The sequence below is a fragment of the Pelophylax lessonae genome, assembly GCF_965119305.1.
Source record: "Pelophylax lessonae genome assembly, chromosome: 12".
Lineage (NCBI taxonomy): Eukaryota > Metazoa > Chordata > Amphibia > Anura > Ranidae > Pelophylax > Pelophylax lessonae.
In genome coordinates, this window is record NC_138779.1 from 57,328,390 (window position 1) to 57,472,568 (window position 144,179).

The window sequence follows — 144,179 nt, forward strand, 5'->3', positions numbered from 1 at the left end:
GCATGGTCTGACCATATTATGTCACCTATTGACGATGCCTTAATCGCATGTAGCTGTCTGTGTGGAATTAAAAAATAGTCAATCCGTGAGTAACATTTATGGGAAGATGAATAAAATGTATAATCTCTCTCCGATGGATGCCACAGACGCCATACATCTACCCATTGAGCATTATAAAACGTTTGTGCGATACTTTTACAAGCCGACGGCAAAATAGCCGATCTGCCTGTAGACGCATCCAAACGGGCTATCAATGGGACATTGAAATCTCCGCCTAGAATAAGCTGTCCTTCCACGAACTCCAACAGCGATTTAGTCACTCTTTTGAGAAACCCTGCTTGGCGATCATTTGGAGCATATATTGTTGCAAAAGTAAACTGTATGTCTCCAATCTTCCCTCTCACAAACAAATATCGTCCCTCGGGATCAGACAATATCTCACTCAATTTCCATGGAAGTTTGGAGGATAACAAGATAGTCACTCCTCGGGACTTAGCCTCCGCATTGGTGGCGTGATAGGCTGTATTATAGCATCTATTCGTGAGTTTGGGCACTCTATCCCCCCTAAAGTGGGTCTCTTGGATGAAAGCTACATCCACTCTCGAACGCTTGAGGTCATTTAACAACATCTTCCTCTTTTCTGGTATATTAAGACCCCTAGCGTTCAAGGAGAAGATGACAAGGTCCTCCATCATCGGGGTAGGCTAAAAGAGGGGAAGGAGGAGAGGGAAGGGGATAAGAAGAGGGAAAAAAAAAAGAAGGAAAAAAAAAAAAAACCACAAACAAAAACACAATCTCACACAATTACCTCCCCACACCCGGGCAAAGCAGGGTAGTCTCTTAAGGCCCGTACACACGTACCGATCGTCGGCATACAAACGTCGGTGGACGAAGGATCTGCCGATTGTACGCGTGTTAGTATGGTGCCTCCGACAGATGTCTGCGCACAATCCGCGGACAAAAGTCTTTCGTGCAAACATGAAAATATTTGTATGCCGACACCAGAACGGACGATTGTTCGCCTGTCAGTACACAATTCGGCCGACAGACCGCAGATTTGCAAGACTGGGCATGCTCAGAAAATAGAAAACACAGGGAAAGTTAACCATTACATGACATCACTTCTGCAGTCGGCGGACAAAATTCTTGTGCTGTCCTTGTGCTGTCTTTGCACTTTTCAGCAGACACCGACATCCCGGGGAGAAAAGAGGAACATTTGTAAGCCGACCATCGGTACGTGTGTACGGGGCTTAAGTCTCTTACCACCTGTTCCCCGGTTCAATTCCCCCTATCACTAACAGGGACAAACTCCCATGTACACTATGTGACCGAAGTCACCCCTCAGTGTACTGGCCTAAATGGGGCAGTGATCCAAAGCATGTACGGGCAGAGCACCTAAAAAGAAATAAAAGGAATAAAAAATAAGAGCACCGCTCTCCCGGACCCTCTCCAACCCCCCCAACCAACAACAAGAAAAAACAAAAGACAGGGACCCCACTCTGAATCCTGACTGTTTTTAGAATTGAGAGTCAAAGGCCCTTAGCCGAACTCTTCTAGCTATTCTTCCTGATGAAAAAAAAAAAAAAAAAATTAAATAAATAAATAAATAAATCTCTCCCCCACCTCCCCCGATCCCAAGCCCTCATAGGTAAGGGAAAGCGAGAAGGGAGGGTGTCAATCATCTTGTCCCTAATACAGGGCACTATTTACCTCCCCCCAAAAAAAAAAAAAAAAAAAACCCTCACCCACTCAAAAGAAGTAGAGGTGATACACCTCTCTCCCCTTCTTCTTTTAAAGATATCTTCCCCCTTCTCTTTATCTGTAAGTACCCCCTAATTAAGGTCATCAAAAAGTTTCTCCGTATACAGTTATTAATACCACTTCTAAAATAAGTAGGGGAGAGTTCATACACAACTGGGTCCCTTACTACTAGGGGTGGTCGAGTACTGTTTCCCATATGTGGGCCCCTCCCACGCCCCGGGCCCGGGCACCTGGCAACACTCAGCATTCCAAGTGAATGTGTATTAGGAAATTTGTTGTGCTACTTATATAACCTGTGCCTCCCAAAAAAAAAAAAAAATTTCTTAACGTGACACAAAAAAAAAAAAAAAAAAAAAAAACGAGAGGCCTCTGACACTATGACCTCATATTTATTACCTGTGCTTAAGGAGAGTTCTTGTCTCTCAAAGAAAAAACATCACGCTCACATTAAAAAAAAAAAAAAAAAAGAAGAAAGAGGGGGGAAAACCCCCATAAGCTATTGAGTATTAGTGTTAGTTATTATGCTGAGCAATTCCCCTGGCCCCCGACCCCCCCTTGGACATGAGAGGAGACCTCCCCATCACAATCTGTCCCCTACAACCCCCTTTATCATACTAGAGTAGGCCAGGGGGAGAAAAAAAAAAAGGGGAAAAGAAAAAAAAAAGAAGAAAACCTCCTCCCTTTCCCTTTTTCCCCTCCCTTCTTTAAGGGGGATAAAAAAAAAAAAAGGGGAACCAAGCAAAGAAAAAAAAAAAAAGAGAATACAAAAAAAAAAAATTCCATAACTAATACATAAAGGCAGCTTGTAATATCTACATCAAGGCTTAATTCTCTGTTTCTCTTCATGTTAATCCAGCCTTTTGCACTTCCTTAGGGGAACCCTTTTTTTCCTGTTGTGCAAGGCGCCTCTTTCCAGGAAATCCTATACCTCCACTCCTCTGTCCCGGAAAGAAAGTTAACCAATTTGGAACCTGGAAGGGATCTATTCCCGAAAATGAGAAAAACGTTGGCAGATCGCTTGGCGATCGTAAAATAAAATAGCCTTGCTTATTACGAAAAGTAACTGAAAAAGGGAACCCCCAATGATAAGTCAGGCCTAACTGTCTGGCCTTCTCAAGAATGGGCCTTAAAATCGCCCTCCTCTGCAGTGTGGCTTTGGATAGGTCCGGGAGGATTTTAATGGGTACCCCCTCATAGTCTACAGTACCTTTGTCCCATGCGCCCCGTAGTATCAGTTCTTTGTCCGTAAAGTGATGGATCCGGCAGACCACGTCCCTTGATCCGTCAGAGTCGGTAGGTCGGGGACCTGGGGCTCGATGGACCCTGTCGAACTGGAGTCTAGTCGGATACCGATCGCCCAGAATTATCTTAAATATGTCTTTTGCGACTTCTGCTAGGTTTTCCGACACTATAGCCTCCGGTAGACCTCTCAAACGCACATTATTACGTCGGCTTCTGTCCTCTAGCTCCTCCATGCGGAGCTGCAAGGACATCTCTGCTTCCAAATGTGTCTTGGTATGGGTTTCCAGATCCCCCACTCGCCTTTCCAAAGAGGTAAGAGTCGACTCACCCGCCGTCACCCTCTGTGTTACTGCCTGCATCTCCTCTCTCACCTCTGCTATGGCGGCCTGTTGTTTTTCCTCCATCCGGATCACCAATGCCTCAATATCTGCCTTAGTAGGCAAAGCTTGCAAAAGGGCACGTAATTCAGCATCCGCCCTCAATGACAGGACCCCTTCCCCCATCCTGGGGTCGGCCGGGTGGTCCGGGTGTGTTTCAAGTATCTCCGACATGGCCAGGGATCCTGCATGAGAACTCGCAATACAAGCCGGGTCCGCCACTGTAGTCTGCCGACCACGCTGCGACGCCATCTTAGAGCCAGATGAACCAGGGACTGCCGCAGGGAAAAACTGTGAGATCTCCCCTTCTGTTCTGCTTGATCTCGTTCTCTGCACTGAGCCTTTAGTTTTACGCTTCTTAGTCAGAGTCATGTCCGCTGTAATGTTCCAAACATGCCGGTTAGGTTAGGGTCGGAGAGAGAGCCGGGAGCTCAGTAGATGCGTGTCTCTACTCCGCCATGGCTTAGCCACGCCCCCTTTTTCCCTGTTTTTATCTTGCTGCTGCACCCACTTGCAGTCAATTAGCAGCAATTATACTCTTAAATAGTTTTTCAATATATACAGCCATGTTTAGGGGGGCGAGAGGTAAGGATGAACACATAAGGCCGGCCCTGTATGTATGAACAGAAAAAAGAAAATAATTTAAAAAAACAAAGAAGCAAATAAGGGAAGAAAGAGGGAAGAAAGAGTTAATGAAAATGAATCAGGGTTACTGAGTGTTAGGTGTGTAGAAACACCATAAATAAAAGTTCTAGAATCAGAATATTTTTATTCTTTTATTAGCTAAAAAATCAATCAAAGACGCTAACATGCTTCTAAAGTCTTCTTCAGGGCTTCTGTATCTTTGGCAGCCTGCCTAGCTATCAATGGCCACAGCCTGTTTGTGTCAGTGTGAAAAGTTGGTGTTCAGGGTTTGGAAGCAGGTTTGTGTTTGGCGATGGCGATCTCAATGTTCAGAGAACTGCCTTAACATTTGAGGTGCTCTACCAATAAATAGATGATTTGCTGAAATACATTCTTGTTAGCTACCTAAGGCTGGGTTTTCATATCTGTGGTGTGATTTGCAGTTCGGTGTCCTGTGCGTTTCTGTTCATCAGTTCAGGTGCAACTCAGGTGCAAATTTTTTCCCTAAATTCACACCTGAATCAGACCCAAAAATGCACAGGACCCTTTTAAAAACCGCACCGCAGCTGCCCTGGACATGTGTGAACCAGCTCCATTGAAAGATGGTCACACTCACATGCTATGGGAATTGGATGCAGTTAAAAACGCATCCAATTCACATTTACACTACGTTACCAAAAGTATTGGGACGCCTGCCTTTACACACACATGGACTTTAAGGTCATCCCAGTCTTAATCCATATGGTTCAAAATTGAGTTGGCACACCCTTCAGCTTCAGCTATTCTGGGAAGGCTGTCCACAAGATTTAGGAGTGTATCTATGGGAATGTTTGACCTTTCTTGCAGAACTGCATTTGTGAGGTCAGGCACTGATGTGTATGAGAAGGCCTGTCATGCAGTCTCCGCTCTAATTCATTCAAATGGTGTTCTATCGGGTTGAGGTCAGGACTCTATGCAGGCCAGTTAAGTTCATCCACCCCAAACTCACTCACCCATGTCTTTATGGACTTTGCTTTGAGCACTGGTCCAAATCATTTGGTGGAGGTTGGATTATGGTGTGGGGTTGTTTTTCAGGGGTTGGGCTTGCCCCCTTAGTTCCAGTGAAGGTAACTCTAAAGGGCCATACACACTATAAGATTTTCTGAAGACTTTTTACTTCAAATTTACCTTTTCTATGTAGTGCAAGGGCCTGCTAGATTGCATACAAATTGAAAGTGTTTAGGTTTGACCTCATTATATGGTTTTGGTAAGTCCAGGGCCGGACTGGGAATAAAAACCAGCCCTGGAAATAATTTCATACCAGCCCCATAGCATTTTAATACCGGCCCAACAGCACAGCGTCATTTTTTTGATTATAAAAGGGAAAACCATGCATTTTAAAGCACATGTGAAGTGTGTATTATATGTAGATAAGACAGATATGAAATCACATAGGGTTTATATATATATATATATATATATATATATATATACACATATACATATATATACATACATACATACGAGCAAATTCCAGTTAAAAGTGGAGCAATTATCAAGAACAGTCCACTTATTGCGATGGTGATATATTACCAGAATAAAAAATAATCAAAGTTTGCCTTTACATGAGGGTCCGCAGAGTTCCCCCTTGCACTGTAATGAGGAATTCTGCAGACACTGATGTAAAGGGGAACCCCAGGAACTCTGGAAATGTGACCATAGACCACCTTCTGCAGATAGAAGGGGGGGTTACTGATAAAAGGTCGGGGCTTTATATCAATGCCCCCCCTTACATTACTGTATTAATTTCCCCCTTACATCACTGACCCCCACTCAGCCTGGTCTGGCGGAAGTGTCACTGACCTCCTCTCAGGGGGACCGTGCAGGGCTCAGTCAGTTGGCTCCAGCTTGTTGGCTCTGGGTTTATCCTATAGTCTTCTCTCCACAGTCCACAGACATTTGACTTCTCCCGTGACCCCCATCCCGGTGGCACTCCCACTCCCGACTCCTCTCCAGACCCCCCCTCAGAGACTGCAGACATGATAAAAGACAAGAGATGGTCATAGGCTGTGCGGACATGGTACAGTAGATGTCAGAGGTTGCAGACATGGTACAGGAGATGTCAGAGGTTGCAGATATGGTACAGGAGATGTCAGAGGCTGTGCAGACATGGTACAGGAGATGTCAGGGGCTGTGCGGACATGGTACAGGAGATGTCATAGGCTGTGCGGACATGGTACAGGAGATGTCAGAGGCTGTGCGGACATGGTACAGGAGATGTCAGAGGCTGTGCGGACATGGTACAGGAGATGTCAGAGGCTGTGTGGACATGGTACAGATGTCAGAGGCTGTGTGGACATGGTACAGGAGATGTCAGAGGTTGCAGACATGGTACAGGAGATGTCAGAGGCTGTGTGGACATGGTACAGGAGATGTCAGGGGCTGTGTGGACATGGTACAGGAGATGTCTTAGGCTGTGCGGACATGGTACAGGAGATGTCTTAGGCTGTGCGGACATGGTACAGGAGAGGTCAGAGGCTGTGCGGACATGGTACAGGAGATGTCAGAGGCTGTGCGGACATGGTACAGGAGATGTCAGGGGCTGTGCGGACATGGTACAGGAGATGTCAGAGGCTGTGCGGACATGGTACAGGAGATGTCAGAGGCTGTGTGGACATGGTACAGGAGATGTCAGAGGCTGTGTGGACATGGTACAGGAGATGTCAGAGGCTGTGTGGACATGGTACAGGAGATGTCAGAGGCTGGGCGGACATGGTACAGGAGATGTCAGAGGCTGGGCGGACATGGTACAGGAGATGTCAGAGGCTGCAGACATAGTACAGGAGATGTCAGAGGTTGCAGACATAGTACAGGAGATGTCAGAGGTTGCAGACATGATGAGGGGGGTGGGATGAGTGGCAGCAGGGGTGATGGTGAGGGTTGTGGAATCAGTGGAAGCAGTGGTGATAGTGAGGGGGGTGGGATCGTGGCAGTGGTGGTGGTGAGGGGGGTGGGATCAGTGGCAGCGGTGATGGTGAGGGGGCGGTCGGGATCGGTGGCAGCAGGGGTGGTGGTGATGAGGGGGGTGGGATCGGTGGCAGCGGTGGTGGTGATGAGGGGGATGGGATCGGTGGCAGCGGTGGTGGTGATGAGGGGGTGCGATCGATTGCATCGGTGGTGGTGATGAGGGGGTTGGGATCGGTGGCAGTGGTGGTGGTGATGAGGGGGGTGGGATCGATGGCAGTGATGAGGGGGTGGGGTCGGTGGCAGCGGCGGTGGTGATGAGGGGGGTGCGATTGGTGGCAGCGGTGGTGGTGATGAGGGGGTGCGATCGGTGGCAGCGGTGGTGGTGATGAGGGGGTGGGGTCGGTGGCGGTGATGAGGGAGGTGGGGTCGGTGGCAGCGGTGGTGGTGATGAGGGGGGTGGGGTTGGTGGCAGCGGTGGTGGTGATGAGGGGGGTGGGGTTGGTGGCAGCGGTGGTGTTGATAAGGGGGGTGGGATCGGTGGCAGCGGTGGTGGTGGTGAGGGGGGTGGGGTTGGTGGCAGCGGTGGTGGTGGTGAGGGGGGTGGGATCGGTGGCAGTGGTGGTGGTGAGGGGGATGGGATCAGTGGCAGGGGTGGTGGGATCAGTGGCAGGGGTGGTGGGGGGAATCAGTAGTGGTGGTGAGATCAGTGGAAGCTATAGTGGTGAGGGGAGATTAGTGGCAGTGGTGATGGGGGGGGTGCCATCCTCCCCACCGCCACTGCTCCCCCCCCCCATCCTATCAGGAATAAGATCTGTGGGGGTGGTGAGATCAGCAGGGGGCAGTGGTGGGTGGTTGTCTGGACTGGTGGAGGTTGGAGGATGGGATCACTAATTGCACTGCTGGTTTTTCTTACTAACTTGGTGGTCAGTCGGACTCGATTCCCCGGGTGAAATCATGCTGCTGGCTTCTGTGTAGTACACTGACTGTGTACTGTGTGTTGGGTACTCTCGGAGCAGTGACCGTCCATAATCCACCGCCAGCTCCGCGCAGCCGCTCCCGCCGGCGCCATGTGTGACATCATGCCGCTCATAGCGGCTGACGTAGGAAAGACAGGGCTGCAGCGGCTATCACAGCGCGGCCGCGGCGCGGCAACCAATAGCGGCCGCGGCGCGGCAACCTATAGCGGCCGCGGCGCGGCAACCAATAGCGGCCGCGGCGCGGCAACCTATAGCGGCCGCGGCGCGGCAACCAATAGCGGCCGCGGCGCGGTAACCAATAGCGGCCGCGTCTTAAAGCGGCCACGATCTTAAAGCGGCCCCAGGGCCGGCGGCCCACCGGGAAATTTCCCGGTATCCCGGTAGGCCAGTCCGGCCCTGGGTAAGTCTCAAGGAAAAAGTCTTCAGAAAATCTTATAGTGTGTATGGCCAATTAGGGTGCCAGCATACCAAGACATTTTGGACAATTTCATGCTCCCAACTTTGTGGGAAAAGTTTGGGGATGGTCCCTTCCTGTTCCAATCTGACTGCGCACCAGTACAGAAATAAGGTCCATCAAGACATTGCTGAGCGAGTTTGAGTGGAGAAACTTGGCTGGCCTGCACAGAGTCCTGACCTCAACCCAATAGAACACTTTTGGGATGAATTCGAGCGGAGACTGTGAGCCAGGCCTTCTTGTCCAACATCAGTACCTGACCTCACAAATGCACTTCTGCAAGAATCGTCAAACATTCCCATAGACACACTCCTAAACCTTGTGGACATCCTTCCCAGAAGAGTTGAAGCTGTTATAGCTGCAAAGGGTGGGCCAACTCTAGTCATGGGTTCAAGAGTGTTCAGGATCCTACCTGCCTGATCCTGCCAGGAAGCCGACACTGCAGACGGCTAATAGCTCCCGACAATCCTAGCAGGATCGGACAAGTGGGATCCCAAACACGCCCAAGCCCATTCCTAGCCAACTTAATATTGAACCCTATGGACTAAGACTGGGTTGCCAATAAAGTTCATGTACGTGTAAAGGCAGGCATCCCAATATTTTTGGTAACATAGTGTATGTGAACCCAGCCTCGGGGCCCATTAATACCATTATTTTTTATAAAGCCCTACAACCAAAGATCACAGCATTTTAAAAGCTCATAAAAACTGGTTGCTAATATATTCTATGAAGCTGTTCACATCAATGTGTTGTGTAAGAGGGCAGTGCATTTTGTTTTCCACAAATCCTACTTTCTGCGTCATTTGTGAGTTTTTGGTAAAAATGTGTATTGCCTTATAGTCAATAGCAATATATGGAAATGCACAAAAAATTCACTAAACGTTTTTAATGAATGCATTTTTTAAATCACACAGTACATTTCCCAGGAAGAAATGCATGGAAAACACACGCAAAGCTCACACTCACATTTTGCCTTGCATTACATTTTAACGTTACACATTAGAATTGCACTAAAAACACACTATATTCTTTCATTAAAATACATGTGCACTTTATAACACAATGGTGTGATTGAGGCCTAAATCTTCTGTTTTTTATAAGCTGTGCAGAACATAACTGAATCAAAATCTACCAGATCACTCTCCGCCTTTCTTTGGGAAACCTCCAAATGGGTGATAACATACCCCTCATCACTAAGCATACTTCTAAAGTCGCTTTCAGTATACTTTACAATATGGAACATCTCTTCCCCAACCTTATAGAATGTACAATTTAACGCTCCATAATACATCAAGCACCCGCCAGGTTTTAGAAGCTTTGAGAATTTCCTGAAGTTTCTCACAAAATCTTCAAGGTCTTTGCTGGTGGTTTCCAGAATACCCCAGAACAGCAGGCAGTCAGCTTGTGGCAGCCCCACTGGGCCTGTGAGATTTTCCTGGTTGAGATCAAATTTTACAACATGTGAAATTGCCGCCCTGAGTCCGATTTCCTTGTCCTCACATTGGTCACTGGAAGGAAGAAGAACATCCCATGTCACACAAAGCATTTAACTCATATTCTGAGAGGCATTGAGTATATTAGGTCTGAGCTGGTAAATACAGTTAACATTTCTGAGCTCTAGAAGAGACTTCCAGATATCAGTGGGAGAGGAGTGTCGACTCCATCCATTTACCATAGAGATGAAGCACTTATAGCTAGCCACTGACCACCAAGGCTGTGTGTAGGTGGGTTATTGTTCCCTCCTTTCTCCTCTCCCCAATTCCCTCCACCTCTCTTTCTGGGGATCACATGCTATATACCCAAAAAAGATTCTTCTAGCAGTATTACATTTGATGTTAGCATATTTGCATATCTCCCTTCGTGCTAGGAGCGCACCGCATGGTGTGCTCCCAGCACAGAGAACGGGGTCTCACTAAAGCCCGGGCCCCGTTCTAATGATCGGGACCTTGAACGGCGGATTCCAGGTCAACTGATCACTGTGATAGCCTCTAATTGGCTATCGCAGTGGTCAGTCACTTTGAAGCCTGCCCCGTGTTTTCTGTCTCTGTGAATGGACGAGAGAGATACATTGTATTATTCTTTGTTCTTGCAGAGATAGAAAAAAAAGTGTGTGAAAAAAAAATAATAATAATATTTTAAATGGAAAAAAAAAAAAATTAAATAAACACCTTTTTTTAAATCAGTGTCAGTGTGTTTTAGGTAGTACTAAAAAAAAGCAAAATGCACCCTATTGTTTCTGGGCTGTACTACGAGTACAAACAACATAACATACACATATGTGGTACGGCTGCATTCGTTAGGAGCAAGATAATTTATTTTGGATTGTTCTTTGGTGGTAGATTATGGTAGTAGCAATGAATATACAGTTAAATAAAAATAAATAAAAGAAAAACTGAAAATTTATATCAAATACTTACCGTAATTTTCCTTTCCTGATGGACTCCACGGCAGCATACGTATCGGGTTTGGCCCCGCCTCCAAACCTACCCATAGGACCTCACTCCCATAAATCTTTGCTCCTGTTCAGCACACGTGTTCTGTAACTATCCTCCACAGAAATCCGGGAGGGAACTCCTGCTGCCATGGAGTCCATCAGGAAAGGAAAATTACGGTAAGTATTTGATATAAATTTTCCGTTTTCCTGACAGACTCCATGGCAGCATACGTATCGGGAAATAACTCGCCGTACACACAGGGTGGGCAGGTGCTGAACAGAAAAGTTTAATGCATTTTGTCAAACAGACAGGACTTGCAAACCAAAATTCACAGAAGAAAGAGCCGCTGGCTCAACACAGTAATGGGATAAAAAAGTGTTAATAGAGGACCACGACGCTGCTCTGCAGATGACTTCAGGAGCCACATGTCTGGATACTGCCCAGGAGGTCGAATGAGCTGTAACTACTGCTGGAGGGGTCAAGCCCTTAGCCCTATAAGCCCACTGGATGGTCTGGATGATCCAAGAGGAAATGGATCTCGTCGAGGCTCTTGAACCTTTGTTTTTTCCATAGAAGGTAACAAAAAGATGTTCTGATTTTCTGAAAGAGGAAGTGGCATCTAAATATTTCTTAATACACTTTCCAACATCCAGCGGATGAACCGAAGATTCTTCCTCTTCCTGTCTAAAGGTTGGTAACACTGTTTCTATGTTTTCATGGAAGACAGAAGTCCTTTTTGGTCTCGCATCCAGCATGGGAATGAGCACCACTCTGTCAGGAAAAAATGTTAAGAAAGGCTCTTGTGTCCCAAAGGACCCAATTTCCGACACTCTTTTTGCTGAGGTTACAGCTACCAGAAACACTGCTATCAGTGTAAGCTCTCTTATGGTCAAAGAATCAGACATGTCTTGTATCTGACCCGCCAGGAAATCCAAAACTAGTGGCAGATCCCACTTGGGAAACCTGGGTTTTCTCTGAGGTCTGATTCTCACTGCTCCTTGGAAGAATTGACGAATTAGGGCATGAGTGGCCCAGGAGATCCCTGTAAAAGCGGAAATAGCCGAGACCTGGACTCTGAGCGAACTCACTGATAGAGGCAAGTCCAATCCTGATTGGAGAAAGCTCAATACATCCTGGATCTTAATTGAAGATTGAGGATCAGGCCTTGTAGTCAACTGTGCAGAAAATTTTTCCCAGATTCTCTGATAAACCCTGTTCGTTGAGCTTCTTCTAGCACTAAGCAATGTAGAAATCGCCGTTTCTGGACAGCCTAAAGCCTGTAACCTCCTCCTCTCAACATCCAGACCCTGAGATGTAGACGGTCTGGGCACGGATGGAGTACAGACCCCTGGGACAACAGATCCGGTCTGAAGGGTAGCGGGATTGGGTCTCGGACACTGAGTAGCGTCAGAAGGGGAAACCATGGCCTGTTCGGCCAGAAGGGAATCACCGCCACTACCTCCACTGGCTCCGACCTGAGTCTCCGAAGAAACTGTAACACAATCGGAATTGGTGGGAAGGCGTATGCCCTGTGGAATCTCCACTGATCCGAGAGTGCATCTATCCCTGATGCTTGTGGATCTCTGAATCTTGAATAGTACTTCGGCAGTTTGTGATTGCAGGGGGAGGCGAAGAGGTCTACCTCTGGAGAGAGCCCCAATGTTAGGATCCAGTCGAACGTTTCCTTGTGAAGGGACCACTCGTTGTTGTCCAGGTCCACTCTGGACAAGAAGTCTGCTTTGACATTCTGGACTCCTGGAACATAAACCGCTGAAAGATTCGAGAGATTTCTCTGTGCCCAGGACATAATCGGCTCCACTTCCCTCAATAGGGACCAGCTGCGTTTTCCCCCTTGCTTCCTGATGTATGCCACTGCTGAGGTGTTGTCCAGACGCAGCATGACAGGTTGGTCTTTTGTCAGGTGAGAAAATGCCACTACCCACGGAGCTGGCTTCAGAGAGTGGCAGTTCAGCAGGTGGTCTCTGCACAACCACCAGGGGAGACTCGCTCTCATTGAAGGGGTTAAGAAGATGCGTTGATCCAGATGCCACGTATCCCATTGCTGAAGGAATCCCTTTTGAAAGGGTCTCATCCTCCACAGGGCCCACTTCACCATGGGGACTACTGCGACCATAGTCCCGATCACCTTCAGGCATTGACGTGCCTGAAGATGAGAGGATGAGAGGGCAAAGCGAATCCTGTCTCGAAGTGTCCCTATTTTTTCCTCTGGAAGAGAGATAGTCGCCTTCTCTGTGTCGAACAGAGCGCCCAAGTAGATCAGGGACTGAGTTGGAATCAGGTGACTCTTCTCCTTGTTGAGTAACCAACCAAACTTCTGGAGAGTGGACACGACCTGCTCCAGATGAACTAATAGTTGGTCTCTGTCTTGGGACAACAGGAGGAGATCGTCCAAATAGTGGTGAAGACGGATACCTTTCAATCTCAGTAGGGCTACCACGGCCAATAAGATTTTTGAAAAGGTCCGTGGAGATGTTGAGAGCCCGAATGGGAGACAGATAAATTGAAGATGTAATCCTCCCACTTCGAACCGGAGAAACCTTTGAAAATCTTCGTCCACAGGGACATGAAAGTAGGCGTCTTTCAAGTCGATGGACACCATCCAATCTGCCGGCTGGACTGACTGCAGGGTCTCCATTTTGAACCTTTCTTTTTTTATGAATTTGTTCAAGAAGGTCAAATCTATTACTGGTCTCCATGATCCGTTCTTCTTTTGGACCAGAAAAAGCAGAGAATATATTCCTTGGCCAAGCTCGGACTCTGGAACGGAGATGACAGCCCCTTGAGCAATGAGAGCTTCGACGTAAGAAAACAAAATCTGACGCCTTTCTTCTAGGAATGGTATGGTGGTAGGTAGGAACCTTGAGCCTGGCCTCTCCTTGAAGACCCACTTGTGGCCTGAGGACACCGTCCTGACGGCCCAGGGGTCCTGAATCGAAGCCGCCCAGACATGCCGGAAGGAGCGTAGACGCGCACCCACCCGACATGTCTGAGCGGGCCCACCTTCAAAAGGACTTAGTGGGCTCACGGTCCCCCGAGGAGACATTCTTTGTCGTCTTCCTGGAAGACTGTCTGGATCTCCAGTTCCGGTTGAACTCCCGACCAGGTCTATAAGAACGAGCTTCCCTGGCCCGGTCAGGAACAAATTTTCTGGTAGGCTGTCCTTTCTTGACGTTGAACTGGCGCCGATCCTGGGGAAGAAACCCAGACTTACCGCCCGTAGCCCGGGTTATGGCCTCGTCAAGTTTATTCCCGAAAAGGGAGGACCCCTCAAAGGGAATACGGCACCAAACCTGCTTTGATGCCGGATCCGCAACCCAAGGGCGGAGCCAAAGAGCTCTCTTAGCTGTGACCGAGGACAGCATAACCCTTGCCAATAGACGGATCAGGTCTATGGAAGCCTCCCCAAGGAACGACGAGCCCAGTCTAAGCTCCTGGATTGGAGCGCTTCTGGCCACCTCCTCCGACACCGATCTGACCGATTCGTCTACCACATCAGCCCAAGACTCCATGGCCTTGGATAGAGCGGCTAAAGCCAGGACTGGCTTGCAGGCCATACCTGCTGTGAGATAGATTCTCTTCAAATCGGAGTCCCTCCTTCCGTCCAACGGGTCTTTAAATGAGACCGTATCTTCTAAAGGAAGGGTCACATGCTTGACCAGTCTCATGACTGCTGCGTCAACTAGCGGAGGAGACTCAAGATGTTTCACATCATCCTCTTTGAAGGGGTAAAGTTTCGCCATCTTAGATACTAAGGAATTCTTACGTTCCACCTTTCTCCACTCCTCCGAAATAATTTCTCCCAACTCTCCCAGAAAGGGAAAATTAACCCGCTCCTTGTTGAGCTGTTTAAAGTACTTCTTTTGCTTAGGAGGGGAAACAGCTGACTCTTCCCAGTTTAAAGTCTCCCTGACCGCTTTAACTAGGGAAGGCACCAAAGCATATTCGAAACCCAGGCAGGGATCCTCATCTTCAGAGTCGCCACCTGACAAAAGCACCGACTGATGGCTTGTCTGGGCCGACTCAAAATCTTCCTGTACTTGAAGTGCTATAGGGGAAGGGCTTGGGGAAGCCGTTGCAGTGTCTTGAGAACGAATGACACCCATTTCAGCCAAAGAGTCCTTTACTACTCTCTTAACCAAAGCCTCAATGCGTTGATCAGAGGTATCCCTCTCTCCCGCAGCCTGGGAGAAACATCTGTAACAGAAAAACTTCCTCTCTGGGACACTAGCGCCACAGCCTTTGCAACCTGCTTTGTCAGGTCTCCGTGCGTGGCTGGCTGAAGTGGATGCTTTACGATGATGGGAACCCGAACGGGATTTTCCTGTAGAGTGCCGGTGGCGAGAACTCGAACGTCTTTCACTTCTTTGAGAAGAGTGTCTAGTCTCTGAACGAGGAGGGCTATAAACAAAGGAAACAAGAAAAAACAAACAGGAAGCTAGGAACACTTGAGTTCCTACCCCCACCCCCTATAACCCGCACCCCCACCAAGAAGCCCCCAATACCTGTTAGGGGCGGGCTGACCACCGGAGGGCAAAGTAGCTTCCATTCTAATGCTGACCTACAAGAATGAGCCGGACAGCAATGTCAGAAAACCAGCAAAAGAGGGGGGGGAGAGGGGGGGGCGCTCCCAAACTGGGGCCAGTACTCACCAAGAACCAGAGGTTAGCAGGCAGAGCGGCAGCGAACAGCAGGCGTCCAAAAACTGATCGGATGCGGAGTATAGAACACCCAGTATCAGCAGTGTGTATAAACACAACACTGCTGACAGTTCTGGGGTTTAGATATGGCGCCTGGTGACGTCATCAGCGATCGCCACCGACGCCGACTCACTGCGCATGCGCCGAGCTCCTACTGCGCAGGCGCGAGAGCCAAGCCTCGTTCTCGAGGCGCCGCACATGCGCAGTAGCGTACCGCACCGGCGGCCGGTCAGGAAGTGAACCGCTGACCGGCCCCGGACCACTAGCCACCAGGGAAGGCAGGAAAGACCAGGTAAGAGACAAATACACAAAAACCAGGCAATACATAAGCATATAAAATAGCTGCCATGGAGTGTTACTCACGAACCGCAGACCACCAGGGATGGATGCACACCGGACTTATCTCTTCAAGGGTACCGGCCACCCGCAGCAGCTGGGCTTTTTGGCCAAGGCTGCTACATCTTCGCCCCTACTCCATACCCCGCAGCAGCTGGGGCTTATTGGAGAGCTCCATACCCGACTGGTAGAGCCATCCATCACCCGGAATCCATCTTCAGGTAGGATATCAGGTAATCCCTTTGGAGGACAAAAAAGAACACGTGTGCTGAACAGGAGCAAAGATTTATGGGAGTGAGGTCCTATGGGTAGGTTTGGAGGCGAGGCCAAACCCGATACGTATGCTGCCATGGAGTCTGTCAGGAATGATTCTTTTTTACTGTTTTGGACCAGTTTTTCTTTGATTAAAAAAAAAAAAAAAAAAAAAATCAGGAGATATTTATTACCACCAAATGAAAGCCCAATTTACCCTGGGAAAAAAAAACAGGTATAATCCACCTGGATGCCCAAAGTAGTGATGATATGTACATTTTTTTCTAACACGTGTCAAAATTCCAAATAGGGCTAAAGTGGGGTACACACTAGGAGAAAATCTGCCAAAAATTCCCATCCGAGGTAAAATCGTACAATTTTCGGCTAGTGTGTACACAACTTTCAGCAGCCGGTGCCAACATTTTCCACGAAAAAAACCGGGGACAAACACCAAAATTGTTATCGTCCGTCTCCAGCACGACCAATTTTCGTTTAATGTGCATGCAGTACGTCTGCGAAAAATCGGATACGAAAGACCGCGCATGATCTGAAGTTGCTGACAACCCGCAAGTCTAGGAACAAACGTCCCAAAAAAAAAAAAAAAAAAATCGTACGAGAAATTTTGTGAACATTATGCACTGTCAACTAAAAACGGTTGTGACCGCTGAGCAAGAGAGAGAAAGTCGGAGGATATTTCGTCCGATTTTCATCAAGTGTGTAAGAGCCTTTAGGAATTTATATTTGTTTTACCCTTAGGAACTAAGGGGTTACCATAATTTTTTCCCTCGTAATATTATCACCTGATTTACAAATCTTCTCACAAGCTGAAAAGACTAATTAAAAAATACAAATATTTAAAAAATTATGTCTGGTCCTCCTACCCACGCTAGTATTTCATCACACCAGGCAATCAGCCTGATTCGGACAAAAAAATGGCAGATACTTCACCTCTTTCCTGCCAAGTCTGTGACAAGTGTAGTGGCATGTGACCAATCAAATGCTCCGGTTCGGCTGTTTGTCCATTTTTTCACTTCTAGGATACAGTGCTCAGTAGGCTTGAGAAGGATGATATCTCTGAAATATTTCTGTGCTGAATAGAGATGGTGAATGACGGGACCCATGCTGATGTCAATCAATACATCTCCTCTAAAGTCACCTGCAGCAAAAGATTCAAAAAAATCTTCAAGGAGAGCTGTGGAAAAGTCTCTATGCAATGTAATTGAATTCAGGACAGTTCAAGCACAACTGTTACAACTGTGTTACATCTAAATATCAATATAGGCCATTCAAGGAATGGGCACATTTTTTAAAGGTCAGTTCCTTCAAAACTTATATTTCAGTTATTGGTAGGTGCTGGAGAGTTACGCCATTTTCTTCTGACTCTATGTTGAGGTCCTGCTGTGGCACCTGCTGTGCCAATTATGAGGTGCTTCCACCATCCCTTACAGTATGATTTGTTTTATATTATAGAGAATGTAAGGCCCCATGCACACAGAGCGTCATAAAAAACAAGCTGCAGAGCTACTTCTAACGCCAGGAAAAAGCAGCTGTAAAAACTTGCTTTTAGTAGCTTTTTCCATTGGCGTTATTGCACGTTTGGCCATGTTGGCTTTTAGCAGCATTTTTCTGCCTCCATTCAAAATCAATGGTTGCCTAGGAGCCATCTTTGATACGGCTTTCAGCCCATTGATTTGAATGGAAGTCGCATCACAAGTTGGATCAGGATGATTCGACTTGTGGTGCGACTTGCGCTCTGAGGATCTTGAGGGGAAACTCCATGCCAAAATGGGAAAAAAAGCAGCGTGGGCCCCCCCAGGTTCCAGACCAGGCCCTTATCCGAGCATGCAGCCCGGCAGGTCAGGTAAGGGGAGGAGCAAGATGATGACATAAGGGGGTGGGGGTCTATGGTGACGTCACCGGGAGGCCATGCCCCTAATGGCTATATAACAAGCTGCATAGACCGGAGCCGGCATAATCACCGAAGACATCGTCGGAGGATGAGCTGTGGAAGAAGAAGACCAGAGGGGAGAAGACCAGAGGAATAAGAATGGAGGAAGAAGAACAGAGGAAGAAGACCAGAGGGGAGAAGACCGGAGGAAGATTTTTAATAAAGGACTTCTCAAAACGTCTCCTGTCATTATTTACATTCACTGCCTTTTATGGGGTGAATGGGTAGGGGTACAATGTACCCCATACCCATTCACACAGGGAGGGGGTCCGGGATCTGGGGGGCCCCTTTGTTACAGGAGGCGTCCAGATTCCGATAAGCCCCCTGCCCGCAGACCCCCACAACCACCGCCCAGGTTTGTCGGGAAGAGGCCCTTGTCCTCATCAACATGGAGACAAGGTGCTTTGGGGTGGGGGGTCCCCAAATCACCCACCCCCCATGTTGAGGGCGTTAGGCCTGTTATGGTCCAGGGGGGGTGGGACTGCTCGCTCGTCCCCTCCCCTTTCCTGACCTGCCATTGCATTGACCAAGCTGTTTTTTCGGCGTGGGGCTCCCCTCAAAATCCATACCAGACCCGAAGGGCCTGGTTTGGAACCTGGGAGGGACCCCCACACTGTTTTTTTCCCATTATGGCATGGAGTTCCCCTTCAAGATCTTCAGAGTGCAAGTCGCACCACAAATCGGATCATCCTGATCCGACTTGTGATGCGACTTCCATTCAAACCAATAGGCTCCCATAGGGAAGCATTGATTTTCACAAAAAAAAAACAAAAAAAAACTTATAACGTGGCTTAACGCTGTATATGCAACGTTAAGCAACGTTAATCAGCCTTTAGCAGCGTCAGTGCTTATGCCACTTGGAGCTCCTGAAAGCCTGTGTGTGCATGAGGCCATAGAATAACATGAAGTGGCGTTTTTAAGCTGCAAAAAAAAAAAAAAAACGTCTGGCGCTCCTAAAAGCAGCTGCAAAAATGCCCTGTGTGTATGGGGCCTAAGAGTTGGAACACACAGAGATGGTTGGGGACAGCTAAAATGTCCAGAGTACATAACCACACTGAGAATTATGGCAGGGAGATCTTATTGTTGGAATATTCCACACATATAGCCTGGAACTCTGCCAGGGACAGAGTAACACAACCAGGGCTCCCTATAGCAGAGATGATTGGTCTTTTAACACATTTGGGTGTATGATGTTGTGCTAATGATCAGCCTCCTTATGTAATTTCTTATACTCCAACAGCAAGTTCAAGCGGTAATAAAGTCCACTTTTTGATTTATACCTACAGGTAAGCCTATAAGACTTACCTGCAGGCACAGTAAATATATAGAAGAAACTGAACTGGATGGCAGCACTCTGATGCAAACATCTTTATTCAAAGTGATAAAACAATAAATCATACAATGAACGGTGGTAAAACAACAGGGTGTATATATTAGGTAAAGTGTAGTAGGCCTTGTTTGCTTATCAGCAGGGCCATGATTTTCAGCTAGGCTGTCATGGTTCCCAGGTGTGGCTACTGAGACTGGGGAGTCTCCCCACTGTGCTTAATGAGGGCTCTCATTGGGCAGTGGAAGAAACCTGGCCAATGGCACACCCAGGCTTGTATCTACCCCAGAAAGGCAGATTCTGCCACCCAGCATTCTGGGAGTGGGTATAAGTTTGAGGGGGGCACATGATGCAGCGTCTTTGGCGGGAAGCAGAGTCCCAGGAGGGAGAGTACGGCTGTCTCTCCTCCTGTCAAGAGGAATTGGGTGTCCCAGGCGGCTGGCCTGAGGGGACAGAGGGCTGAGCTGAGCTGCAGAAAGGATCCGGTGTGCTGAGGACCAGCGGAGCTGAGAGGGGTCGAGTTTCAGGAAAGCATTCCCAGTTGTGAGTACTGCAAACTGCCCCTGGGGGTCTGCCTAGTGAGAGGGGACCACTCCAGGGAAGGTCAGAGGGATCCAGGAGCTAGCTAGCCGGTGCAGGAGCAAAAGGAAAGGGGGTGCCAGTGTTGACCCCGAAGAGTAAAAGGGGGGTGCCAGTGTGGACCCTGAAGAGTAAAGGGGGTGCCAGCTGTTGGGCCCTGAAGTGTTAAGTGTACAGCGTGCAGTGTACAGTAGAGTAAAGGGGGTGCCAGCGGTTGGGCCCTGAAGTGTTAAGTGTACAGCGTGCAGTGTACAGTAGAGTAAAGGGGGTGCCAGCGGTTGGGCCCTGAAGTGTTAAGTGTACAGCGTGCAGTGTACAGCGTTGAGAGTAGCAGCAGAAGCAGTTTACAAAGGCTACCTCAGTCAGGAAGGACTGGAGGAAGCAGTGTTTGACTTTTGAGATAACCAGAGTATCAGAAGTCAGTCTTCAGTACAGTGCTTGACTTTTGAGCTAGCCAGAAGTGTCAGAAGTCACGCTCAAGTTCACAGACAGCCAGTCAGATTTACAAGCGCCAATGGGCGTTGACCAGCGTTGACCGGCATTCAGCCAGCGTCAAGGCAGCGGCAATAGGCATTTTTCTTCAAGTGTCCCAATTTATACCTAGTTGAGCCAGAGGAGTATCCCACTCATTCCCTTCTCCCATCCCCAATATACAAACCAAAGATGCCAGACTGTTCATTGTTTCAGATTTCACACTTGGGCAATCAGCTTAAATGTGCTGTTGGTGTTTCCAGTAACCATGGCAGACCCACATCAGGCCCAATGTCCGGAAATATTGCTACATATATATATACATATATATATATGCAGACAAATGTAAAACACTTTAAATCATTAACTAATCTGACTAGATACACCTGCTCATGGCAGACCAAGGCATCATTAAATCAACAGGTGATCAACTTTAGAGGGCAGTTCCCTGTTAGCCAAAACAGCTAAATCATATGAACTGGAGGAACTAGAGTACACATGAAACAATTGTAAGAATATTGACATATTAAGATACCTTGAAAAAGTTCAACAAAAGCATTACGTTTCTTACCTACACGCATACTCAGAGGGATGTTAATATATGGGATGTTAATATATGGGGAAACAATTTATGCTAGCATAAACAAACATGGATAAAAAAATTGTTATATATGATACATCCACTTAAATAACAATGTAACTAATGGCTCCACATTTTTCACGACCAATATAACTGGTTGAGAGCATTCATCCTCAATTGCAACAAGCCTATCAGCATATTCTGCCAGAGCAGAAGACCCCTGATGTGGAAGTTGGGAAGTGTAATGTTCCGGTACCTTTGGTACCCTAAATTACACTTTCCACAAGTGTATGCGCCCCACCATTTACTTTTGGAAAGGTGCGCATACACCTTTAAGACTGGAGCTGTCATCACTCAGCGCCGGACTAGATGGCTATTTAAGGTGTCGGTTCTCACTCACATGTGTTCGTTCAAACACCCTTACTTGGATGCTAACCTTGCTTGAAGCTTCCATGCTTGCAAGCTTACTTCGCTGACGGAACCTCGCTGCGCTGATCCCTGTATCCCGCTACTGGATCATCCGCCTCTCCTGAACCACCCTTCGGCTGTATCGCTAATAGTGCTAAGTACCCCGCAGGGGAATTCTCTATAAACTTATACTAAGCTTACACTATCTAGCTCTGCATAGTAAAGACTGTTTATCACATCTGCATAACTAGATTGCTAGCTCTTGAGACTACTGCTACTTTTCTGCACTGGGTTGATCTCTTTTGTATGTCCACCTGCTATTCTATCATCTGCTATCATACAACATTGCTAAACCTTCCTGCATCCATCTGCTACTGTCTCACCTTCAAGTGTCTATCACCTACCACCTCCACTCAACCTATCCCTCAACCTTCATCATTGTGTTACCACATACATAAAGTCACTCTAGGAACCAGCTTGCTAATTGTGTGTATTTACTGGCTGAAATAAGACCTTCCACACATGATGAGTCATTGAGGTTGGGAATGGTATCTCAGCATATCTCTTACATGACTACTGACGTGGAACTATTTCTGCAGCTGAAAATCCACACCATATAAGAAACGCAGAAGCGTTACAGATTGAACGAACCCAAAAAATGGATTCAGCAGAAATAACCACTCAGGTGACACAAGTAAAACAGCAAGTATCTGCGTTAATACACGCACTTGCTGAATTAAAAGAAGACAATCAGGCTCTGTCGCAGCAGGTAATTAGACTGACACAACTTACCTCTGCTCAGTCCCCTGAACCCAAGATAAATCCCCCTTTGGTATTTACAGGCGATCGCAAAAAATTTCGCGAATTTAAAAACGCATGTGAGTTACTTTTTTTGCTAAAACCTCGTACCTACCTTACTGATCACATTAAGGTTTGTACTATTATTTCTTACCTATCAAGCGATCCTCGAGCCTGGGCAGATTCTCTTTTTGAGAAAAACGACCAGCTTCTCAACTCCTATGCCTTGTTCCTGGCAGAGCTCACTAGCCTATATGATGACCCCAATAGGCAGAGTACTGCTGATCTTCAGTTAAGATCCTTGAAACAAGGAAGGAGGCCTGTAGAAGACTTTGTCGCAGAGTTCAAGAGATGGACCCTTGATTCAGAATGGAATGATGCATCTCTGAAAACCCAATTTAGGCTTGGCCTATCAGAAGCCGTTAAGGACGAGCTCGCCCGAGCGGATCTGCCAAAAACCCTGGATGCATTAATACAACTCAGTATTACCATAGATAGAAGACTACGAGAAAGAAAGGCTGAAAAGATGGGAATGCCATTATCCGTTTCCTCTCGGAGTCTGGCCGTTCCTATGGAGGTAGGAACCATACGCCCACCGCTATCAACTATGGAAAAAGCCAAAAGACGAAATGAAAATCTCTGCTTGTACTGTGCATCCCCGGATCACAAGATAAACGTCTGTCCCCTAGTCAACAAAAAGAAGGGTGAGTGTTCACATGTCTCCCTAGGAGGATTGACAACTTCATTCACTAACCCCTACATTTCTGTTTTTTTGACATTACAGTGGGACCAGAACAGGATTACTACTAAGGCCATGATTGACACAGGATCTTGTGGAAATTATATGGATATATGTTTTGCTGCTTTAAATAAAATTCCTATTATTTCTAAACTCAAACCTGTCTCAGTAAGTCTTATTACCGGTGTTCCGTTATCCTCTGGTCCGATCACCGATCAGACACAAGCACTTCTAGTCACTATTAACGAGTCTCATAGGGAGACTTCTACCTTCGATTTAATACCATCACCCCACTTTCCCATTGTGTTGGGACTTCCCTGGTTGCACACACACCAACCAACCATAGATTGGAAGAAACGGTCCTTGACCTTCCCTTCTTGTTATTGCGAGGAAACGTGTAACCTCCCGTTTTCCGGTAAGATTCTGTCTGTGGTGACAGATGAGATTGCACCACTATGTTATCAGGATCTTTCTGAGGTTTTTCTTGAGAAAAATGCTCAAGCATTACCTCCTCATCGAGACTATGATTGTAGCATTGATCTACTCCCAAATAGCAAATTGCCGTTCGGTCATGTTTATCCTCTTTCACAGGATGAACTTGCCCATCTCAAAACCTATTTGGATGAGAACTTGGAAAAAGGTTTTATTAGACCTTCCACTTCTTCCACAGCAGCAGGACTCTTTTTTGTTCGCAATAAAGATTCAAGTCTCAGACCTATCATCGACTACAGGAAATTGAATGCTATCACAATAAAAGATCGCTATCCTCTACCGCTTATCCCTGAGCTCATTGAGCAGGTGCGTGGAGCTACCTATTTTTCAAAATTAGACCTGAAAGGAGCATACAATCTCATTCGAATCCATGATGGACACGAGTGGAAGACTGCATTCAGAACTAGATACGGATTGTTCGAATATCTTGTGATGCCATTCGGCCTATGCAATGCCTCTGCAGTTTTCCAACGATTTATAAACGATATTTTTAAAGACTTACTAGATGTCTGTGTTGTGGTATATCTGGACGATATACTTATATATTGACGGACCCTGTCTGAACACATAAGACATGTAAGACTTGTATTATCGAGATTGCTTGCACATAATCTTTATGTGAAGCTGAAGAAATGCTTGTTCCATAAAGATGAGGTACTCTTTCTAGGCTACATCATATCCAAAACAGGAATCGAGATGGACATGAGTAAAATATCCTGCATTCAGGATTGGCCTACACCAACTACACGCAAGGCGCTACAGCGATTCCTGGGATTTTCAAATTTCTACAGGAAGTTCATAAAAAACTTTTCTGCTATTGTGAGACCCCTCACACAGCTCACTAGCATAAAAATACCATTTAAATGGTCAGAAGAAGCAAATAAGGCTTTCCACTTGTTAAAGACAAGGTTTACTTCCGCTCCCATATTACGCCATCCAGACCCATCCCTCCAATACATTCTGGAGGTAGATGCGTCAAACCTGGCAGTAGGAGCAATACTCTCCCAACGACCTACCCCCACTTCACCACTTCATCCAGTCACCTTTTTTTCTAAATCCCTGAGCAGTCCCGAGATAATTTACCCCGTGGGTGAAAAGGAACTGCTTGCTATAAAATTGGCTCTGGAGAATTGGCGACATTTACTCGAAGGCACCCAATTACCAATAATTATATACACGGACCATAAAAACCTCCAATATCTTCAGACTAGCAAAACTCTCTCGCATCGACAGGTACGATGGTCACTATTCTTTCTAAGGTTTAACTTCCTAGTGACCTACACACCTGCAGATAAGAACAAAAAGGCGGATGCACTATCACGACTAACTGAAGAAAACTACTTTGAAATTCCTTCCGTTCCTATAATACCTCACAAACGCATTATTGGAGTTGTCCGTTCCTTGAAGGAAGAGGTTCTGCATGGTATAAGGTTGGATTCACTCCCACCACAACTAAATACCGATGCAGAAGGCTTCCTCTACTACAACGACAAACTTTACATACCACCTACCCTACGCACCAAGATCTTGGAATTATCGCATGATGTGCCTATGGCAGGACATATGGGTATGACAAAGACTTTCAATTTGATTTCTCGGCAATTCTGGTGGCCTGACATGAAAACATCTATACAAAAATTCGTCTCTTCATGCAATGTCTGTGCCAGGTCCAAAATTGACACTATGAGACCATCCGGTCTACTATGCAGTCTACCAATACCCCAAACTCCATGGGAGGTTTTGTCATTGGACTTCATCGTAGAATTGCCTCCTTCCAAAGGATTTAATACCATCTTGGTGTCAGTGGACCATCTGACAAAGATGGCACATTTCATTGCTATTCGCAGACTACCTTCGTCCAAACAAACGGCAGAACTCCTGATGAAACATGTCTTCAGATTACATGGTATCCCAAAAACTCTTCTGTCTGACCGTGGATCCCAATTTATTTCTAAATTCTGGCAAGAACTATGTCACATACTACGGATCGAGCAGAAGCTCACTTCTCCTTACCATCCGCAGACCAACGGACAGACTGAAAGAGTCAACCAATGCATCGAGCAGTATTTACGTTGTTACACTTCTTACCAACAGGATGATTGGTTGGATCTTCTCCCCCTGGCAGAATTTGCCTACAACAACGCAACTCACAGTACAACCAAGCAGAGTCCGTTCTACTTGAACTATGGGTTCCATCCCTCTATTCTCCCTCCACGCATCCTTCCTTCAAATAACCCAGTAGCCTCAGACTATCTTACCCAAATAAAGGATTCTCTGGGTTTACTAAATACTACCATTGCACACGCTCACAGTCAACAAAAGAAGTACTATGATCTTCGTAGAAGACCTTCTCCACAGTATACTATCGGGGACCTCGTTTGGCTCTCAACAAAAAACTTGAGACTGAAGATCCCTAGCAAAAAGCTTGGACCTCTGTTCTTGGGACCTTTCCCAATCAAGAAACTTATTGGAAAAGCTGCAGTGCAGCTTACATTGCCAATGGACCTAAAAATCCATCCCATTTTCCATGTGTCGCTACTAAAACCCCATGTTCCGGACCAAGGAATAAGGCCTAATATTCCACCTCCCCCTCCTGTACAAGTTGAAGGTGGAGAAGAATACGAGATAAAAGAGATTCTGGATTCTCGTATCTACAGAAGAAGACTTCAGTACTTGGTTAGATGGAAGAACTATGGGCCCCAAGACGACACCTGGCTAAACACCTCTGACATACATGCCCCTAGATTAATCCGCAATTTTCATGCGAGATACCCAGACAAACCAGCTCCAGAGGCCTTCAGGAGCAGGCCTTAAGGGGGGGGGGTATTGTAATGTTCCGGTACCTTTGGTACCCTAAATTACACTTTCCACAAGTGTATGCGCCCCACCATTTACTTTTGGAAAGGTGCGCATACACCTTTAAGACTGGAGCTGTCATCACTCAGCGCCGGACTAGATGGCTATTTAAGGCGTCGTTTCTCACTCACATGTGTTCGTTCAAACACCCTTACTTGGATGCTAACCTTGCTTGAAGCTTCCATGCTTGCAAGCTTACTTCGCTGACGGAACCTCGCTGCGCTGATCCCTGTATCCCGCTACTGGATCATCCGCCTCTCCTGAACCACCCTTCGGCTGTATCGCTAATAGTGCTAAGTACCCCGCAGGGGAATTCTCTATAAACTTATACTAAGCTTACACTATCTAGCTCTGCATAGTAAAGACTGTTTATCACATCTGCATAACTAGATTGCTAGCTCTTGAGACTACTGCTACTTTTCTGCACTGGGTTGATCTCTTTTGTATGTCCACCTGCTATTCTATCATCTGCTATCATACAACATTGCTAAACCTTCCTGCATCCATCTGCTACTGTCTCACCTTCAAGTGTCTATCACCTACCACCTCCACTCAACCTATCCCTCAACCTTCATCATTGTGTTACCACATACATAAAGTCACTCTAGGAACCAGCTTGCTAATTGTGTGTATTTACTGGCTGAAATAAGACCTTCCACACATGATGAGTCATTGAGGTTGGGAATGGTATCTCAGCATATCTCTTACATGACTACTGACGTGGAACTATTTCTGCAGCTGAAAATCCACACCATATAAGAAACGCAGAAGCGTTACAGGAAGGTGTGGAAGCTCGGCACTGAAGAGAGAGTATTGCAACCTGGTGAAATCACCTGCTTGAGAGCCACTGTCAAGCTGACCTGGGATCAGCCTGGGCCCTTTGTTGTCCTTGAAACCAATTCTCAGGAAGAAGACGCTGGGGTTGAGGTGATTTCCGAAATAATCTCGACCAAGGCACTGAATGGAAGTTGTGGGAGGATACCTATCAGCGTGAGGAATATCACTGAATCCCCAATCAGACTGAAACCCCGGATGCTACTTGGGCAGGTGAACGCAGCAACCCCAGTGGGAGCAGCTGGTATATTGGGGGGAGACTCAAGAGAAGTGAGTGAAGATGAATTTTTCCCTCATGACTCCCCACTGTCCACAGAATGGAAGGAGAGGGTTAAGGAGAGACTCTCGCAATGGAAAAAGCTGTTTTCAAAGAGTGACTATGATGTGAGCTGTGCTAAGAGCACTCAACATAGAATTTGACTCAGCAAAGATAAACCCTTCAGGGAGAGAGACCAAAGAATTCCTTTGAGCAACTTGGAGTATCTTCGGGAACAACTGGCCAAGTTGAAGTGGACAGGTGTTATTAGAAAGTCCCTATGCATCCCCAATAGTTGTAGTGAGAAAGAAAAATGAAACCCTCCACATGTGTATCAGCTATTGTACCCTCAATCAGAGGACGATCCCAGGTGAATACACCACTCCACGAATTGAAGATGCCTGTCTGTCAGGAGCTAAATGGTTCAGTGTGCTACACCTGAAGAGTGGGAATTACCAAATACCCAGCACCCGAATATCGGGAAAAGACCGCCTTCATTTGCCCTCCTGGGGTTTTTAGAATTTAATAGGATGCCACAGGGTCTGTCAGGAGCTCCAGCCACCTTCCAGGGTTTGATGGAGCGTATAGTGGGAGACAGTGGCGGCTGGTGCTCAAAATTTTGTGGGGGGGGGGCGCAAACAGAAAAATGTAATAGGCATTGCTTTGCGGCAAAAAACGCTGTAAAAATTGCTTGACTTTGAGGTCGCAAAAGTGTGAAAGGGGCCTTCTGTAATACAGGTATAGTGTGTCCCCTTTCAATGCAGAGTGACCAGCGTGCCCCCTTTCAATACAGAGAGACCAGCGTGCCCCCTTTCAATGCAGAGAAACCAGCATGCCCCCTTTCAATGCAGAGACCAGCGTGCCCCCTTTCAATGCAGAGAGACCAGCGTGCCCCCTTTCAATGCACAGTGACCAGCGTGCCCCCTTCAATGCAGTGACCAGCGTACATGCCCCCTTTCAATGCAGTGACCAGCATACATGCCCCTTTCAATGCAGTGACCAGCGTACATGCCCCCTTCAATGCAGTGACCAGCATACATGCCCTTTTTCAATGCAGTGACCAGCGTAAATGCCCCCTTTAATGCAGTGACCAGCGTACATGCCCCCTTTAATGCAGTGACCAGCATACATGCCCCCTTTCAATGCAGTGACCAGCGTACATGCCCCCTTCAATGCAGTGACCAGCATACATGCCCCCTTTCAATGCAGCGACCAGCGTACGTGCCCCCTTTCAATGCAGTGACCAGCATACATGCCCCCTTCAATGCAGTGACCAGCGTACATGCCCCCTTTCAATGCAGTGGCCAGCGTACATGCCTCCTTCAATGCAGAGACCAGTGTGCGTGCGTGCCCCCTTCAGTGCAGTGTGGGCCCCCCCCTGAGACCAGTGCACTTACCTGGAGCCCTGGAGCAGCCGTGGCGGCGGCTTCTCCTCACTGTGTCCCCCAGCAGCGCGTCTCCACTCTCCTCGAGTCCTCCCGCTCCCGCCTCCTCCTCGGACAATGGCATGGGGTTTGCCTTCCGGCCAATCAGGAAGCCAGTATTAAACCGGCTTCCTCATTGGCCAGGAGGAGGATCGGTGTGACAATAGCGAATTTTCATTCGCTATTGTCACACAATGGGTGGGCTCGGGACGCAGAGCAGTGCGCCCCGGGACCACCCTTTGCATCACCCTATTAAAGCCTCTGGCTCTAATCAGGTGATTAAAAAAAAAAATACCTATTAAGCTCCATGCGTCCGGCGCCCCTGCATGCAGATTAGGGGGACGGACGCATGGATGGGGGGCGGCGCCCCTGCGCCCTCAATACACCGGTCGCCACTGGTGGGAGACATGAACTTGTTTGAGGTTTTAGTGTACTTAGACAATATCATCGTATTTAGGAGAACTCTGGAAGAACATGAAGAGATACTCGAGAAGGTGTTGTAGAGGCTGCATGAGGGGGGTTTGAAATTGTCCCTTGAAAAACGCCAGTTTTACCAATCCTCTCTCATGTACTTGGGAGTTGGGACATGTCGTCTCCGCTGAAGGAGTCGAAACGGACCCCAAGAAGGGTCCCAGGAATATTATTGAACTGAGATCCTTTATGGGGTTTTGTTCCTACTATCGAAGATTCGTAGAGGGATTCACTAAAGTTGCTTCTCCTCTCACTGAATTACTGAAGATCAATGAGGGAGACACAGAGATGCCCAATTCAATGAAACCCAACAAGGGTCCTCGTAGGCCTTGGGAACCCATCTGTGACCAATGGACAGATCAGTGTGAGCATGCATTTAAACAGCTGAAAGAGTGTCTAACCAACACACCAGTGTTAGCATATGTCAACCCCTCAAAGCTACATGAACTACATGTAGACGCCAGCAAAGATGGGCGCCAGCAGAGATGGGCTAGGAGGAGTATTACCAAGAATACGGTGGGCACCTACGACCTATCGCTTTTATGAGTGGAAGTCTAACTCCAGATGAAAGGAACTATCCTACCCACAAATTGGAGTTTCTGGCTTTGAAGTGGGCCGTGGTAGATAAGCTGAAAGACTATCTATATGGAGCAGAATTCGTGGTGAAGACTGATAAAAAGCCACTGACCAATGTCCTCACCACTGCTAGGTTGGATGCTACCAGACATCGATGGCTGGTTGCCCTATCTGGATTTTGATTCAGCTTGAAGTACCGCCCAGGGGTCAGCAATAAAGATGCAGATGCTCTCTCCAGGGGACATTATCGTACTGAGGAAGCTGAGCAAGAGTGGACCCAGCTCTCCGCTGAAGAGGTGCAGGCTTTAGGTCAGGGCACTAAGCATCAAGCAAGGGGCGCAGTGGGCACTGAAGTAGTGGGAGTTGCAGTCACTGGGGTTCCCCAGTATTACTGTAACCTGTCAAGGACTGTCAGTGAAGGCCTGCCAAGACTATCAAAGAGGGATCTGCATGAGGAGCAAAGGAAAGACCCACTCTGGGGTTTAACGAAGAAGGCATTAGAAGCTGATAATGCAGACATCCTCTTGACAAATGGCACTAAGGTTGCACGGGTAGTCCGGAAAGAATTGGATCGGTTGCAGTTGAAGGATGGAGTGGTCTACCGAAGGGGCCCCTCAGACCACCTTGACGACCGGTGGCAACTGTTCCTATCAGAAAAGTATTGAGAGCTAGTACTAAGATCGCTGCTTGATGAGCATGGCCATTTAGGCCCGTAACATACTTTCAAATTGGTCAGAGACTGATTTTATTGGCCCTGTATGTGAGATGAAGTAGAGAGCTACTGCCGTTCTTGTCTACGGTGCATACAGTGGAAAACTTTGCCAAAGCAAGCTGCCCCCATGGGCCACCTTCAGAGTCAAGGACCAATGGAGTTGGGGTGCATTGACTTACTGTGTCTAGAGCCGGACTCTAGTGGGCAAGGGAATGTCCTAGTGATAATTGACCACTTCACCCGATATGCTCAGGCGTTCCCGCCTAAAAAACCAGCAAGCTGCTACCGTGGCGAAGGTCCTGGTCGAAAAATTTTTTTGCACTATTGCCTACCCCAGCGAATACACTCAGATCAGGGTAGAGACTTTGAGAGCAAGCTCATCAAAAGTTACTAAACCTGTTAGGGATACAAAAGTCAAGAACTATGCTTTATCACCCCCAAGGAGATCCCAAACTTGAACGATTTAATCGGACCCTTCTGAACATGCTTGGCACCCTCTCAAGTGAGAAGCAACAGTGGAGTTGACACATTGCCGCAATGGTGCATGCATACAACAGCACTGAGAATGACGCTACCGGTTATTCGCCATACCTACTAATGTTTGGCAGGGAAGCCCGACTACAGGTTGATTTAGCTTTTGGCACTTCGGTTGACCATACAACCACTGCCACTCACCAAGGATATCTAGAACGTTTAAAGAGTAACTGATGTAGCACCCTCCTAGGTAGGTGCTAGTTAGTGAGCATAGTTTGCTCAGCCTGCTTATCAGGGGAGCAGCAGGTAAACTATAGTTTGCTCCATCTGCTTATCAGGGGAGCCTGATCAGTAGTTAGGCCTCTTGCATGTGTCCATGTGTGATTCGCTTGGTCTGAGGGAGTATCCCCACTGTGTCCAATAGGGGAGCCTGTTGGACAGTGGAAGAAATCCAGCCAGTGACACACAGGCTTTGTAACTGTCCCAGAGGATTGGCACAGACAGTGGTGCATCCTAGGATACATTTTAAAAGCCAAGGGCAGATGTGACAGGGTGTCTTTGGGCGGGAAGCCAGGTCCCAGGAGGAGGGTGACGGCTGTCTCTCCTCCTGTCTGTATGGAAGGTTCTCACAGTCGGTCGGCCTAGTGAACCAGACGTGTGGTGCTGAGCCAGGAGGTCTAGTGGATGCTGACAAGCGGAGCTGAAGGCAGAGCAACCCAGGGAAAAACAGTGTCCGTGAGTAGTGGGAAGCTTGCTGGGGGTCTGCCCAGGATGGGGACCACTCCAGGGAGAGTCAGCGGACAGGATCGAGCACACACAGCAAGTGAGAAAGGGGGTGCCATGTTAGGACCCTGAAGAGAAATTATATCAGGATCATATTCTTTATTTTCACTTCAGTGGCAAGGTGAAGCAGCGGCCTTGCCGCACACACTGCAGCTAGTTGTCCTCAGAATTTGTGCATAGTTCATAGTTGGAGTATCCCACTCATCCCTTCTCCCATCCCAGTTCAAAATAAAACACAAAAACCAAATCCCCTGGACCGTTCATTGTCTGAGCTAAGCGTTAAAGTGATACGTTTTACAGACTGTTGCTATGGGTAACCCAGGGAATCCAATCTCAGCAGCTCCCTAGGGGGCATTGCTACACTTAGAAGCTGCTTATGGGAAAGCTTTGGAATCATCAGCTGTATTGCGAAAGAGAAACAAGAGAAAATTTTACCTCAAAGTAAGAGTGCAGACTTGCAGCCAGGGAACCGAGTGTTATTGAGAAATTTAGGAGTCCCAGGAAAACACAAGCTAGCTGATAGATGGAAATCCCAGCCCTTCATAGTTTGTAAACAACTGCTGGGATTGCCAGTCTATAAAACAGGCCAGAAGGAAAGGTAGGGCCTATAAAAGCGTGGCACCGAAACCATTTTCTATCCATCACAGATGCGGTTCGGGTCCCTTCTCCCAACCAATTCACTCCTACACGAGACACTAGTAGGTCTCAGCCTCAAAGCCCACCCCAGGGTTCCACTTTACAAACTGATGAAGAAGAGAGCGAGGATGAAGAGGAAATGGACTTTGAATGGCCACCGTTCTCTCTTCCCACCAGAGTGGATGCACCTGATTCAAATATTGACTTAACGACTGCTGATCCAGAACCAATGATGGATGTACCCGATTCAAATAGTAGCTGACCCGGCTTGTCTTTGGATTCTGATTGTTCCTGTTTACCTGACCCGGCTTGTCTTTGGATTCTGATTACCTGCTGCCCGCCCTGACCTTGGCTTGTCCTGACTATCCTCCTGTCTCGTCCTTATCTGTTTACCTGCTACCGGCTATTGGTCCTGGACCTGTTCCTGGCTCACCCAGGAAATCCGGGGGGTCGTGACCTGGTGTTAGCAAGCAGCCAAGTCCATCCCCACCTTCTGGGGCTCTGGTGAAAACCGTCTAACACTTAGACTCCGCGCCTCTGGTGAACCTGTGCCACGCCAGTTACCCGTTAAGCCACTCCTCTTACGTCAGGCTCTGCCACGTTACCCCGTGACAGTATTACACAGCCATGACTGAGCCTGCTAGAGGAGCCTCTCCTATGGACGACATCTGCCAGCACCTTGCGGCCCTTACCCAAGCCGTTAAGTCTCTCCAAGAGGGCTATACCCAGCTGGAGGGGCGTGTTCAGTCCCTAACCTCCTCCACGAACCCTACAGTTTCTGCTGCTTCCATGGCTCCCTCCGGGAATCCCTCCGGTCCGACGGTGGTGATGCTGCCTCCTGAGCCAAGGGTCCCTATGCCGGAAAGGTTTTCTGGGGATCGGAGCAAGTTTAGAGCCTTCCGCAATGCCTGCGAGCTGTACTTCTCCCTGCAACCCCGAACCTTCTCCTTGGAAGCAGCCAAAGCGGGGTTCATCATATCCCTGCTTCAAGGTGAACCTCAGTCCTGGGCTCACCGACTGCTTGAAGAGCGCAGAAACCAGCTGGACTCCATGTCGGCTTTCTTTACTGCAGTGGCGCAGTTATACGAAGATCTGCAGTGCACTGCTACCGCAGAAACCGCGCTCACTGCACTTCAACAGGGCCGTAGAGCCGTGGAGGATTACGTCACTGACTTCAGGCGTTGGAGTACGGACACTTACTGGAACGACGCAGCCTTGCGACATCAGTTCCGCCTGGGTCTTTCAGAAAACTTGAAGGATGAACTGGCCCGAGTAGGCATACCCAAGACCTTGGAGACATTAATCACCCTGGCCATACAGATAGACCGCCGACACCATAAGCATAAAGCAGAGAGGTCCAAGCAGCAGACCCGCCCAGTCTGGATGTTGCCACGGGTTCCTAATCCCGTCCACACCTTCTCCTCCGGTGCCCATTCCACCAACATTGCTCCTGTTACTCCTGAATCGGATACGTCAGAGCCGATGCAACTCGGGCTTATGCGTCCTTCCTTATCAACAGAAGAACGCTCCCGGCGACATCCGAACAACCTGTGTCTGTACTGCGGAGAAGCCGGACACTTTGTACGCTCATGCCCAGCAAAGATGCGTAAGTGTCTTTCTCAGTGGCGGCTGGTGAAGTTTTAAGATGGTGGGGCGCCAGACCCCCCCTTCCATTTCAACCCCTCCCCCTTCTCAGAAGCCCAATCATTTATAGACTCCACCCCTTTTGTCCCCTGTATTGAGCTTGCGTGAACAAATTCTCCCAATATATCACATATTAAGGGGTCTCTCAGTTCTAGTATATCCCATAATAGGGAGCAGGGGCCCTATTATGGAATATACTGTGAGAGACACCCTATTATGGGATACACTGACTGAGAGTGACCCCCCACATATGGGATATATACTGAGAGTGTGAATGGATGTGATGCAGAGACACACTTGCACACTGTTGCTCACACTCTACTACTAGGCTCACCTATGATTCCTGGCATCTGTCATCATTCATCTCTAGTATCATGCTGCACAGCATACCAGACCCATCATCAGCAGAAGGACATCACATTACACAGTCAGGGACCAGGACTACAACATCACAATGTAAACTGTGGCATTGCATGCTTTGCTTTACACACACACACGCTGCGAACCATCCCGCTCTGACAATGCTCCCTGCGACACTGTTGCACATCTCCACCCCCCATCAGCTTCCAGCTGTCACCCCCCATCTGTCCCCCATCAACAGTGCCAGCTTGCCCACCTCCAGTATGCCCCTGATAGCCCTGTACTGGCAGCAGCCCTTGCTAACTTCTAACATTCTACTAGCCCTGGAAACTCTCAGCAATCCATCCTTATGGGGCCAGGGGGGGGGGGGGGTTGTGATTTTGGGGGGATATGTGCCCTTTCACAGACACTTGCCCTACAGTAAGTAGTCAAGGTGGCGTTGTCTATTTGAAGCACAACTCAGCTGCTTTTAAAACAGATCTAAAATTGGAGGGCTACCTGCCATTTTAAACAAGCTGTTAGCAGGCTTTTTGTGAGCTTTACCACTACTTGAAACTTGTTGAACACCTTCTAAAAAAATTGTTTAGTGTGACAGCACTTCCATTAAGATCCATGTTTTACCATCCCCAGATTGCAGTTGAATGACATTTTAAATCTTCAATAAAACTGATCTAAGTTTGCTAAAAGCTTTCTATATGCTTTGTGAAAGCTTGCTGTGTAATATACACAGATATTATACAAACTGCAGTCCAGGGGCGGACTGAAAACACTCAGGGCCCCTGGACCAAATAAAGCATGGGCCCCTGTCAGGCCCTGCCCATGACCCATCCTGGCCCCGCCCCTACATTTTACACAAAGTACAACTTCTGCCTTTTTTAAAAAAAAACAAAAAACTGTTTAATAAAAGAATCTTTCAACACAAGGAACAAAAGTGCAATAAGTTTATACACTGCTGAAAAAAATGTAACACTTTGAAAGCACATCAGATCTCAATGGGGAAAAATATCATGCTGGAAATCTATACTGGTATGGACTGGGCAGTGTGTTAGGATCTATACTGGTATGGACTGGGTAATGTGTTAGGATCTATACTGGTATGGACTGGGTAATGTGTTAGGATCTATACTGGTATGGACTGGGTAATGTGTTAGGAATGAAAGGATGCCACATCGTGCTTGTATGCATGCCTGACAACGTCGGGGCATGTTCCTAATGGGAGGAGGGATGGTTTCCTTGGGTATTTCCTCCCAGATCTGGACCAGGGCATCACTGAGCTCCTGAACAGACTAAGGTGCAACCTGGCAGCAATGGATGGAACGAAACATAATGTCCCAGAGGTGTCCTATTGGATTTAGGTCAGGCAAACATGGGGTCCATTCAATGGTATCAATTCCTTCATCCTCCAGAAACTGGCCGCATACTCTTGCCACATGAGGCCGGGCATTGTCGTGCACCAGGAGGAACCCAGGACCCACTGCACCAGCGTAGGGTCTGACAATGGGTCCAAGGATTTCATCCCAATGCCTAATGGCATATGTAGGACAGACAATCAGAGCATTTAACGTGAGTTAATGAGCATATCACCAATATTATGCAGGGCAAGGACAATCATAATGTTTTCAAACATTATTTAGCCACTTGCCGGCCGCTCACTGAGCTGGTACTGCGGCAAAGTGTCTTGTTATCGTCCAGCAACGTAGACCGCCGGAGGCTCGCTCCCGCTGTATTCAGACACAGCGGGAGTCGGCCCAGGGGAGGAGAGGAGGTGATCACTGCCGCTCTTCCCCGATTGTCTGTGTGGAAATCCGCCCACTTGTGTAAACAAAGCATGCACACCTCCTCTGTGACAGACAGTCACAGATTACAGGATTCAGCATAGCTGAACCTGCGATCTGTGTCTGTGTCACACAATCCCCTCCCCCCACACACGTCAGTAAGCATGAGGCATACATTTAACCCCTTGATCACCAATAAAGTTAACCCCTTCCTTGCCAGTGTCATTATTACAGTAACAGTGCATATTTTTAGCACTGATTACTGTAGTAATGTCACTGGTACCCCCAAAAGTGTCAAAAATGTCAGTTAGGGGTGCGATCTGTCCGCCGCAATGTCGCAGTCCCGCAAAAAAAATCGCAGATCGCCGCCATTACTATTAACAGAAAAAAAATGACAAATCTTTCCCGTAGTCAGTGAACGCGATAACTTTTGCACAAACAAATCAAAATACGCTTATTATGATTTTTTTTTACCAAAAATATGTAGCAGAAAACAAATTGGCCTAAAATGTTAAAAAAATTTGTTTTTAAATTTTTTTTGGGAATGTTATATATCAGAATGTAAAAAATATTGTTTTTTTTTTCAAAATTGTCGCTCTTTTTTAAAAAAATTTAAAATCGCACAGGTGATCAAATACCACCAAAAGAAAGCTCTATTTGTGGGGGAAAAAAGGATATAAATTTGGGTACAGCGTCACATGTCTTAAAGTGGTTGAAAATACGCTCATTGAGGATTTTTTTTGTCAAAGACATGTAGCTAAATCCATTTTGGCCTAAATATATGACAAAAATTGAATATATTGGATATTTTTTAACTGTCAAAGTAGAAAATGTCAATTTTTTTTGCAAAATGTTCGCTTATTTTTTTATTAATATCGCAAAAAATGAAAAGTGCAGTGGTGATCAAATACCACCAAAATAAAGCTCTGTTTGTGGGAAAAAAAGGACGCAAATTTCGTCTGGGTACGGCATTGCATGACCGCGCAATTGTCAGTTGCGCAGTGCCAAGTTGCAAAAAGTGGCCTGGACATAAAGCAGGAAAATCCTCCGGTGGTAAAGTGGTTAGTTCATCATAATAAAAATCCCAGGGGTACATTATTTCAAACTATAGACCATTTTGTCCCTCCGTGGAGAGGTGGGTCTAAGTTAAGGGGCGTTTCACGTCGTGAAACTTATTGGATTTATACTTTGAAATCTTATTTCCCCTATGGCCTTAATATTGAATGGGATATAAATGCTTTCATCAATACAGCTTAACTTTTTAACTTTTTTGATGTCGGCCTTTGATTCCCTTGTTTGGATGATCATGGTTTTTTCTGCTATTTCTTCCACGGTTATTTGGATCGTTTCTGCGTTCTTTTATTTTTATATATATTTTTAACATTTTATTACATTTTCTTACTGTGGTAAATAATTTATTTTATTTTTTTAGTACAATTGTAAGTCTATGCTAGAATGTATTTTAGTTCTGTTTTTTACCTTTATGTGATGGACATTTAAAATGTTTATGAGGCTGCTTTGTGGCAGTTCCTTTCAATGTCCACTAGATGTCAGTATGAGTTATGTGTAGTTTCCAATTCTATTTCTACACTATTTCCTATTCAATTTTTATAGTTAATTATTTGCGGGTTAATCTATGTTATTTTGCGGTATTTATGGCTCGTTTCATCAACAGTGATGTTGGTTTTATTAGCCTTATCCAAAGCATACATTGTTATCCCATCCATTCTTCCGGTGTTCCGTGAAAAAACCCTACCTGTTAAAATCCCCTACCCTCGTCACTTCTGGTGCACCTACGTCGCACCTACGTCATGGAACAGCTGAGCAGGTTACCATTGCGCATGCTCAGAGGTCCGGAGGGTAGGGAATTTTCACGGCAGTGTGTTGAAGCATCAGCTGTTGCCGCGGTAACATTAAAACATCTCGGCTGCAACATGAAATCATCTCCGCTCCTACCCCTGTCACTTCCCTGATCTTGGCTACTAAATTTTAAAGCGGCGGCGAGTTTATGAAAATATAAATCACGGAGCCGAGTTCTCTGTGATTTATATTTTCATACACCTGCCGCTTTTACATTAAGTAGCCGAGATCAGCGAAGTGACAGGGGTAGGAGCGGAGATGATTTCATGTTGCAGCCAAGGTGTTTTAATGTTACCGCGGCAACAGCTGATGCGGTGTAACGTTACAACACACTACCCCGTGAAAATTCCCTACCCTCCGGAGCTCTGAGCATGCGCAATGGTAACCTGCTCAGCTGTTCCATGACATATGTGCACCGGAAGTGACGAGGTATGGAATTTTCATGAGGTATTGTTTACTAATGTTACACCGGCCCCGCTCTGCTTGTTTACATAGCGGCCAGCCTCCCAGAAATGACACGATCGCTACCTAACTTCCTGTTAGTCCCGGAAATGACGTTGCGACGCTGTCTCCAGACGAGAGAAAGGCTTGGACCGCATGCCTGCGCCATCTTGGCCAGTGCAGAGGTGCCTGGCAGTCTAATTCAGGTGGGAAACAAATTAACTACATGAATTACCCTATAAATATCAATTTGGCTCTTCATTCCAGTTGGCATTTACCTTTGAGGAAATCATTTTGATGAAAAGCGTCAGTACTTTGCCTATACAGCCAGGAACATGCCAAGGACTGCCTGATCTATGCATCTGCTATTTACTGTCTCATGCTTCTGGATGTTTGTAAGTGTACCCTTTACTTTTAATAAATAATTTTAAAGTGCAATCACACTATGTTTGCTATGTTTGGGATTATAATTTCCATGTAATCTTGAGAGAGAGGAGATTTTTTCCTTCTGACCCGCTGACCGCAAACTTGAACATCCAATACTGCAGTTTGAAGATCCGCAGGATACCGTATGAGCCTTTTTTGACCCCCTTTGTCATATGGCAAGTTGGGTCCATTTTTTTCCGGTGAGGGTGATTATTTGGTGTTGGGATCTGATGCCTTCTGTGGATCACGTACATCACCCTGAAATTTCACTAATACGTTTGGCACTTGGGACTTTTTGTTATTACAGTCACATTGTTCACGATTTTATCATACATCTTTATTGAGTATAATTTTTTTAGCGCTGCACGTTATTTGCAATTTTTTCGATTATCAACACATGTCAGTTGAGTGTGCTAGCTGCACAAATCCCTCAGTACAGACCCCCTCAGTACAAACCCCCTAGCACAAATCCCTCAGTACAGACCCCCTCAGTACAAACCCCCTAGCACTAACCCCTCAGTACAGACCCCCTCAGTATAGACCCCCTCAGTACAAACCCCCTAGCACAATCCCTCAGTACAGACCCCCTCAGTACAAACCCCCTAGCACTAACCCCTCAGTACAGACCCCCTCAGTATAGACCCCCTAGCACTAACCCCTCAGTACAGACCCCCTCAGTACAGACCCCCTAGCACTAACCCCTCAGTACCTCAGTACAGACCCCCTCGCACAAATCCCTCAGTACAGACCCCCTCAGTACAAACCCCCTAGCACCAACCCCTCAGTACAGACCCCCTTAGTACAAAACCCCTAGCACTAATCCCTCAGTACAGACCCCCTCAGTACAAACCCCCTAGAACTAACCCCTCAGTACAGACCCCCTCAGTACAAACCCCCTAGAACTAACCCCTCAGTACAGACCCCCTCAGTACAGACCCCTTAGCACAAATCCCTCAGTACAGACCCCCCCAGAATAAATCCCTCTGTACAGACCCCCTCAGTACAGACCCCCTAGCACAAATCCCTCAGTACAGACCCCCTAGCACAAATCCCTCAGTAAAGACCCCCTAGCACAAACCCCTCAGTACAGGCCCCCCCAGCACAAATTCCTCAGTACAGACCCCCCCCAGCACAAATCCCTCAGTGCAGACCCCCCCAGCACAAATCCCTCAGTACAGACCCCCCTCAGTAAAGACCCCCCTAGCACAAATCCCTCAGTACAGGCCCCCCAGCACAAATTCCTCAGTACAGACCCCCCCCCCCAGCAGAAATCCCTCAGTACAGGCCCCCCCAGCAGAAATCCCTCAGTACAGGCCCCTTCAGTACAGACCCCCCACCACCTTCCAGTACAGAGCTTTCTTCTGTAGAGGAGTACTTACTGTGTCTGTGCAGGCTGCTGATGAGGAGGGGCTTCTGCCTGTGTAGATGATTACCTAGTGAATTTGCTAGTTGTCTGCCTGTCAGTGGTGGCTAGTGGATCGGGCTGTGCTTCTACTGCTTCTCCTCTCTCTGGCTGTGCATCTCATCCCTCCTTCTCCTCGGCCAATAAGATAGATTCTCCTTTCAGCCAATCGGGAAAGGGGTCTCATGACTCGCTTCCTGATTGGCTGGGAGGAGAGTCAGTGTGATAATAGGCAATATTCATTCGCTATTGTCACACAACTGGATGGGCTCAGGGTTCAGTGCTCTGCGCCCCGGGTCCACCCTTTGTTGAAGCCTATTAGAGCCTCTGGCTCTAATCACATGCTTCATAAAAAAAAAAAAAAACCCATTGAGCTCCATGCGTCTGGCGCCCTGCATGTAGATTATGGATACATGGATAGGGGGGGGGGCGGCGCCCCTGCGCCCCTAATGGACGGGTCGCCCCTGCCCTTTAGTGTTCAAAAGAGAGCTGTTCACTGAAGGTGACATAACATGGTCATGGTTCCCTTCCTGGACAGGATGGGGAATTGAAGCAATGAAAAAAATAAACAATTACACTAGAATTGTAGATGAGATTATTGAATTTACTACCACTAATATGGGTTTATTAAATGAAGAAATAGCTCAGCTAAAAAAAGTAGTTTTAGAGCAAAGACTAACATTAAATTATCTCACCGCAGCTCAAGGTGGGATGTGTAAGGTTATTCACACAGACTGCTGTATATACATTTCTGATAATGAGGACATTATCAAAGGGCATCTTGCTAAAATTAGAGAATGTTAGGGCCACGAAAGAATAAAATAGAGAAGTGGCCCCATGGGATTGTCACCCCTAACACCCATTTGTTTTATAAATACATTTGACTTTTAAAGGTCTATGTTGATTGTTAAGTACATGTCTCTCTATGGCTGCTTTGCTGGTTCTTTCTGTTTTCTGTTTCAGGCGAGAAGCTGCCTGCTGTTGCTAGGAAGATTTACCTCAGCTGCTGAGCACTGTATTGGTGACAAATCTTTTGGCGGGAAACATCTAGCCAATGAGTGTAACCTTTTACTTATATCCTCTCCTGTCACTGGGCGGAGTCAGCATTTACCTCAGGTCTGTCAGCTGGACTTACCTCTGGATTCTCCTCAGCCTTCCTTCTGGATATTTTAACCTGCCCTCAGCCCAGAATGGATATTTTACTTCATGAACTACTTCAAAGGACTAATTCCCCTGGAGGAAGGCTTGCCTCTGTTTTTTTTTTTTTTTTTTACTATTTCCCCCCTCAGTTTTTAGTGGTGACAGCTCTATCATCACTTACATCTGTGGGCGGTCAGTATTGTGCCTCTCGTTCCTGAAGTACCAGGGCTACCCTGTATACTGATTGTAATAGGTTACCTTAGGTCAGCCAGGGAACTTTTCATCTATCTGTAGGCAGACCAGGACCTGCGGCAAGACCATAGGAGCATCACATCACCACTGGGACCGGGTTGCCATTGGGACTTGGCAGGCACCAGAAGAGGAGGACCGCTGACTGGAAGTGTCAGCACACAGGCCAACAGGGCAGGAGCTACCATGAAAGAATACGCAGGACAAGGAGGCCCTAGTCTTCTTTAGACACCCACAGAGACACTGTTCCTGCCACCATGAGCCAGGGAGGCAGCGGGTCTGAAGCTGCAACCATGGCCCGACAGCGCGATCAACACCTCTCCAACAGGACCTTCATCATCATCATCACAGGCTAGGGGTAAGTGAAGGCTCTGAGGGCTGGGAATGTACACAGAATTCACTCTGTTCTGTCTGCTTCAGTCTCCTCTGTGTCAGTGTTTTCCCTGCTTAGTGTGCTCTTTAGTCACCCCTTCCGGTTCACTCTCCCGTCTCTAGTGCTTTAAGTTACATTTCACTTATCACCCTTCTGACCTGTGAAATGTTTTGTTGTGTGTTCATTTGCAGCAATTGTTGCAGGTACTGCGCTAGAATGGTTAGTGCTCCTTTCCAGTATACAGCATGTCAGGGTTCAAGACTGTCATTGTTTTTATATCAGTGATTGTTAGGGGAGATTGTGTGGTTACATATGTGCCTAGCAGGCTAATCAGTCAGTTTATCTTCATTGGCTTGTCTGAGGGTTGAATTTACTTCCTTTACAGAAATTATGCTGTTTAAGTGTTGTCAGTTTTACATCTGTGAAGGAGTTGCCTGATGTTGTGTTTTTATAGCTATATAGTTTTCCCACTTTGTTTTATTAGGAAAAGTAAAAGAGCAGTGCACATACAGTACACAATGTGTCACAGAACATGACATGTAGGCATGATTGTGGTTTTATAATTTTCAAAAGAAATTTATGAAGAGAGGATCCTGTCTCATATAGTTCCTCCATTTGGTTTATTTAGGTTATCACCTCTTGTCTGTGATTCCTGAAGAGTCCAATGAGTTTAATCATTTGCCAGTTTCTAAGTGTTCTTTTTCTTTATTGATCTAATGCTGATAGCCTATTCTCATTGATATATCTAAATCTACAGTATATTTAGCTCTTTTTGTGATTAGACCATTTGGGCCAGATGCCCTGTTAGTCAAATCTGACATTACATTTTTTTTCTTTATTCTTTGCTTTTGGTCTGGAGCTTATAACTCCCTGGTCATTCTCTTCCCACTTCATCTCAAATGTATTTTCTTGATAAGCAGGATGAAGATTCAATTGTGAAGCATTGAAGGCTTTTGGTGTAGCTAAATTACCCCTTTGGGGCTCAGCCACAGAGATCTGCATTCTCCAATGCTCCTTCTCAATTCAGTACAGGGCTCTGCTTTTCCTTTAGTAAATCACAGTGTATTTCTACTACAGTGCTGGTAGGAAGTTTGTTCTCAAAGCCAGAGTCCAGTAAGCATGGAGAATGTGATCCCCTGGTTTTCCAGTTTGATGGTTAATGCAACATATCATGTCCCTTTGGTGTACGTTTAGTAAACTGAGAAGTTTTCTCTCAGTTCACTTCTCGGCAATTCTCAGAGAAAAATTATCAACTCTGGCACCCAGTTTAGAAGGTCGAGAACTTCAATTCCCAAAGGGTGATCAGAGGAGAATTTTTTTCTCTGAAAACGGCCGTGATCCCTGTATAACTGGGTGGACTGCCTGTAATCTCACGAGATTTTGTCAGATTACAGTGCCGCCAAGTTTTAAAAGTGAAACCAAAGTTTAAAAGCACTCGTAATGACATGTTCTGACACATGAAAACTTACTGAATATCTATCGATCTATACACACACACACACACACACACACACACACATATACAGTATACATACATATATACATACAGTGTATATACATATGTACATACATTATATATATACACCAGTACATACAGTGTATATATATATATATGTAGCGGGGTCTTACATTATACAAGTGTAAAAGACTGCTGCTTGACATTTGAGAGGAACTCGGCTCCATCTAGTGGCCAAAAGGAGCCGAGCTATGGAATTTCTTTTGATGTGATTTTCCTTTCAGGAAGTTGAGCAGTCTTCATCGCCCATAGTGCTTTGAGAGTACCAGGATGCACTGCTTCACCGCACAGCCTTCTGGGGGAAGCTTTATAAAGGAAGGGAGGAGCCAGGCTCACTCTCTTGGGAAAGACACAGTGAGACAAGCAGGAAGCCAGCGCTGTGGGCTGATGCTGCATGCTAGGCCGAAACTCCTGGGCCTTAAGTGACTAAGTTGCAGTGTTTCATCTCCAGTAGAGGATCCCTCCTGGAGGTCCCATCGATGTTCTACAGAGACCAGACTCATCCACCCCAAATACCTAGCGCGGCTGGTGACAGAGGCCGGAGACTGAGACCGCAGCGGAGGCTTCCTGGGAGACAGTCCTGTTGGTGAGAGGGCACCTGCCCAAAAACTGACTCTATCTATCAAAGAAGTAACTTTAGTCAGGATTAGCCTTAGAGTAGTAGAAGGCAGTTTACCAGGGGGCCCAGTACATCTCTCACAGAAGTTTTACCGCCAATCCTGCACAGACACCCCGCGGTGATTATTAACTGTTTGCTGCCATTCTCTCTATTGATCACCCATCCTCAATGTGGATTACAAATCGCGAGTGCACCAACGTTGCTAGCGAAGATATAGAGAAGAAACAGCGGACTCAGATAGGTCTGACTGTCTGGTACTGTGTCTAACTGAATGCTGAGCCTTATTTCCAAAAGTATAATAGTGATTAAGATGGTGGTCCTATGGGCTCGGAGACATTTCCTGAAACAATTAATGTGCCCTTGAGGAGTGATATCACAGTATTTATCTTATCTTTGATTAATTAATCAGTATATCCTTTTACAAAGTCATATTTTACTGTATCGAAACTGTTTATTTGATTTACAGTAAATAACTTTCCTGTTTAAAAGCAAGCTTGTGTGTGGTCACCTTGTATTACCCAGAAGGACTGCAGCTGGATAGAGGTAACAGGTCATTATTATTTATTGAAGTGTTATATTCCAATCTGTGTAGCCATTTGGTATTCCAGTCCTATTCTGGGTCAGTTGTGCCTAGGGAGGGTTCGAGCCAATTCTGTGGGTTGTTAGGCAGGACGTAGACCCAATAATCTAATCAGCAGCTCCTGCGGGGGTGGTGCTACACGTGGGGGCTCGTCCGGGATTATCTACAGTCCTGCAACACAACCCTCTCAGCCACAGAATCCCCCTCAACGCAGAAATGGATCCTACCGCTGCAGCCGAGTGGTGCAGGGAAGAGAATGTCGTAGTGGAAAATGGCCTGGTGGTTGAAATCAAGGGAGAGGTCTGGACTGAGGAAAAACTCCTCCCAGTTTTAAGGGCACTGTCCACAGACAGGAAATTCTGGGTGACTGACATAAAGACAGACACCACCGTTCCACACACGTATGCATTGTGTGAGTGGAGGAAGGGGGTCCCTAAATACTTTAAGGGAACCAGTGTAAAGACTACTGACCAAACAGAACTTTTCTTAATACATCCAGAAGTCCTTACTGAAGGTCCCTCATCCACCACTCCTGGGGGATCCAGCAAAGAAAAAGGTGTCCAAGAAGGGAGTCCAGAGTCACCACCTTTGTCTACCTTTAGCTCAGAACTGTGTGCTGTTCTCGGGGAAATCGTAGCAAAATGTAGTAAGGACTCCCCAAACTATCTGATGACTGGATATAGGAAGCTCAGGACATTCTCTGGGAAACAGCCTGTGCCTTCGACAGAAGATGGGTTTGAAGAGTGGTTAGATACCGCCACTCAGGCTTTGGAAGAGTGGGAGGTACCAGAACAGCACAAGAAACAGAGAATCACAGAAAGTTTAAAGGGACCTGCACTAGAGGCCGTACGTAATCTCAAGCTAAGCAAAAAGAACTGTACTGCACAGGATTATCTAGACATTCTACAAGATGTATTTGGTCGGACGGAGAACGTGGCTGAACTTCTTTACCAGTTAGACCACTGTTACCAAGAAGAGGAAGAGAAGTTGTCCGAATTTATTAGACGCCTAGATAAGATCATCCACCAGATCTTGTTAAAGAAAGGGATAGACCCCCGGAAGGTAGATGAGACTCGTGCACGGCAGGTGCTGAGAGGGGCTCAACCCTTAGATCCCATTGCCATACTGTTGCGAACTCGCCAAGATGGTGGCATTCTGGAATACCCTGACCTGATCCGAATGGTCAGAGAAGAAGAGGTCATGTTGGACAACAAAAGGAAGAGTCGGCAGTTTGACTCAACTGCTCGTGTCAGAGTGATAAGTGCAAAAGAAAGTGACTCGCAAGTTGAACTCCTAAAGACCCAGGTGTCCCAGTTGATAGAAATGGTGTCCATCCTGACTAGTCAGGCATCTACTCTACCTGATGGGAACGCGTCAGAGAAGCCGGATAAACCTTCTAACCTTAGAGTAGACCCGGAACCGAGACCTAGGAGATCGCTAACTTGTTTCAACTGTGGGGGAGTAGGACATGTTAGAGGAGTATGTCCCAGCCCAGGAAATGTCGCCTCAGAACCTTGCAAGCCAGCGGAAAAACTTCAGCGGGCACCCGTGAAGGAGTCGACCGGGTGCCCGCCAGTTTCAAGGGAATCCAAGAGACTCAATGATTCAGGGAATCTGAGTCAGGGAGTCAGATCCAGGTACAACGCCCCTAGTTCTATACTCCAGGCTACTGAGAGGAGGAAAATCAATGCACACCGGGCCCAGAGGGGACTGAAGTCCAGAAGAAAAAAAAAGAAAAGAGCCTGGGTGCAGAGAACTGAATCAGACAACAAGGCCACTTCAAGAGAATTCCCAACTAACTTGGTCGGGCCTTCCCCTGTAGTCTCTGTCCAGGTAGAAGGAATTTACACAAGAGCCCTCCTTGACACTGGGGCCCAAGTGACTCTTCTGTATAGAGACTTCTATGATAAACACCTTACCCATCTACCTCTGCAGAAGTTGGAAGATCTGGAGATATGGGGTATCGGGACTCAAAGTTTTCCCTATGACGGGTATCTGCCAATCAAGTTGACCTTTGACCCATCAGTGGCTGGTGAAGCTGAAACCTTCGACACCCTAGCGGTGGTCTGTCCTCGTCCACCAGGGGCCAACAAAAGCTCTCTCATCGTAGGGACCAACACTGACCTAGTAAGGCGCCTCCTGACACAACTGGTCCAGGGACAGGATGCTCCAGCACCAAGGATTCACCCCATGCTACGGCAGGCCTATCAACGATTAGTATTGGAGCAAGAGACTCCTGCAGAAGGAGTTGGAAGACTCTGGAAGTTGGACAGAAAGGAAAAGGTCTTGCAGCCGGGAGAGGTGGCTTGTCTGAAAGCTTCCGTTAAACTTACATGGAAGCAGCCAGGCCCTTTTATCATCTTTGAATCAGGTCCACAGGAAGAGGAGAGAGGGATAGAAGTAATCCCTGAAGTGATCCCTTTGAAGGTGTTACAGAAAAACCATGGAAGGGTTTTAGTGAGTGTCAGAAACACCTCTACTACACCGGTGAAGGTACCGGCCAGAGTGCTGTTGGGCCAAGTTAACCCGGCTACCCCAGTTGTCCCATCTGATCTTAAAGAGGGGGAAAGGGGTGAAGATGTTATGGAAGAGCTCTGCTCTGGAAACGCTGCCCTCCCACCAGAATGGGTGAAGAGGGCCAAGGCACAACTTGCTCGATGGCAAGGAATATTTTCTAGGGATGAGTTCGACGTGGGATGCGCCAGGAGTGCCACTCATAAGATCCGCCTGAGTGAGGACAAACCTTTCCGAGAAAGAGTCCGGCGAGTTCCCTTAGGTGACTTAGAAGATCTACGTCAGCAGCTGGCGGAACTCAAGAAGACTGGGGTTATTCGAGAATCCAGGAGCCCATATGCTTCTCCGATAGTGGTAGTCCGGAAGAAAAACGGATCTCTGAGGCTTTGTATCGACTACCGAACCCTGAACAGAAGAACCATCCCAGACCAGTATACCACTCCTCGAATCGAAGATGCCCTACAGAGCCTGTCAGGGGCGAAGTGGTTCAGTGTGATGGACTTAAAGAGTGGGTATTATCAGATCCCCATGCACCCTGAAGATCGGGAGAAGACAGCCTTCATCACCCCTGTGGGGTTCTTTGAGTTCAATCGCATGCCTCAGGGGTTGTCAGGGGCCCCTGCTACCTTCCAAAGGCTGATGGAAAGGACCGTTGGAGATATGAATTGATAGAGGTACTGGTATACTTGGATGATGTTATCGTGTTTGGCAGAACTTTGGAAGAACACGAGGAGAGGTTGGAAAAGGTCCTGAAGAGGCTACATGAAGAAGGCCTGAAACTTTCTCCTGAGAAGTGCCAATTCTATCAGTCCTCGGTCCATTACCTGGGCCACATCGTGTCTGAAGAAGGGGTGGCCACCGACCCGGACAAGCTGGATGCTGTCGCCTCCTGGCCGAGACCTACAAATGTGACCGAACTTCGGTCGTTCCTGGGTTTTTGCTCCTATTACAGGAGGTTTGTAGAGGGGTTCGCCAAGATTGCCCGACCCCTCAATGAGTTACTAAAGAACGAAGAAGATGACGTTCCTGAACTGGTCAAGCCAGTGAAGTCCACCATGGGACCCCGGAAGGCCAAGGAGTCCATCCAGGATCAGTGGACCCCAGAATGTGAAGGGGCTTTCATTCAGTTGAAAAAGAATCTAACCACTGCCCCTGTGTTGGCCTACGCAGACCCCACGAAACCATATGAACTACATGTCGATGCCAGCCGAGATGGGCTGGGTGGGGTACTCTACCAGGAACATGAGGGCCACCTGCGACCCGTAGCCTACGTGAGCAGGAGTCTACTACCTGCTGAAAGGAATTATCCTACCCACAAACTTGAATTCCTGGCCTTAAAGTGGGCAGTGGTCGACAAACTGAAAGATTACCTGTACGGAGCTGAATTCATTGTCAAGACGGATAATAATCCCCTTACCTATCTGTTGACTACAGCCAAGCTGGATGCAACAGGACACAGATGGTTGGCTGCCCTCTCTAGCTTCAACTTCAGCCTGAAGTATCGGCCAGGAATCGGGAACAGGGATGCAGATGCCCTATCCAGAAGGTTGCATGCACCACACAAACCTGATGAAGAATGGACCCATTTGGCTCCAGAAGGGGTGCGTGCCCTATATCAGGGAACTGAACTTCGATCCAGAGGAGGATCAAGAGCCGAAGAGATTGGGGTTTCGGCTGTCGGAGTACCCAAATACTATTGCAGGGTGACCCAGGTTGAAGGGGAAGATTTACCCCGGCTGTCAAAAAGGGACTTGAGGAAGGAGCAGCTGGAAGACCCTCTGGGAAAACTTCTTTTGGAAGCCTTGGAGATCCAGCGCCCTGAGTTGCTTCTAACCGACTCTCCTCAGGGGGCCCGTCTGTTGCATAGAGAGTGGACCCGGTTACAGATCCGAGAAGGGGTGGCCCACCGAAGAGGCCCATCTGAAGATCTGGAGGAGAAGTGGCAACTGTTCTTACCAGCTAAATACAGGGAGAGAGTTCTGGCTGCTCTTCATGATAATCATGGCCATCTGGGACCTGAAAGAACTTTTCAGCTTGTCAGAGACAGGTTCTACTGGCCCTGTATGAGGGCCGAAGTTGAAGGATACTGTCATTCTTGTGTCCGATGTATACAAAGGAAGACTCTGCCACGTCAAGCAGCCCCAATGGGCCATCTGCAAAGCCAGGGACCCATGGAACTGGTGTGCATTGATTTCCTTTGCCTAGAGCCTGATCTGAGTGGCCAAGGGAATGTCCTTGTGGTAACAGACCATTTTACCAGATACGCCCAAGCATTCCCAACAAGGGATCAGAAGGCCTCTACAGTAGCCAAAGTTCTTGTAGAAAAGTTCTTTGTACACTATGGGTTACCACAACGCCTCCATTCAGATCAGGGAAGAGACTTTGAAAGCAGACTGATCAAGAGACTGTTAGATCTGTTAGGCATCCAAAAGACTAGAACTACTCCCTACCATCCACAAGGGGATGCCCAGCCGGAACGATTTAACAGGACTCTTTGGACATGTTGGGGACTTTGAGCTCAGAGAAGAAACAGCATTGGGGCAAACATGTAGCTGCCATTGTGCATGCCTACAACAGTACTGTCAGTGATGCTACTGGATATTCCCCTTATCGTCTAATGTTTGGACGAGAGGCTCGGTTGCCAGTGGATTTGGCCTTTGGCATCTCGCCCGATCACACCTCTTCAGCATCGCACAAGGGATATGTGGACCGACTGCGGAAGAGTCTGAAATCGGCCTATGATAAAGCTCAGGCCACATCTGATCAACGTGGACTGAGGAATAAAAGGAATTTCGACTTAAAAGTTCGGATCCAAGACTTGCAACCAGGGGACAGGGTATTGTTGAGGAACTTGGGTGTCCCGGGAAAACACAAGTTGGCAGACCGCTGGAAGTCCCAACCTTATGTTATCTGCAAGCAACTACCAAACCTCCCTGTGTATCAAATTCGGCCTGAAGGAAGTGTGGGTCCATTGAAGACTTGGCATAGGAACCATTTACTGCCTCTCTCTGAAGCAGTTCGCATGCCTCCTGTCGTAGATTCGCCAGAGACCCCTTCGACCTCTCGCCTGTCCAGACCAGTCACCAGATCTCAGTCGACACTCCCAGATGTGAGGGAGGGAAATTCTCCATCTGAAGATCTGGAAGATGATGAGGAGGTACCTGACTGGATGTGGTCATCTCAGTTACCAGAACCCACACCTGCCTCTCTGTCTTCATCCGAATTGGCTGACAGAGGAACCCTTCGGGCGGAAGCCCCCGAATTCATACCTTTCCACATGCTTCCAGAAGAAGTAGTTGATGATGAAGGAGGTTGCACCTTTCTCTGAAGAAGAACTGACCACTCTTGAAGCATCAGATTCCTGTGTGTTGGAACATGAGGAGGAGGACATTGAAGAATCCCCAGAAGTGGCTGGTCCTAGTACCTCTGAGATCGTGCATCCCAAAGAACAGAGGGAAAGAAGAGTCATTCACCCACCCAAAAGACTGACCTATGACCAATTGGGTGAATGCTCGGAAGAGGCTATCTTTACTTCCAAACGAACTCTTGATCAGCCTAGTTCTTCCACCACAGATTTGGTGGAGGACAACCCTAGCTCACCCCCAGGCACATCTGTACAAGCCACTCAAGTGTCAGGGGTCTGTGAACAGAATTACCTTCCCTCCCCCGACAATTGGTGGGAGGTTCCTATGTCGAACCTGTGTTGTAATATGCAGTTGTTAAGTTTGAACTCTGCTTATGAAAAGGAAGATGATTCCCTGTTATGCATATGTTAATGTTTTTTTTTTGTGTACTGCCAACATATGCACTGGAGTACATGCTGTTGTCCTCTTTGGGGACCAAAGTTTCTCAAGTGGGGGGAGTGTGTAGCGGGGTCTTACATTATACAAGTGTAAAAGACTGCTGCTTGACATTTGAGAGGAACTCGGCTCCATCTAGTGGCCAAAAGGAGCCGAGCTATGGAATTTCTTTTGATGTGATTTTCCTTTCAGGAAGTTGAGCAGTCTTCATCGCCCATAGTGCTTTGAGAGTACCAGGATGCACTGCTTCACCGCACAGCCTTCTGGGGGAAGCTTTATAAAGGAAGGGAGGAGCCAGGCTCACTCTCTTGGGAAAGACACAGTGAGACAAGCAGGAAGCCAGCGCTGTGGGCTGATGCTGCATGCTAGGCCGAAACTCCTGGGCCTTAAGTGACTAAGTTGCAGTGTTTCATCTCCAGTAGAGGATCCCTCCTGGAGGTCCCATCGATGTTCTACAGAGACCAGACTCATCCACCCCAAATACCTAGCGCGGCTGGTGACAGAGCCCGGAGACTGAGACCGCAGCGGAGGCTTCCTGGGAGACAGTCCTGTTGGTGAGAGGGCACCTGCCCAAAAACTGACTCTATCTATCAAAGAAGTAACTTTAGTCAGGATTAGCCTTAGAGTAGTAGAAGGCAGTTTACCAGGTGGCCCAGTACATCTCTCACAGAAGTTTTACCGCCAATCCTGCACAGACACCCCGCGGTGATTATTAACTGTTTGCTGCCATTCTCTCTATTGATCACCCATCCTCAATGTGGATTACAAATCGCGAGTGCACCAACGTTGCTAGCGAAGATATAGAGAAGAAACAGCGGACTCAGATAGGTCTGACTGTCTGGTACTGTGTCTAACTGAATGCTGAGCCTTATTTCCAAAAGTATAATAGTGATTAAAGTGGAGTTCCACCCTATTTTTATACTTACCTCCATCTTCTCGCTCCGGGTCACCTGAAAAATAAATGGATAATCGCATATTTTTTTTTTTTTTACTTACCTCGTAGCGAAGAAAATATACTTACCTTACTTCCTTCTTCCTCCTTCCTCGGCCGCGGCCCGTCGTCACTTCCTGGCTCTGCAATGATTCCTGGGAGCTGAACGTCATAGCTCCCAGGAATCATTGCGCCTGCACCGGCCCCGACGTCAGTTCCGGGTCGCGCGCGTCATCCCCTTCTAAACAGCTTCTGGGCATGCCCAGAAGCTGTGGAGGGGTGACGCGCGCGACCCGGAAGTGACGTCGGGGCCGGCGCAGAGCATCGTGGGACCACAGAAGGCGGAAGAAGACGCCGAAGAGGACGCGCTGGCTTCAAGCTGCCCACATCTGAGATGGCAGCGCTGGACAAGACGTTTGCAAGGTAAGTATTTCGTCTTGCAGGTAAGTGCAACCCGGGACAGATCAGAGGCTAGCCATTGTGGAATGCACTAGCCCTGACTGTCCCGGGGGTATTAAAAAAAAAAAAAACAAATCCTGGGTGGAACTCCGCTTTAAGATGGTGGTCCTATGGGCTCGGAGACATTTCCTGAAACAATTAATGTGCCCTTGAGGAGTGATATCACAGTATTTATCTTATCTTTGATTAATTAATCAGTATATCCTTTTACAAAGTCATATTTTACTGTATCGAAACTGTTTATTTGATTTACAGTAAATAACTTTCCTGTTTAAAAGCAAGCTTGTGTGTGGTCACCTTGTATTACCCAGAAGGACTGCAGCTGGAGAGAGGTAACAGGTCATTATTATTTATTGAAGTGTTATATTCCAATCTGTGTAGCCATTTGGTATTCCAGTCCTATTCTGGGTCAGTTGTGCCTAGGGAGGGTTCGAGCCAATTCTGTGGGTTGTTAGGCAGGACGTGGACCCAATAATCTAATCAGCAGCTCCTGCGGGGGTGGTGCTACATATATATATATATATATATATATATATATATATATATATATATACACCAGTACATACAGTATATATATATATATATATATATATATATATATATATATATATACCAGTACATACCGTATATATATATATATATATATATATATATATATATATATATATATATATATATATATATATACACCCATACATACATACCATATATACATATATATATATATTTTTATTTTTTAATTTTGAACCCACTGGTGCTGATATATCGGAAGAAAGAAGTCTTCTTCCTCTGATCACACAGCTTCTCCCCCTGATTCTCCACCTCTGAGCTGGGGAATCTGGAATGGAGATATTTCAGAATAACGGCTGTGTGATCTTCAGATCTCCCTTTTCTAAACTGGCCGTTTGTGACAGAAACGGTCATGTACTGTGATGAGAAGAGAAGAACATGTTCTCTGCTCCTCATCTCAGCAAACTAAACGGTAACTCATCAGAGATCAGTCGTGATCCTTAGGATCACGGCTTTTCTCTGTTTATTAAAAGTACACCCTTGTCTGCTGAATCACAGTTCTGCCTTGTTCCACGTTTATTACCTGGGTGTTGGTATAGAATATGCCAGGAGAGAGTTTTAGACTCCTACAAAAGACAATGTATCTATTCAGAACCACCTTATCGGAAATTAGTATACTGTTTATGTGATTCAGTTTTTGGGTTTTTTGGTGTTTGTATCACACATTATGCCTATGAGCAGAATTTTACTAGTGGGCTGGGTGCTTCTCATCTCAGGCCTTTAATTCCCTTATTGACATCATGTTGGTTATGTTAGAAGGTAAAAGAGTATCTACTGCTTTTGGCGCAAATTTATTTCAACTTAAAATGTTAGCTCTATGTGGCAGGTCAGAATTTGTTTTAGATTAGCATTTTCCAGTTGTCTACAGATGCAACAGAATCTATTGATTGTGGTCATTTCTGCTCTGGTAAATAGTTTTCAGCATTTTGACCAAAATATTGTATTTTCACAGTATCCCTAAGAATATTGTTCACTTGGTCTCTTCCTTGTTGTTGTGGATGTGGCACTTTGGTACCAGCAGTTCAGCTTCCAGAGCCTCTTAGTGATGATTGTTAGAATAGCATTGTTATGAAATTAACTGTCTAGGATATCGGGTCCTTCTTGGCCTTCATTTTATGTTTAGGTTAAAGTAAGAAATTTTCAGGGTAGCAAAACATTTAATAGCAGATGCTTTGTTTGCCTTGTTCCAAGTGTTTCAGGATACCAGTTACCCCAGCAATGAGGAAAGGCCTTCAAATTCCTTAACACCAGTTTGTTTTTTGCTTGCAGTTATATGCAATTTGATATTCAATTCCCTTGCTGAAACAACCTACATTATCTATGCCACTGGTTGCATCTCCTTTTAGGACTTTTCAGAACTTTTTTGGCCTTTATATGACGTGTAGCAAAGTGGTTGTTTCCACTCTTCATCAAAACTGTTAGGAGTTTGAGACACAATGATTTTGAATATAATTCTCGCTTTTGGTAAGAAGTCCTGAAACAGACTTTAGAAGCTATGTTTATATGCTGCTATTGGGTCACAAATTGAATACATGTCATGTTATTTCACCACTGCTATGGAATCAATCTCTTCTTTTGCATATAAAACAGAACTGCTTTTCCACTCCATTCAGTCTGGTTAGTTGAGGTAATTTGTAAACTTGCTGGTCAGTGTTTGCAGAATAGGATTAGCAAGACAAAGATAGGTAGTTATCACTTCTTGCATTCCATTCGCATTGCCCAATAGAGCTGATTCAGCAATTTTCACTATTCACAAGGCTTTCCTTTCTTTTTCTGTTCCATGTAAATGGCTCTACTCTATCAGAATCATAACTTAAATCTGTTCATAAAAAATGTTGATGGTGCAGGATATGCAGCTGCTACATAGGAAGTGCATCAGGACATGGATGGGTGCCCTGCTCGTTATGTCCGTCCTGCTCTTTGCATTTATTACGCGCATCCCCATCTTTTATAATTTTAATATATAAAATACATTAATAGTATGAATAGTTGATATTCATATGTTTTCTGGTGCCGAGGATTTTATTTTTCCTCCTGTTAAAATTACAGCTCTCCTGCAGGGTATATGGGGATGCTCATATTCCTTATTTTCAAGTGTGAGCTTTGTTGAATATCCTTGTTGTTCACCTGAAAGGGAATGGTTTAGGTGTATTCAAAATATTAGACCTTCTAAAGAAAAGGGAACTGTTTTGTCTACAATTAATGGTTTTCTTGGCCTGGGCTTCAGTTCATGGTAAAGTTACCACAAAATGTGCATTAATTAATATGCTGATTTCCTGTATACTCATTATTAGTGACTTAATTTTTCTCTGTTGTGAACTGAAGGGTTTCATCAGAGATCTAGCAGTGTTTGGCATAGAACCCAACCTTCACTCCTTTGCGACCAAATCCCTCTGTCTCTCATGCAGTTTCAGTTGTCTCTCGTTTTGGTCTGATGTATAGATCTCTATACAAAATGTACAGTTTTACTGCCAAAGGTGTTATGCTGCACTAAACTTTTTATCCAGCCTCTAGATTACTGCATTTGTTATTTTGGAAGGCCATTATTGTGGAAAAGTAGAGGTAAGAAAAAAGCACTTGTTTTGTTTAGTCAATTATTTTCTGCATATTAGATCTTTGAGGTCCCTGTAACCAGGTATGTGTTCTTTTCTACTTACTGTGTAAAAGGGTGTCCCTCTTTATAATTTCAGAAATTTGGGATGTATGGTTTTAGTAAATTTTCTCCAATATTGGTAATTGCATTTTCAGTGCTGGATTTTAAAGAGTGATTTTTTTTAGGCCGCGGTGGTGTGTGGGGCCAGGTTGATAACCTGGCTTTTGGGTAATGTCGCCCATTTTGTGGGTGGACAGTGGTTGGTAAACTGTTATTTGGTTGGTATAAGATATTGCTGCTTGAGTCTTAGTGACTAAGCATGTTGGTCTGTTAATGGTTAACAGCGGTTCTGTTTGGTATTAAAAGTTAAAGTTCATTTCATAATTAAAATTGTTTTAAACCCAATAAAGGGGCCGCGGCATAAACTTTTCCACAATCCTTGTTGTGTGTTTATTTTCAATTTTAGGTATGTTTTGTGGTATGATGGGTGTTAATGGAGTGTACAATCCCATGTTAGGGCCACGAAAGAATAAAATAGAGAAGTGGCCCCATGGGATTGTCACCCCTAACACCCATTTGTTTTATAAATACATTTTACTTTTAATAGAGGGCTATGTTGATTGTTAAGTACATGTCTCTCTATGGCTGCTTTGCTGGTTCTTTCTGTTTTCTGTTTCAGGTGAGAAGCTGCCTGCTGTTGCTAGGCTGTTGCTAGGAAGATTTACCTCAGCTGCTGAGCACTGTATTGGTGACAAATCTTTTGGCGGGAAACATCTAGCCAATGAGTGTAACCTTTTACTTATATCCTCTCCTGTCACTGGGCGGAGTCAGCATTTACCTCAGGTCTGTCAGCTGGACTCACCGCTGGGATTCTCCTCAGCCTTCCTTCTGGATATTTTAACCTGCTCTCCCACCCTCCCTCCCCCTTTGTTATTTCCCCTCGTCGTGGTCCACCTTTATGTGGGTAACGTCGCCCACTTTGTGGGCGGACAGTGGTTGGTACGCTGTTATTGGTATAAGATATTGCTGCTTGAGTCGTAGTGACTAAGCATGCTAGTCTGTTATTAACGACAGTTCGGTTTGATATTGAAAGTCAATCTTTTTGGGTAATGTCGCCCACTTTGTGGGTGGACAGTGGTTGGTAAACTGTTATTTGGTTGGTATAAGATATTGCTGCTTGAGTCTGCTTGACTAAGCATGTTGGTCTGTTAATGGTTAACAGCGGTTCTGTTTGGTATTAAAAGTTAAAGTTCATTTCATAATTAAAATTGTTTTAAACCCAATAAAGGGGCCGCGGCCTAAACTTTTCCACAATCCTTGTTGTGTGTTTATTTTATATTTTAGGTATGTTTTGTGGTATGATGGGTGTTAATGGGGTGTACAATCCCATTACAAAATAAGGCCAGAGATATTGATAAAGATGGATGGAACCCCTTTAAGGGATTAGGAGGTTTGGTGACGCTTTATATGGCATAGCAACATGGTTACAGAAATTAGGTGCTTACATTGTGATGTTTCTGTTTCTCATACTTGTTATTTACTTCCTCATCAGGCTATGCCTCTGTATGACTACCCACTGTACCAGCAGATGGTCCACCGGCCCTGATGAACCTATTATACTGAGGAATCTAGGAGAGAGCTGAACAGGACGCCGTCTCTCTACGCCAATGTAGCAGGAGTTACCAGCAATCGGCTGAATGTAACGTGGAGAAGAATGGTGTCAAATAAACAAAAGGCAGGAAATTACATGGACTTTCCTGTAAATTACTGTAACCTTCACATATCACACAGACACAATTTCTGCTAGAAGCTCTCCCTATCTGAGCGGGAAGGCCGAAGTTACGCTGCAGCGCTGACAGGCGAGCAGCAGCAGGGTGAGAACGCCGAAAGTGCGCACAGACGGCCCGCACTTTCTGCAGCAGCTCTGACATATCGGGGTCGTTTTTAAGGAACCTCTGCACCACCAAATTCAGCACATGCGCCAGGCAAGGGATATGCGTCAAACCGGCAAGGCCCAGAGCTGCTATGAGATTTCGCCCGTTATCGCACACCACTAGGCCGGGCTTGAGGCTCGCTGGCAGCAACCACTCATTTGTCTGCTGTTCCATGCTCCTCCACAACTCCTGCGCGGTGTGTGGTTTGTCCCCCAAACAGGCAAGTTTTAAAACTGCCTGCTGTCGTTTACCCCTGGCCGTGCTGAAGTTGGTGGTGAAGGTGTTACGCTGTCCGGATGAGGAGGCGGTAGAGGGTGAGGAAGCGGAGTAGGAGGAGTTAGGAACAGGAGGCAAACTGAAGCGCCCTGCAATCCTCGGTGGTGGAAGGACATGCGCCAAATTGCTATCCGCCTCAGGCCCATCCGCCACTGCATTTACCCAGTGTGCCTTTAGGGAGATTTAACGCCCCTGACCGTGCTTACTGGTCCACGTATCGGTAGTTAGGTGGACCTTGGCACAGATGGCGTTGCGCAGTGCACACCTGATTTTTTCCCCCACTTGGTTGTGCAGGGAAGGGATGGCTTGCCTGGAAAAGTAGTGGCGGCTGGGCACGACGTACTGTGGGACAGCCACCGACATAAGGTTTTTAAAACTGTGCGTCTCCACCAGACGGAATGACAGCATTTCAAAGGCCAAGAATTTTGAAATGCTGGCATTCGGGGCCAGGGATCGCGGGTGGGTAGGGGGGTACTTCCTCTTCCTCTCAAGTGTTTGGGAGATGGAAAGCTGAACGCTTCCACGGGACATTGTGGAGATGGTTGGTGACCCAGGTGGTGGTGTTGCTGACAGATCCTCTGTTTGCGGGGTGGCAGGTGCCGGTATCACTACAGATGTGGCTGGAGCGGCCGAGACTGCAGCAGAAGAGGAAGCAGGATGAGCCAGAGACGTTTCTTGGTTTTGAAGGTGTCTACTCCACTGCAGCTCGTGCTTTGCACTTAAATGCCTGATCATGCAGGTTGTGCTCAGGTTGAGAAGGTTTATGCCTCGCTTCAGGCTCTGATTGCACAGGGTGCAAACCACTCGTGTCCTGTCATCAGCACATTTTCTAAAGAACTTCCACGCTAGAGAACTCCTTTGAGCTGACTTTGGTGCGCTCGTTCCCTTGCTGCGTTGGGCAGTAGCAGGCGTAGTGTCTAGGGCACGGGCGCTCCGCTTCTGCACCCTGCTCCCTCTTCTGCTGTGCTGGTGGCTCTGTGCGACCACTGCCTCTTCCTCCAAACCACTCAGGTCACCTGCATGACGTTCATTCCATGTGGGGTCGAGGACCTCATCGTCCTCCACATCATCTTCCACCCAGTCTTCACCCCTGCCCTCCTTGTCGGTCTCCACAATGCTGAACGCCGCAGCAGTTGGCACCTGCGTTTCGTCATCATCGGAGACGTGCTGCGATGGTCCTTGCATGTACTCATCTTGAGAAATGAGTGGTTGGGCATCGCTGCACTCAATCTCTTCCACTTCTGGGGCAGGGCTAGGTGGATGGCCCTGGGAAACCCTGCTGACAGAGTCCTCAAAAAGAACAAGAGACTGCTGTATGGCTTGGGGCTCAATTATTGTTTGTACACCTTGGACATCGGCTGCAGGTGCCAACTCTGACCTTTCTGCAGTAGACTGGGTGGGAGACAATGTGAAGGAACTGGAGGCACTGTCAGCAGCAAACCAATCTACTATCGCCTCTCTGTGTTCTGGCCTCATCACTTCTAGAGGCGTATGATGCCCTACCAAATACTGATGTAGGTTCTGTCGCCTACTAACACTTGAGGAAGGTGTTTCACTTGTGCGTGTAGCTGGCACAGATCGACCACGTCCTCTCCTTGCAACAGGAGCTCTACCAGCAGCACCACGACCCAGGCCACGGCCCCTATTTGACGTTCTCCTCATATTTCTGTAATTTAAGATCTTGCCCTAGAAAGGTGTTTATTGAATAGCGGAACAAAACAACAACAGTATCGCACGGGTGTATCTCACAGTCAAATATGCAAACTATGCCGCAATTTAATGTTTTTTTTTACCCCAAAAGGGTGTACATTGAATAGCGGAATAGGATAAAAAACGGTGTATCTCACACGTATCCTTGGCGGGGGAAGGAGATGCGCCAAACAAATTTAAAAGGTGTATCTCACACGTACCGATACAGACTATGCCGTAATTTAATTTTTTACACTCCAAAAGGGTGTATATTGAATAGCGGAATAGGAAAAATGTTATAATACGGTGTATCTCACACGTACAAACACAGACTAGGCCCCGATTACAATTTTTTGTACCCTAAAGGCAGGATGAGGAAGAGGAGTAGGAGGAGTTGGGAACAGGAGGCAAACTGAAGCGCCCTGCAATCCTCGGCGGTAGAAGGAGATGCGCCAAACAAATTAAAAAAGGTGCATCTCACATGTACCGATACAGACTGTCCCGCAATTTAATTTTTTACACTCAAACAGGGTGTATATTGAATAGCGGAATAGGACAAATTTTACAAAACGGTGTATCTCACACGTACAAACACAAACTAGGCCCCGATTACAATTTTTTCTACCCTAAAAGCAGGATGAGGAGTAGGAGGAGTTCGGAACAGGCAGGAGGCAGACTGAAGCACCCTCAAATCCTCGGCAGTATGAGATGCGCCCAAAAAATTGGAAAGGTGTATCTCACACGTACCGACACAGACTATCACGCAATTTAATTGTTTATACCCAAAGGTTTTGATTAAATAGCGGAATAGAAAATATGATCAAAAAAAGTGTATGTATATCACACGTACACAACCACACTAGGCCCCAATTACTATTGTTTGTACCCCTAAAGGCAGGATGAGGAGTAGGAGGCGTTTGGAACAGGCAGCACCCTCAAATCTTCAGAAGTATGAGATGAACCCCAAAAACTTGGAAAGGTGGATCTCACACGTACCAACACAGACTATCCCGCAATTTAATTGATCCCCAAAGGTTTTTATTGAATAGCGGAATAGGAAATATGATCAAAAAAAGTGTATGTATCTCACACGTACAGAAGCACACTAGGCCCCAATTACTATTGTTTGTACCCCTAAAAGGCTGGATGAGGAGTAGGAGGAGTATGGAACAGGCAGCACCCTCAAATCTTCAGAAGTATGAGATGAATCCCAAAAACTTGGAAAGGTGGATCTCACACGTACCAACACAGACTATCCCGCAATTTAACTGATCCCCAAAGGTTTTTATTGAATAGCGGAATAGAAAATATGATCAAAAAAAGTGTATGTATCTCACACGTACAAAACCACACTAGGCCCCAATTACTATTGTTTGTACCCCTAAAAGGCTGGATGAGGAGTAGGAGGAGTATGGAACAGGCAGCACCCTCAAATCTTCAGAAGTATGAGATGAACCCCAAAAACTTGGAAAGGTGGACCTCACACGTACCAACACAGACTATCCCGCAATTTAATTGATCCCCAAAGGTTTTTATTGAATAGCGGAATAGGAAATATGATCAAAAAAAGTGTATGTATCTCACACGTACAGAAGCACACTAGGCCCCAATTACTATTGTTTGTACCCCTAAAGGCAGGATGAGGAGTAGGAGGAGTTTGGAACAGGCAGCACCCTCAAATCTTCAGAAGTATGAGATGAACCCAAAAAACTTGGAAAGGTGGATCTCACACGTACCAACACAGATTATCCCGCAATTTAATTGATCCCCAAAGGTTTTTATTGAATAGCGGAATAGGAAATATGATCAAAAAAAGTGTATGTATCTCACACGTACAGAATCACACTAGGCCCCAATTACTATTGTTTGTACCCCTAAAAGGCTGGATGAGGAGTAGGAGGAGTATGGAACAGGCAGCACCCTCAAATCTTCAGAAGTATGAGATGAACCCCAAAAACTTGGAAAGGTGTATCTCACACGTACCAACACAGATTATCCCGCAATTTAACTGATCCCCAAAGGTTTTTATTGAATAGCGGAATAGAAAATATGATCAAAAAAAGTGTATGTATCTCACACGTACAAAACCACACTAGGCCCCAATTACTATTGTTTGTATCCCTAAAAGGCTGGATGAGGAGTAGGAGGAGTTTGGAACAGGCAGCACCCTCAAATCTTCAGAAGTATGAGATGAACCCCAAAAACCCCAAATATCATTCAGCTCTGCTGCAGGCCACAATTTATTTTTTTTTAACCCAAGGCTGTATATTGAATAGTGGAATAGAAAAAAAGTGTATGATTTTTGAAACCACTCAATATTAGCACATGTGAACTGAACACAGCAGTGTATGATCAGTCACTCAGCACAGCACAGCTGAAGGAAAAATGCTGCACACAGTGCCTGATAGAAAAATACTTTTCTCCCTCCTCCTCAGTGGGCAAAAAAGATTGTGTTTAGTGTTGAGCGAACACGGACTGTATTATTCGTGTTCGTACCGAATAATTGGATTTTTGTTACCCGAACACGAACACGGACACTTTACTGTATATTCGGGTAAAAATCCGTGTTCGGTCGTTTTATTTCCGGGTTTTGCATGCTTTGGCGCTCTTTTCATGGCGGGCTTTCAACAGCCAATCAACAATCGTTTAACTGGTGTGCCTTAAGCCATCCCAGCCATGCCTGCAAATGTCTCAGTAGCTGTGATTGGCCGTCTGAAGCATGTGACCAAGTCTTTATAAGTTCGAGGCAGCCGCAGCGGCGTCATTATGCTGCTTAGATCAGGGACAGAGCACACCTCAACGTGCTGGCTGCTGATTAGGGAAAGATAGGCAGGAAAAAAACATTTGTGTCCGGATAGAATTGAGGGACAGGTCGGAGTGTTTAGGCAGGGTGAGTTGTAGGCATTTTAGGGATAGAGTCTGCTGAATTATAGGGTCAGTGTGTTCTACAAACTACAATCGATATTGCTGTGTGGGGTGGGGTCTGCACTTAGTTCTCCTGATCTACGATCTCTTCTCAATCCTGTTAGGGACAGAGTCTGCTGAATTTTAGGGAAAGTGTGTTCTACAAACTACAATCGATATTGCTGTGTGGTGTGGGATAGGAGATAGGCAGGTGTCAGTGATCCACATCCATTTTTCTGTGTGTGGGCTGCAGTGAACACAATCTTTTTGGGGTGCAGTGAACACAATCCTTTTGGAGTGCAGTGAACAAAATCTTTGTGGGGTGCAGTGAACAAAACCTTTGTGGGGGTACAGTGAACACAATCTTTGTGGGGTGAAGTGAAGACAATCCTTGTGGGGTGCAGTGAAGACAATCCTTGTGGGGTGCAGTGAACAAAACCTTTGTGGGGTACAGTGAACACAATCTTTGTGGGGTGCAGTGAAGACAATCCTTGTGGGGTGCAGTGAAGACAATCCTTGTGGGGTGCAGTGAACAAAATCTTTGGGGGGGGTACAGTGAACACAATCTTTGTGGGGTGCACTGAACAAAACCTTTGTGGGGTACAGTGAACACAATCTTTGTGGGGTGCAGTGAACAAAACCTTTGTGGGGTACAGTGAACACAATCTTTGTGGGGTGCAGTGAAGACAATCCTTTTGGAGTGCAGTGAGCACAATCTTTGTGGGGTACAGTGAACACAATCTTTGTGGGGTGCAGTGAACAAAACCTTTGTGGGGTACAGTGAACACAATCTTTGTGGGGTGCAGTGAACACAATCTTTGTGGGGTGCAGTGAAGAAAACCTTTGTGGGGTGCAGTGAACACAACCTTTGTGGGGTACAGTGAACACAATCTTTGTGGGGTGCAGTGAACAAAACCTTTGTGGGGTACAGTGAACACAATCTTTGTGGGGTACAGTGAACACAATCTTTGTGGGGTGCAGTGAACAAAACCTTTGTGGGGTACAGTGAACACAATCTTTGTGGGGTGCAGTGAACAAAACCTTTGTGGGGTACAGTGAACACAATCTTTGTGGGGTGCAGTGAAGACAATCCTTTTGGAGTGCAGTGAACAAAATCTTTGTGGGGTACAGTGAACACAATCTTTGTGGGGTGCAGTGAACAAAATCTTTGTGGGGTACAGTGAACACAATCTTTGTGGGGTGCAGTGAAGACAATCCTTGTGGGGTGCAGTGAAGACAATCCTTGTGGGGTGCAGTGAACAAAATCTTTGGGGGGTACAGTGAACACAATCTTTGTGGGGTGCAGTGAACAAAACCTTTGTGGGGTACAGTGAACACAATCTTTGTGGGGTGCAGTGAACAAAACCTTTGTGGGGTACAGTGAACACAATCTTTGCGGGGTGCAGTGAAGACAATCCTTTTGGTGTGCAGTGAACACAATCTTTGTGGGGTACAGTGAACACAATCTTTGTGGGGTGCAGTGAACAAAACCTTTGTGGGGTACAGTGAACACAATCTTTGTGGGGTGCAGTGAACACAATCTTTGTGGGGTGCAGTGAACAAAACCTTTGTGGGGTGCAGTGAACACAACCTTTGTGGGGTACAGTGAACACAATCTTTGTGGGGTGCAGTGAACAAAACCTTTGTGGGGTACAGTGAACACAATCTTTGTGGGGTACAGTGAACACAATCTTTGTGGGGTGCAGTGAACAAAACCTTTGTGGGGTACAGTGAACACAATCTTTGTGGGGTGCAGTGAACAAAACCTTTGTGGGGTACAGTGAACACAATCTTTGTGGGGTGCAGTGAAGACAATCCTTTTGGAGTGCAGTGAACAAAATCTTTGTGGGGTACAGTGAACACAATCTTTGTGGGGTGCAGTGAACAAAATATTTGTGGGGTACAGTGAATACAATCTTTGTGGGGTGCAGTGAAGACAATCCTTGTGGGGTGCAGTGAAGACAATCCTTGTGGGGTGCAGTGAACAAAATCTTTGGGGGGTACAGTGAACACAATCTTTGGGGGGTGCAGTGAACACAATCTTTGTGGGGTGCAGTGAACACAATCTTTTTGGGGTGCAGTGAAGACAATCCTTTTGGAGTGCAGTGAACACAATCTTTGTGGGGTACAGTGAACACAATCTTTGTGGGGTGCAGTGAAGACAATCCTTGTGGGGTGCAGTGAAGACAATCCTTGTGGGGTGCAGTGAACAAAATCTTTGGGGGGTACAGTGAACACAATCTTTGTGGGGTGCAGTGAACAAAACCTTTGTGGGGTACAGTGAACACAATCTTTGTGGGGTGCAGTGAACAAAACCTTTGTGGGGTACAGTGAACACAATCTTTGTGGGGTACAGTGAACACAATCTTTGTGGGGTACAGTGAACACAATCTCATACTTCTGAAGCTTTGAGGGTGCTGCCTGTTCTATACTCCTCCTCCTCCTCCTCATCCATCCTTTTAGGTGTACAAACAATAGTAATTGGGGCCTAGTGTGCTTCTGTACGTGTGAAAAACATACACTTTTTTTGATCATATTTCCTATTCCGTTATTCAATAAAAACCTTTGGGGCTCAATTAAATTGCGGAATAGTCTGTGTCGGTACGTGTGAGATCCACCTTTCCAAGTTTTTGGGGTTCATCTCATACTTCTGAAGCTTTGAGGGTGCTGCCTGTTCTATACTCCTCCTCCTCCTCTTCCTCATCCATCCTTTTAGGTGTACAAACAATAGTAATTGGGGCCTAGTGTGCTTCTGTACGTGTGAAAAACATACACTTTTTTTTGATCATATTTCCTATTCCGCTATTCAATAAAAACCTTTGGGGCTCAATTAAATTGTGGAATAGTCTGTGTCGGTACGTGTGAGATCCACCTTTCCAAGTTTTTGGGGTTCATCTCATACTTCTGAAGCTTTGAGGGTGCTGCCTGTTCTATACTCCTCCTCCTCCTCCTCCTCCTCATCCATCCTTTTAGGTGTACAAACAATAGTAATTGGGGCCTAGTGTGCTTCTGTACGTGTGAAAAACATACACTTTTTTTTTATCATATTTCCTATTCCGCTATTCAATAAAAACCTTTGGGGCTCAATTAAATTGCGGAATAGTCTGTGTCGGTACGTGTGAGATCCACCTTTCCAAGTTTTTGGGGTTCATCTCATACTTCTGAAGCTTTGAGGGTGCTGCCTGTTCTATACTCCTCCTCCTCCTCTTCCTCATCCATCCTTTTAGGTGTACAAACAATAGTAATTGGGGCCTAGTGTGCTTCTGTACGTGTGAAAAACATACACTTTTTTTTGATCATATTTCCTATTCCGCTATTCAATAAAAACCTTTGTGGCTCAATTAAATTGCGGAATAGTCTGTGTCTGTACGTGTGAGATCCACCTTTCCAAGTTTTTGGGGTTCATCTCATACTTCTGAAGCTTTGAGGGTGCTGCCTGTTCTATACTCCTCCTCCTCCTCCTCCTCATCCATCCTTTTAGGTGTACAAACAATAGTAATTGGGGCCTAGTGTGCTTCTGTACGTGTGAAAAACATACACTTTTTTTTGATCATATTTCCTATTCCGCTATTCAATAAAAACCTTTGGGGCTCAATTAAATTGCGGAATAGTCTGTGTCGGTACGTGTGAGATCCACCTTTCCAAGTTTTTGGGGTTCATCTCATACTTCTGAAGCTTTGAGGGTGCTGCCTGTTCTATACTCCTCCTCCTCCTCTTCCTCATCCATCCTTTTAGGTGTACAAACAATAGTAATTGGGGCCTAGTGTGCTTCTGTACGTGTGAAAAACATACACTTTTTTTTGATCATATTTCCTATTCCGCTATTCAATAAAAACCTTTGGGGCTCAATTAAATTGCGGAATAGTCTGTGTCGGTACGTGTGAGATCCACCTTTCCAAGTTTTTGGGGTTCATCTCATACTTCTGAAGCTTTGAGGGTGCTGCCTGTTCTATACTCCTCCTCCTCCTCCTCATCCATCCTTTTAGGTGTACAAACAATAGTAATTGGGGCCTAGTGTGCTTCTGTACGTGTGAAAAACATACACTTTTTTTTGATCATATTTCCTATTCCGCTATTCAATAAAAACCTTTGGGGCTCAATTAAATTGCGGAATAGTCTGTGTCTGTACGTGTGAGATCCACCTTTCCAAGTTTTTGGGGTTCATCTCATACTTCTGAAGCTTTGAGGGTGCTGCCTGTTCTATACTCCTCCTCCTCCTCCTCCTCATCCATCCTTTTAGGTGTACAAACAATAGTAATTGGGGCCTAGTGTGCTTCTGTACGTGTGAAAAACATACACTTTTTTTGATCATATTTCCTATTCCGCTATTCAATAAAAACCTTTGGGGCTCAATTAAATTGCGGAATAGTCTGTGTCGGTACGTGTGAGATCCACCTTTCCAAGTTTTTGGGGTTCATCTCATACTTCTGAAGCTTTGAGGGTGCTGCCTGTTCTATACTCCTCCTCCTCCTCTTCCTCATCCATCCTTTTAGGTGTACAAACAATAGTAATTGGGGCCTAGTGTGCTTCTGTACGTGTGAAAAACATACACTTTTTTTTGATCATATTTCCTATTCCGCTATTCAATAAAAACCTTTGGGGCTCAATTAAATTGCGGAATAGTCTGTGTCGGTACGTGTGAGATCCACCTTTCCAAGTTTTTGGGGTTCATCTCATACTTCTGAAGCTTTGAGGGTGCTGCCTGTTCTATACTCCTCCTCCTCCTCCTCCTCATCCATCCTTTTAGGTGTACAAACAATAGTAATTGGGGCCTAGTGTGCTTCTGTACGTGTGAAAAACATACACTTTTTTTTGATCATATTTCCTATTCCGCTATTCAATAAAAACCTTTGTGGCTCAATTAAATTGCGGAATAGTCTGTGTCGGTACGTGTGAGATCCACCTTTCCAAGTTTTTGGGGTTCATCTCATACTTCTGAAGATTTGAGGGTGCTGCCTGTTCCATACTCCTCTTCCTCATCCTCCCTTTAGGGTAGGAAAAAATTTAATCGGGCCTAGTCTGTGTTTGTACGTGTGAGATACACAGTTTTTTATCCTATTCCGCTATTCAATACACACCCTTTTGGTGTAAAAAACATTAAATTGCGGCATAGTTTGCATATTTGACTGTGAGATACACCCGTGCGATACTGTTGTTCTTTTGTTCCGCTATTCAATAAAGACCTTTCTAGGGCAAGATCTTAAATTTCAGAAATATGAGGAGAGCGTCAAATAGGGGCCGTGGCCTGGGTCGTGGTGGTGCTGCTGCTAGAGCTCCTGTTGCAAGGAGAGGACGTGGTCGATCTGTGCCAGCTACACGCACAAGTGAAACACCTTCCTCAAGTGTGAGTAGGCGACAGAACCTGCATCAGTATTTGGTAGGGCATCATACGCCCCTAGAAGTGATGAGGCCAGAACAAGTGGAGGCGATAGTAGATTGGTTTGCTGCTGACAGTGCCTCCAGTTCCTTCAAATTGTCTCCCACCCAGTCTACTGCAGAAAGGTCACAGTTGGCACCTGCAGCCGATGTCCAACCGTCTTTCACCTCACCCCCTTGCAAATCAGGCAAGCAGTCTGAGCCCCAAGCCATACAGCAGTCTCTTCTTCTTTTTGATGACTCTGTCAGCAGGGTTTCCCAGGGCCATCCACCTAGCCCTGCCCCAGAAGTGGAAGAGATTGAGTGCAGCGATGCCCAACCACTTATTTCTCAAGATGAGTACATGCAAGGATCATCGCAGCACGTCTCCGATGATGACGAAACGCAGGTGCCAACTGCTGCGGCGTTCAGCATTGTGGAGACCGACAAGGAGGGCAGGGGTGAAGACTGGGTGGAAGATGATGTGGAGGACGATGAGGTCCTCGACCCCACATGGAATGAACGTCATGCAGGTGACCTGAGTAGTTTGGAGGAAGAGGCGGTGGTCGCACAGAGCCACCAGCACAGCAGAAGAGGGAGGAGGGTGCAGAAGCGGAGCGGCCGTGCCCTAGACACTACGCCCGCTACTGCCCAACGCAGCAAGGGAACGAGCGCACCAAAGTCAGCTCAAAGGAGTTCTCTAGCGTGGAAGTTCTTTAGAAAATGTGCTGATGACCGGACACGAGTGGTTTGCACCCTGTGCAATCAGAGCTTGAAGCGAGGCATAAACCTTCTCAACCTGAGCACAACCTGCATGATCAGGCATCTAAGTGCAAAGCACGAGCTGCAGTGGAGTAGACACCTTCAAAACCAAGAAACGTCTCTGGCTCATCCTGCTTCCTCTTCTGCTGCAGTCTCGGCCGCTCCAGCCACATCTGTAGTGATACCGGCACCTGCCACGCCGCAAACAGAGGATCTGTCAGCAACACCACCACCTGGGTCACCAACAACCATCTCCACAATGTCCCGTGGAAGCGTTCAGCTTTCCATCTCCCAAACACTTGAGAGGAAGAGGAAGTACCCCCCTACCCACCCGCGATCCCTGGCCCTGAATGCCAGCATTTCAAAATTCTTGGCCTTTGAAATGCTGTCATTCCGTCTGGTGGAGACGCACAGTTTTAAAAACCTTATGTCGGTGGCTGTCCCACAGTACGTCGTGCCCAGCCGCCACTACTTTTCCAGGCAAGCCATCCCTTCCCTGCACAACCAAGTGGGGGAAAAAATCAGGTGTGCACTGCGCAACGGCATCTGTGCCAAGGTCCACCTAACTACCGATATGTGGACCAGTAAGCACGGTCAGGGGCGTTATATCTCCCTAACGGCACACTGGGTAAATGCAGTGGCGGATGGGCCTGAGGCGGATAGCAATTTGGCGCATGTCCTTCCACCACCGAGGATTGCAGGGCGCTTCAGTTTGCCTCCTGTTCCTAACTCCTCCTACTCCGCTTCCTCATCCTCTACCGTCTCCTCATCCGGACAGCGTAACACCTTCACCACCAACTTCAGCACGGCCAGGGGTAAACGACAGCAGGCAGTTTTACAACTTGCCTGTTTGGGGGACAAACCACACACCGCGCAGGAGTTGTGGAGGAGCATGGAACAGCAGACAAATGAGTGGTTGCTGCCAGCGAGCCTCAAGCCCGGCCTGGTGGTGTGCGATAACGGGAGAAATCTCATAGCAGCTCTGGGCCTAGCCGGTTTGACGCACATCCCTTGCCTGGCGCATGTGCTGAATTTGGTGGTGCAGAGGTTCCTTAAAAACTACCCCGATATGTCAGAGCTGCTGCAGAAAGTGCGGGCCGTTTGTGCGCACTTTCGGCGTTCTCACCCTGCTGCTGCTCGCCTGGCAGCGCTGCAGCGTAACTTCGGCCTTCCCGCTCACCGCCTCATATGTGACGTGCCCACAAGGTGGAACTCCTCCTTGCACATGCTGGAAAGACTGTGCGAGCAGCAGCAGGCCATAGTGGAGTTTCAGCTGCAGCACGCACGCGTGAGTCGCTCTGCGGAACAGCACCACTTCACCACCAATAACTGGGCCTCCATGCGAGACCTGTGTGCCTTGTTGCGCTGTTTTGAGTACTCCACCAACATGGCCAGTGGCAATGACGCCGTTCTCAGCTTAACTATCCCACTTCTATGCCTCCTTGAAAAAACAATTCGGGCGATGATGGAAGAGGATGTGGCACAGGATGAGGAGGAGGAGGAGGATGAAGAGGTAACATTTCCAAGGCTTTCAGGGCAGTCATTCGCAAGGGGCTCCGAGGGTGGGTTCCTGCACACACAAACGCCAGGGACACAATTGTCCAGCAGGGGCACAGTTCTGGAGGATGAGGAGGATGAGGAGGAGGAGGAGCTGGAGGAGGAGATGGAACCATGTTCACAGCAGGGTGGCACCCAGGCCAGCTCATGGCCATCACTGGTGCGTGGCTGGGGGGATACAGAGGACACGGACGATACACCTCCCACAGAGGACAGCCTTTCGTCGCCTCTGGGCAGCCTGGCACACATGAGCGATTACATGCTGCAGTGTCTCCACAACGACCGCCGAGTTGCCCACATTCTAACTTGTGCTGATTACTGGGTGGCCACGCTGCTGGATCCCCGTTACAAGGACAACGTACCGTCCTTAATTCACTCACTGGAGCGCGATCGCAAGATGCGCGAGTACAAGCGCACGCTGGTAGACGCCATGCTGCTGGCATTCCCATCTGACAGCGGGGCCACAGTGGAAGCACAAGGCAGAGGAGGAGGAGGAGGAGGTCGCCAACTCAACCAGGGCACCGCCAGCACCTCAGAAGGCAGGGTTAGCATGGCCGAAATGTGGAAAAGCTTTGTCAGCACGCCACAACAAACAGCAGCACCAGCAGCTCAGATGGAACGTCTTAGCAGGAGGCAGCATTTTACCAACATGGTGGAGCAGTATGTGTGCACACGCCTACATGTAGTGAATGAGGGGTCTGCCCCCTTCAACTTCTGGGTCTCCAAATTGGGCACATGGCCTGAGCTTGCCCTTTACGCCTTGGAGGTGCTGGCGTGCCCTGCAGCCAGTGTATTATCTGAACGGGTGTTTAGCACGGCTGGGGGTGTTATAACAGACAAGCGCAGCCGCCTGTCCAGAGACAATGTGGACAAGCTCACGTTCATTAAAATGAACCAGGCATGGATCCCACGGGACTTTTCCGTACCTTGTGCAGAATAGCAATGGATACCGACCTTACCCAGCCATTGTTCCATTTTTGCTCTTTCTCACTCTTTTGGGGTGTACCCTCATTTAAAATTTGTGAAAAGAAGCAGTGTTGGCTACCTCGTCCTCCTCCTCAGGGCCAGATTAACGTAGGGGCTTTTGGAGCTGCAGCTCCATGCAGGCCCCTACCTTTTATATAGGCCCCGGGTTGGCCATATTCACTGTGACCGCTCTTCTGTCACTTGTAAACACAGAAGTCTGGCTTCTATGCTCGCTTCCCCAGGCAGCACCCTCAGAACCTCCCCACACAGCGCGAAGGCCGGACAAGGAGGGACAGTTGCCGATGCATGGATGTGTTTATGGGCTTCAGAGACAGCATCCCATGTTGAATTAGGCATGCATGGCTGCACCCTTCCTCCTCTGGGTGCATGCCAAGGCACGGCCCTTAAGGCCCTTCAAAATCCTCAGCACCAAGACCATGATGCTCTTAATCCGGCCCTGGTCCTCCTCCACCGCCGCTTCCACCTACACCGCCCATAGGTGTGCGCAGCCTATTGCATTAGGGTGTGCACCCCAAAGTTGAAATACACATGCATGTGTTTGCCTACATGTACATGGCCCCGATACATTACTCTCCCTGCTGGCAAAGAGAAATAGAGCAGAGCAGGTGCGAGGGAGATCTTTCCCATCTCCTCACTGGCAAACAGAGCGATAATGCTATGTGCCCTAGGTGATTAGGGTGTGCCCAGGTACACCAGGCACACCCTGTGCGCACGCCTATGACACCGCCACATCCACCACCACCTCAACCTCCCTCCTACTCCATATGGGCCTCGTCCTTCAGAGATGAAGAACATTGTTTTATTTTTCTGTTTTTTTTTGTTGTTTTAAGTTATTTCCCTATCCACATTTGTTTGCAGAGCACTTGACATGCTCTTAACTACGTTTTGCTGCCATTTGCAGCACTCTAGCCCTTTCCATTGGTGTTTTAGAGCCATTTTAGTGCCTTAAAGTTCGGGTCCCCATTGACTTCAATGGGGTTCGGTGTCTGGGAAAAGTTCGGTAAAAGTCCGGGACACGGACCCGGACTTTTTTTTAAAGTTCGGCCGAACCCGTCGAACACGGACATCTAGGTGTCCGCTCAACCCTAATTGTGTTCACTGCACCCCAAAAAGAATGTGTTCACTGCACCCCAAAAAGATTGTGTTCACTGTACCCCAAAAAGATTGTGTTCACTGCACCCCAAAAAGATTGTGTTCACTGCAGCCCACACACAGCAAAATGGATGTGGACCACTGACACCTGCCTATCTCCTATCCCACACCACACAGCAATATCGATTGTAGTTTGTAGAACACACTGTCTGACCCTAAAAATCAGCAGACTCTGTCCCTAAAAGGATTGATAAGATCGTAGATCGGGTGACTGCAAACCCCCCCCCCCCACACAGCAATATCGATTGTAGTTTGTAGAACACACTGTCTGACCCTAAAAATCAGCAGACTCTGTCCCTAAAAGGATTGATAAGATCGTAGATCGGGTGACTGCAAACCCCCCCCCCACACAGCAATATCGATTGTAGTTTGTAGAACGCACTGTCTGACCCTAAAAATCAGCAGACTCTGTCCCTAAAAGGATTGATAAGATCGTAGATCGGTCACTGCAAACCCCACACAGCAATATCGATTGTAGTTTGTAGAACACACTGACCCTAAAAATCAGCAGACTCTCTCCCTAAAATGCCTACAACTCGCCCTGCCTAACACACTCCGACCTGTCCCTCAATTCTATCCGGACACAAATGTTTTTTTTTTCCTGTCTGTCCCTAATCAGCAGCCAGCACCCCAAAAAGATTGTGTTCACTGTACCCCAAAAAGATTGTGTTCACTGTACCCCAAAAAGATTGTGTTCACTGCACCCCAAAAAGATTGTGTTCACTGCAGCCCACACACAGCAAAATGGATGTGGACCACTGACACCTGCCTATCTCCTATCCCACACTACACAGCAATATCGATTGTAGTTTGTAGAACACACTGTCTGACCCTAAAAATCAGCAGACTCTGTCCCTAAAAGGATTGATAAGAACATAGATTGGGTGACTACAAACCCCCCCCCCCCCCCCCACACAGCAATATCGATTGTAGTTTGTAGAACGCACTGTCTGACCCTAAAAATCAGCAGACTCTCTCCCTAAAAGGATTGATAAGATCGTAGATCGGTCACTGCAAACCCCACCCCACACAGCAATATCGATTGTAGTTTGTAGAACACAGTGACCCTAAAAATCAGCAGACTCTCTCCCTAAAATGCCTACAACTCGCCCTGCCTAACACACTCCGACCTGTCCCTCAATTCTATCCGGACACAAATGTTTTTTTTTTCCTGTCTGTCCCTAATCAGCAGCCAGCACGTTGATGTGTGCTCTCTCCCTGAACTAAACAGCAGAATGACGCCGCAGCGGCGCTGCCTCGAACTTATAAAGACTTGGTCACATGCTTCAGACGGCCAATCACAGCTACTGATACATTTGTAGGCATGGCTGGGATGGCTTAGGCACACCAGTTAAACGCTTGTTGATTGGCTGTTGAAAGCCCGCCATGAAAAGCGCGCCAAAGCATGCAAAACCCGGAAATAAAACGACCGAACACGGATTTGTACCCGAATATACAGTAAAGTTTTCGGGTCCGTGTTCGGGTAACAAAAATCCAATTATTCGGTACGAACACGAATAATACAGTCCGTGTTCGCTCAACCCTAGTCACAACCTATTAACGATTTGTGCCCATTAACTGGCCGAAAAACAAAGGAACTGCCAAAATGACTGAATATTGGACTATTTTATGTATAGTGTATGGCCAGCATTAAAAGTACTCTGTTGTTTTACCACCGTTCGCTGAATGATTCATCGTTTTAACAGTTTGAATCAAGGTGTTTGCATCAGAGTGCTGCCATCCAGTTCTGTTTCTTCTATGTGTTCCCGGGGCCGGCACCCGATCCATTCTCAGAGGCAGCTGAGTAACAAAGGAGGTGATTCTATCCTGGAGCAGTACTCTATTCTGGTAAAGTAAATATCTCCTAAGCGTGCACCATTTAGTAGATATTTACATTGGTAATAGTCTGGGACATCACTGGTGCATGCACATTGCACTCTGAAAGGATGGTGCTGTCCATTCAGAGCTCTTTGCTGAGACTGTGACTCCTGTGCGCATGCGCGGGAGTAACATTGTCGCGGCTCGGCCATTCAAACGGACAGAGCCCACAAACCTGGAAAGAAGACTGTGTGAAGATGGAAGCCCTGGCTGCAGTGACAGTGTGTTGCTAGAGGGCTTTTTGATTTTCCCAAGGAATGGATCAGCAGAAATTCTACTTGGTCTCTACCTGGTTTGTCTAAATATATGATTCTTTCACCCTCTGTTTCAGTCGTATCTTTACTTGTACAAGACCGTTCTGCAAATCAATAGTTATGCCTAATTTCTCCTAATATATACGTCCTACACACATCATTTATTATTCAAAAAGAGCTTTACCTACCTGACGAAAATGCATTGTGAAATTTCTCCATAGGATACTTCAAAGCTTCATGAGCAAAGGGCATTTCTGGTTTATTGGAACAGTATGTGTCCAGCAAAGTCCGGGAGTGGAAGCCGTGTACATGGTAGAGTTTATGAGAGCTGGGCTCCATCCTGTAATATTGTTATCTCTACTACAGCAATCTTCCAGTGTGTCTCCTATCTTCTGATGTGTGGGATAAATTCAACTTTTTAAATACTAATATGACTTCATTAGAATGTCACCCAATATTTATACAATGTGACTCAAGTCATCATGCTTTGATAGCAGAGATTCAGGTGACTGCATTGTGATCAACCAACAAAGTAAAGTCACTTTTTTTTTGTGCTAGTTTTGGGAGTAGAAAAGACTCGATCCTCTCTTAGGCTGGCCATACACTATACAATTTTCTTGTTCAACTTTCCTTTAGATTTACCAAAACCATGTAATATAGGGTCAAACCTAAACACTTTCAATTTGTATGCAATCAGGCAGGCCCTTGCACTACATAGTTAAAGGTAAATCTAAAGGAAATTGAATAAGAAAATTGTATAGTGTATGGCCAGCCTTAGTCTAATTACTACATTACAAGTATAAAACATTTTTTTCTGTGCCCAAAATGTCTTGTGTGTTTTACTTATGTAGCCAAGTCCTGGACTACAGAAACAAGGAGGAGACAGTGGGCTCCATTCACAAAGCAGTAGCTACCGTTTTAAGAAATGCAGTAAAATAGTGCTCCGCATTTTTAAAAAATATTTTTGTCAGTGCCGGTTCACATTTGTGCGATGCGGGAACGCTGCGAATATACAGCGTGTTCCCGCATTGCATCCGCACCCCTGGCAGTTCACACTGCCATATGCGATATGCAGGGGGTGTCAATTAAAAGTTAACAACACCCCCAGTTGAGATCGCACATCGCAGAGCGATCTGCAAGTTCGCACAGAATCGGATCGCACTAGTGTGAACCACCATGCGATCCGATTCTGCTGCGGATTAAAAAAAGGGTCATGTGCGTGTTTAGTGCGATTGCGGTGCGAATTCAGCCATACAAACTGTATGGCTGAAATTTGCACCGCACAGAGATCGCATGTAATTTAGGAGCAGTGCGCTCCAAATTACATGCAATTTCTGTGATCGCACTAATGTGAATCGGCACTCACTAAGGAAAAAACGCTTCTAAAATACTGCATGCAGTGTTTTGTCGTGTTTTGCAGTATTTTTGGAGAAAAACACGTCCAGAATTCTCTGTGAGGCTCTTAGGACATAGCCTGTGCCTACAATAACACTATGATCTATCTAATTTGAGCAATGTCTTGGATGAATTATTACCAGCTAACACAGAAGGATTGACAATATAAAGAAACATTTATTGAACCTCTAGGGTCACATAGACAAGCCACGATTGGCTATAAAAACAATGAGGTTGTTGTAACTGGTCGGTTCAATGGATAACAATATGCTAAAAAACACTCAACTGCCCCAAGCACAATCTGGTGGCTGTGTCAGCATTCTTACCCACAGATGGAAATGTTGGGGAATAATCCTTGGCTTTGGGAAAGTTCACTGCAAATGATGCCGTATGTAAGGAACTGCTGATGGAATAGGTTGTGATGGCCCTTGGCTACTCTTTTTTCAACCTCTCTTTCAGTCTTCTCTTTACTTGTACAAGACCATTATGCAAATCAATAGTTATGCCTAATTTCTCCTAATATATACTTCCTGCACACATAATTTATTATTCAAAAAGAGCTTTACCTACCTGAGGAAAATGCATTGTGAAATTTCTCCATAGGATACTTCAAAGCTTCATAAACAAAGGGCATTTCTGGTTCACTGGAATAGCATGTGTCCAGCAAAGTCCGGGAGTGGAAGCCGTGTACATGGCAGTGGCAGATCCGGGGGAGGGGGGGGGAACGGGTCAATTGCCCCCCCGATATATTTCCCACTCCAGTTTAGAGCCAGACCAGTGAGTCCCCCAGCTCCAAGTCCCAGCCCAGGCCAGCAGCGGCGGCAGAGCTGCCGTGCCGCTGGCCTGTACTGCAGTGCACTGGTTGCTATCGCCGCCCGGCGTCTAGCAACCAGTGACGTCACCTGAGGAGGAGAGTGAGGCCCCAGCATTCACTGCGGAGCCTCCTTCCTCCTCTGCTGCACGCCGAGTGGAGTGTTGGCTCCACCCACCTCCTCCCTCCAGCTACTCCAGACCAGGCCAGCACAGCACAGTGAGTCCTGTGTGTCATCCTAAAAAAGTGAGTAGGAGCAGTTCTGGGGACCCTGATGTGGGATGGGGGGGGGCTCTGTGGGGACCCCGATGTGGGATGGGGGGGCTCTCTGGGGACCCTGATGTAAGGGGGCTCTCTGGGGACCCTGATGTGAGGAGGGGGCTCTCTGGGAACCCTCTTATAAGGAGGGGGGCTCTCTGGTGACCCTGATGTAAGGAAAGGGCTCTCTGGTGACCCTGATGTGAGGGGGGGCTCTCTGGGGACCCTGATGTGAGGAGGGGCTCTCTGCGGGTACTGATGTGAGGTCAGAGGGGGCTCTCTGGGGGCACTGAAGTAAGGAGGGGGCTCTTTGGGGACCCTGATGTAAGGGGGGGGGCTCTCTGGGGACCCTTATGTAAGGCGGGGTCTCTCTGGGGACCCTGATGTAAGGAAGGGACCCTCTGGGGAACCTGATGTGAGGGGGGCTCTCTGGGGACCCTGATGTAAGAAGGGGGCTCTCTGGGGGACCCTGATGTAAGGAGGAGCTCTCTGGGGGACCCTGGTGTAAGGAGGGAGCTCTCTGGGGGACCCTGATGTAAGGAGGGGGCTCTCTGGGGACCCTGATGTAAGGAGGGGGCTCTCTGGGGATCCTGATGTAGGGAAGGGACCCTCTGTGGACCCTGATGTAAAGGGGGCTCTCTGGTGACCCTGATGTAAGGAGGGGGCTCTCTGGGGACCCTGATGTAATGAGCGGGGCTCTGGGGACCCTGATTTAAGTGGTTGGGCTCTCTGGGGACCTTGATGTAAGGGGGGCTCTCTGGGGACCCTGATGTAATAAGGGGGGCTCTAGGGACCCATATGTAATGGGGGAGCACTCTGGGGACCCTGATGTAAGGAGAGGGGGCTATCTAGGGACCCTGATGTAACAAGGAGGGCGTGGGGTCCCTGATGTAAGGAGGGGGGCTCTCTGGGGACTCTGATGTAACAAGGAGGGCTCTTGGGACCCTGATGTAAGAAGGAGGGCTCTGGGGACCCTGATGTGAGGAGGAGGGCTCTGGGGACCCTGATGTAATGAGGGGGACTCTGGGGACCCTGATGTAATAAAGAGAGGGCTCTGGGGGCCCTGATGAATGGGAGGGTGGCTCAGGGGACCCTAATGTAAGGGGGTGGCTCAGGGCACCTTAATGTAAAGGGGGTAGCTCTGGAGACCCTGGGGTAAGGGGGGAGGGTGACTCTGGGGACCCCGATGTAAGGGGGGTGACTCTGGGGACATAAGGGGAAGGGTCTTTGACCCTACGAGGAGGTTAGTCGTGAGCTAGACAGTGGGAGACCTGTGGATGTGGTGTACCTGGATTTTGCTAAGGCGTTTGATACAGTTCCCCACAAACACTTGATTTATAAATTAAGGGTGACAGGCATCGACCACAAACTTTGCTCTTGGATACGGAACTGGTTAAAGGGGCGTGTCCAAAGGGTGGTAATAAACAACACATACTCGGACGGGTCTGGGGTGGTAAGTGGGGTCCCCCAAGGCTCAGTTCTGGGACCAATTTTGTTCAATTTATTCATAAATAGCATTGAGGACGGGATCAGTAGCTCGATGTCAGTTTTTGCAGATGACACAAAATTGAGCAGGGCAATAACTTCACATCATGAGGTAGAAATCTTACAGAATGACCTGAACAAAATAACAGAGTAGGCAACTACATGGCAAATGAGGTTTAATGTGGATACGTGCAAGGTATTACATTAGGGACCAATAACATAAAAGCAATATACAAGCTAGGGGGGGAACCTCTGGGGGTATCAAAAATGGAGAAAGATCTGGGGGTCTTGGTGGCAGATAGATTAGGCAATAGCATGCAATGTCAAGCTGCAGCTGCCAAAGCCGGCAGACTTTTGGCATGCATAAGGAAGGGGATGCATTCCAGAGACAAAATTATAATCCTACCACTTTATAAAACTCTGGTCCGACCACATCTGGAGTATTCTGTCCAGTTCTGGTCGCCAGTCCTCAGAAGGGATGTATTGGAGCTTGAGAGAGTACAGAGAAGGGCAACAAAACTTATTAGGGGATTAGAGGACCTTAACCACTTTACTACCAGTCACGTAACCTCTACGTCGGCTGACTTTGAGTGGTTATACCGGGATGATGCCTCTAGCTAGAGGCATCATCCCGGTACCGTTGTTTGAAGCCGACGGTCGGCTTTCCGTCGGTAACGATCGATGCGGCTCGGGAGCCGCTCGATCGTTACCCGGGGGGGCGGGAGGGGACGTCCCCCCCCTCCCGCCGCCTTCCGCGGCTTTGCTCGGGGCTACCGTCCCACCGGGAGCCCCGAGCACCCAGCCGGCACGTCCGCCGGCTGGATGGAGTCCCGATGAATGCCGGAAACGGCATCGATCGGGTCTCCGATGACGTAACCCGGAGGCGGCGTCCATGACGTCACGTCCGGGTTACTGTGCTGCAAAAGGCGGCAGATTTGAAAAACGGCTGTATGCAAAAATGCCGTTTTCGGCGTTTTGCATACAGGGAAGTGTAGTGGAGGGGTCTAGGGTCTTTTAGACCCTCGATCCCTCCATAAAGTGTACCTGTCACGACATATTGCTGTCACCAGGGATGTTTACATTGCTTGTGACAGCAATAAAAGTGATCAGATTTTTTTTTTTTTTAAAAACCTGTAATAAAGTTTAAAAAAAAAAGAAAAAATAAATAGGAAAAAAAAAAAAAAAAAAAATTTAGCCGTCCCCGTCACCGTTAGCTCGCGCACAAAAAAAAACGTATACGCAAGTCGAGCCGCAAATGAAATCGCTGTTCAAACCACACATGTGAGGTATCGCCGCGATCGCCAGAGCGTGGGCAATAATTAAAAAAAAAAGAGCTACACTCTAACTCTAAACTGGTAACCGTTAAATAAATTTAAAGCGTCGCAGATTGAGATCTCTATTGACCGTAGTTTGTCGCCATCCCACGGGGGGGCGCAATTTTAAACCGTAACATGTTTGGTATCTATTTACTCGGCGTGACATCATCTTTCACAATATACAAAAAAATGGGCTAACTTTACTGTTTAGTATTTTTTAAATGCAGTGAAATGTGATTTTTCAAATTTTTTCCAAAAAAATGGCGTTTTAAAGACCGCTGCGCAAATACCGCATGACAAAAAATTTTGCAATGACCGACATTTTATTCTCCAGAGTCTTTGCTAAAAGAATATATATAATGTTTGGGGGTTCTAAGTAGTTTTCTAGGAAAAAATACTGGTTTTAACTTGTGAACAAAAAGTGTCCGAAATAGGGCTGGGGCTAAAGTGGTTAATTATGAAGAACGTTTAGAAGTACTAGATTTATTCTCCCTGGAGAAGAGACGCGTGAGAGATTTACAAATACCTCAAGGGTGATCAGAGCATAGAAGAAAAAATATTTTCAGTCGCAAGGAATGCATGAGGACACGAGGTCATAAAATGCGTTTAGAGGAGAAGAGATTTAACCTCAGGCTATGCAGGGGGTTCTTTACTGTAAGGGCTACAAGACTGTGGAATTTCCTGCCAGAAATGGTAGTAACTGTGGGGAGTATGCAGTGGTGTATTTAGGTTTTGTGCTGCCCTAGGCCTGACTAAACTTGTGCACCCCCTAATTTAAATATGACCCACCCCTTCCTGTAAAGGCCACACCCCTTCCTGTTTATGACCCACCCTGTCATCTGTAAACACAGACCATAACCACAGTCTATCAGTGCCCATCAGTGTAGCTTCATCAGTTCCCATAAGTTCAGCCTCATCAGTGCAGCCTTATCAGTGTCGCCTCATTACTGCCCATCAGTGCAGCATATCAGTGTGGCCTCATCAGTGGCCATCAGTACAGCCCCATCAGTGGCCATCAGTACAGCCCCATCAGTGGCCACCAGAGCAGCCTATCAGTGCCCATTAGTACAGCCTTATGTCACGGGATTAGTAAGATTACTCCTTTCTTTTAAGATATTTGGACTTGTGATTGCTGCCACTGATTGTAATCATAGGATTATTTCACTTATTTGTATAATAAATAGGAAGTCCATAGTCATTATACAAATAGGTGAAATAATCAGTGGCAGCAACCACAAGTCCAAATATTTTATAAGATTGGAGTAATCTTACTAATCCAGTGACATATTGCGATAGCACCTATGAGGTGAGCAGGTCCAAAATATTATTGCCATCATATACAATTAAAAGTCTTAATTGTATATGATGCAATTCAGTATGCTCGCTCAAGGACAAGGATGTTTAAAGAAATTAAATTATATTATTGACATGATGCCGCCATACCTGGGGGGCGGAGGAGGGTAGGCGGAGCATTAGGCTGTAGTGCCACACTTATTAGCATTGGCGGTCGTTGGGCCAGTTGTATTAGGTGTGGTCGGCGGCCTGCGGTCTGTCCACATATCCTAACTCGCCAGTATTTTCATACCAGCAGGTAGCAGTGTGACCACTTTATGGGGGTGCCAGACTGATTTGCCTCCTGGACCCTGCCTCTGGCCCAATTTACCCCATCAAACTGGCACTGCGGGAGCCAGGAGGAGGCTTTTTTTTTTTCATGCGGGGAGCAGCTTTTTTTTTGCTGCCCCCCTGCAAAGTGCCGCCCAAGGCCTGGGCCTTGTTGGCCTAGGCCAGGATACAGCACTGGGATTATGGCTACTTTTAAAAGACTCTTGGACGTATATCTCAAGGATTGAAACATTCAGGGGTATGAGAAATTAATACGTCCACACACACCTACACAGGTTGAACTGGATGGACTATTGCCTTACCTACTATGTAACTATGTATGTATGATGTAAGGGGGAGGACTCTGATAAAGAGGGGGGATGGGGATTTATGATGTAAGGGGGGATATTCACGTAAACAAGGGGGCTTGTCCTGACTGCAGCACTCTATCTGTTGTTTTGTCTGATAGACTGGCTTCTGATAAACAGTCCTGCAGTATTCGGTCATCACATGCAGCCAGTGACTGCAATGCTGATCAGTGTATTCTAACAGTGGGGGAATCCTGCTATCAGGGAGGATTTTCCCAATCACCTTGAATGTGTGGATGGGGAAATGTATTCAGTTTATTTTGTCCAGCTGGCTGAATGAAAAAAACTGAACCATGTATGGCGAGTTTTAGTCATGGCCCCTGTAATCTATACATTATGATGTTTTGTATGTTACTTACTCCTCCTGACTCCTTCACTCTACACAGTATGTTGTACATTACCAGTGTTGCCAACCGTCCGTATATTTACGGACAGCCCGCAAAATCAGGGCACTTTTCTCCTGCCCGCAAATGCCCGTAGCAGGAGAAAAGTGCCAGTTAAAAAGATGGCTGCGGCGAGACAAACTGACTGCGCATGCGCGGCGTGCGCCTCTCAGTCACTCACACTCAGTCAGTCTCATGTCTCCTCCCCCGCCTGTGCCCTGCCCACATGGCCCGCCCAGAATTTTCCCGCTACCGTCCCCAGCCTATAAATAGCCCAGGACCGAGCAGGTGGCGCTGGGGGGGGCGCGCAAGCAAGGAGGAAGGAGCCTGGAGGTGGAGGAGTCCGACGACCGATGACTGGCCAGCCCAGGGCAGCACTGCAGCAGCAGCCAGCTCCCACACCGGCGCCCCCCCATGAGGATCCATCTGGCTGGCACACCATCCACTCCATCTTCTCCAGTGAGTACTCCTCGCTCCCGAGTCCCCAGTGGGGACTCGCCACCTCAGCCCTGGCCCCTGAGCCCAGGGCTGCTGAAGGATCCATGCCATAAGTCACCACTTATGCCGGGGGGGGGTTAATGCTGCCCGTTATATAAAAGTAGAATTTTCCACCATAGGTATGTCGTACCCACTGTACCCAAAAGTGTGTCTTCTTACAGCTGGAAGCTAACTGTGGACAGACCCGTCACCAAAGGAGCTTGTCATAGACTGTGAAACAGGCTGTCCTAATATGTCTCTCAGGAATATCACAAAAAATGCAATAAAGTAATTAAAAGCTTTATGCTCCATTACACACACACACAACTGTATTAAAGCTGAATTTGCAGGAGAGGCTATAACGCACTATGTATGACCCATTTACTGTCAAGAGGTTAAAGTGTTTTCTTCTAAAGTTATCATGATCAAGAGCATGCAATAGAATTCACAGGGCAGGAAAAAAAGGTTAATATATTCATTATATGCCAATGCTCCTACACCACAAAAAAAAAAAAAAAAAAAAAAACTGCTCCTTCATTTCCAGTAATTCATGCAAGGTAGTGAGAAAATAAATGGAATTGATAAGAAGCCTGAAAAAAGTCCATTGTGGGCAGGCCCAGCCCCCCACCACAGTCAGTCCACTCCACTCTAGTCTAGTAGTCCAGTCAGAGCCAGCAGGTTGGGGACAGCCCAGAGGCTGAGTCCAGGCCTCACTCAGACAGTCAGTCAGTCCAGTGCACTCCACTGAGTCCACTCTAGTCACTGTCTAGTCCTGGTCCAGTCAGACTGTCAGAGCCAGCAGGTTGGGATGGGTCAGGTCAGCTCAGGTGCAGCCATTGTCCACTGCTGTAAGGTAGAAAGTACATTCTTTGTTGTAAGAAGAAAGTACATTCTTTCTTGTTATTTTGTAAAAATGCATAATTTTTGCCAGTTGATATGTTAAAGACTGTTTATTGCTGCCTGTGACCCAGACTAGGGAGATTCGGTCTCTAATTTTGTCCTGTTTACTTACATCCCAAAAAGCTGGGTCTACTGACACAACCTGTGTAAGAGGGGATGTTACTGGGTCAGTGGGGAGCCCTAGTAACATCCCCCCCTTACACTGGTTGTCAGTGGGGAGCCCCAGTAACATCCCCCCTTACACTGGTTGTTAGTGGGGAGCCTCAGTTAGTGGTTATCGATAGGGAGCCTCAGAGGGCCACTTACTAAGGGTGATGTTACTGGGGCTATTGACAACCAGTGTAACTAAGAGGGGATGTTACTGGGGCTCCCCACTAACAACCAGTTTATGGGATGCTGATGCAACTAGGGAAGACTATGATGTAAGAGTTAACTTTCATGTAAAGGGGGCCTTGCATCTGTCTCACCTCAACAAAATGGGATTATTTTAACAGGGGTGTGTGATGTGATGTGTGTGATTATTTTCTATAACCACCACTGCAGGTGACAAAAATGATGGGCCGTTATAGCCTGCTATGGCTCTTACTATATCAAAAATGACAAACATTCTTTTACCTTGAAATCTCCCCCAAATCACACTGTTAATTGCATATTGTATTTGTTTGCAGCATAAAGACTGAAATTTGCACTTAAAAATGTAATTTTGTACGTTTTTGAAAATGCCAGTAAAAAATTTGCTCTGCCAGTAAATTTTGGGTGTCGTGTCAGTGATTTTTAATGTGACGGGTTGGCAACACTGTACATTACATAGCCCCGACCAAGGTGTTTATTGTCCCACCAGTTGCAGGTTTTAATGAAGATCTTCTTTAAGGTAGGCTCAGTGATCAGTTTCTGTGTAAAGTAAAGCATATGTGATGGAAACGTTTAATTTTTAAAAAAATGATCGTTCATTCTGAGGTTTATATGTGTCTATAAAACGGTTACCTGTGGCACAGTGATTAGGAGTATTTTGTGGTAGAAGGATTGTGGTATATGTGTGCATTGTATACAGCGAGTAGGCACAGATTCTGTTTAATCGCCCCCCTTTAAGCCCTTTCCACTTTTAGCTGGGTACACACTTAAAGGAGAAGTATAGGGAAAGCTTGTTTGGCTGTACTTGTATGGATCACAGGAGTGCAGTTCATTTTGCAATACAGTTCTGTAAGCAACAACTTATTTTCTGGCAGTACCCCTCCCGAGACTAGACTCTGGATCCGCCCCTGGTACATGGTAGAGTTTATGAGAGCCGGCTCCATTCTGTAATATTGTTATCTCTACTACAGCAATCTTCCAGTGTGTCTCCTATCTTCTGATGTGTGGGATAAATTCAACTTTTTAAATATTAATATGACTTCATTAGAATGTCACCCAATATTTATACAATGTGACTTAAGTCATCATGCTTTGATAGCAGAGATTCAGGTGACTGCATTGTGATCAACCAAGAAACTAAAGTCATTTGTTTTTTTTTGTTTTTTGCTAGTTTTGGGAGTATAAAAGAAAAATACTTCATCCTCTCTTAGACAAATTACTACATTACAAGTATAAAACATTTTTTTCTGTGCCCAAAATGTCTTGTTTGTTTTGCTTATGTAGCCAAGTCCTGGACTACAGAAACAAGGAGGAGACAGTGGGCTCCATTCACAAAGCAGTATCTACTGTTTTAAGAAATGCAGTAAAATAGTGCTCCGCATTTTTCAAAAAATGTTTTTGTCACTCACGAAAAAACGCTTCTAAAATACCGCATGCAGTGTTTTGTCATGTTTTGCAGTATTTTTGGGGAAAAACACATCCAGAATTCTCTGTGAGGCTCTTAGGACATAGCCTGTGCCTACAATAACACTATGATTTATCTAATTTGAGCAATGTCTTGGATCAATTATTACCAGTTCACAAGGAAGGTATGAAAATATAAAGAAACGTTTATTGAACCTCTAAGGTCACATAGACAAACCACAATTGGCTATAAAAACAATAATGTTGTACCTGGTCGGTTCAATGGATAACAATATGCTAAAAACACCCAACTGCCCCAAGCACAATCCCGTGGCTGTGTCAGCCTACTTGCCCACAGATGGAAATGTTGGGGAATAATCCTTGGCTGTGGAAAAGTTCAGTGCAAAAGATGCCGCCTGTAAGGAACCGCTGATGGAATAGGTTGTAATTGCCCTTGGCTACTGTTGTGGCTGCCGCCCGTGGCTCTGATGGTGAAGTTAGTAGGAGGAAAAGCAGCAATATTGCACTCTGATGTGACTTGATAAGGCTCAGGCGAGCAAAACGCATTGTCATGGTAACTGACTGACACACTGGGCTGTGTTCCACCTTGCAACCACCCAGAGCAGCCTTCCATCTTCCAACATGGCTCTGTGACATCATCTCCGGCCGCCTCACCCCAAGGCTGTGTCTCCACAGAGTGCAAAATTGTGATTTTCCTCCTACTAACTATCACCATAAGCGCCACAGGGGGCAGCTGCAACAGCAAAATTTTGGCTCGAACACCCCGTGCGTTCAGCGGGTTGTTCACCTGCCGAGCGCACAGTCAAAATGTTGTTAGAAGCGGTGCCGGGAAGCCGGCCACCGCATCCTTAACCACTTGCCGACTGCCTAATGACGATTTACATCGGCAGTCAGCCCCTCACAGGCAAAGTGACGTAGATCTACGTCGCTAGCCTGTGAGGGTCTAGGGAGCGCTCCCGCTCCCGCATGGTCACGGACCCCCCCACGCGGGTCACTCTGCGATCGTCGGGGGGGGGGAGAGGGAGAAAGTCAGGCGGCTAGTGTAAACAAGCCGCCTGTCATTCTCCCCTGTGTAGAAACTGTGATCACACGGTTCTACTATGTAGGACCATTGATCACTGTTTCTACAGCTCAACTCACAGCCAATCACAGTTGGAATCACGCCCCTAGGGACACACACAGCCCCTCCCTCTCAAATAAAGTTAACCCCTTCACTACCAGTGTCATTTTGCAGTAACAGTGCATATGTATAGCACTGATTACTGCAGTAATGTCACTGGTAACCCCAAAAGTGTCAAAAATGTCAGTCAAGGGTCCGATCTGTCCGCTGCAATGTCGCAGTACCCCAAAACAAAATCGCAGATCGCCGCCATTACGCGTTAAAAAAAACCCAACAAAAATGACAAAAATCTTTCCCTTTGTTAGTAAACGCGATAACTTTTGCGCAAACCAATCAAAATACGCTTTTTGCAATTTTTTTTACCAAACATAGGTAGCATAAAACAAATTGGCCGAAAATGTTAAAAAAATTTAGATTTTTAAATTTTTTTTGGGGAATTTCATAAAAAAAAAAGTGAAAAATATTGCTATTTTTGCAAAATTGACGCTCTTTTTTTGTTTATAGCGCATGATCAAAAAAAAAAAAAAATCGCACAGGTGATCAAATACAACCAAAAGAAAGCTCCGTTTGTGGGAAAAAAGGAACACCAAATTCGTTTAGGTACAGCATCGCACGACCGCGCAATTGTCAGTTAAACTCAAGCAGTGCCGAATCGCAAAATACCCCCTGGTCAGGAAGGGGGTAAAATCTTCCGGGGCTTAAGTGGTTAACAGCGAATGGGTCATCAGCTGTCAGTTGATGATAAATATAAAAACAGTAGACAGGTTTTTGACAATTCATTAATTAAAAAAATAAAAATACCAATATCCCCGATGTGGATCCACTGCCCGCCACCATCGCCGGACTTGAAAAAAAAAAAATAATGCTCTGCTGTCAATGAAGGCTGATCGCATACTGCAGGCTCCACCGTTTGACAGTTCTTATATAGGTAAGGGGCGGTGTCACCTAGCAACGTCCCCTGGTGGCACAGCTGCCTTGTGACATCACCAACCCAGCATGCACCGGTCGGTGATGTCACAAGGGGGGCGGTGCCAGCAGGTGACATTGCTGGGTGGCTGTAACGCTCATGCGTTTTTGTTAGTGGATGGATTTGCAGCTGCAGAATTGTCACACTCAGTAGTCGTGTAGAGATTCTGTTGAACAAACATATCCAACTCTCAGGACTTCATCACTGTGCACAGCCTGTTTATGCAATATACATACACTCAATCTGATGTTAATGGAGGGATAGAATATGTGAGAGTATATAGGTGAGAGACAGGCTATAGTATGGTGAGCACCTAGGAGTAGTATTAGGAGATGGTAGTAAGCAGATAGGTTCTAATGTCAAGTATAGTGCAGATGGTAGGGGACAGCAGATGGAGTATACAAGACAGAGTAACCTAGTGCAAGGATAATTGATGGTAGTCCCAAGAGCTAACAGTCTATGCAGATGATAGGAAATAGCTTAGATAGAGATAGTCCTGGTATATGCAGTAGATGACAGTAGAAGTGCAGGTTAGTAAGGAATCCCCTGTGGGGTACTTATCACTAGATAGGTAGTAGTAACAAAGTTCAGTAGTGAGAGGTGATGCAGTAGCGAGATACGGATCGGCAGCGAGGTTCCGGTTCAGTTCAGGCAAAGGGAATAGCCAGCAGCTCCAGCTTCACAAGAGAAGGTGCGGTGAACATGCGGTTTGAACGAGCAATGAGTGAGAGAAAGCCGGCGATTGAAATAGCCGCTCATATCGGCGCTCGGCGATGATGTCATTGCCCTTAAAGGTGTATGCGTCCCATTTGGATAGCAAGATGGGACGCAATATTAAGAGAGAAATGTGGAAATAAGGGTACCAGAGGTACCAGAACATTACAGTACCCCCCCCTTAAGGCCGGCTCCGGAAGGCCTCTAGAACTGGTTTTTCCGGGTATTTCGAGTGGAAATTGCGAATCAGTCTAGGGGCATGTATATCGGAGGTATCCAGCCAGGTGTCATCTTGGGGCCCATAGTTCTTCCATCGTACTAGATATTGGAGTCTTCTTCTATGGATACGGGAATCCAGAATCTCCTTTATCTCAAATTCTTCTCCACCTTTAACTTGTACAGGAGGTGGAGGTGATATGGTAGGCCTTATTCCTTGGTTAGGAACATGGGACGTTAGTAGGGACACATGGAAGATGGGATGTATCTTGAGGTCTGTTGGTAATGTGAGTTGTACTGCAGCTTTTCCAATAAGCTTCTTTATTGGGAAAGGTCCCAGGAATAGAGGTCCAAGTTTTTTACTAGGGATCTTTAATCTCAGATTTTTTGTAGAAAGCCAGACAAGATCCCCAATGGCATATTGGGGAGAGGGTTTCCTACGGAGGTCGTAGTACCTCTTTTGTTGGCTATGAGCATGTGAGTTGGTATTGTTGAGTAATCCCAGGGAATCCTTTATCTGGGCAAGATAATCAGATGCCACTGGATTACTTGATGGCAAAATACGTGGTGGAAGGAGTGTGGGATGAAACCCATAATTTAAGTAGAATGGACTTTGTTTAGTAGTGCTGTGGGTCGCGTTGTTATAGGCGAATTCCGCCAGCGGGAGGAGATCCACCCAATCGTCCTGTAGATATGAAGTATAGCAACGTAGATATTGCTCAATGCACTGGTTAACTCTCTCTGTCTGTCCGTTGGTCTGAGGGTGGTAAGGAGAAGTAAGTTTACGCTCTATTCGTAGTATCTGACATAGAGCTAGCCAAAACTTTGAGATGAATTGTGAACCACGGTCAGACAGCAGTGTTTTTGGAATACCATGTAACTTAAAGACATGTTTCACAAGTAATTCCGCTGTTTGTTTGGATGAAGGTAGTCTTCGGATAGGAGTGAAATGTGCCATCTTGGTCAGATGGTCCACTGACACTAAGATGGTGTTGAATCCTTTGGAAGGTGGTAGTTCCACTATGAAGTCTAAGGATACCACTTCCCACGGAACCTGGGGTATTGGTAAACTACAAAGTAGACCCGATGGTTTTGTATTGTCAATTTTAGACCTTGCACAGATATCGCAAGATGAAACGAACTTTTTTACGGTTGTCTTCATGTCTGGCCACCAAAACTGCCTAGTAAGTAGATTGAAAGTTTTAGTCATACCCATATGTCCTGCCATAGGTACATCATGCGACAATTCCAAGATCTTGGTTCGCATAATAGGGGGTATGTATAATTTATCGTTGTAGTAAAGGAAGCCTTCTGCGTCAGCATTTAGTTGTGGTGGAGGTGAATCCAGTCCTATGCTGTGCAAAATCTCCTCCTTCAGGGAACGAACGACGCCGACAATACGTTCATGTGGTATTATAGGAACTGAGGGAACCTCGGTGCAATCATTCTCGGCTAATCGTGAAAGCGCATCCGCTTTTTTATTTTTGTCTGCAGGTGTGTAGGTTACCAAAAAATTAAATCTCAAGAAGAATAATGCCCACCGTACCTGCCGGTGGGAAACAGTTCTATTAGTCTGAAGGTATTGAAGGTTTTTGTGATCAGTATATATAAGGATTGGCAATTGAGTACCCTCAAGTAGATGTCGCCAATTCTCTAGTGCCAGTTTTATGGCTAGCAACTCTTTCTCACCTACTGGGTAATTCACCTCGGGGCTGCTTAATGACTTTGAGAAGAAAGCAACTGGGTGAAGAGGTGAGGTGTTTGTTGGTCGTTGTGAGAGATCTGCTCCTACTGCCATATTTGACGCATCTACCTCCAAGATGTATTGAAGGGATGGGTCTGGATGGCGTAGTATGGGAGCAGAAGTAAAGCTTGATTTCAACAGACAGAAAGCTCCATTTGCTTCTTCTGACCATTTGAATGATTTTTTTGTGCTTGTGAGTTGTGTGAGAGGTTTCACAATCGCAGAGAAGTTCTTAATGAACTTCCTATAGTAGTTAGAGAATCCGAGGAACCTTTGTAATGCTTTGCGAGTGGTTGGCACAGGCCAATCCAGAATGCAGGATATTTTGCTCCTGTCCATTTTGATTCCATTTTTAGATATAATGTATCCTAGGAATAGTACTTCCTCTTTATGGAATAAACATTTTTTTGATTTAACATATAAGTTATGTGCAAGTAGTCTTGACAACACAAGTCTTACATGTTTTATGTGCTCAGGTAAGGAATGAGAATAAATAAGTATATCGTCCAAATATACTACAACACAAACATCAAGCAAGTCTCTGAATATCTCATTTATAAAACGTTGGAAGGCTGCGGGAGCATTACACAACCCAAATGGCATCACGAGGTACTCAAACAGTCCGTATCTGGTTCTGAATGCTGTCTTCCATTCATCCCCCTCACGGATTCGAATTAAATTGTATGCCCCTTTTAAGTCCAATTTTGAAAAGTAGGAAGCTCCGCGCACCTGTTCGATAAGTTCAGGAATAAGAGGTAAAGGATAACGATCCTTTATTGTAATGGTATTTAATTGTCTGAAATCAATGATAGGCCTAAGACTAGAATCCTTATTGCGGACAAAGAAGAGTCCAGCAGCAGTGGAGGAAGTAGAAGGTCGGATGAATCCTTTTGCCAAGTTTTCATCCAGATATTCCTTGAGATGAGAGAGTTCATCTTGTGAAAGAGGATAGACGTGACCGAAAGGCAACTTACTATTAGGGAGTAGATTGATACAACAATCATAGTCCCTATGGGGAGGCAACACTTGAGCGTTTTTCTCAAGGAAAACCTCCGATAAATCCTGATAACATTTTGGTATAATGTCATCCGACACCACAGACAGGATCCTACCATATGGGGGGAGATTACACGTAGTTTCGCAATAGTTAGAAGAGAAGGCTAGCGTTCTTGTTTTCCAATCGATGATTGGTTGATGTATGTGTAACCAGGGAAGTCCCAAAATAATGGGAAAATGTGGTGAGGTTAATACATCAAAGGTGGTGGTCTCCACATGAGACTTGTCAGCAGTTACAAGGAGTGCCTGTGTCTGATTGGTGATGGGACCGGAGGATAAAGGGGTACTGTTAATAAAACTAACAGAGACAGGTTTGGGTTTTGGAACAATAGGTATTTTATTTAAGGAGACAAAACAAGTATCAATGTAGTTTCCACAAGATCCAGTGTCGATCATAGCCTTGGTGGTGATCCTAGTTTGGTCCCACTGCAATGTCAATTGAACAAAAAGATAAGGATTAGAAAAGGAAGTTGTTAGTCCCCCTAGCAAGACATTTGAACACTCACCCTCTTTTTTGCGGACAAGGGGACAGCCGCTTATCAAATGATCCGAGGATGCGCAGTACATGCAGAGATGTTCGGTTTTCCTCCTGGCACGTTCGGAAAGGGTCAAAGGTGGGCGTATCATTCCTACCTCCATAGGAGTAGGGTCAGCAGGCAACATCCGAGAAGGACTGGAAAATGGTAAGCCCATCTTCTCAGCCTTTCTTTCTCGCAGTCGTCTGTCAATATTGATACTGGTCTGCATCAGGCCATCCAAAGTGCCAGGTAAATCCGCTCGGGCGAGCTCATCTTTAACGGCCTCTGATAGGCCGAGTCTGAACTGCGTTCGCAAAGATGTGTTGTTCCACCCTGAATCAGGGGACCATCTTTTGAAATTTGCCACGAAATCTTCAACAGGTCTCCTTCCTTGTTTTAACCACTTAAGCCCCGGAAGATTTTACCCCCATTCCGACCAGGGGGTATTTTGCGATTCGGCACTGCGTGACTTTAACGGATAATTGCGCGGTCGTGCGACGCTGTACCTAAACGAATTTGGCGTCCTTTTTTTCCCACAAACAGAGCTTTCTTTTGGCGGTATTTGATCACCTGTGCGATTTTTTGATCACGCGCTATAAACAAAAAAAGAGCGTCCATTTTGCAAAAATAGCAATATTTTTCCCTTTTTTTTATATGAAATTCCCCCAAAAAAAAATGTAAAAATCAAAATTTTTTAAAATTTTCGGCCAATTTGTTTTATGCTACCTATGTTTTGTAAAAAAAATCGCAAAAAGCGTATTTTGATTGGTTTGCGCAAAAGTTATTGCGTTTACTAACAAAGGGAAATATTTTTGTCATTTTTGTTGTTTTTTTTTTTAACGCGTAATGGCGGCGATCTGCGATTTTTTTTGCGGTACTGCGACATTGCGGCGGACAGATCGGACCCTTGACTGACATTTCTGACACTTTTGGGGTTACCAGTGACATTTCTACAGTAATCAGTGCTATACATATGCACTGTTACTGTAAAAATACACTGGTAGTGAAGGGGTTAACTTTATTTGAGAGGGAGGGGCTGTGTGTGTCCCTAGGGGCGTGATTCTAACTGTGATTGGCTGGGGCTTCAGCTGTATGCAGAGTGATCAACGGATCTACATAGTAGATCCATGTGATCAGCTCTCATACAGCGAGGAGAATGACAGGCAGCTTGTTTACACAAGCTGCCTGACTTTCTCCCTCTCCCCCGCCGATCGCAGAGTGGCCGGCGGCGATCGGGTCCGCCGGTCACACGCGCGGGGGGGTCCGTGACCACTCGGGAGCGGGAGCGCGCCTCCGGGGGCGCGCGCTCGCTCCCTAGACCCTCACAAGCTAGTGACGTAGCCCTACGTCACTTTGCCTGTGAGGGGCTGACCGCCGACGTAGATAGTCGTGCGGCGGTCGGCAAGTGGTTAAAGCCCTCAATTGGGTATCAGCAGTACTCTGCCTATTGGGGTCTTCATATAAACTAGCGAGTTGCACTAGGAATAAAGGATAGGAGTTAAGGAGTGGGTCATCTTTCTCAAAGAGAGCGTCTGCCCAGGCCCGGGGTTCACCCGTCAGATAGGAGATAATGGTACAGACTTTAATTTGGTCAGTGGTGTAGGTCAGAGGTTTTAACAAGAAAAGCAATCGACATGCGTTTCTAAATTCACGAAATTTACTCCGATCACCAGTAAACACTAGAGGAGGGTTTATCTTAGGCTCACGGGGCTGAGCAACAGAAAACTGCGTGAGACGGCCAACCTGCTGTCTTAAAGCCTGATTTTCGTTTTTTACCTCTGTAAGAGCAAGGATCAATGCATCTACTTGCTGTTTTAATTCTAGTACCTGAGTGGGTAATTCTGCTGAATCCATAATTTTTTTAAGGCTCGTTCAATCTGTAACGCTCATGCGTTTTTGTTAGTGGATGGATTTGCAGCTGCAGAATTGTCACACTCAGTAGTCGTGTAGAGATTCTGTTGAACAAACATATCCAACTCTCAGCACTTCATCACTGTAAACAAGCAAAACATTTTGGGGGAGCATACCCATGTATTTCTAAAGCTGGTGCAGCTATGAACCAAAAGACATGTATATTAAAAAAGAATAGCGCACACATGCAATAGAAATTTTTTTTTTACCAAATTTGAAGACAATCCATAAATAAAAATGGGGATTTGGTCCCACCATATGGCCATATAGTGCTTAAGCCCACCACTGCGTCAAAGTACCCCATTATCAGTGGGTCCTACACTATCCATGAAAAAGAGATGAATCCAGCCTTTCTAACCCTTGGAGATAATACTCCTTGCTAGGAAAGATGTGCAAATGCACTACAGGGGACTCCTCCTATATACACTTGATAGAGGACACTGATAGAGTACAGGTGTGTGTGGGGGGTGGGTGAGGGTTGCTCAACCTCGGTAGTCTGGTCAGACTGAATACATAATAAACAAGCAAAACATTTTGGGGGAGCATACCCATGTATTTCTAAAGCTGGTGCAGCTATGAACCAAAAGACATGTATATTAAAAAAGAATAGCGCACACATGCAATAGAAATTTTTACCAAATTTGAAGACAATCCATAAATAAAAATGGGGATTTGGTCCCACCATATGGCCATATAGTGCTTAAGCCCACCACTGATAATGGGGTACTTTGACGCAGTGGTGGGCTTAAGCACTATATGGCCATATGGTGGGACCAAATCCCCATTTTTATTTATGGATTGTCTTCAAATTTGGTAAAAATTTCTATTGCATGTGTGCGCTATTCTTTTTTAATATACATGTCTTTTGGTTCATAGCTGCACCAGCTTTAGAAATACATGGGTATGCTCCCCCAAAATGTTTTGCTTGTTTTTTTATGTATTCAGTCTGACCAGACTACCGAGGTTGAGCAACCCTCACCCACCCCCCACACACACCTGTACTCTATCAGTGTCCTCTATCAAGTGTATATAGGAGGAGTCCCCTGTAGTGCATTTGCACATCTTTCCTAGCAAGGAGTATTATCTCCAAGGGTTAGAAAGGCTGGATTCATCTCTTTTTCATGGATAGTGTAGGACCCACTGATAATGGGGTACTTTGACGCAGTGGTGGGCTTAAGCACTATATGGCCATATGGTGGGACCAAATCCCCATTTTTATTTATGGATTGTCTTCAAATTTGGTAAAAATTTCCATTGCATGTGTGCGCTATTCTTTTTTAATATACATGTCTTTTGGTTCATAGCTGCACCAGCATTAGAAATACATGGGTATGCTCCCCCAAAATGTTTTGCTTGTTTATTATGTATTCAGTCTGACCAGACTACCGAGGTTGAGCAACCCTCACCCACCCCCCACACACACCTGTACTCTATCAGTGTCCTCTATCAAGTGTATATAGGAGGAGTCCCCTGTAGTGCATTTGCACATCTTTCCTAGCAAGGAGTATTATCTCCAAGGGTTAGAAAGGCTGGATTCATCTCTTTTTCATGGATAGTGTAGGAAAAAACCCCCACTGATAATGGGGTACTTTGACGCAGTGGTGGGCTTAAGCACTATATGGCCATATGGTGGGACCAAATCCCCATTTTTATTTATGGATTGTCTTCAAATTTGGTAAAAATTTCTATTGCATGTGTGCGCTATTCTTTTTTAATATACTTCATCACTGTGCACAGCCTGTTTATGCAATATACATACACTCAATCTGATGTTAATGGAGGGATAGAATATGTGAGAGTATATAGATGAGAGACAGGCTATAGTATGGTGAGCACCTAGGAGTAGTATTAGGAGATGGTAGTAAGCAGATAGGTTCTAATGTCAAGTATAGTGCAGATGGTAGGGGACAGCAGATGGAGTATACAAGACAGAGTAACCTAGTGCAAGGATAGTTGATGGTAGTCACAAGAGCTAACAGTCTATGCAGATTATAGGAAATAGCTTAGATAGAGATAGTCCTGGTATATGCAGTAGTTGACAGTAGAAGTGCAGGTTAGTAAGGAATCCCCTGTGGGGTACTTATCACTAGATAGGTAGTAGTAACAAAGTTCAGTAGTGAGAGGTGATCCAGTAGCGAGATACGGATCGGCAGCGAGGTTCTGGTTCAGTTCAGGCAAAGGGAATAGCCAGCAGCTCCAGCTTCACAAGAGAAGGTGCGGTGAACATGCGGTTTGAACGAGCAATGAGTGAGAGAAAGCTGGCGATTGAAATAGCCGCTCATAGCGGCGCTTGGCGATGATGTCATTGCCCTTAAAGGTGTATGCGTCCCATTTGGATAGCAAGATGGGACGCAATATTAAGAGAGAAATGTGGAAATAAGGGTACCAGAGGTACCAGAACATTACAGTGGCGGCCCGCCTTACCTATATAAGAACTCTCAAACAGTAGAGCCTGCAGTAGGTGGTCAGCCTTCATTGACGGGGATCTTTTTTTTTTCTTTTTTTGTGTCCAGCAGTGGCAGAGGACGGCAGATCTACATCAGGGGACATTGTTTTATTTTAATTCTTTTTACATTTTTTAAATAAAATAATATTTTTGACACTGTTTTTGGGGATACAATGTGGCCCATACTAATTCACATGGGGGGCGGGATCTGGGTGCCCCCTTGTTAAAGTGGGCTTCCAGATTACAATAAGCCCCCTGCCAGCAGAGCACCACAACCATAGCCCAGGGTTGTCGGGAAGGCAACCCGTGTGTGTTCCCCCACTTGGGGACAAGGTGCTTTGGGGTAGTAGGCAGAGCACCCCTACCCCAAAGTACCCCTCCGATTTGGAGGGCATGTGGCCTGGTATTTTTCAGGAAGGGGGGCTCTCGCTTGTCCCCCCCCCCCTTTCCTGACCTGTTGGGCTGCATGCTCAGATAAGTGTCCGGTAAGATTTTTTTTGGGGGGAGGGGGGGGCCACGTTGTTTTTCACATTTTTTTTTATTGCCGGCAATTGCATTGTATTGCTGGCAATTTAAATGTCATTTTCTTTATGTAGCACTACTCCCATGGGAGCTGCTGAGTGTGGGTTCCCCTGGAATACCATTAGCAACTAGTGTTGAGCGAACACGGACTGTATTATTCGTGTTCGTACCGAATAATTGGATTTTTGTTTCCCGAACACGGACCCGAAAACTTTACTGTATGTTCGGGTTTAAAATCCGTGTTCGGTCATTTTATTTCCGTATTTGCATGTATTGGCGCGCTTTTAATGGCGGGCTTTCAACAGCCAATCAACAAGCGTTTAACTGGTGTGCCTTAAGCCATCCCAGCGATGCCTACAAATGTATTAGTAGCTGTGATTGGCCATCTGAAGCATGTGACCAAGTCTTTATAAGTTCGAGACCGAGCGCCGCTGCATCATTCTGCTGTAGTACAGGGACAGAGCACACATCATACGTGCTGGCTGCTGATTAGGGACAGACAGTCATAAATTATATTGTGTCCGAAAAGAATTCAGAATCAGGGACAGGTCGGAGTGCTGCAGGCAGGGTGAGTTGTTAGGGCATTTTAGGGCGAGGCTGGAGATAGGCAGGGTCAGTGTTCTACATGGATTTTGCTGTGTGGGGGGTTTGCAGTGCCGGCAGTGACCGATCTTATCGATCATTTTAGGGCGAGGCTGGAGATAGGCAGGGTCAGTGTTCTACATCGATTTTGCTGTGTGTGGGGTGGTCTGAACACAATCTTTTTGCCCGCTGAGGAGGAGGGAGAAAAAAATCTTTTTTATCAGTCAGTTGTGTGCAGCGTTTTTCCTTCAGTGCTGCTGACTGTGATAATACACTGCTGTGTTCACATGTGCTATTATTGAGTGATTTCAAAATTTATACACTTTTTTCTATTCCACTATTCAATATACACCCTTTTGGGTTAAAAAAAATTAATTGTGGCATAGTCTGTACTAATCTATTTAAAAAATTACAAACTTAAAAGGGGAATTTTCTTCTTTTTTTTTTCCCTCCATAGCCTGCAGCAGAGCTGACTGATATAAGACACTGCTGTTCACATGTGCTATTGAAAAATCCCCAATTTTATATCATATTTTCTATTCCACTATTCAATCTACACCCTTGGGGTAAAAACAATTAAATTGCGGGATAGTCTGTATCGGTACGTGTGAGATACACCTTTCCAATTTTTGGGGCGCATCTCATACCGCCGAGGATTGCAGGGTGCTTCAGTCTGCCTCCTGCCTGTTCCGAACTCCTCCTACTCCTCATCCTGCCTTTGGGGGTACAAAAAATAGTAATTTGGGCCTAGTCTTGGTCTGTACGTGTGAGATACATACACCTTTTGATAACATATTTTCTATTCCGCTATTCAATCTACACCTTTGGGGTAAAAACAATTAAATTGCGGGATAGTCTGTATCGGTACGTGTGAGATACACCTTTCCAATTTTTGGGGCGCATCTCATACCGCCGAGGATTGCAGGGTGCTTCAGTCTGCCTCCTGCCTGTTCCGAACTCCTCCTACTCCTCATCCTGCCTTTGGGGGTACAAAAAATAGTAATTTGGGCCTAGTCTGGGTCTGTACGTGTGAGATACATACACCTTTTGATAACATATTTTCTATTCCGCTATTCAATCTACACCTTTGGGGTAAAAACAATTAAATTGCGGGATAGTCTGTATCAGTACGTGTGAGATACACCTTTCCAATTTTTGGGGCGCATCTCATACCGCCGAGGATTGCAGGGTGCTTCAGTCTGCCTCCTGCCTGTTCCGAACTCCTCCTACTCCTCATCCTGCCTTTGGGGGTACAAAAAATAGTAATCTGGGCCTAGTCTGGGTCTGTACGTGTGAGATACATACACCTTTTGATATCATATTTTCTATTCCGCTATTCAATCTACACCTTTGGGGTAAAAACAATTAAATTGCGGGATAGTCTGTATCGGTACGTGTGAGATACACCTTTCCAATTTTTGGGGCGCATCTCATACCGCCGAGGATTGCAGGGTGCTTCAGTCTGCCTCCTGCCTGTTCCGAACTCCTCCTACTCCTCATCCTGCCTTTGGGGGTACAAAAAATAGTAATTTGGGCCTAGTCTGGGTCTGTACGTGTGAGATACATACACCTTTTGATATCATATTTTCTATTCCGCTATTCAATCTACACCTTTGGGGTAAAAACAATTAAATTGCGGGATAGTCTGTATCGGTACGTGTGAGATACACCTTTACAATTTTTGGGGCGCATCTCATACCGCCGAGGATTGCAGGGTGCTTCAGTGTGCCTCCTGCCTGTTCCGAACTCCTCTGCTCCTCATCCTGCCTTTGGGGGTACAAAAAATAGAAATTTGGGGCTAGTCTGGGTCTGTACGTGTGAGATACATACACCTTTTGATATCATATTTTCTATTCCGCTATTCAATCTACACCTTTGGGGTAAAAACAATTAAATTGTGGGATAGTCTGTATCGGTACGTGTGAGATACACCTTTCCAATTTTTGGGACGCATCTCATACCGCCGAGGATTGCAGGGTGCTTCAGTCTGCCTCCTGCCTGTTTCGAACTCCTCCTACTCCTCATCCTGCCTTTGGGGGTACAAAAAATAGTAATTTGGGCCTAGTCTGGGTCTGTACGTGTGAGATACTTACACCTTTTGATATGATATTTTCTATTCCGCTATTCAATCTACACCTTTGGGGTAAAAACAATTAAATTGCGGGATAGTCTGTATCGGTACGTGTGAGATACACCTTTCCAATTTTTGGGGCGCATCTCATACCGCCGAGGATTGCAGGGTGCTTCAGTTTGCCTCCTGTTTCGGACCTCCTCCTACTTCTCATCCTGCCTTTGGGGGTACAAAAAATAGTAATCGGGGCCTAGTCTGTGTTTGTACGTGTGAGATACACTGTGTTATAAAATTTTTCCTATTCCGCTATTCAATATACACCCTTTTGGAGTGTAAAAAATTAAATTACGACATAGTCTGTATCGGTACGTGTGAGATACACCTTTTAAATTTGTTTGGCGCATCTCCTTCCACCGCCAAGGATTGCAGGGCGCTTCAGTTTGCCTCCTGTTCCGAACTCCTCCTACTCCTCTTCCTTATCCTCCCTTTAGGGTACAAAAAAATCTTAATCGGGGCCTAGTCTGTGTTTGTACACCGTTTTTTATCCTTTTTTCTATTCCGCTATTCAATATACACCCTTTTGGGGTAAAAAAAATTAAATTGCGGCATAGTTTGCATATTTGACTGTCAGATACACCCGTGCGATACTGTTGTTTTGTTCCGCTATTCAATAAACACCTTTCTAGGGCAAGATCATAAATTAAAGAAATATGAGGAGACCGTCAAATAGGGGCCGTGGCCTGGGTCGTGGTGCTGCTAGTAGAGCTCCTGTTGCAAGGAGAGGACGTGGTCGATCTGTGCCAGCTACATGCACAAGTGAAACACCTTCCTCAAGTGTGAGTAGGCGACAGAACCTGCAGCAGTATTTGGTAGGTCATCATGCGCCTCTAGAAGTGATGAGGCCAGAAGAAGTACAGGCGATAGTAGATTGGGTTGCTCACAGTGCCTCCAGTTCCTTCACATTGTCTCCCACCCAGTCTACTGCAGAAAGGTCAGAGTTGGCACCTGCAGCCAATGTCCAACCGTCTTTCACCTCACCCCCTTGCAAATCAGGCAAGCAGTCTGAGCCCCAAGTCATGCAGCAGTCTCTTCTTCTTTTTGATGACTGTCAGCAGGGTTTCCCAGGGCCATCCACCTAGCCCTGCCCCAGAAGTGGAAGAGATTGAGTGCAGCGATGCCCAACCACTTATTTCTCAAGATGAGTACATGGAAGGACCATCGCAGCACGTCTCCGATGATGTCAGCAACACCACCACCTGGGTCACCAACCATCTCCACAATGTCCCGTGGAAGCGTTCAGCTTTCCATCTCCCAAACACTTGAGAGGAAGAGGAAGTACCCCCCTACCCACCCGCGATCCCTGGCCCTGAATGCCAGCATTTCAAAATTCTTGGCCTTTGAAATGCTGTCATTCCGTCTGGTGGAGACGCAGTTTTAAAAGCCTTATGTCGGTGGCTGTCCCACAGTACGTCGTGCCCAGCCGCCACTACTTTTCCAGGCAAGCCATCCCTTCCCTGCACAACCAAGTGGGGGAAAAAATCAGGTGTGCACTGCGCAACGCCATCTGTGCCAAGGTCCACCTAACTACCGATACGTGGACCAGTAAGCACGGTCAGGGGCGTTATATCTCCCTAACGGCACACTGGGTAAATGCAGTGGCGGATGGGCCTGAGGCGGATAGCAATTTGGCGCACGTCCTTCCACCACCGAGGATTGCAGGGCGCTTCAGTTTGCCTCCTGTTCCTAACTCCTCCTACTCCGCTTCCTCATCCTCTACCGCCTCCTCATCCGATCAGCGTAACACTTTCACCACCAACTTCAGCACAGCCAGGGGTAAACGACAGCAGGCAGTTTTAAAACTTGCCTGTTTGGCGGAAAAACCACACACCACGCAGGAGTTGTGGAGGAGCATGGAACAGCAGACAAATGAGTGGTTGCTGCCAGCGAGCCTCAAGCCCGGCCTGGTGGTGTGCGATAACGGGCGAAATCTCATAGCAGCTCTGGGCCTAGCCGGTTTGACGCACATCCCTTGCCTGGCACATGTGCTGAATTTGGTGGTGCAGAGGTTCCTTAAAAATTACCCCGATATGTCAGAGCTGCTGCAGAAAGTGCGGGCCGTCTGTGCGCACTTTCGGCATTCTCACCCTGCTGCTGCTCGCCTGTCAGCGCTGCAGCGTAACCTCGGCCTTCTCGCTCACCGCCTCATATGTGACGTGCCCACAAGGTGGAACTCCACCTTGCACATGCTGGAAAGACTGTGCGAGCAGCAGCAGGCCATAGTGGAGTTTCATCTGCAGCACGCACGCGTGAGTCGCTCTGCGGAACAGCACCACTTCACCACCAATGCGAGACCTGTGTGCCTTGTTGCACTGTTTTGAGTACTCCACCAACATGGCCAGTGCCGATGACTTCTATGCCTCCTTCAAAAAACTATTCGGGCGATGATGGAAGAGGATGTGGCACAGGATGAGGAGGAGGAGGAGGATGAAGAGGTAACATTTCCAAGGCTTTCAGGGCAGTCATTCGCAAGGGGCTCCGAGGGTGGGTTCCTGCACACACAAACGCCAGGGACACAATTGTCCAGCAGGGGCACAGTTCTGGAGGATGAGGAGGATGAGGAGGAGGAGATGGAACCATGTTCACAGCAGGGTGGCACCCAGGCCAGCTCATGGCCATCACTGGTGCATGGCTGGGGGGATACAGAGGACACAGACGATACACCTCCCACAGAGGACAGCCTTTCGTTGCCTCTGGGCAGCCTGGCACACATGAGCGATTACATGCTGCAGTGTCTCCACAACGACCGCCGAGTTGCCCACATTCTAACTTGTGCTGATTACTGGGTGGCCACGCTGCTGGATCCCCGTTACAAGGACAACTTACTGTCCTTAATTCACTCACTGGAGCGCGATCGCAAGATGCGCGAGTACAAGCGCACGCTGGTAGACGCAATGCTGCTGGCATTCCCACCTGACAGCGGGGCCACAGTGGAAGCACAAGGCCAAGGCAGAGGAGGAGGAGGAAGAGGTCGCCAACGCAACCAGGGCACCGCCAGCACCTCAGAAGGCAGGGTTAGCATGGCCGAAATGTGGAAAAGCTTTGTCAGCATGCCACAACAAACAGCAGCACCAGCAGCTCATATGGAACGTCTTAGCAGGAGGCAGCATTTCACCAACATGGTGGAGCAGTATGTGTGCACACGCCTACATGTAGTGAATGACGGGTCTGCCCCCTTCAACTTCTGGGTCTCCAAATTGGGCACATGGCCTGAGCTTGCCCTTTACGCCTTGGAGGTGCTGGCGTGCCCTGCAGTCAGTGTATTATCTGAACGTGTATTTAGCACGGCTGGGGGCGTTATCACAGACAAGCTCAGCCGCCTGTCCAGAGACAATGTGGACAAGCTCACGTTCATTAAATTGAACCAGGCATGGATCCCACAGGACTTTTCCGTACCTTGTGCAGAATAGAGATGGATACCGACCTTACCCAGCCATTGTTCTATTTTTGCTCTCTCACTCTTTTGGGGTGTACCCTCATTTAAAATGACTGAAAAAAAGCAGGGTTGGCTACCTCGTCCTCCTCCACCGCTGCTTCCACCTACACCGCCCATAGGTGTGCGCAGCCTATTGCATTAGGGTGTGCACCCCAAAGTTTAAATACACATGCATGTGTTTGCCTACATGTATATGGCCCCGGTACATTACTCTCCCTGCTGGCAAAGTGAAATAGAAGTGTGTGGCACTTCTCTTATGGAAGAGCAGGTCCGAGGGAGATCTTTCCCATCTCCTCACTGGCAAACAGAGCGATAATGCTAATGTGCCCTAGGTGATTAGCGTGTGCCCAGGCACACCCGGCACACCCTGAGCGCACGCCTATGACACCGCCACATCCACCACCACCTCAACCTCCCTCCTACTCCATATGGGCCTCGTCCTTCACAGATGAAGAACATTGTTTTATTTTTCTGTTTTTTTTTTTGTTGTTTAAGTTATTTCCCTATCCACTTTTGTTTGCAGAGCACTCGCCATGCTCTTAACTACGTTTTGCTGCCATTTGCAGCACTCTAGCCCTTTCCATTGGTGTTTTAGAGCCATTTTAGTGCCTGAAAGTTCGGGTCCCCATTGACTTCAATGGGGTTTGGTGTCCGGGTAAAGTTCGGAAAAAGTCCGGGACACGGACCCGGACTTTTTTTCAAGTTCGGCCGAACCCGCCAAACACAGACATCTAGGTGTCCGCTCAACTCTATTAGCAACTGTAGAATATTCAGGCATGTTTCCAAGTGTTTTTACCTCAGACAAGAACTAGTCCAGTTTCTTACAAAAATTGTGCTCTTGACAGGCTCCCCTAAAGAGTGCCACATCCCTGAGTACTAGAACCGAAGTGGAGAGTTCCCCTGTTTGTGGGACTTTATAGGCACTTCCAAAAAACCAATATCAACATCAGAAAAAATAACTTTGATAGAAATATAATTTATTGAAAATGCATATATAATGTTAAAATAAAGCAAGCTGTGTACAATACATGACAGGGGTAAGCAGATGGCGACCACATAACACAAGGGTATGTCCCAACGCATTTCAAAGTGAATTGTAACTTCTTCTTCAGGGGTAACCTTGGGTGGTTGTCTGTTGGTAATCCATTGCAGGTATAAGTAATTTGTTTATTCATAGCAGTACATATACAGTACATATAAGCGAAGCATACATAAGGATGTTTACAAAGTGAAAGAAAAAAAGAGAGATTGCACTTACATATTCTGATTTTTTGTAAGGATTGCGGGCTTGCCCAAATAGATAAAAACAAGCGTTCAGAATGCTTAAAGGTCTGACCAGTAGTATACTGCCAAGGAAGGTGAAAATAGGTAATCACTGGTGATCCCCAGGTGCTTATCACGGATGTGTGTGCTGGCCAGCAATGAGCTGGTTGAGAACAGCTGAAATCCAAATAATATGGAGATCCTGCTAGATAGAGATCAAAACAAGGGGGCAATCAAAAGCGTGTCCATAAAAATGAGTTGTGTGACAATCAATATAAATATAAATATAATGTTTTCTTTTTCTATAAAAAATATGTATATAGGGGAATATATCCCGGATTACAACCTAAGCAGGTCCTATTATCCAAGAAATATTTAGGTCACATAGTAGAGGACCCGTTGCAGCCTTGTACCAAGGCTGCAACTGAGCAGTTGCGGCCTGTCTATAGGTGGCACAGGGGCGCTGCCCCCCTAATCTGTGGCCAGTAAAAATAATTTACATTTTCAGCCCACAAGGGGCACCGGACCTAGTGGTGGGTATGGGGGGGTGGGGTTTTCCACCCCATGTGCGGCGGGCAGAGGCACCGATTGGCGGCCTTCTGGGGGTCATCGGGGCGCAGAGCAATGCGCCCCGACACTCCCCACTTTTGTGATGTCCTGCCTGTGATTGGTCCAGACTCCAGCCTGGACCAATCACAGAGGAGGACATCCCGGGACCTGGTGACGTGACGCGTGGGGGCGGTGCGTACACCAGCCACTGCGTCCCGGCGTCACTCACGTGATCACCTTCCCGCCATCAGCAGAGAGGAGAGACGCTCAGCCGCGCATTGGAAGTCAGAAGAAGAGATCACAGTTCCAGTGAGTGACCACCGCACCACCAGTCTCTAGCCTGTCCACTTCTTCGCACGCCGGCCACGCAGAGTCCGCATCCGCACTTCCGCAGCCAGACAGTGTGTGACAGTCCCGCCGCTGCCCCGGGCCTACTCAGAGCAGCACGCCACGCCACGCAGGTCGGACCGTGAGGTAAGTGTTCATTAGATTAGGTTGCAGCCAACCTTACAGATTCACTTTAGGCTGGGTTACAGATGTAGCTATAACAAAAGTGTCACTGCTGCAGAACCTCTTTCCTCCTCCTGACCAGTGTAACCCACTATTGTAAGAGCTTCTGCAGCCAATTCTACAGGTTCACTTTGAGTTACATATATGTGCAGCTAAAACAGGAGTGACACTGCTGCAGAACCTCTTTGCTCCCTCTTCCCTGTGTCATCCACTAGTTAGAGCTTCTGCAACCAATCTTTTACAGGTTCATTTTAGGCTGGGTTACAGATGTAGCAAAGACAGAAGTGACACTGCTGCAGAACCTCTTTCCTCCTCCTGACCAGTGTAACCCACTATTGTAAGAGCTTCTGCAGCCAATTCTACAGGTTCACTTTGGGTTACATACATGTGCAGCTAAAGCAAGAGTGACACTGCTGCAGGAGTGACACTGCTGCAGAACCTCTTTGCTCCCCTTCCCTGTGTCATCCACTAGTTAGAGCTTCTGCAACCAATCTTTTACAGGTTCATTTTAGGCTGTGTAGCGGCCCCTTTGGCATCGAGTGAATAACGAGAGGAGAGCTTCTGACGGGTGCAGTAGTTTTATTCTTTTGCATCAAAGGTGTGCAGGAGGGTTGAACGTTAATCTCTTTAACACCTTGAGCACCGTAAACCATAAGCATCATAAACACCATCGCACCGTGAAAACTCGGTCCGCTTGCCAAGGGGGTGCAAAACTTTAAGCCTTAGGAATTCTCTCAGCAGACATCTTCCCCTGATGTCCTTGACATGCATCTAAATGTGGTATCTGAGTCACAGGAAAAGACCTTCTTTCTAAAAAAGGAAGAAGGAGTGGTCTGGTGATCCTGCTGATTAAACATTCCCCAGGGAACCAAAAGGAAGGCAGAGAGGTTCCACCTAGCAGTAAGCGCTGAACAAAGATTTACGGTGATAAGCGGACAGTTAGACTCCCACCAAATTATGTTATGATGAATATACCTTAAAGAGTCATACATAAATTTACAGAACATGACTAAGGCACCCCAGATGAAATTTGGACACTTACCATAACCCTTATCTCAAATCCCAAACCCTTTCAATGAACTTCCTGCAATAAATACACGGACACCTTTATTGGAGTAAAATAGGCCAACGTGGCCATTTATTAACCAATAACAAAATATATATAACACGTTCCTTAAAACTGGAACCAAAATATTCAAATAAAAGATCACGTAAGGTTGCCGATCTTTGGAGGCCCCAAATACCAAGTACCATTTTGTGTATCTGTGTAACTCTTAACTGTCCCCAGCCGCAGCACCGGCTCGGGGACGACCTCAACACACAGCAGATACCTCCCAATTTAAAATACCAGTTAACCCATCTATTAACATGGCATTCCCCAGGTGACTCCATACCTTAGATGGGTCCCTCAGCTGCTGAGTACAGCAGGTTTTACCAGACACACCTCCAAAGACCCCCAACCGAAAATCAGCACATAAACACATGAAACAGACATCCCAATGTAGGGGCGGGCGGGCGGGAATGCTTCTTCACCCACGCTGGAACTGAAGCCCGGGAAAGACTACAGTGAGCTCACTTCCCCCCTTCTACAGCCCCTCCCTTAGCTGCCCTGACCAATTGCGGGAAAGACTACAGTGAGCTCACTTCCCCCCTTTAACAGCCCCTCCCTTAGCTGTCCTGACCAATAGAAGGACAAACCCCAGACTACCTAACATGTTAACCCTTTCAGAGACAATTCCACTGATGGCCAAGTCATGCTATCCCTCCGCCTATTTCTTTTGTTCTTTTGCTCCGGGCTGTACTTAACCATGGCCGCTATAAAACATGGTACATCGTACACAATTTAGCTTATAGGTACCTCTGTAACTGGCTACTGTCTTGTGTGGTGGTGTGCTAGTGTATCACTAAAACTGAACTTATTTGCTTTCTATGAGAACTACTAGCTTTTGAATAGGACGTTCAATAATTGAAGGCTTTGATACATAGTCCTTCTTATCTTGCAATCTTCTCGACGAACTAGACCATCCTTTTCTATTGTAGTTTCAATTACATGTCCTAGTTGCCATTGGCATCTGGGAGACATATCTTCTTTGATTATGACAATGTCATTTACTTTGAGGTTACGTCGAGGTGTGTGCCATTTCTGTCTTGTGGAAACACTCATAAGGTACTCCTTTTCTCTTACATCCTCCGACAGTCGCCGCCATCTTCATATTCGTCACAATGGGGTATTAGACTTTGCTCCGAAGGAGTAGCTAGGCAACAGAATATGTCAATATAAAGGCTTTTAACATATCCCACCACCAGGGGGTGGTCCCCTCAGTCAATACCCTCCTACTTCCTGTATCCATACTTCAGTTTCAATGTCTAGCTTGTCAGGAGTAGCTGGATGTCTCTATGCTGGGGCATTTTTTGTCTCAGCTTTTCTTTTCTCTTTTGATTTTCTTTGAGTTTTTTCTCTTGCTTTACTTAGCTGTTATTTTTTCAGCGTTAGTTAGTTCTTCTGATGAAGAGGATTCGTGCGGGCTGGGTCTCGGGCTGATCCCCCTGGTCGCAGGTTGTGGGTCAGTGGCTTCCCGGCCTGCCATCGAGCGTTCAGCCAGGTATCGCTCCTGGCACAGTGAACGACCCATCCCTGTTCGGTGCAGGGATGCTTGGTGAGGTGGCTACCTCACTGGACGCTGTGCGGTTTCTTAACCCCGGTTTAGTGCGTCCTGGATGCGACTCTCCCTGCCTCATGTGCTGCGGTTTGTTCGCCTGTGCGGGTTCCCCACGCCATTAGGAGGTAAGTGTATTTATGTGGGGACCTGTCTGTCGGGGGGGTGTCAGTCTGGGACTGTGTAACCTGCCTCTGTTCACACTGTTTGGCTCCCTGTCATTCTGCCTGCACGCTGTGGGCTGCAGGGGGGGGGGGCTGTGTGGCACTGTGTGTCTGCCTGTGTACTGTGTGAAGGGCTGTGTGCTGTGGGGCATGCTTTTGGTCATGTTGGGGCACTATACAGCGATCGCTGCGGCGATCCGCCATGTTTTTTACATGGGTGGTGTTTTGTAGTACATCACAGAGCGGGGGAGCGGCGTTTTCGGCGCCAAACGGCGCCATTTTGCCTGCACTCGCCCAAGCCGCATGTTTTCACTGCGGGCGGCCATTTTCTTGTAGCCTTCCATAGGCTTTAACAGAGCGCCCTGATTGCATCACTTCCTCTTTCCTGATGTGCACCGATCGAGGCGGCAGCTACAGCAGGGGGGTCTCCTCAGGTTTTAACCTTTCTGTCTTCCTATATCCATTGCCTGTGTTCTGTGTTATCCCTGTGGGGGTCTCATTGTGCTTGTGTGTGTGGCGGTGGGCTGCGCTTGTTAAAGGGGCAGTTAACCCTTTCTTTGCCAGCATATTTTTTTGGGGCAATGGATTCTCAGGAGGGCAAATTTCCTGCCACATTGGTGGGTAGCCAGGGGACTGCTGTTTCCCCCCCAGGGGGGGATTTGGCTGCGATTGTGGCTAATCTTGCTGCCCAGGTGCAAATGTTGGTGGCTGCTCAATCCACAAAAAGGTCCAGAGCTTCAATTTCCTCTGGTTCAGAGGGTGATGGTGCGGGGGCTGATATGGCCGGGGTCTCCTTATCAGGGTCCCGTTCCTCCCTGGATCTTGTGGGGTCCGAGGTGGAGGCTGAGGTTGAAGGGGTGGATGATTCTCCCCCTGGCTCGTCTGAAGAGCTTGCACTCATGGATGAAATGGTTGCTTCCATCAAGCAAACGCTGTGCTTGCAGGATAAACCGTGTCCGCCTGCTGCCTTGGCAGCTTATGGGACAAAGAGAAGACGCAAAACATCGCAGGTTTTTCCCTGCAATGATGATTTTCAGAGCGCTGTTAAGGAACAATGGCGTAATATCCGCAAGCCTTTTGCTGTACCCAGTAGGTTCAAACTGCGTTATCCTTTCACGCCCGCTACTGACGAGCGTTGGTGTGTACCACCTTCAGTGGATCACGCGATCGCGGTTCTGAATAAGTCCACTGCGATTCCTACTGAGGATACCCCGGTGTTTCGGGATGCCACAGACAAGAGGATGGAGTCTCTTGCCCGTCATACCTATTCTATTATGGGTTCTATGCTGAAAGCTCTGTTTGCTTCCCTTATGGCGGCCCAGGCGGTCGCGAGTTGGACGCAGGTGCTTAGACGCGTTTTGGTGGCTGATTCCGCCCCACAGGCGACATTGGACATGGTGGATCAAATCCATCAGGGTGTCATGTATTTGTGCGATGCGGACTTGGATATGGTCCCGTTGGCCGCACGTGTCCACGGTGTGGCGGTGTTGTCTCGCCGTTTGGTTTGGTTAAAGTGTTGGTCGGTGGACCAATCTTCGCGCAAGACCTTAGCCAATCTACCTTATGACGGTTCTCGCCTTTTTGGCGAATCCTTGGATACTCTGATAAAGGGGATCACAGGGGGTAAGAGCACGCTCTTGCCCCAATCCCAAAAGGCTAAGGCGGCTCCTGGTAAGAAGCATGCTTCCTTTCGGCCCTCTCAGGGGTCCTTTCGTGCCTTTCGGCCGCACTATAAGGGCAAGCCGTTCAAAGGTCAGGGCTCCCAAAAGAAGCTGTGGACAGGTAAGCAGAAGTCCGGCCAGTCCGGATCCGCTGCCCACAACAGTGCGGCCTGAAGGGGCGCCCTCACCCGGTTCTGGGGTGGGGGGACGCTTGCTCGGTTTTCCACAACCATGGCTGACCCGTGTTCGGGACAGGTGGGTTCAGGAAATCGTTCAATCTGGTTACAAGATCGAGTTTCTCTCTCGGCCGGAGAGCAGATTTTTTCCCTCAAATCTTCAACTGTCTCCGGAGCGTTTGCGGGATCTGCACCTAGCGGTGCGGGACCTGAGGGCTCAGGGAGTGGTGGTCCCGGTGCCTCATCGGGACAGATTTCGGGGGTTCTATTCCAATCTGTTCACCGTGCCCAGGAAGGAGGGCAAGGTACGTCCAATTCTGGACTTAAAGGCACTGAACCGCTTTGTGCGGGTTCGCAAGTTCCGCATGGAATCTCTGCGGTCGGTGGTGGCTGCCCTGGTTCCGGGGGAATTCATGGCCTCCATCGACTTGAAGGATGCGTACCTACACATCCCCATTTTCGAGGGTCACCAGAGGTACCTTCGATTCGCCATTGCAGAGGATCACTACCAATTCATGGCGTTACCTTTTGGCCTCGCTTCGGCTCCGCGGGTTTTCACCAAGGTGCTTGCACCACTGCTGGCCTTGTTAAGGGCCCAGGGCATCTCTGTCCTGGGGTATCTGGACGATATTCTGGTTCGGTCTGCGACCAGCCAGGGACTGGAGACGGATCTGTCCGTCACGGTGCAGACTCTACAGGAGTTTGGTTGGACGATAAATTATCCAAAATCGACGCTGTGTCCGTCGGTTCGTCTTCCCTATTTGGGAATGATCCTGGACTCGGTCCAGGCGAAGGTCTTCCTACCGGACGACAAACTCAAGATTCTTCAGGGAGAAGTCCAGTCCCTCAGGGACGTTCCGTGCTCATCCCTGCGGAAGTGCATGCGGTGTCTGGGACTGATGGTCTCGGCTTTCGAGGCGATTCCCTTTGCCCAGTTTCACACGAGGGGTCTCCAAGCGGAGATCCTGTCCAGGTGGGACGGGCGTCCGCAATCTCTGGATATCCAGATTTCGTTGAGCCCTCGCACCAGAAGGGATCTTCTGTGGTGGCTCCAGTCCCCGGCGGTGTCGGGGGGAAAGTCTTTTCGTCCTCTTTCATGGACGGTGATCACCACGGATGCCAGCCTGTCGGGCTGGGGTGGTGTTCTGGGCGTTCTGTCCGCCCAGGGGACTTGGTCGGAGGAGGAATCCTTCCTTCCGATCAACATTCTGGAGTTGCGTGCGATAAATCTCTGCCTTCAACGTTGGACGGACAGGCTGCGCGGCTGTCCGGTTCGGGTGCAGACGGACAATGCCACGGCGGTGGCTTACGTCAATCACCAAGGGGGCACCAGGAGTGCCCGAGCGGCTCGGGAAGTGGCCGACATTCTTTCTTGGGCCGAGACTCATGTCCCGGCGATATCGGCAGTACACATTCCGGGGGTGGAGAACTGGCAGGCGGATTATCTGAGCCGCCAGACCCTGGATCAGGGGGAATGGTCTCTCCACCCGGCTGTCTTCCAGATGTTGTGCGCGAAGTGGGGTCTTCCGGATGTGGACCTGTTCGCGTCTCGTCTGAACAACAAGGTGAAAAGGTTCGTGGCAAGGACGCGCGATCCTCGGGCAGACGCGTCAGACGCGTTAGTAGCCCCATGGCATCAGTATCGGCTGCTGTATGCGTTTCCGCCGATTCAATTGTTGCCCAGGTTCCTTCGCAGGTTAAACTCGGAACCACACACAGTGATTCTTGTGGCACCAGACTGGCCTCGCCGGTCCTGGTACGCGGACCTCGTGAACCTGGCGGTCAACGCTCCTTAGCGTCTGCCTCTTCGAGAAGATCTCCTGTCTCAAGGGCCGATATTCCATCCTGCTTTACAGTCGCTGGCTTTGACGGCCTGGCTGTTGAAACTGAGGTCCTGAAAGATAGGGGTCTTTCTCCGGAGGTCATTCACACTTTGATTAACGCGAGGAAGTCTTCCTCGGGGAAGGTATATCACCGTACTTGGAAGGCCTATTTTGCCTGGTGTGAGTCCAGGGGGTTTTCACCTCGCACATACTCTGTGTCTAGGGTGTTGTCCTTCCTTCAGACAGGTGTCAACCAGCGTCTGGCGCTGGCTACGGTCAAGGGTCAGGTGTCTGCGCTGGCCGTTCTCTTTCAACGTCCTGTGGCGTCTAACTCTTTGGTTAGTACCTTTGTTCAAGGGGTGCGACATCTGGTCCCTCCTAGGAGGGAACCTTTACCTCCTTGGGACTTGAATCTTGTTCTGTCCGTGCTACAACATGCTCCCTTTGAACAGATCAGGAAGATCTCGTTGTCCATGTTGTCCAAAAAAGTCGCTTTTTTGGTGGCGATCACTTCGGCTCGCAGGGTTTCGGAGCTGGCAGCTTTGTCCTGCAAGTCTCCGTATCTGGTCATTCATCTGGATAAGGTGGTCTTGCGACCTAACCCTTCTTTTCTTCCGAAAAGAGTTTCGGATTTTCACATCAATGAGGACATTGTCCTGCCTTCGCTCTGCGCGAAGCCCAAACATCCGAAGGAGGTGGAGCTGCATTCCTTGGATGTTGTTCGGGCGATTAGGGTTTACCTAAAATCGACTGAATCTTTCCGCAAGTCGGATTCCTTGTTTGTCCTTCCTGAGGGACTTCGGAAGGGCATGGCTGCATCGGCCTCTACCATCGCCAAGTGGATCAGACAGACTGTTGAACAGGCCTATGCTTTGAAGGGGAAAGTTCCCCCTGTGCCTGTGAAGGCGCACTCTACCAGATCTCTGAGTACGTCTTGGGCCTGTCGGCATGGGGCTTCTGTGGCCCAGGTGTGTAAGGCGGCGACTTGGTCGACCGTGCACACTTTCACGAAATTCTACAGAGTGGATGTTCAGGCATCGGCAGATGCTTCCTTTGGCCGCAAGGTTCTTAGTGCGGCAGTTCCTTAGAGCTCCTTGTATGGGCTCCTTGGCTGTTTGGGATACATGTTGTTATCCCTAGGTTATTTGTTTTCCTGGGTTATTGCTTCTGTTGAGCAAGTTTTTTCTCCTGTTGCCCAGCTGGTTTCCTTCCTTTGGTAAGGTTCCTTTCTCTGATGTGGAGACTGCGTTGCCTTTAGGCACGGCTGCGTTTCCCACCCCTCATGTTTGCACTGCTTTGGGACGTCCCCATTGTGACGAATATGAAGATGGCGGCCACTGTCGGAGGACGTAAGAGAAAACTGAATTTTTGTAAAATCTTACCTGTAAAATTCCTTTCTCTGAGTCCTCCGACAGTCGCCGCCCCCACCCCTCTTTTGGGGTTTGGTTGTATACTCTACTGCTATTCCACTGAAACTGAAGTATGGATACAGGAAGTAGGAGGGTATTGACTGAGGGGACCACCCCCTGGGGGTGGGATATGTTAAAAGCCTTTATATTGACATATTCTGTTGCCTAGCTACTCCTTCGGAGCAAAGTCTAATACCCCATTGTGATGAATATGAAGATGGCGGCGACTGTCGGAGGACTCAGAGAAAGGAATTTTACAGGTAAGATTTTACAAAAATTCAGTTTTTCCACCGACTCCAGAATTGTTCTGCTAAGTACTGTACTCTACGCCACCGTTTAGCTGCATATACATCTTCCTTTACGAATTTCCCAGGTGGAGGTAATGCAACCTTGGATTACATCAGGATGAGGTGGTTCGGAGTTAGAGGTTCTGGTGCCTTGGGGTCATTGATTCCATTGACAGTTAAAAGACAGCTGTTAACAATGGCCATGGCTTCATAAAATAGTGTTCTAAGAGAAGCATCGTCTAGTCTACTTGAACATTGGACTGTTGTAGCATTTAGCACATTACGAATGGTTCTAATTTGACGTTCCCAGACTCCACCTGCATGACTTGCGGAAGGAGCATTGAAGATAAACTCACACTGTTTATCAGCTAGGAAAGTCTCTAGTGCTTTCAACATGACACTCAACCTTGCTGTAGTGACTGCAGCTGAGAGTTCAAGCCTTGGGATGCTCACAATCTTCGTTGGTGCGACTCTTGCTTTAGCCATTACAAAGCTACAATGGACTTGACCTCTGTCATTCTTGTACCTAAGGTACGAACAGGCACCATATCCTACGTTGCTGGCATCGTAAAAGTGGTGCAGTTCCACCTTCACTCTGTTACCGAAGTCTGGGGGATGGTAACATCTGGGTATCTTGATTTCCCTTAAAGCTTGCAGACTACTCTTCCAGGCCTCCCACCGTGGACATAAGCTCTCAGGAAGTGCTTCATCCCAACTGATGCCCCTGCGGCAAATTTCTTGAAGAATGCACTTGCCACTCTGTATGAAGGGGGCTATGAAGCCTAGAGGATCATAAAGAGAGGCTACAACTGACAGGATACCACAACGAGTTGAGGGTTGATCCTTTATGTCAACACTGAAACTGAAAGTGTCGTTTTTAATTGACCACTGAATGCCAAGTACTTGTCCTTCTGATGTGGAGTCTGGGTTAAGTTTGACAGGTACATTAGTTGTTGCCCTTTCTAACGGAGCTATACAGGACAGGACGTCCCTTTTATTAGAGTTGAACTTATGCAGTCGTAGGCCAGCATTTTTACATAATTCCTACGTTTCGAGGATTAGATTCGAAGCTTCACTGACAGTTGGAACGCTGGTTAGGCCGTCGTCGACATAAAAGTTCTTCTCGATGAAGGCTGATGCTGAGGGATATTCTGACTTGTATTGTCGTGCAAGATACTTAAAGCCGAAGTTGGCACATCCTGGAGAGGAACTGGCACCGAAAAGGTGAACTGCCATTCTGTATTCTTTCGGTTCTGTTTCCAACTGACCGTTCTCCCACCAAAGGAACCTTAAGTAATTGCGCATTTCTGGGGGGATGTAGAACCGATGGAACATCTTTTCAAAGTCGCATATCACAGCAACTGCTTCCTTCCTGAAGCGACAGAGGACTCCCACTAGAGAATTTATCAGGTCGGGACCTGTCAGCAAGGTATCGTTTAGGGAGATGCCTTTGAACTTTGCTGAACAATCAAAGACAACTCTTAACTTGTCTGGCTTCTTGGGGTGATAAACCCCGTGATGTGGGATGTACCACACTGTCTTTTCCTCTGATAATGAAGGAGCTGGTTCTGCATCACCTTTTCTGATTGTTTCTTCCATGAATGCAGTGTAGTGTTCATGGTACTGTTTATTTGCCAACCTCTTATTGTCGAATAATGGCCAACCTCTTATTGTTTGGTAGTGCCAGTTGACTGTTGTCTTTGAAGGGTAACGGCATCTCATAGTGTCCATCTTTCCCTTTCATTATGGTTTCAGAGAGAAACTGCACAAAGCGAACATCATCTTGAGACACGTACTTATCTTCATAATTTCTTTCAATGAAGTCCATTTCTAAAGCCTTTAACACATCAGTGACCGGTGGCATTGGCATTTCTTTTACTGCGACTCTGTGTATGAAGCTCTGGCTACCCTGTCTATCAAGATGTGGATTTGCTGATCCTATAATGCTCCAGCCAAGCATAGTTTTTTGAGCGAAGGGCTCGTTTTCGGGGGCCGATAACAACCTCCAAGGGAGCCAGTGCTGATGGGCAGTCATAACCGATCAGCAGTCCTACTTCGCAGTCTTGAAGTGGCTGTAACTTGTTTGCCAAGTGTTTGAGGTGTTACCACTGGAGTGCAGTCCCCTTAGTGGGGATATGAGACTTATCTATTGAAATGAAAACTCTTGTATAGGCTTGACGAAGTTGGACTTGAGCTTTAGAGTTAAAGCCACGCACTCGCAGGCCATGAGCAATTTGGCTTGATATAACTGTGTCAACAACTGTCATTGTGCTGAGCTTTAGCTGTAACGGCTTGGTGCTCACACTTAGCTTCGATACCAGGTCTGCCAGAATAAAGGTTGAATCACTCTGTATGTCAAGTAAGGCATAAGTGAGGTTTTCCGTCTGAGGCTCCGCCGCAGCTGACAACAGAACTGGAACAATGCAGGATGTGGCAGAAGTATGTCTTGTCAAGGTATGGGACATAACTTTGGGAACGTTGTCGTTTACCATATTTCCCATGCCTACAGGATCATCGTTTGATGTTTTGACAGGCTCAATGTTTCTCTGTATGTGTAAACAGGTTGGATGACGTTGACTGCATATGCTACACGTGTGTCTTCCTTTGCAGTCTTTTGTAGTGTGGCCCTTTCTTAAGCAACCAAAGCAGAGATGGTTTTCGTGAATAAAGGCCTTCTTTTCATCTATGGTCTTTGCTGCAAAAGTTGGACATTTAGCGACACTGTGTGTTTCGTCTTTGCAGACTAGGCAAGGTGGTTTTGGTCTTGAAGCTGAGATCTTTGGAACGTTGAAGGTGGAGGGCTTCATTTGAGTGCTTGTGTTGAGTGCCTTGGCTCTCTTAGGAACTCTCTCATCTGTAGTCTTGGTACTGAGGAGGAAGGGAGAGGCAATGGGGTTGCATGCAATCTTGGTTTCCCTTTGCAGGAACTCTGTGAAACGAGCAAAGGTTGGGTATTCTTGAGACTTGTCAAGCTCGTCCACAACGATGCAACTCCATCTGCGCACGATCCATTCAGGCAGTTTCTTGAGAAGCTTGTGGTTTTCTTCACAATCCTTTAGAATAGCTAGGCCTTTAACATGAGGAATGGCCTCCACACAACCTTGAAGGAAATCCACAAACTCTCTTAATGCTACAGGGTCGTTTGCTGATATATTTGGCCATTTAGCCAACCTTTCTCTGAAAGCTCTTTGCACTATGAATGGACCTCCATACCTGTCCTGTAGGATTCCCCAAGCACCTAGATAAGCGTCTTTTGAATTCCGATAGAAGAAACCTTCCACTGCCTTATGAGCTTCACCACCGAGATACCTCTTCAAGTACAGCATTTTTTTGCACACGGAGTGGTTTCTGATCAATCAGCGCCATAAAGGATATCTTCCAGTCTATGAACTTCAAAAGATCACCTGTAAATACAGTCGGTTCAGGTAAATGGAGACGGTTGGAGATGAGCAGACTTGCAAGTCCTGGGGTTAGACTAACGTCTTCTTTTGGTCTTGACACCCCAAGTGGTGTATTTAGAGGTTGAAATGGCACAGCTTTTGGATTCAATGAGGTTTGAGGTTCATTATTTTGGCAGAGGTATTGCACCTTGTGGTCTGTCTCCTGTTCATAAATGTCAAGACTATCATAGGCATTGTAGGCTTTCACTCTTGCTGCAGCTACCTTGACTTCATTTTCTGCTTGTAGCTGTTGTAGTCTTGTCTTTTCCTCATCCAACTTCAGTTTGGTTTCTGCCTCCAGTTTGTTCAGCTTAGCTTGCTCCTCGCGCATCTGTTGCATCGCCTTTGCCTGTTCTATCTTGGCTGCAAGATCTGCTTCTGCGCGTTTGCTAGATCTGGAAGTAGCTCTCGAGCTTGCGTTGGAGTCTGGTAATGACTCTGAGAGGACAGTTTCTGTTTCTGAGTTTCCAAAGACTGACTCATGCTCTTCTTTATTAAGCACTATCCTCACTTTTTCCTTCTCAAGTTGATCATTAAAGATTTCATCTACATTCTCTAGCCGCTTGCTGATGAGGTTGCAGATTTCAGCCGTTAACGCGGTGCATGCATCCATTCTCTTAACGTATGGGGTAGTGGAATTATTTCGGCACATGGACTCATACTGTTGGTGTACTAACGCTTCTTTGGCTTTAATCTCTTTCAATCTTGTATTAAGGTCTTCAGTTAAGCAGAAATCCTTTAACTTTGTCCTAAATTCTTTTGCTAGCTCCTTCCAAGAGTTGTACACCTTGTTGAATGCCTTTTCATTTTTCTTAACTGTTTCTTTGTGCATTTCTTTGCCATTTTCTGTTAGGCTTCGCTCTCTGGAGCTGGACCGCACCTGTTGTGACTCTGTGGGTTTGTCTGTTTCTTCAGCAGGTGACAACATTTTGTTCTAGTGTGCCTTTGCCTTTCAAGTGTGTGTGCCTGAAACCTAACTTGAATGAGTGTTGGCACAAACTTGCTACTAAGGGCTACGACAGAAAACAGGCATTTACACTTGTAACTAAAGATTAGCAAACAATACGACAAAATGTTTTAAACGAATATACTGCTGACACTTTCTAACCAGACAATTAACCCTTTACGTAACTGCAGTTTAGTGGAATAGGAACTTGGAAGATAGCGTTGCTTTACATCTGACACTAGGCCTCTAAACACGAATATAATAACTTAATCACTGCATTAGCAAAATATTAATTATTTGGCTCGCATACTAGTTAAGGGCGGCTTCCAGACCACATATAAAGAGCCCGCTATATTTAAAAGTCCACGTGACACGTTTACTTTTCAGCCAATTCTCTGTTGCCAAGATGGCATCCGCACGTGTCCTGCGAGGCGTTGGGAAGCCTTTACTCACAGTTTGATGAAGACTGCGATGCAGCCGGTGATGGCAGAGATGCAGTATCGAGTCTCCACCGCAGCGACGAGTTTTATTTCAGCGTCCAGTTTTCACTGTAGCGGCCCCTTTGGCATCGAGTGAATAACGAGAGGAGAGCTTCTGACGGGTGCAGTAGTTTTATTCTTTTGCATCAAAGGTGTGCAGGAGGGTTGAACGTTAATCTCTTTAACACCTTGAGCACTGTAAACCATAAGCATCATAAACACCATTGCACCGTGAAAACTCGCTCTGCTTGACAAGGGGGTGCAAAACTTTAAGCCTTAGGAATTCTCTCAGCAGACATCTTCCCCTGATGCCTTGACATGCATCTAAATGTGGTATCTGAGTCACAGGAAAAGACCTTCTTTCTAAAACAGGAAGAAGGAGTGGTCTGGTGATCCTGCTGATTAAACATTCCCCAGGGAACCAAAAGGAAGGCAGAAAGGTTCCACCTAACAGTAAGTGCTGAACAAAGATTTACAGTGATAAGCGGACAGTTACAGGCTGGGTTACAGATGTAGCAAAGACAGAAGTGACACTGCTGCAGAACCTCTTTCCTCCTCCTGACCAGTGTAACCCACTATTGTAAGAGCTTCTGCAGCCAATTCTACAGGTTCACTTTGGGTTACATACATGTGCAGCTAAAGCAGGAGTGACACTGCTGCAGGTGTGACACTGCTGCAGAACCTCTTTGCTCCCCTTCCCTGTGTCATCCACTAGTTAGAGCTTCTGCAACCAATCTTTTACAGCAGGGGTGGGGAACCTTTTTTTGTGCCAAGGGCTTTTTGGATTTTTGTAACATCATTCGGGGGCCGTATAAAATTATCAACTTAAAAATTAGCCTGTTATATTTGACAACAGCGTGCCCCCTTTCAATGCAGAGAGACCACAGCCTGCCCCCTTTCAATGCAGACTGACCACAGCGTGCCCCCTTTCAATGCAGAGAGACCACAGCGTGCCCCCTTTCAATGCAGAGAGACCACAGCATGCCCCCTTTCAATGCAGAGAGACCACAGCGTGCCCCCTTTCAATGCAGAGAGACCACAGCGTGCCCCCTTTCAATGCAGAGAGACCACAGCGTGGCCTCTTTCAATGCAGACTGACCACAGCATGCCCCCTTACAATGCAGACTGACCACTGTGTGCCCCCTTACAATACAGACTGACCACAGCGTGCCCCCTTACAATGCAGACTGACCACTGCGTGCCCCCTTACAATGCAGACTGACCACAGCGTGCCCCCTTACAATGCAGACTGACCACAGCGTGCCCCTTTCAATGCAGACTGACCACAGCGTGCCCCCTTTCAATGCAGACTGACCACTGCATGCCCCCTTACAATGCAGACTGACCAAAGCGTGCCCCCTTCAATGCAGACTGACCACAATGCAGAGTGAACAGCGTGCCCCCTTACAATGCAAAGTGAACAGCGTGCCCCCTTACAATGCAGAGTGAACAGCGTGCCAAGCCCCCCAGACCAGTGCACTTGACTTACCTGTTGTAGCGGCGACTTCCTCTCTTTGGTCCCCGCGTCTCTTCGAGTCCTCCCGCGTCCCGGGAGGAGGAGGATCCATGAGACAATAGCGAATTTTGATTCGCTATTGTCACACAAATGGGCGGGCTCGAGGCGCACTGCTCTGCGCCTCGGGTCCACCCTTTTCGGAGACTCAGTGTCAGAACGGAGCCATCGGCTGCTTCTGACACAGCGGCACAGGGAGGGGGGGCGGACGTAACACTCGTGCGGGCCGGACGTCACGATCGTGCGGGCCGCATGTTCCCCACCCCTGTTTTACAGGTTCATTTTAGGCTGGGTTACAGATGTAGCAAAAACAGAAGTGACACTGCTGCAGAACCTCCTTGTTCCCCAGCGTAAGGCATTAACAAGGGTTTCTGAAGTCAATCTTTAACAGGTTCACTTTAGGTTGGGTTACAGATCTGGCAAAGACAGAAGTGGCACTGCTGCAGAACCTCTTTGTTCCCTCTTCCCTGTGCCATCCACTAGTTAGAGCTTCTGCAGTAAATCTTTTACAGGTTCATTTTAAGCTTGGCTACAGATCTAGCAAAGACAGAAGTGGCACTGCTGCAGAACCTCTTCACAGTGCCATACACGATTATCAGCTTCTACAGCCAGTCCTGAATTTTCGGGACATTTCAGAGCTCTGCTTATGTCGGGAGTTCCTCACCCCATTAATAGAATCCCTAACAAAATGTGGATTATTTCAAGGGGTAACTGTTGGTGATTTCTCTTTATATTCACCCTAGATACCTTAAATGTATACTCAAAAGTTAAGTCCCTGACTTAATAGCAACGTCTAGTCTGTTCTATGCAAATAAGGCAGAGCTCTGGAGAATGTTCTATCCTGCTAAAGAAAACACGTCCAAACCGTGATCAGTCTAAAACATTCTTAAGTTTATTCAGCAAAGCGGGGTAACTATTATACACAGAATTGAACAGGAAATACAGTTGGGAGGGGGAGTGAATACTCTCAGGAAGAGTCGAGTTCTCACAAAAGTTAAACAATGGGTTAATACAGAATGTTCGTTAGAAATTGCAAAATACGCCTTGTCTAGACCCTACAACTCAAAGTAGTTTAAAGAGGAAGCAGAAGGTGTGATGTACAAAGGAAATTGGGATGTATCTTTATCTTGAAGTGTCAGAACAATCGGATGATTTACTTAGGTCATTGTTCGTGTTAACTAAAGACTTAAAGTAACCTTAAACTGAAATAAGTCATTATAAGTCAAAGCTACATTTAAAATGGTGTGACACAGGTCAAGCATTAGAAAATGGTTGCCAGCAACTAGAGAGAGGTCCTGTCATTCTCCTTCAATCCCCTCTAAAAAATCATAATTACATATGCATGATTTTTCTCCTTATCATTTACACGGTGTCATCAGAGGACACCAGGCCTCTCTGGAAAGGGATAGCAGGTTAGGCGACAATGTCCTTGGTTTCCTTAGTATAATCAAATAAGGACCTAAACCTTCCCACCTAAACGGTAGACTTAGCTTTCTTAGCTTTATAAAACTTTACATATTCCTGGTAATCAAAAGGGGTTTGGGTTTGTTGGATCAGCACACCTTGTCTAGCTGTTAGAACTGTGTCAACATTTTCAGCATCTCTGTTAAAGTACAAACTTACATAAGATCCCCCTCTACTAGCTGAGTCTGGGTTCTTTGTGGTTTTAGCAATTAGGCACATAATAAGCTTAAAGCATGCATATAAAAATAATAGAAAAAGTAAAATCATCATAATCATCATAGCAATGTCTTTTAACCAGGAAAACACTCCTCCAAAACCAAAACCTCCCATACCTACAAAGGGATCCCAGCTTTTAGCAATGTTACGGGCCTCTTCTTGCAACTTATTGACCTCCTTTCTGTGTTGGGCAATTATGTCGTTATAATTTGGCACTTCCAAAGTGGTATTGTATATCCAAGTGCAACATTCATAGTCCTCAGTATGCTCACAGAGGCCAGTCAGTGCAGCACTCATACTTTCTATAGCTAGATCATGTAATTCTAACTTCTTCCTAATGGCTCTTTGTTCAAGATTTAGCAACTTAATATCATCTGAATTCTTCTCCATTATCTCATCAATGATACTAGAATAATTATTTAATTTTTTCATCATATCGATTGACCACCCAGTCCAGGAAGGGAGCCACGCCCACGCGAGGTCTCCCTTGCTGAACAGATCTCTTTTGATTCTATGTCTCAAGGGGTATCTTGGATGTGCACTTGCTTCAAGCATGTGCCCATTGTTGTCATTATCCACAACTCCCATAATTGGGACCACTGAAGCTAAATAACACCACCCTGAGACATGGAGGGGGACCCAGGGATAACATTCCCTCCCACAACATACATATATACTCTTTCCCAGTGAAAAGGGTCTCTGGGCAATGTATTCTTGTAGGCGTCTATTTTGTACTGCAGTTACAAGGTGGTCCAATATTTTTTGTATGTTTTTTGAGAAATTCTGGTAATTATCCCTTATGGTCTTATTTAAGCTAGGACTTGATATGTCAAACAGGGAACATGATTCTCCTAATGGGACTTGGCAGGAAGTAATATTAAGAATTTACTTTTTGCAAATGGAAGGGTTAACACGTGTGTTATTTCCTAGGCTGAAACACCAGTCTGGGAAATGGCTCCTACCATCTACTGGGAAGGTGATATTATGATTACTTGACACATTAGTTAAAGTAGCAGAGGTCTCTTTAAGAAACTGGGTAATATTCAAAGGGACAGCAATAAGAGGGATGCGGGCTGTTTCTGGATGGAGTTTGCTACATATCCAACATTTCTCAAAACCTGACTTCCTAGCATAAGCATATCTAAATTTTGTTAGTAACATTTCACTATGAAAAGTGGGTGGATTCTCATCTACATTATGCTCAATACTCAATTCTCTCTTTGTTCTGTTATGCGTCTCATGTGCAGGGTATGGTCCGCATATACTTCTCATGACACCCAAATCTTCAGGGTGATAGATGCAGTTAGTAACAGTCCATACAAGTGAAAATACTGAAAATGGAATCAGGATTATCAGCAGCCATAGTTTGGCTGAGTCCGGTGCAACTGGAAAAGTCATTTTCTACAGGGTCTGGGCGGTCTGCCCCTGTCAGTACCCCCTTTTCTTGACTCTCCTGTTCAAGGTCAGGGCAATTTGCCCCCGTTAGTACCTCTCTTGCTTCTGGATCCTCCTGTTCAAGGTCAGGGCGGTCTGCCCCCGTTAGTACCTTCTTGCTTGCGTCTGGATCCTCTGGCTCCGGTCCTGTCCGCACCAACTTCACTCTAGTGGCATGGATCCAAGTAGGGCTGTGTTCGGTCAAAACAGCGGTCCTGGTAACTGCTACCACAGTGGTCTCTGGGCCGTAAGCGAAATCCTTTTGCTTCTTTCCTTTGGGCAGCAGCTTCATCACCACTATGTCTTCTTCTCTGAAGGGATAAGTATTTTCCTGTAAAAAGAAAAGAAAAGGTGCGAGCAACTTTTCGTTCCGTTCCACTTGATTCTTACGTTTCAATTACTCTTTATTTGTGCTATTCATTCTTTTCATTATACCTGAACTCTGCGGATAATAATCTATTTTCAAGATTTTAACTAGTTCCTGGCATATTTTTGATATGAAAACTGGAGCATAATTAAGCCTACTCCAAGGCAGGCACCCCCATCCAGGAATAATCTCCTGATTGAGAATGCATGCCACCGTGTGGGCATCTCCCTTTTTGTGGTCCTAAAAGCTTCCACTCATCTGCTAAACACGTCCACTATTTGACTAAAAAGAACTCTTATTTCTTCCCTGCTTTGGGCCTATATGTGAAATCTATTTGTAGATGTGTCAATAGGTTTGATGGGTATTGGAGATGCTCATGTTTGGCCTGTTTGTTTCTAATACAGGTGAGGCATCTAGCAACATATGATTGCACTAAACTGTCAGTAATACTTCATATGTTCTTTCCCACCCCCTGTGTCCTATTCCATAATACTAGGCAATAAACAGTGGGGCGCTAGCTGCGGGGATACACACAAGAGCTCCCCTCTTTTAGAAAAAGGCGATTCCCAACTTTTTCTAAAACATCACCTAAGTCCTTAAAAATATGTTCTGTAGTATGCGTTTCTTTAGCTTCAATAATGTGTGATCTTTTGACTTGGAGCAGGAAATTAACTACAAAAACATCCTCTGCTCCCTCTATGGCTGCCTATATATTATGTTGTGGTGTAACACAACCTTTAATGCCAGTAGCCCATTTAAAACTGGGGCCTACCTAGGGCAAATGATGTGGCCATCCCTATTACCATCTCACAAGATGCTATGTGCTATGTTCAGAGTCACTTCAGGCATGCCTTAGGCCTGGACTGCGACCATCTTTGGACAAAAACTATAGGGAAAAGTCTACCACCATACTCCTGGGCAAGTACACCTGTCATGGTCTTACAATTGTCCCTTGCATAAACACAAAACATTTTTCCATGATTTGGGAGGCCCAGTGCAGGCGCTACAACCATAGCATTTTTCAGATATATAAACGCATTCAACATTACTTGTGACATTTCTGGACCTGTGGTTTGTCTCAAAATGTTATTATAGATAGGAGCAGTCTGGATCCATAACAAACAATGATCCTGTGGGCGGGCAAGACCCACTGTGGGCTGGCAAGACCCACTAGAGCAGCAGTTCTTCTGTGACTGACTCTACTATCACCTGTGAGAACAAAACCAAGGTAAACAACACTTTCCTGACACCATTGTCATAATTCCTGTGACACTTTGTGTCCACATACATGTACATTTCTTCAATAAACTCACTCGCTCTGACTGGCCTCCACAGAGTGACTACATATGTCATATACATATTGTAGCGGGACTGACCCATGAGCAGGTGTCCCTCCCCTCTTGCATGGTCTGGAGAACTATAGAGCGGACAATTGAATTGTCTGCTTGGCCCTAAGGCATTTCTACACCAGGTAAGTTACCTGGACTGAAAAAATAAGAAACAAAGATGGCTGTGTCTCCTCGTCCAATAGGACGCTTGAAAAAAACACACTACTTAAACCAATCACTGTACAGTGGGTAGCATCGGATGGTATGGTTGTCAGTAGAGATGGCACATCAGATACCACTTGCATGCTATGATCAGATAAAGAACTAAAAAACTTTTTGGCTTAGTGCCAATTTTTCCCAAAAAAAAACTTTTTTTTCCTTTTTTTTTTTTTCCGTGCCATTCTAACAAAAATTTGGCCAGAGGTTCTCCTCTTGTAATAGAGGATACCCATAAAATATCATTCAAGAACTATAATCAGATAAAAAGTTAATCTGATTTGAAACTTTTGGCTCTGTGCCAACAGGGTCCAATGGTCACACTAATTGCGGTAACTCTTTCTGTCCAAAAATAAATTCCATAATTATGACAGGAATAAAGATATGACATTTGAACGCTTTCTTGGCAAGTAGCCAATTTTCAAAATTTTGGGGATCATTTGCAAAATATAATTTTTCATTATCTATAATTCTATAAAAAATAACTTTAAAATATCCTGCCGACAACGGCAATTTATATTTTTTCCTAGTAAAATAGTGTTTTTATTCATTATTACTACGCTCATACAAGATGGGCACAAATGTATAAAAGGCAAAACTTCTAAAAAATTCTATAAAAATAATTGCATATGTGTAGGAATGCTGAGACCGTTCATTTGCAGAAGTGACCCCCCCCTCTTTTCCCCTCGTGTAAGGAAATGTACTAGTTTTAAATGTATCTGACACATAAACATTTTCTGCTTGTCTGACATTACGAAGAAAACTACACCTGCCTTGGAGAATGAAACTGTGGGGTGCAGGTGTGGTCAGGGGTATTTGTAAGGTAATATTATTATTATAGGGGGGCCTATGTTGAAAATGTCCTACTCTTTGATTTGCCTCTTCTAAAAAGGTCCTTGGAAATGCGCGCTGACAGGCTGCTTTTCTTTAGACAGATCAAAAGAGCCAGTTGCATTGCTCTGTTATGACTTTTTGAAAACCTTACAAAGTTTTCGTAGCCCAATCAGAAACTTGCTGTTTTACAATTAACATGTACTGTGACTTTAAATTAATGGCAAATGTTTGAATTCTAAGACTGTGCTACTCAGCAATGACACTTCACTGCCCAAAAACGCCAAATTCTCACCCGTCTTCTGTCTATAGGCAATCGCTGTGGTCTATATCTACGTATTTAAAGACTTTCACTTTCACTTCTAATAGCTCTACGTAGTTTTTTTTTTTTTTTTTTTTTAATTGTACTAATACGGGGCATAAATAAACCAATTTTCCATGTACTTTACATTACAACTAAACATTTACTAAAAGATTTACTTGTATCCTAATATCTCTAAGGCTGGCCATACATGTCCGGACAACTCTTTATCGTACAATTTTCTGTTAGATCCACCACAAACCTCATAATAAAAGGTCAAAATTAAACACATTCATTTGTATTCAATTAGGCAGACGTTTGTACTACATAGCTGAAGGTAAATTTCAAGAAAACCGCACTGAAAATTGTAAGAAAATTGTATCATGTATGGCCAGCATCAGACCTAAACCTTCAATATAATTTCACAAAACCATAAACAAAACATGTCTCTAAGATTTACACATTCACAAAATCATTTAAATGTATCTGGGTCCTTAGACCCTCTTTATGGTTAAAAACCCTCCTGAAAAACCATTTGGTGTATGTATATTACACCTTATACTCCCTGGTATAGTGGCTATCAAGAAGGCTTTCCTACCATTATAGACAAACAAACAATACACATAATAAACATTTATCTTGTTTTGTCTGATAACCTACGATCGGTCAGTCAATTTTTACAGTAATAATGAAACTGTCGTTATCAGTGTTATATTAAAAGTCAGCAGGCGCAATTTTTACAAGTCATGTATAATTATAGACACAGTTTCCATATATGTCAAACCAGCAATATAATACTCCAATACAATATGACAATATTTTCAAATGAAATAACAAAATAATCACGTGATGAACGAACTTATCTACTTACTAAATAAGCTTTTTTAGATCACACAAACAAATTATCTTATACTCTAAATCTTACAGTTTCTATGCGATAGAAAGATAGAAGCAAGAAAAGGAAAGTATTTGTTTTCTACACAGAACAGGCTGACATCTATTTATTATTCACTAAAGGAACGGGGTTTTCCTAAAACCCCCTGGGCTTCCCTGAAACCCAAATAAAAAAATACTGTCGTCGTTGAAGACAGCTTCAACGCCTCCCAGAGACGTTTTATTTGTCCCTCCCAGAGGAACGGGATTCTTCCCGAGGAAAAATCCCCTGGGCTTCCCAGAAGCCCCGGATATTGTCTTTCCTTATAAATGACAAATCCTGTGTCTCCCAGAGACACTGTCTCGATACGTTCCCAGAACGTATTCAGGTTCAACAACCTAACATATAATATCTTTCCCTGAAAAATATTATTCTGGCTTCCCTGAAGCCTCCTTATATATATATTAGTATTCAAGCTTCCCTGAAGCTTCTATATATATATATATATGTAAAAATCCAGAGCGTCTCCCAGAGCTGCTCTATTATCCAACACGCTCCCTGAGCGTTTGGTGTCTATGGCTCAAAGAACGGAACCAGGGCCAAACGGCCAAGTCCCACCGGACAGGCAAACAGATAGAATAAAATATCTCCTTACCCAGACCGGTGAATCCTTGGACCCGTGATGGCCGCTCTCTCTCCGATCCCAGACGTAGCCCCCAATCTGTTGGGTGATTTCTCTTTATATTCACCCTAGATACCTTAAATGTATACTCAAAAGTTAAGTCCCTGACTTAATAGCAACGTCTAGTCTGTTCTATGCAAATAAGGCAGAGCTCTGGAGAATGTTCTATCCTGCTAAAGAAAACACGTCCAAACCGTGATCAGTCTAAAACATTCTTAAGTTTATTCAGCAAAGCGGGGTAACTATTATACACAGAATTGAACAGGAAATACAGTTGGGAGGGGGAGTGAATACTCTCAGGAAGAGTCGAGTTCTCACAAAAGTTAAACAATGGGTTAATACAGAATGTTCGTTAGAAATTGCAAAATACGCCTTGTCTAGACCCTACAACTCAAAGTAGTTTAAAGAGGAAGCAGAAGGTGTGATGTACAAAGGAAATTGGGATGTATCTTTATCTTGAAGTGTCAGAACAATCGGATGATTTACTTAGGTCATTGTTCGTGTTAACTAAAGACTTAAAGTAACCTTAAACTGAAATAAGTCATTATAAGTCAAAGCTACATTTAAAATGGTGTGACACAGGTCAAGCATTAGAAAATGGTTGCCAGCAACTAGAGAGAGGTCCTGTCATTCTCCTTCAGTAACTATGAATACTTTTTCAAGGCACTGTTCCTTGATTACTGAAGGCCCCTTTAACACTTGTGTGACGTCAAAGTCACGCAATTTTTTACTGCGTTTTTTGCCGCAAATTTTTCTTTTTGCGCCCCCCCAAAAATTTTGAGCACCAGCCGCCAATGCAACTGAGAGATATTTTTGTAGTCTAAAAGGCTATTAAATGGACTGAAAAAATAAAATAAGAATCACCTTGGTTGGATTCAGAAAAAGGTATGAAGAGCCACCGTGCTCCTGGCAGGCAGTAGTGCAAATGACTGCCAGAAGAGCTTGGTTTTATATTACCTTGTTTAATGATAGACTAGCTACATCCCGTTTTTTTGCCTGATGGCAGATCTCGATCAGCTGTCTCCTGTTAGGATTCCCTGGTACACAGGGGCTGACCGCGGCCCCTCCCGCGCATGCGCATTGCATGACGCGGTGGAGATACGGCCAGCTCCTCCACCCGCACGGAATGATTCCATCAGTGTGGAACGCAGGCGGAAGACGGTGGGCGTGCGCAAAAGATCTCAGGCGCGATCTAGATGGATACGCAGCGTCTCACACGTTGGGCGGCCACAAGGTGGCACCCATTCTCATGCCTGGCGTGTCCCCAAGATGCACACACAGCAGAAACCGGATACTGAATCTAGTATATAGGGGCATCACTCGAATCCATAAAGGTGAGACTTTTAAATCAAAACAAAAAGGTACCTGCAAAAATCAATTAGTCTTCAAAATAGTAGTTATACAGGCTCTCACTAAATCTTTGTATAATATTCATGGGCAGAATTAGAGTTTCACTTATAACATGGCAGCCATTGGTCAGACCTGAACATTCTGACAGCCTGTATGTGACAGTATAAAGGAAAAACTTGCTATAATACAATGAATCAAAACACACAAGTAAAGACAAGACACACAGAATATACGGTATGCAAAGAGAATACAGGAGGTCTAATTATTTTTCCATGCCTCCTGATGTAAAGCCCTCTAGAAATGGTTTGAGGGACACCATTTCGTTCAGGCCCGGTGGCAGAGATGTATAGTAACGAAGTAGAACTACTTAAGTACTGTACTTAAGTACCGAAATGCGGTATCTGTACTTTCCTAAAGTAGAATTTTTTTCTCCTACTTCTACTTTTACTTCACTACATTTTTCCGATGATTTCGATACTTCTACTCCGATATTTTTTTTTTGTGCTGCATCGTTACTCGTTACTTTTAAAAAAATTACCACTGCCAGAACAGTAGATGGCAGGTTGCATAAAGCTCCAAAAAATGTGTATAATGTCATTCATTTGTAAATCAGCACATACGAAAATAAAGGCAGTGTATAATAAAAGCTGCTATACCAAATCTTTCCAATAAAAAGAAAATATGAAACAAACAAAGGTGCTACAGCGGCAGCGCTTAAAGTGCATCAAGAAACAAACTACTAACAAACACAACTTGGCTGTGCGAATAAAGTGCCTGTGCAATCGATATAATATCATCGTTGCCCCCAGTGTGCCCTGCCCACACTTCGAGTCCACACAGTATCAAAAAAACAACAGTGCTAAAGCCTAAATGCATTGAAAATAATTATTCCCACAATGTAGTAACAGTAAATTCAATTCATATAAAAATAAAATATGAAAATAAAATCACAATAAAATAAGTTATGAAATAATAAGTTAGGTGACTTAGGGTCAGGTCAGGTGCGTGCAACAAGTTGAAGTGTGTAAGATAAGATTGCTTTAGGTGATGAACTTCTTGGCGGCCCTGGCAGGATGACGGGGACACCCGCCATTTCTGGAGCCGAGCCACTGTGATTTCCCAACATGTGACAAAGTGACAGCCAGGAGATCTAGTGTAGTGCTCAGCTCAACAATACCGGTCCGCTTTTATATATAAAAATGAAATAAATATACATACTGACTCACAATTTAGTAGTAGTAGTAGGTAGTAGCGTGTAGCAGGCAGCACAACTCAATTCAATCAATCCCACAGCTTCGCTCGCGCCGCGGCCCACGGAATCAATGTCGTCATCATGATCATCAAGTTAAGAGACCGCACTGGAGGAGCCGTGCTGCCACTTCCCGCTTGAGGTCTCTCCGCCTCTAAACGTGATGTGTCACTCAGACTCCACCCCTTAGGGCCCTTACTGAGTCTGAGAGGAGTTGTGACGCGGGAGCAGGACTCGGAGCATTTTCTTTGGCATCTCTCTCATCTTCTTCTTCTATGAGGTGAGGTGAGTGAGGTGGACCGTGGAGAGACTGAGAGGGCCTAATCCTTGCCATCTGCCACCATGGCAATGTGCCATTTGAGAATCAAATATCAATATAAAATATATATGTTATATTAATATACACACACACACGGGCACGGCCTGGGCCGGCCCGGGTCATGGGCGGCTGGGTGGCTTTTTTGAACCAAGATGACGGTGATGGCTATGATGATTATTTATCCGATCATCCATGGTCCATGGACTCACCTGGACCATAAGTGTTGTTGTGTGTGTGGTGGACTGGTGCCTGTGCTTCCTGCGGCCTGCCTCTGCCTGTGCGGCTGTGCCCGCACTGCAGTGGCCACTGGCAGTGGCACAGGCACTTGACTTGAGCAAAGCAAATGAGCACTAGTGTGAAGGAGTCAGGACTCAGGACAGGTGGTGGAAGCATGTTCTGACAAGTTCTTATAATGAAAATAATATATATAGACAGGTTTTTGAACCAGTGCAGTGCCAGTGCTGCTCCTAAGGTGAGACTGAGAGAGGCTATCCAGTCCACCACTTTACTTGAGCAGATCACAGAAGAAAGGTGGAAGCATCTGACAGCAAGTGACAAGCACTTCTTAGATTGCACACTGGAATTCAGTTATGGACTTTTCGTTATAAAGTTTAGTTTACACACTTAATCTTGCACCTAACTTATTCACAATCACAACTTATTTTATTGTGGTATTGTCATATAATATATTTTATATGAATTAAATTTACATTGTGGGAATAATTTGCACTGCATTTAGCACAGACATGTCACTTTATTTTTGATACTGTGGACGATTAATCTGATTTTGAATACAAGAAGAATATATATTATTATTATATAATTGCATTTGCAGGTACTTTATTAGCATTTTTAGCACAGCCACTTTGTTAGTAGTTTTTGATGCATTTTTCACTTTTTAAGCGTTGTAGGTTAAGGTTTGTGATTGTGAAGCTGGCCTGGCACATCATCATCAATCATCAAGCGAATCAAATCAATCCGCGGATTCCGTGATTAGACTGCGCATGCTCATTCTGCCTCAGCTGAAAAGATGGACGAACCAAAAACACCACCTTCCACCCCTGGCCCTTCAACTTCAAGTGATCTGCCTGGCTGTGAGAGTGAGGAAGCTCATGAAGGAGACCACCCCTGGCCCTACTTAGAGTCGATGTTCTCATATGTCGGTGTGAAAGACAAGTCATATAGAATGAGGTGCTTACTCTGCCGCCCGAAAGGTTGTGAAATACTGGCCTTCAAAAATTCACCGTCGAATTTGAAGAAACATATCAAGGTAAGTTACAATTTTTTACAAATATCAAAATCACACCAGCTTGAGCTATCAGCTGTAACTGTAAGCCCTTTAGCGTAGCGATTAGCGAGTTAGCGACATGCTTAACGTTAACGCGTTAACTAGCTGTCATAAATTTCATAAAGGCTATGACGCAGCGTTGAATCGTGTTTTTGACCCATCCAGTAAGATTTAATCTTACATTATGTTAAAAAAATCATACAAGTTTTTTTGGTCACATTAAAAAAGTTCATATATAAAGACACAAAACAACAAGGCGTCTAAAAACAACACAGATAAATGAAGGAATGGAATACTTTCATCATGACTACCACAAAGGGACACACAGTGGAGTGCCTATGTGTAGATTTCTTGCCCTGTTGCTGCCTATTGGCATTGGCATTGCCCAACATGTTTCGCGGTATCTTCTCCGCTTCCGCTTCGTAAGGGCCAAGGGGTCTTATCATGTTAACAGAGACTTTTTCCTCCTACGTCCTTCCTAAACATCTAAACAGAGAGCTTGCATTCAAAGCAAAGATCTATCAAAGGAATATAGATAAGTTAGAAAAATAATATAAGAGAGCAATATATCAAAAAAGCCACTGACCAAAAAGAAGGTCAGAGCCGTTCAGCCTGGTAATGTAAAGTAAAGCATAGCATAACATCATTTATTTTATTTATACTGTCATCATTATAGCTTGATGGTCCTATGTATGTTGGACTGAAATGGACGGTACAGTAACTAAAGCATAATATTGGAAATGTGTTGCATTTAATGATTTAATAATTAAAACACCTATATTAAAGTGTATCAAACTTGTAATGTTAAGGGATCATAGGACCAGTCCAGGACCAGGAGAGAAAGAGAACTTTCCTCCAAAATAGAAAGATATGTTCATGATATATATTCATATTCAATTCATTTGCCTCTATTTGCAGTTGATCATCCCTTGTTAAACAAAACAGGTGCAAGCAGAAAAATATATGTTAAGTAACTAGTTATTAAGTTAAGTACTGTCTTGTGTCTTGTTTCCCCTTTCCATCATGGCTGCTATATGGTTACGTTACGCAGCGCTGGTGAGTGTGACTGGTCAGATGCGCCCATAACCATAATAACCCGGCCGGAATGGCTCTCCATTCCGAATTTCGGGTGCTGATTGGCTGGGCGGGGGGTGTGGAGATGTCCATCATCTGCCTCCCCGCCTGCCGTCGTACAGACAGTCAGCTGCGCTAGCCATCTGCGCATGCGCATTATGGGTCCGGGTCTGGCCGCGTCACACGCCGATGGGCGTGAGCGGCCGGACAGGACTCGGAGTCCTATAAAATGTCGGCAGATGCCTGTCAGCCAGCCTCGGCCACGACTACACAGACATTAGCACAGCAGGCTCCACGGACGGCCCAGGACGGGACGGAGGAGGTTAAACTACTTGGTAAAAAATGCATTCGGGGTGACGGGGTCCACACTCTTGCTATCCTATCTATCATGATGTCAGGCACTCTCTTTCTTGTGGCTCATTTAATTAACTTTTATATGACTCTCTTTTCTTTGCAGTGAGCCCAGCATGGTAGTCTGACCATGTGGTCCCGTCCGGGCCGTCCGTGGCTTCCACAGTGTGTGTTTCTGTTTGTGACCTGCTGCTGGTCTTCCTTTTCTAATTGACCAGTTTTTTTTTGAGGCACCTCTCTTTGGCTCTCTTTACCATCCCTCCTTCCTTCCCTGCCCTGGTGAGTCTTTGTCTGCAGTGTGCTGAGCCTGAGTCTGACTGAGTGCTGCTGACTGGACTGTCTGCTGATATTATTATATAACAGTACTTTTTTACTGTGTGTGTAAAAATAATATATATATACATATATTTTTCTGCTTGCACCTGCTTTTGTTTAGCAAGGGATGCGAGGCAAACATAATGATCATGATGAACATATCTTTCTATTTATTTTTACAATATGGAGGAAAGTTCTCTCTCTCCTGGTCCTGGTCCTTATATCCCTTATTCCCTTTTAATTTTACAATTGTTTGATGTCTGCAGAGTGCAGACTGTGCAGCACTGCACATTTTAATATATATGTTTTGAATCGATTAAATGCATATTTAGTAACACTTTTCCAATATGCTTAGTTACTTTCTGACTGCCATTTGTCCATTTCTTACTCCAACATAGGACTCCCATGTCCGTCTAGGAGGCGTTTCCGCTCAGTTTTGGTGGTTGCCTCCCCCTCCTTCCCGGCCTGGACCATCTTCTTGGCTAAGTCGTCGTCGTGGGGCCACCTTCCTTCGCAGGAATGTCATCACCAGCTATGTATGTATAAATGATGTCATGTTATTGCTGCTATAAATAAATCTATCTATCAAAGAAATAGATAAGTTAGAAAAATAATATAAGAACAAATCAAAAAGCCACTGACCAAAAGAAGGTCAGAGAGGTAATGTAAAGGCGTCAAGCATAGCAGTGCTATGCATGCTTGATGCCTGACCTTCTTTTGGTGAGTGGCTTTTTGATATATTGTTGTTATATTATTTTTCTCTAACTTATCTATTTCTTTGATAGATTTATTTGAATGCATTATGCAACTAGCTCTCTCTTTAGATGTTTAGGAACTCTCTGTTAACATAAGACCCCTATACGAAGTGGACAAGATACCGCGAAACATGTTGGGCAAGAAATCTACACATTAGGCACTGTGTCCTTGTGGTATCATGAGAGTATTCCTTCATATGTGTTGTTTTTAGACACCTTGTTTGTGTCTTACTTACTCTTTCTGAACTTTCTTAATATATTGTTGTGAGTGAGAGTGACCAAATAAACTTATATGATTTTTTAACATAATGTAGCCTTAGTGTACCCAGAAAGTCCTCGTGCCTCCTCCTCCCTTTTCCTTTCTACAATTGATTTTAGGACCTAGGTACTTCTTTATTGGGTATTTGTCATTATGACACCCCAATTAGTACTAGGATTTAACTTGGTGTACTGCAGTAATTTCAGGTTATTTATAAAATTATATATAAAATTATATATGACAATGTGTAGAAAAATTCCCTAAAAAATATTTTAGCCTAGTTTAGACTGGAGTGAGGTGAAAACAGGAAAAAAAGTGCAAAGTAAGTTGGCTAGCTGTTAATTTTATTCAATTATATGGTAGAAAATTAGACTATTAGTCAAAATAAACTTTTGGTGATGAAATCAAAGTGCTGAGTGCTGACTGACAACAAACAAAGCATCTCAACTTGTCTGCTCTGCATGCATCTCAAGTGGTCTTCTTCGCGCACTCATGTTTCTCATCATGAACCATGCTTGTTGTATCAAGTGTTAGGCCTACAGGTTTTTGCAGCAAGAATGCAGAGAAGTACTAAAGCAGAATTAATGAAGGATCTTTGCTTATGGGGGTTTCTTGCTTAGTTTTTTGTATATAGAATTATGGTGGATAAGTATAACTGACTTTAATTGAATTATTTTTGCTTTTTATTAATAGTGTGGGTTATACACTCACCTAGCTATGTTGCTCAGTCACGTAAAACTTTATAATTCTGTGAAGGTAAAACAATATATTTTTTGGTCTCTTTTCAGAGCAAGCATGACTGCCACTTGAATAGATACGAGGAACTCACATCTGCAAAGCGAAAGAAGAAGACTGTGATTCCCTCCCCTTCCATCAAGCAGCCGACATTAATGGGTAGCTGGAGCACAATGCCTCAGAGATCCATTGACAAGGCAATCATGAAGTATGTTGTCCGAGGACTTCAGCCTTTCAACATTGTAGAGCAAGCAGCTTTCCGCGATTTTGTGTTAGACCTGGTACCAAATACCAAAATAATGACAAGAATCACACTCACATCTATGATTGATGATGCTGCCAAACAGATGAAGATCAAGATTATTGAGGCCATGCAAACTGTTGACCACATCGCGACAACCACTGACTGCTGGTCAGCCAGGCGGCGTAGTTTCATTGGGGTCACAGCTCACTGGCTGGACCCGGAAAGTTTAAAAAGGTGCTCAGTGGCCCTGGCCTGTAAAAGATTAAGAGGCTCTTACACTTTCGACCTTCTGGCAAATGCACTTAATGATATCCATGCTGAGTATGACATTCGAGGGAAGATAGTCAGAACAACCACGGACAATGGCTCCAACTTCATTAAAGCCTTCAAACTCTTCGGTGAAGATGGAAATGCTGGTGCTCTAGTTGAGGTGGAGGAGGAGGAGGAGGAAGAAGCAGACAAAGATGAGGAGGAGGTCGAGTTTGTCGATGTATCTTCACTTTTGGATGAGGATGATGGTTTTGAGTTCCAGCTCCCGAAGCACCAGCGGTGTGCATGCCACATTCTTAACCTAATAGCCACTGCCGATGCCAGCAAAGCAGTGTCCAATGAGGCGTACAAGAAATTATACTACTCAACATTTGCCAAGTGCAATGCACTTTGGAATAAGTGTTCAAGATCCTCAACAGCAGCTGAAATTGTGGAAGATGCTTGCTCCCTCCAGCTCGTGCGACCAAATGCAACAAGGTGGAACTCTGTCTTCATGGCTGTGGAGAGACTGCTCAGGATAGTGAAAGAAAAGGGAGAGGCAACAATGAGAGTTTTCTGCACAGATTTGAAGGTTCCAATGTAAGTTTAAAAATGGTTTATGGTACTCTTTCTGTTCAAACTCAATTCTGGTCCATATTGTCTACTTGTACAACATTTAATTGAATGGTTAACATTGAACGATGTACCAAATTCATTGCATGATAATCACCACATCCAATCATGTAGCAATGCTGTTTTTTGTTTCTTATTGTTTATATGTTCTTGTCTTCTTCATAGGTTTAATCCAGCTGAACTCGCATTCTTGTCTGAGTATTCTGCTGTCATGTCTCCAGTCGCCCAAGCAACTAACATTTTGCAAGCTGAAACCAATGTCCAGATGGGGTGGCTGCTCCCAACCGTCAAGCTCCTGAAAATCAAGCTGAACAGGATCAAGATGCCTCTGAAGTATTGCAAGCTGCTTGTGGATGCCTTGCAGGTGGGCATTCAGAATCGCTTTGGCCCTATGATGGAAGACCCAGAGCTGGTGGCCGCTGCTATTCTGCTTCCAAAATTCAGGACAAATTGGACACAGGAGGATGAGACTATCAAAATGGGTAAGATATATAGTGTAGTATGGGTGAATTATTGTGTATTTTTTGTGCAATCACAAATTCACATACCATACAGCAGTACAGCTCAAATATTGCGGGATTACTTTTAATTTTTTTTTTTTTTATATGAAAACAAACACACATGAGCTTGTCCTGCATAGAAGATATTGCAAACATACCAGGGCATTATGATGTTAGAGTGAGAAATGATGTGGTAGTATGGGAGACTTCCTCTTTAGCATAGCAGTATCATGGCACTGGCAGCCAAGCCTTCCTGTCTAAGGTCTGCCACCAGGCTGTAAATGCTGCAAAAGGCTTTTTGTTTAAGGGAATTATTTGAATTATAAAGTCGCCACTATTATTTCCATTAAAATCATCTACCGACAATGTCATCATGTCAAATCTGTGTTTACTTTCATGGGTTGAAACTCTTATTATTGTATAAGTTCCACAATAATTCTATATAAATCAAACTTAAGCAAGAAACCCCATAACCAAAGATCCTTCATGTATTCTGCTTTAGTACTTCTCTGCAATTACTTGCAAAACCCCTTAGGCCTAACTTCATACAACCAACCATGCATCTCATTCATGAGGAGGAGTGCGCGAAGAGTAGACCACTTGATGCAGACAAGTTGAGATGCTTTGTTGTCAGCACTTTGATTTCATTATTTTGACTAATAGTCTAATTTTCTACCATATACAATTGAATAAAATGAACAGCTAGCTAAGCTAACACACTCTTATATTTCAGGAATGGAATATATCAAACGAAGTATTGAAGACCCCTCGTTGCACTGTACAGAGGTCAACAGGTCCAGCTCATCTGATGAAGACGACTTCTTTTCTGGCATGCAGGGTTCGAAGGCACAAGACAGTGCCAAACAGCTAGATGCGTACTTGTCATGTTCAGCAGATAACATGGACTTGCTCAAGTCTTTTCCAGCTGTGTGCAAGTTGTCTGTTAAGTTAAACACACCTCTTCCAGCATCAGCAGCCTGCGAGAGGCTTTTTAGTATTGCAGGATTAGTCTTTAGCCCTAGAAGAGCGAGACTGACTAGTTCCAATTTTGAAAACCAACTACTTTTGAGGATAAACCAAAGATTTCTAACTTAAACTGGTATGCATTAAGCAGTCATAAATATATTTAAGAAGGGAATAAGCTGTGGAGAAAAAAAACACAAGCAGGGAAGAGAGGGTAGGGATGCTTTAAAGGGGCATATTTGATCTGCTTTTGTTTAAGCTCAATGTTTTGCTCTAATCACTTTTGTTGTTGCATAAGAAATACTTGAATGTGGCCTACTGGCCTTTGAGATCTTTTAGTTGCCCTAACAAGTTGAGGATGAAAAGAAAATGCGTAACTTCCAAAAATGACTGCTTTATGCACACTGCAGGGAATAAGCTGTGGAGAAATAAATGTGAATATTAAGGGTGCGCTGCTGGCTGCTGATGCTGATATGTAAAAAAGCTGCAACCAGGACAAAAATAAATGAATCTGTGATAAATTAAATATATGGTGCACTAAATCGTATATAAAGCAATATACAATATATTCCAATAATGGAACAGTGTATGAAATCAAAGTCCAAAATATTGTGAATCTTGAAATATGTGACAAAACAAGATGAATATATTTTCAAAGGTGCAGGAATCAAACAGGACCTATTCCAAATAGGTGCAGACTCCCACCACCTTGTGGATTTCCCCCTTACCCGGCAGATGAAGGTAAGTGCAAAATAATATCCAAAATAGATCCAGTGAAACAAAATTGCAAAACCTGTGCTCTTAACTTTCAGTGAAAAAAACAAAATCAGCCTCTTACCAGAAAAAATGTCTATGTACGCTTGTGACTCTCCTTGGTTGGGAGCAGGGCCGGCCTTTGGGGTGTGCGAGCTGTGCGGCCGCACAGGGCGCCATGGGCAAAAGGGGCGCCGTGCGGCCATCGCAGCTCGTACATGATCAGGCAGCACAGTGGGAGGTAAGCGGCGACCGCGGCATGGAGAGAGTTAACACAGGCCACGACCGCCGCTTACCTTCCACTGTACGGCTGTGCCTGTGTCTTCTATAGCTGCAGGGCTGAGTGCCCGCCACTGACAGATCCCCTCCTCTCCAGGCCAGGGACGCCAGAGGAGAGATCGTCGGCTCCCCCTCCTCCCGCCCCTTCTCCTCCTCCTCCCGCCCCTTCTCGTGGTAAGCCTCCATACTAAGGTAAGTAAACTCTCTCCTGCATCAAATGTAAGGGGGGGCTCTGTGTGGGGGTCTCGGATGTAAAGGGGGCTTTGTGTGGGGGGGTCTTTGGTGTGGGGGGTCTCTGATGTAAGGGGGCTCTGTGTGGGGGGTCTCTGATGTAAGGGGGGCTCTGTGTGGGGGGTCTCTGATGTAAAGGGGGCTTTGTGTGGGGGGTCTCTGATGTGTGGGGGTCTCTGATGTAAGGGGGCTCTGTGTGGTGGGTCTCTGATGTGGGGGGTCTCTGATGTAAAGGGGGCTTTGTGTGGGGGGTCTCTAATGTAAGGGGGCGCTGTGTGGGGGGTCTTTGATGTAAGGGGGCTCTGTGTGGGGGCCTGGGGTCTCTGGTGTAAGGGGGCTCTGTGTGGGGGTCTCTGATGTAAGGGGGCTCTGTGTGGGGGTCTCTGATGTGTGGGGGTCTCTGATGTAAGGGGGCTCTGTGTGGGGGGTCTCTGATGTAAGGGGGACTCTGTGTGGTAGAGCTCTGATGTGGGGGGCTCTGATGTAAGGGGAGCTCTGTGGGGGGCTCTGATGTAAGGGTGGCTCTGTGGGGATGGTCTCTGATGTAAGGGGGCTCTGTATTGGGGTCTCTGATGTAAGGGGGGCTTTATGTGAGGGGTCTCTAAAGTAAGGGGGCTTTGTGTGGGCATGGTCTCTGATGTAAGGGGGCTCTGTGTTGGGGTCCCTGATGTGTGGGGGTCTCTGTAAGAGGGCTCTGTGTGGAGGGTCTCTGATGTAAGGGGGACTCTGTGTGGGAGGGCTCTGATGTGGGGGGCTCTGATGTAAGGGGAGCTCTGTGTGGAGGGGCTCTGATGTAAGGGGAGCTCTGTGGGGGGCTCTATGGGGGGCTCTGATGTAAGGGTGGCTCTGTGGGGATGGTCTCTGATGTAAGGGGGCTCTGTATTGGGGTCTCTGATGTAAGGGGGGCTTTGTGTGAGGGGTCTCTAAAGTAAGGGGGCTTTGTGTGGGCATGGTCTCTGATGTAAGGGGGCTCTGTGTTGGGGTCCCTGATGTGTGGGGGTCTCTGTAAGGGGGCTCTGTGTGGAGGGTCTCTGATGTAAGGGGGACTCTGTGTGGGAGGGCTCTGATGTGGGGGGCTCTGATGTAAGGGGAGCTCTGTGTGGAGGGGCTCTGATGTAAGGGGAGCTCTGTGGGGGGCTCTATGGGGGGCTCTGATGTAAGGGTGGCTCTGTGGGGATGGTCTCTGATGTAAGGGGGCTCTGTATTGGGGTCTCTGATGTAAGGGGGGCTTTGTGTGAGGGGTCTCTAAAGTAAGAGGGCTTTGTGTGGGCATGGTCTCTGATGTAAGGGGGCTCTGTGTTGGGGTCCCTGATGTGTGGGGGTCTCTGTAAGGGGGCTCTGTGTGGAGGGTCTCTGATGTAAGGGGGACTCTGTGTGGGAGGGCTCTGATGTGGGGGGCTCTGATGTAAGGGGAGCTCTGTGGGGGGCTCTGTGTTGGGGTCTCTGATGTAAAGGGGGCTCTTTGTGTGGGCTGGGGGGTCTCTGCTGTAAGGGTGATCTGTGTGGGGGGTCTCTGATGTAAGTGGGGCCTCTATGGGGGGTTTCTGAACTCTCTGTTGTAAGGGGGCTCCGTTGGGGGGTTTCTGTTGTAAGGGGGGCTCCGTTGGGGGGTCTCTGATGTAAGGGGGGTCTCTAATGTAAGGGGGGCCAAGTTTGTAGTGATCATAAAAAAGAAAAGTCAAATGAAGTGCAAGAAAAAATGTGCAGGGCGCTGGTGGGGGCGCCACAGAATCAGCTCGCACAGGCCGCTTGAACACCTAAGGCCGGCCCTGGTTGGGAGGTTCACTTCTTTCTTTCCCATTAACAGCAGATATGAAATTATATTCATCTTTTGTCACATATGAATATGATATATATATATTTGAAGATTCACAATATTTTGAACTTTTTATTGACTTAGATTTCATACACTCTTCCTTTATTTCATTATTGGAATATATTGTTGTATATCACATTGGTTTATATATGATTTTGTGCACCAATAAGCTGTGGAGAAAAAAAAAACAGGCAGGGAAGAGAAGGAGGGATGCTTTAAAAGGGGAAGGGAGGGACTATCTGTTTTTGTTTATAAAAAGTTACAGCCTAAGGAATTGTGATTGTCCTTTAGGTTAATCATTTGAATAAATCATTTGAAGTAATAAAAACAAATATTATGTTCAAACTTTTGACTTCTTTCTTTAATAACTACATAACACAGTACTTCTACTTCTACTTTCAGTACTTGAGTAGAATTTTTTTTTCAAAACTACTGGTACTTTTTACTTTTACTACTTAAGTAGCAATTTTTTTGAAAAAACTACTTGCAATACTTAAGTAAAAAAAATGTTGAATACTTTTGTACTTCCACTTAAGTAACTTTTTCTGTGAGCACTTCCACTTCTACTTAAGTAACTTTTTGATCGAGTACTTGTACTTTTACTCAAGTAGAAATTTTGAGTACTTTATACAAGTCTGCCCGGTGGTTCAGTGGCTCTAAGAATGTGTATCCACCTTAACTCCCATTTGCAAAAGGAGCTTGTTCCAGTCACCACCCCTGGGATTGGGGTGGATTCTGTCTAAAATGATAAACTTGATTTTAGGGAATCTTCCATCATGGACCAAACTGGTATGGCGGCCCAAAGGTAGTTCAGGTCACAAGACCTCATACTCTTGATGTGACGATATGCTCGTTTCCAGAATTCAAGTTTGGTTTTGCCAACATAAAAACATCCGCACTCACAGAGGAGTAGATAGATCACTCCGTGAGTGCGGCAATTGGCAAAGTGTTTGGCGATGAATTTATATCCATTGGGGAGGGTAGGGTTTTTTTTGGATAAGCATGAAGCCGCAATAGTTGTAGTTCCCACAAATGTACGTCCCTTTGTATTTACACAGATCTTTATTTTTATTTGTTTTATATTCACTTTGTACCAGTTTGTCTTTCAGAGCTGGCACTTACTTTTTTGAAGGTGAAATGGGGACATTCAGGGACATATTGTCCTAGAGTCGGGTCCAAAGCTAACATATGCCAGTATTTTGTAACGATTTTCCTTAAACTTGAATGTTGTTCAGAATACTTGGTAATTATTCTTAGACTTTTCGGGGACAATAATTTCTGTCTATCACTGGTAATGGCTTTTTTATAGGCCTTTTTGAGAGTAGTTTTTGAGTATCCTCTCAACAGGAGTCTGTCTCGTAATTCATTAGCAGCTTTCTGGAATGTTGAAATGTCTGTACAATTCCGTCTAATACGTAGGTATTGACCAAATGGTGTAGAACGTATGAGGGTCTGGGGGTGGAAGCTCGAAGCATGGAGGATGGTGTTCCCTGCAGTGGGCTTCCGAAAAAGGCCACTGCGGAGATCACCATCCTCACCTCTAAAGACCTCAACATCCAAGAAGGTAATGTGATCACGGTCAAAATTCATAGTAAAGGTTAAATTGAATTAATTTCTGTTCATTCTGTCTAAACAGTTTTTCAAAAGGTCAGGCAGGCCTTCCCATAATATGAATATGTCATCTATGTAACGAGACCACATCTTTATGTGGTCCATATACATAGAAAGGGCCTCGTCTGACAAAAAATATTGCTCCCACTCCCCCAGGTAGAGGTTGGCGTAGGATGGGGCACAGCAAGTGCCCATCGATACTCCCTGTACCTGGAGGTAGTGGGAGCCATGAAAAGAAAATACATTATGGGAGAGTATATACTGCAGAACGGACAGAGTGAACTCACTATAAGCATCGTAGTTGTCTCCGTGTGCTATAGTGTGTCGTACAGCTGAGACTCCCCGATCGTGGGGAAAGTGAGCTGCATAGAGCCTCAACATCTATCGTAACCAATAGGCAATCCTCGGAAATGACAATATGTTCAATTTTCTGTAGAAAATTAATAGTATCCCGTACGTGGGAAGGTAAATGAGTGACAAAGGGTTTTAGGTATGTATCCACCAATTTACTGGCGTTGTCAGAAATTGACCCACGACCTGATATAATCGGTCGGCCAGGTGGATTGGTGGCATCTTTATGGACCTTTGGGAGTGCATAAAAAGTCGGGGTAATTGGAAAAGTTGTTCGAATATACTCCCAAGTGTGTTTAGGGATGGTGCCATTAAGATAAGCTGAGTCTACGAGTTTGTAGAATTCCCTTTTGGTATTTCACAACAATATCAGCAATGATTCGCCTATACCATTTGTGATTTTTTAAGATTTTGAAGCACATTTCAACATAGAAGGTACTGTCCATAATGATGACATTTCCGCCTTTGTCAACTTGTTTTATCACAATCAATTTATTTTCTGCTAGTTTGTTAATAGCTTGTCTTTGTTTAAAGGTGATATTTGGCATAGAGGATGGATAAATGTTCAATTTGTCAAGCTCTTTAGATACTAGTTTAACAAAGGCAGTGATGTTTGCATTTTGTGTTTTAGGGTATTTGTCTGATTTTTTCTTCAGATGTGATGGCTGACTTGTGGAAGTAGATTTGTTCGTGTCAATACCGGCTAGTAGGGATGGTAGATCAATACGATTGACAAGATCATCATTTTCTTCCAATAGTGATATTAGAGTATCAAGGATGGGATCTTTTTGCTCATTTGGTGTACCAGTCATGCCCTCTTTATGAAAAAGGACTTTAAAATTAAGTTTCCGAGCGAATAAATGGAGATCTTTTAAGAACTCAGACTTGTCTAGTTTCGTGCTTGGACAGAAACGGAGGCCTTTAGAAAGGACCTCAGTTTCGTCCTTGGAGAGTGGATAGCTAGATAGGTTAATGATTGAGAAATCGGATTCAATTGGTTTCGTGATATTGGAAGTGGGTGGAGGAGTGGGTTGTATAGAGTGGGGAGTGTTAATTATGTGGTTGGGGTGAGTTTGAGAGCTCTCTGGTGGAGCAATACTAAAAAAGTGGAATCCTGAAGGTCAAAGGTGGAGGGAAGAGTTGGTGGCAAGTGGGTGGGATTTAGAGTAGATACATTGGGGTAGGGATTGTGAGTGGAGGCTGAAAGTTTGCGCTTTCATCTGAGTGAGGTACAGAGGGTTTAAATAAGGAAAGACCCATTCTATTGTCTTGTTTGATATTGGATTTTTTTGTTAATTGTCCAGGTGCTGAATCTCCCTGATATAGACGTTTTGTTCTGTCTATTGTCTATCGATTATAAGGTTGTGGGTCAATTTCTGACAATGCCAGTAAATTGGTGGATACCTAAAACCCTTTGTCACTCGTTTACCTTCCCACGTACGGGATACTATTAATTTCTACAGAAAATTGAAAATATTGTAATTTCCGAGGATTGCCTATTGGTTACGATAGATGTTGAGGCTCTATACAGCTTGATTCCCCACGATCGGGGAATCTCAGCTGTACGACACACTATAGCACACGGAGACAACTACAATGCTTATAGTGAGTTCATTCTGTCCGTTCTGCAGTATATACTCTCCCATA

General features: G+C 46.0%; 1 protein-coding gene across 2 annotated transcripts; it reads right to left on the bottom strand.

Annotated features, from left to right (window-relative positions):
* Positions 1–9,435: 9,435 nt before the first annotated feature.
* LOC309568758 (nicotinamide N-methyltransferase-like) lies at positions 9,436–76,552 on the bottom strand. Of its 2 annotated transcripts, none has more exons than XM_082274530.1 (3): positions 76,452–76,552; positions 17,071–17,278; positions 9,436–9,889 (listed from the first exon to the last, which is right to left on the bottom strand). In XM_082274530.1, the coding sequence occupies exons 1-3, from the start codon at positions 76,513–76,515 to the stop codon at positions 9,460–9,462; spliced, it is 702 nt and encodes a 233-aa protein (XP_082130656.1). In that variant the 5' UTR covers positions 76,516–76,552; the 3' UTR covers positions 9,436–9,459. The 2 variants fall into 2 exon arrangements, with proteins under 2 accessions (XP_082130656.1, XP_082130655.1); XM_082274529.1 differs by lacking the exon at positions 76,452–76,552 and adding an exon at positions 74,675–74,913 and having other exon boundaries at positions 9,440–9,889.
* Between the last annotated feature and the right edge of the window lie 67,627 nt (positions 76,553–144,179).

Coding starts and splice junctions, on each gene's coding strand:
- LOC309568758 (XM_082274529.1), bottom strand. CDS start 74,825: ATGGAGCCCAGCTCTCATAAACTCTACCATGTACACGGCTTCCACTCC. Junction 17,279..74,674: donor TCACAATGCATTTTCGTCAG/GTAGGTAAAGCT, acceptor CTTTTGCTGCAG/GTGACTTTAGAGGAGATGTA. Junction 9,890..17,070: donor ACAGACTTGGCAGGAAAGAG/GTGAAGTATCTG, acceptor TCTTCCTTCCAG/TGACCAATGTGAGGACAAGG.